The sequence below is a fragment of the Pinus tabuliformis genome, chromosome Q, assembly GCF_031772625.1.
Source record: "Pinus tabuliformis cultivar Carrire ecotype Pingquan chromosome Q, CPIR1, whole genome shotgun sequence".
NCBI lineage: Eukaryota > Viridiplantae > Streptophyta > Pinopsida > Pinales > Pinaceae > Pinus > Pinus tabuliformis.
Genome location: NC_142296.1, coordinates 158,088,181 through 158,232,359, shown reverse-complemented (window position 1 = coordinate 158,232,359; position 144,179 = coordinate 158,088,181). Strand labels below are relative to the sequence as shown.

General features: G+C 38.8%; 1 protein-coding gene and 1 long non-coding RNA gene across 6 annotated transcripts; both read right to left on the bottom strand.

The window, feature by feature from the left end:
* Window positions 1–70,141: 70,141 nt before the first annotated feature.
* On the bottom strand, window positions 70,142–123,485 carry LOC149218737 (uncharacterized). Its single transcript, XR_016248640.1, has 2 exons — window positions 123,376–123,485; window positions 70,142–70,657 (listed from the first exon to the last, which is right to left on the bottom strand). It is a non-coding gene; the product is annotated as an uncharacterized LOC149218737 (long non-coding RNA).
* Window positions 123,486–123,822: 337 nt separating this feature from the next.
* On the bottom strand, window positions 123,823–127,310 carry LOC149218736 (BTB/POZ domain-containing protein At3g50780-like). Of its 5 annotated transcripts, none has more exons than XM_089384138.1 (5): window positions 127,053–127,310; window positions 126,455–126,953; window positions 125,749–125,864; window positions 125,289–125,612; window positions 123,823–125,131 (listed from the first exon to the last, which is right to left on the bottom strand). In XM_089384138.1, exons 4-5 carry the CDS (start codon window positions 125,298–125,300, stop codon window positions 123,851–123,853), a joined length of 1,293 nt encoding a protein of 430 aa, XP_089240264.1. In that variant the 5' UTR covers window positions 125,301–125,612; window positions 125,749–125,864; window positions 126,455–126,953; window positions 127,053–127,310; the 3' UTR covers window positions 123,823–123,850. The 5 variants fall into 5 exon arrangements, with proteins under 5 accessions (XP_089240264.1, XP_089240263.1, XP_089240265.1 ...); XM_089384137.1 differs by lacking the exon at window positions 125,749–125,864 and having other exon boundaries at window positions 126,455–126,568; window positions 126,774–126,953; XM_089384139.1 differs by lacking the exon at window positions 125,749–125,864 and having other exon boundaries at window positions 123,823–125,155; window positions 127,053–127,309.
* Between the last annotated feature and the right edge of the window lie 16,869 nt (window positions 127,311–144,179).

Sequence of the window (144,179 nt, the reverse complement as noted above, 5' to 3'; positions counted from 1 at the left end):
GTCAGCTGGACTTCGTGGTGATAAATACAGATGGCATTGATGTAATGCTTGGACGAGAAGGACTTCTTCAAATCAGTCAGGCAATGGATGAAGTTGCGGACCAAGAAGAGGAAGTCGTGATGGCCGAAGATGTTGAGGACTTAACTATGATGGAGGTTAGACTTGAAGATAATCAAGCTAAGCCAGAATCATGCAGCTCATGGACATGGACCGACGAAGATACTCATATGGGAGGACCATGTGATGATGAGGATATGATGGAGGCCGAACTTGAGTTTAATCAAGTTGAACCAGGGTCATACAGTTTGGCAGCATGGATGGAAGAACCACATGATGATGAGGACTCGATGGAGGCAGAACTTGAAGGTGATCAAGTTGAACCAGGATCGTGCAGCTTATCGACATGGATGGGTGAGGTCACTCATATGGAGGAGCCTCATATTGATAAAGTAAGTATGGATACTTGTGTTCCATTTGAGCATTTGGTAGATGGACCGTGTGCGGTGGAAGGCAAAATCAGTTTGCCTATGCTATGGAGGATCTTGCCACGGATGACTATGATGGAACCTTGTATGGAGAAGCAAGGGTTGTTACCTGCTGAAGGACTTGTTGAGGTTGCTTGCTACCTTGAGATGGAAGGTGCAAGACCCCGTGACAAGGGTGGGACTTGATGATCGTTGTGGATGATTGGGTCATGCTTTAGCCACTTTGGCTAGGTGCCCGGCATGACTCATGGACAGGTTGAAGGGCACACCCTTGGGTGGACTTCTCATGGCCGAGACCAAGAGATAGTCTTGATGGACACCTTGGTAGAGGAGCTGTGATGGAAGGAACTCGTGATGATGATGCTTAGATGGACTTCTCATGGCCGAGACCAAGAGATAGTCTTGGTGGACCTTTGGTGGAGGAGCTCATGATGACATGAGATCGTTGTGACTTTGGGAGACTTCATACATGGTGGATGAAGTGATGAAGTTACGATGATGATGATGCCTTGGTGGATATACTTGGGCATGGGTTGAGCCGAGACTCAACTACTTTACGCACATGATGATGTTGGGATAGATGTGGCAGACTTAGCACATTGACACCAACACTTCGTGGACAGCATGTTGCAGATGAGATGGATGGAGTTTTCATGGACCTGAGCATGGATTATGGGAGCTGATTCTTGATGAGTCGGGGATGTGACAGGATGCTTTGAGGAACGACTGATGGTGGCATGAGGATGTGCATTCTCATTGTTTGAGCGTGACGGTTGGATTGATCACCCAACTAGTTCAGACATGGGGGGATATCAGTGTACAGAGATGTGTTGACATTTGTTGGAGTATCACGGCAGTAGTTCACATGAGGACGACACATGATGGCTGATCATCATGGATCGAGATGACTTCCCGTTGATGATGATCTTGGTGGAGAGCTACCGAGATGATATGTTGTCGAGGACGACAACGATTTCAGGTGGAGGAGAATGTAAGGCCCTCGAGTCTCGGGCAGGCGTGCACGATGGGCGGGTGCCCCGTGCACAACGACGAGCGCTCCTTGGCACGACGACGGGCGCGTTTTGGCACGACGGCGGGCAGTGCGACGAGCAGATGGGCGAACCTCCGACGCTTGGGTGGACCCAACAATGGGCGGACCCGACGATGGGCGGACCCGGCGATGGGCGGGCGACCCATGGGCGACCCGTGCACGGTGGGCGGGCGACCCGTGGGCGCGGTCACACTACAGGACGAGCTGCGGTTCGAGCAGCGAACGCGGGTGCACGATGAGCCGATGGACAACACGACGAGCGGGCATAGTTCAGAGGCGAACGGGCACAGTTCAATGGCGAACGAGCGCGGTTATGTTACAGGCAGATGCGGTTATGCGAAGGACGGGCGGCCGATCATAATGCGAAGACTTGTGACGAGCAATACTTAGAAATAAAACTAAGTGTTGCTGCCTTAATTATATGCGATATAAAAGAGGCGGGGCCGACATGCAAACATGTGCTTAAGGGCGTTGAACGAAGGATATGGGGGTTCAGCCTTATTTGCACCTTGCTTACTTGTCCTATGTTTGTTTCCTTGCTCACTTTCCCTTTAGATCTCTCTTTGCCTCTTATTTCATTGTTTGCATTGATTTTTCTTCTTATGATTGCCATTATGAACATGATTTCCACCTAGTGAATGATAATGGTTTTCCCACTCTAACTAGGATGGATATTTGTTTAGTAAACACCGTGCACCCATCAACTATGTTACACTTAAACAAGGATCAACCATTGGCCCCATACATTGAGTCATTCTAAAATGTTGTGATCCACAATATATACCAATGCCTTGAGATTGATATTGATGGAGAATTTTATTATTCCATAATATATAACTCCCTATACAAATGCAGGAGCATCCCGACTTAGCCAACAATGTGATTGTTTGTTCATATGTTGTGGCTAAATGAGTTGAATTTCATTGACTTGAGTGGTCAAAAGTCAGTTTTAGTAGAGAGGGTTGGATCTCTCAAAAATGATCTTTACTTCATTATTGTAATAATTAGAAAATTGTATTATTTTTAGACTAAGGGATAAGTTGTTAGCATAGGTGTGTAACAGAGTTTAAGAATAGAGATTTAATTGTTAGATTGATTAACATAGAGATCGAGTTGTTAATGCAGTTAGAACAAGATTTGACTCATAAAAGAGAAAAGAATGTAATGGAGAAGGATTAGTTGATATGATAGGGATTTGAGTGAATAAGCGAGATTTTGAGTGATAGATAGGGTTTGAGGTTATGACAGAGGTCAAATAAAACTGTTGTAATTGAGCCGAGAGGGCCAAGACCCTGTAATTCCTATTTTATTGAATAAATTGATTAAGTGTGCAGTTATGTGTTAATTCTGGTGCAGAAGTTCATTTGTGTCTGCGTATTGGTGTTCTGGACCCTAAATGGGTATTTCCTCTGTTTTAACGTTTTAATTATAAATATCGGTGTTTATGTGTTTTATCATTAATCGTGGTCATTTAGCGTTAAAGGTTAATATTGGGATTAAGTGCTAAACCTTCCTTAAGCGCTTTATTAAAGTTTTGATTTAAATCACGTGGGTTGTATTTGATGAGTGGGAAGTAGTATATCGCATGCTCAAAAGGTGGTAAGTGGTAATATTCCAAGTCCGCGCGATTAGCCTCAGCGCTCGACATGTAGCAGACGGAGGAGAGAGAAAACAACTTTTCTCGCGTGCCTCTGAAGTGATAATGACCGTGCTAGAGTCCACGCGAGATCGCGCGACGACCGTTGGATCGGACGGAGTAGATCGACGGTGGAAAATCGACGGGCCAGTTGGCAATCGGGGAAAGTGATAGCCGTTAGATCTGGAGAGAGAAGATCAACGGTGCAAAGTGAAGCGCTTGTTAAAAGGTAAAGTTAAAGTGGTCCGACGGTGTTTAGTGAGAAAAGCAGGACCCTCAAGGGAAAAAGGTCATGTATAGAATCCGATTAAACATAGTTGATTGGTTATAAACTTAACCATTAGTCTATTTTTAGACTACCACCTTATTTCATCAACCTCCTGTGTCATTTTGGTATCAGAGCACAGAGATTGAGTTTGGTTGCAGTAAACATGCCACCGAGGAGAGGAGTTGGCATAGGTCGAGGAAGACCTGAAGCAAATGCAGTTTTGTTGGAGGAGATTCGGAGTCTGTGTACAAGGATGGACACAATGGAGACTGCTCAGAGGAGAGCACCTGATGAAGGAGTTGCCAATGTTGCAGAAGAATCTTCTGAGGAAGAAGAAGAGGAGGAAAACAAAACTACCAAAGTTATCAAGATGTTGGCTAAAGTAGGTGGAAAATCAAAGGTGGAAATTCATGTGTATGAAGGGAGTCTCAATGCAAAAGAGTTGATGGATTGGATCAGTTCATTGGACAAATATTTTGACTATGAGGAGGTTGATGATAAAAAGAAGGTGAAATTTTCAGTTACCAGATTGAAGGGTCATGCAGCTATTTGGTGGGATGAACTACAAACATCCAGAACAAGAAAAGGAAAGTCCAAGATCAAGAAATGGGATAAAATGGTGAGTAAAATGAAAGCTAAATTTATGCCAAAAGATTATCAGTTAGATATTTTCAAATAGTTACAGAATTTAGGGCAAAAAGGAATATTTGTCAAAGAATATACAGAAGAGTTTTATAAGCTGAGTATTAGAGCATGACATGCAGAGGATGACATAGAGAAGGTAGCCAGATACATCAATGGCTTGAGATATGACATACAAGATGAGATCATCTTGCTGAGTCTGAAGACAATTGAAGATGCCTATCAAGTAGGTTTGAAGGCAGAAGAGAAGATGTTGAGGAAACAAAATCAGAGGAATAGAGGGAAAAGTTCAGTAAGAGGTAGAGGAACTACCAGACCAAGGTTTCAGCAACATTAGAGTGAAGCAGGAAGTTCAAGTAGTAGACCACCACAGAGAGGAGACTTTAATAGAGGGAGATTTTCACCCAGAGGAAGAGGCCGAGGAAGAGATATTCGATGTTATACATGTGGAGAATGGGGACATGGATCATGGGATTGTCCTCATAATAAAGCAACAAGTCAGAGGAATGTGAATGTGGTTGAGGCAAAGGAAGAAAAACCTCAAATTGCAGACAAGGAAGAATCCCCTGAAGTAGGAGAATCCCTGTTGTTGAAAAGGGTATTGCTTAAGGCAGAGAAAGAGACTGGAGAACCAGCTCAGAGAAAGAGTTTATTCAAAACTACATGCAAATCCAAAGGCAAATGTTGTAAAGTGATAATTGACAGTGGAAGCACTGATAACCTTGTTTCTACAGAAATGGTGGACAAGCTAGGATTAGTGAAGACAGTACACCCTACTCCTTACAAAGTGTCATGGTTACAAAAAGGACATCAGATTATTGTGAGAGAACAATGCAAGGTAGAGATACAGATTGGTACTTATAAAGATGTTATATTGTGTGATGTAATGCCAATGGATGTATGCCATGTATTGCTGGGAAGACCTTGGCAGTTTGATAGGAAAGCTATTCATGATGGGAGGAGAAATACTTATACTCTGGAGAAGGATGGAAATAAACATACATTGTTGCCATTGAAGGATGAAGCTGACCAAGGAACAACTGGAAACTGTGTTATGCTAATGAGTGGAAAGGTCTGAGTTGTTGCAAGAGGTTAGAAAAGGTGAAGAAATGCATTTTGCTGTCATAGGGAGACCTAAGGTAATTTTGACGTCCACAAACTTAGATGATTTACCTGAAGAAATCAAAACTCTGTTGAATGCTTTTGCTGGTATTATTTTGGATGAGTTGTCAAATGCATTGCCACCAATTAGGAGTATTAGTCATCATATTGACATAATACCAGGAGCAAGTTTGCCAAACAAAGCAACATACAGATTAACTCCTCAAGAGAATGCAGAAGTTGGAAGAAAAGTGCAAGAGCTGATGGATAAGGGACCAATTAGAGAAAGTCTTAGTCCATGTGTTGTACCAACAGTACTCAGTCCAAATAAAGGAGGTGAATGGTGTATGTGTACTAATTCCAGAGCCATAAACAAGATCACTATCAGGTATAGATTTCCTTTACCATGCATGGATGATTTGATGGATTGTTTGAGTGGGTCAAAGTATTTTACTAAAATAGATCTAAAGAGTGGATATCATCAAATAAGAATTAGAGAAGGAGATGAATGGAAGATTGAATTTAAAACAAACAGTGGTTTGTATGAGTGGTTAGTGATGCCTTTTGGACTCACTAATGCACCTAGCACATTCATGAGACTGATGAGTGAAGTCTTGAAGGAATATGCAGGAAAGTTTGTTATTGTTTATCTTGATGATATTCTAGTTTTTAGTAGAAGCAAAGAAGAACATCTGGAGCATCTTAAGTTGGTTTTAAGAACTCTGCAGAAAGAGAAACTACTAATAAATCTAAAGAAATGTAGTTTCATGAAAGAAGAATTAATTTACTTGGGATTTGTAGTTTCTAAAGAAGGTTTGAAAATGGATCCAGAGAAAGTCCAAGTGATTTGGAACTGGCCTATTCCAAGGAACATATTTGAGGTAAGAAGCTTTCATGGTCTTACAAGTTTTTATAGGAAATTTATCAGAGGTTTTAGTCAGATTTGTGCACCAATTCTTGAAACAATCAAGGAGACTAATCAGCCATTCAAGTGGACAGAAGCAGCAAACAGAAATTTTAAGTTGTTGAAGAAGAAAATCACAGATAAACCAGTTTTAGCTTTACCTGATTTTGAAAAAGTATTTCAAGTTGAAACAGATGCTAGTGGAGTTGCAATTGGAGAAGTTTTGAGTCAAGAACAGAGACCAATAGCATACTTTAGTGAGAAACTAAATGAAGCTAAGAATAAGTATTCTTCTTATGATAAAGAATTTTATGCTATTGTGCAAGCTTTAAAAAAATGGAGACATTATTTTCTACCAAAGGAGTTTATATTGTATTCTAACAATCATGCATTACAGTTCATAAACAACCAGCCAAAATTGAACCAGAAACATGCCAAGTGGGTAGAGTTTCTATAGAGCTTTACTTTTGTGATCAAACATACCAGTGGTAAGTTGAACAAGGTTGTTGATGCTTTGAGCAGGGTAAATTTCATTTCGCAAGAATTAAGAGTTGGTATTGTAGGATTTGAAGAAATGGTTGATATGTATAAAGATGATGCAGATTTCAAAGATATTTATGCAGTTGTACAAAATAAAATAGTTCATAACAGGAGTCAGTGGTTAGATTATCTTATCCAAGGAGGTTTACTGTTTAAAGGTAATAAATTGTGTATTCCCAAATGTTCTATGAGGGAAAACATAATTAAGGAAAAACACAGTGGAGGACTATCTGGTCACTTTGGACAAGACAAAACCTTTGCTCAAGTAAATGCTTTTTACTATTGGCCAAAGATGCAAACTAATGTTAAGAGATTTGTTGAGAGGTGCAAGATATGTCAGCATGCTAAAGGGAGAAGCCAAAACACAGGATTGTACCAACAATTGCCAATACCAAACTGACCATGGGATGCAGTTAGTATGGATTTTGTTTTGGGGTTACCTAGAACTCAAAGGGGGAATGGTTCCATTTATGTTGTGGTAGATAGATTTTATGAGATGGCACATTTCATTGCATGTAAGAAGACTAGTGATGCAACACATATTGCTAATTTGTTTTTTTCAGAAGTTGTAAGGTTACATGGATTGCCTGTAAGTATTGTGTCTGATAGGGATACAAAGTGTGTTGGGCATGTCTAGAGAACTCTTTGGAAGAAACTAGGTGCTAACATTAGTTTCAGTTCCGCATACCATCCTCGAACAGATGGACAGACCGAAGTGGTAAACAGAAGCTTGGGGAACATATTGAGAATTTTAGTGTATCAAAATCCAAAGCAGTGGGATTTAGCACTTGCTCAGGTAGAGTTTGCTTATAATGACACTCTAAACCGAAGTACTGGAATGAGTCCATTTCAAATTGTTTTTTGAATGAATCTAAGAGGTGTGTACGAGCTCAAAAATTTGGTTAAACACGAGACAAGAAGTGCAAAAGTTGAAGAGTTTGCAGAGCAGATGAAGAGACTACAAGAAGATGTCAAAGGCAAATTGCAGGAAAGCAGTGGAAAATACAAACAGAGAGCTAATATGAAGCGAAGAGAAAAAGAATTCCAAGTGGGGGATTTAGTGATGGTATACTTGAGAAAAGAAAGATTTCCTGCTAAAACTTACAATAAACTAAAGATGAAAAAGATAGGGCCATGTAGAATTGTAAGAAAGTTTTCAACTAATGCTTATGAAATTGAATTGCCAGAAGGAATTGGAATATCACCTATCTTCAATGTTGCATATTTGTATCCATACAAAGAGACAGAGACAGAGCTATAGAAGATGAAGTTCAAACTTTGAATTGGGAAGAACAAATGCCAAAGACAATCAAGAAAGAGGTGGAAGCTGTTTTGGAGAAAAGAGTATCCAAAAGAACCAGAGGATAGGTTTATTTTTAGTATCTAGTCAAATGGAAAGGACAACTAGTGGAGGATGCTAGTTGGTTGACAACAGCAGAGTTGCAGAAGTATGGAGTAAACCCTGAAAGTCTGAGGGATGATTCTTTTCTTCCCCGGGAGTCTGATGCAGGAGCATCCGGACTTAGCTAGCAATGTGATTGTTTGTTCACATGTTGTGGCTAAATGAGTTGAATTTCATTGACCTGAGTGGTCAAAAGTCAGCTTTAGAATTCCATCCTTAGGGATTTAAACAATTAAATAAATTAACAAGGAATTAAATAATTTAATTCATTATCCCTAAGGATTTAAACACTTAAATAAATTAACAGGTAATTAAATAAATCAATTCAAATAAAAAAGATAATAATAATAATTATAATTATAATAATAATATGAAAATAATAATAATAATAAATAAATAAATAAATAGATAAAAATAAAATAAAATATAATTATATATATTTCTAAAATACTTATCCCTAACAATTCAAATTATGTAATTTGATATATAAATAAAATTAAAATAGTATAGCATTCTATAAAAAAACCCCATTTTTACGTATCCCTAGTAGTTATATGATTTAATAAATTAAAAAAGGAATTAAATTAATTAATAACCTAGGTAAAATATATTAATAAACAACTAATATATTATAATTAGTCTATTAATATAAGTTAGTACCTTGGACAGTCCACATGGGGTAGCTCAAGCGGCAAGGGCCGTGGAAATGAAGTCTCACCGAACCGGAAGTCTTGGGTTCAAATCTTGGGCTACCCTTCCCCCGTAGAGGGGTACATAATGGACATGTAAATCGGAAAGTCCCACCCCAACTTACAAAAAAAAAAAAAGTTAGTACCTTGGACTTTTTAACATTTAACATTATTATATAATCTAGCCGTTTTATATAGCCGTTGATGGTCAGCTTAGTTAGCCTAGCCGTTTGGAAGATCTGCTCTCCCTATTTAATTGGCAGCCTTGATCTGACTCCTCAACTTGTCCTGACGATGAACCACACTGGTTGGTTCGAAACGCGTCGACAAATGGTTCTCTACATGTGATTTACGCCGAAACTCATCTTATAAATGTTATGGATCACAGAAGCCTCAACTCAACAAAGGGTTGGATCTCTCAAAAATTATCTTTACTTCATTATTGTAATAATTAGAAAATTGTATTATTTTTAGACTAAGGGATAAGTTGTTAGCATAGGTGTGTAACAGAGCTTAAGAATAGAGATTTAATTGTTAGATTGATTAAAATAGAGATTGAGTTGTTAATGCAGTTAGAATAGGATTTGACTCGTAAAAGAGAAAAGAATGTAATGGAGAAGGATTCGCTGAGATGATAGGGATTTGAGTGAGTAAGCGAGAGTTTGAGTGATAGATAGGGTTTGAGGTTGTGACAGAGGTCAAATAAAACTGTTGTAATTGAGCCGAGAGGGCCAAGACCCTGTAATTCCTATTTTATTGAATAAATTGATTAAGTGTGCAGTTGTGTGTTAATTCTGGTGCAGAAGTTCATTTGTGTCTACATATCGGTGTTCTGGACCCTAAACGGGTATTTCCTCTGTTTTAACATTTTAATTATAAATCTTGGCATTTATGTGTTTTATCGTTAATTGCGGTCATTTAGCGTTAAAGGTTAATATTGGGATTAAGTGTTAAACCTTCCTTAAGCGCTTTATTAAAGTTTTGATTTAAAGCACGTGGGTTGTATTTGATGAGCAGGAAGCGGTATATCACGTGCTCAAAAGGTGGTAAGTGGTAATATTTCAAGTCCGCGCGATTAGCCTCAGCACTTGACATGTAGCAGACGGAGGAGAGAGAAAACAACTTTTCTCGCATGCCTCTGAAGTGATAACGATAGTACTAGAGTCTGTGCGAGATCGTGCAATGACCGTTGGATCGGATGGAGTAGATCGACAATGGAAAATTGACGGGCTAGTTGGCGATCGAAGAAAGCGATAGCCGTTAGATCTGGAGAGAGAAGATCAAAGGTGCAAAGTGAAGCGCTTGTTAAAAGGTAAAGTTAAAGTGGGTCTGGCGGTGTTTAGTGAGAAAAGCAGGACCCTCAAGGGAAAAAGGTCATGTATAGAATCCGATTAAACGTAGCTGATTGGTTATAAACTTAACCATTAGTCTATTGTTAGACTACCACCTTATTTCATCAACCTCTTGCGTCACATCATACCCAACAACTTATCAATCCCAACAAGATCACATACCCTTTTCCTCACCACTTAACTTAGAATCTCATTACGATTAAATTACATATAGTGTGAAGTTTTTGAAACTTTCTACAACATAAAGTATTTCAAGCTATATAACATGAATATGGCTTTAATTTCACTACCTTAAGGAAAGAAAATTCTCATAGGAGTATCATTGCTTCGATCCTCCATATCTCAACTCACATTCCCATTATTTACCTTTGAAATTTTCTCCCATTTTCAAACTATGCCTTTCCATTTTGCACCTTAACCATATTGGTTGAGATGGTTTTTCAGTCAACCAACTAGCAAGCCCACCCTATAATTCTACTTACTTGGATGCACATTTAGGATGACATCCTTCATGGCATTGTTATTATTCAAATCATCTACTCTAATATGTGATGGAACAAAAAATCCTTCACATCCCTAACCAATAACCAACTAGGAGAATCAATTGGAAAATTGATAGGGTATTCAACTAGTTGATCGGGTTGACCATGGAAATGGACTAGTGTGCATGTCGATGCAAAATTTAAGGATTTTGGTACAATACTTTGCCAATAAAAGTGGGTCATTTCTGCCTTCCTTCAAGTGAGTTAGTTACGTTATAATGTTATATATTTATGACCTTATGTGTCAAACTATAATCATGGTTCATGGAAACATTTTAGCTTATTACGTTTCCTATTATATGATGAGTTATGTTCTCTTGTGCTTAACTATTGTAATGGTGTCTTTAGAAATTACCTCTCCTTGGAATATTTATCTTCTTGATCTATCTAACATTTTGATTCTATATCATGGTATTAGAGCTATTGTTTTGTGATCTAATATTCACCCTATGAGTGACATCAGTTAAAGATTTATTAAACTAAGGTATTACAGACTCATGTGCTGGTGTGTGTTCTATGTTATTGAAGCAACAAATCGATCAGATTGCAAATACACGGACAATGAAATGGAAAGACAACAGAGAAATACAGTAAGCAAACACAAAGACACAAGAAATTTTAAAAGGAGTTCACCCTCTTCTCCAGGGCTACGTCTCCGGTCCAACTTTCAATGGTGACCTTGTTTTATTGTGTCTTAAGCAAAGAAATTACAATATAGGGACTCAATGTGAGTTCTCCTAAAGTAGATTTTTCTTGGCAAGGTGGTTCTCGGATTCCCCAAGCCACTGGAGTACACAGACTCTTCTTCTTCCTACCTGCTCTGTGACCTTATGGTCTATAGTGGAAAGAGCCAAATGTGATGCTCAGTCCGGACAATTCCTCTATGGGATGGCTTGAATCTTCAAGCTCTCTGGTGCTCGATGCTACCTCTAGTCAACTCAGCCCTCTGTCTCTTTTTCTTTGCTTTACTGTTCTCTGTGTTCAGTCCTCCTCTCTGGGTTCACTATTCCACTTCTTCACCTCTCGACTTCTGTCTCTTCTTGACTTCTCAACTAATTGTCTTCTTCCTCTGTTCATGGCTTTAGCCGTTCGACTCCTATGCTTGTTTGGTTCCTCTTCCACCTCTGTTGATTCACGTTCTGCAGTTGCGCTTGGAGCCTTGTTCAGCATCATCATGAACGCTCAGGGAGTGGCCACTTGTCCTCCTCTAAACAGTGCCAGCTTGCTTCGTCAGTTCGTTTCTTCAGTTACGTCGTGGATGCGTTCTTCCTCCACCATGGTGGTCAAACGGATTCCAAATCCCTTCTAAAATGTGGCTCAATTCTCTATCGGTTCCGCTTCCTCCATCGGGCGCGATCTCAACCGTCCGATCTAGGCGCTCCAGATCCGACTCCATACGCACTTTTCGTGCGGTTGACTTGCTCGACTAATAGCGCTCGATCAATGGCGGTTTTCTCTCACCTCCGCCTGCCAAGCATTGATCGATGTATGGAATTGCTCAGCTTTCGTCCAAAACCTCTTACCATTTAAGGGCACCCTGATCCAAACCATTGGTTTTCCAGAGCACGTGTCCCGCCTTGTACGTTTAGCGCTTTTTCCTTTTTCCACCCGCAGTCCTACGGTTTCCCCACGTGACCGAGTGCTCGGGCTTTTCCTTCACAGCCCTGTTCGCGCAGCGATGCGCGATCTCCATGGGCCTCGGTAATCGCGCATCAAATTCCACCTCCTTTTCCCATTCCTAGGGGCTACTTTGACCTCCTGCGTGATCTCCATGGACCTCGATTAGCGTGCTTTGACCGAGGTCCTCGTCGTTCCACATTGGCTTCCATTGCCACTGGTTCAGGGGTGTTTTTTATCATTGTTTTGAATTTCTTTAGAGATTTGTTCGACCTGATATAGTCATGGTTCTTGACAGTCTTCTATGGATCCAATTCGGATCATGGCCTTCCCACTCAAAAAGCTTTTGGACCACCAAAAGTTGGTTTTCAAGCATCGACTAGGTGAGGATATTGTTTCTTCACTTGTCCAATCTCAATCCACTTTGCGTTGCTCGGATTTGAACCTTTAAGCCCAATCCTGAGGTACTCAATATCTCCCCTACGCGTTGTCCTCACCTTCCTGTCCAGCACTGTGTCTTCCTGCAACTCATTGAGGTATTCAGGTAGTAGGTCATCAATAGAAGGCAATTGACTTTGCTCTTCAGGGTCCTCAAGCATTGAAGGTTCAAACAATCTCAAGCAATCTGCATTTACGACTGAGTAGATGTGCATGTAAGCTGGTAAATCAAGGTGAAAAGCATTCTCACCAGTTTTCTCAAGTATCCTAAAAGGTCCATACCTCATGGGCTTTAGCTTTTTACCTTCACCTAGCATCCTGTCCTTGTTGATATACAGCCAGACTTGGTCTCCAACTTGAAAACTATGCTCCATCCGATGATTATCATGTCTAGCCTTATACTTGGCCTGGCTCTTTTCCAGTTGTTCCTGTACTACCTGGTGGATCTCTTGGATCTATTCAATGTGTTAGCACCCAGGTTGTTCCCTATGACTCCCAAGGGAATACGGCCGGGGTAACCACTAACCAATCTTTTGATCACTGTTTCTAGCCAAACTGTGATCAGAGAGGGCTCTCTCTTTATGATTTGTATCTGTTTATGATAGGGTTTTAGGCTAGGTATTATGCACAGGTTTTGTTTATGTTTTGGTTGAAGATTTTCTTTCAGGTCTTGTGATATAATTTTCAAAGAGTCAAATATCATTGGGCAATGGAGTCTGTGGCTGTAGGTGTCTAGAAACTTTGAGATGAACTGGTGGAACTTACAGGGCCATTCGGATACTTCATACAACAAAATTTTTGATTTATAACACAAACAGGTGAAAACACCCGTGAAAGCAATTAAGAATTTTCACTAAAGTATTCAAGTATTTCCACCAAACTAGGCATGAACAACGGATAGATGTCTCAGGGGCAAAACTTGAATCCCTGGGAATGTTTATCACTACAAAAGATATAGTTGTAAAGTGCAGCAGTTAAGAATTACACTTCATACACTGTATCTGAAGAAAACATGGATAATAGCTCAGTTTGAGTCCAGGGTAATCAGTGATTAAATCCTGGGACTATTTTTCTACTTCAGCTATTAAGTGTAAAACATTTAAACAATCAAAGAGAACAAAAGACTCGAAACATGTAACACAGAGACTTAAGAAAGACTTATTGTTTTATGAAGCACTCTGGAATCCTGCAACGTTCACCATTCATCACAATGCATCAAGGCACGCCAAGCTTCGGAAATTCCATTCACCCTTTGTATTATTTCTCTGAGAATTTTTACAGCAAATGAGATGCCCAAAATGAAAATAACAACGACCCCTCAAGCTTCTGCGAGGGGTGAATATATACTTGCGATTGTTTACAAAATATCTGAGTTCTAAGTTATCTCAGACTTAATGTTCTCACCAACTTTTGAGATATTATTATCAGAAATTTATTACAGCATTGAATACAAAATAAAGGCGTCTTGATGTTCTGTCAGAAGATATTTTAGCCTTTGAGAGCTGCTGAGTCGGTTAAGATACTTTGATTAAATGCTGGAGAGCCCGACTTTTTGGCTTGTGCGCTGTATTTTGGGTCTGCTACCTTGTGATGGTGATTGCTGTTGTGGTGAGTAAATAGCCCTGCTGAGTTGGCTCAGCATCTGTCTCTTCCTTGTAGATTTTATCCACCAAAATTCTGCCTGTGCATGACTGTTCATATACTGGAGAAAAACTATTGCTACAGGTTCGGGCCTGATAAGATTACCTGTGTCAAATTCCTCCATTCTTCCTGTGTGGGCAATTGGTGTCTTATGATTGCCCCCAGAGTTTCATCTGCCTCTGTATACTTAAAGAAATTTGGTGGTGTATCAAACAGGTGATCAATTTCATTCATAATGAAAAACAGGTTATCCACCCTATCATACAAATTCTGCCCTGATGCTGGCCCTGTTTCTGCTGAGGTACTGGGCTGTTTTGCTATTTGTGCTGCAGCATGTGCATCAACCCTTTTGATGTAATTTTCCAGGGTAAGCAGCCTTCCTACACTGCTTAATATGCTGGGGAGGCCTCTGTTTTGTAATGCCACAAATCTGTCCAGGAATTTGTTGATCTCGGTCTGCATATCCTGTGTTCTTCTCTCCAGCGTTCCAACTAGGTTTCTCAGTGTCAAGACTCTTTTAGCTACTGAAATTGTTTCAGTCCTGTTAGTAATTCCTATTGTGGCCAGCTGAGAGCTTGTCTTGTTATTTAAAATATTGATCATTCTGCTGGCAGCATCTGGCATGTGGCCAAGGCTTGCTCTTGCTCTGTGTATTTCCTTGTTTGCCTTTGTGATGAGTGCTATTTGCTCATCCATAGTCTCAATATACTGCCACTGCTTGGTGATGGATCGACCAATGTTGCCCCAGAGGACTGCTTTTAATTCTGCTGTTACTTTTTCTAGTGCAAGCTCTTTTTCTAGTTCAGCTATTCTCTTTTTTAGAGCTTTTACCTCTCTTTCCTTTGCTGCCTCATTCTGCTTGCTTTTGTCAAATCTTTCATTCACTTTAGTCAAATACCTTTTGACTTCATCAAGCTCTTTCATTTGGGATTCAAGAACTTGGATCTCAGCTTGCAGCCTCTGCATGTCCAGACTAGGAGTCTGCTCTGTTGTTGGCGTAGTTGTTGCTGTAGATGGTGCTGTAGTTCCTGTCTGCTGAGGAGGAAGAGTAGTTGTTGGCGGAGTTTCTTCAAGATTGATTACTTCCGAAGGGGGCTGGGAAGTTTGGCCCTCTTCTCTCTGTTTCAATGCTGTCTGTAATGCCGCCTTTGCAGCTTCTGATTGTCCTAGCTGCTCCTGAGTCCGAACCAGCTCCTTGTACAGGGATATCAGTAGGTCTGTAGCATCCTTTTCCTGCCTTTGCTGGGAAACTTCGTCTGTTTGAGGATGGATGGTAGCTGGGAGCTTGATTTTCTTTCTTAAGGCCGCCATGTCTGCATCCCTTAGCTTCAAGAGTTCTTGGATACCTTTAACATCTTTAGGGTCATGTCCTATTTCTATAATTACCTCTTCCAAGGACTTGATCCTGTTGTCCTTGGCTTGTGATGATGCTCTCTCCAATTCCAGCTGAGAGGCTGTATTATCAAGGCTGCTCTTCAATTTGTAGTTTTCCAATGTTTCATCTGCCAAGGAGGCATACACCATTTCACCGGTTTGTTTATGCAGTTCGATCTTATCCATAGGGTGTATGTCTTTAGCCATAACCTCCATGTTGGTTCTTAGATAATCCGAGGTAGATTGAGGATGCAGCGTTGTGGGCATGAAGTGACTCATGATCATCTTGCCTTCACTTACATCAAAGGCAGACATGAGTCTTTGCTGATTGGTAGGAGCCAGGTTCAGCAAATGATTGTACAGCTGTACTTTAATAGGATCACTTCTCTTCTTAATGTCAATAAATTGCTGTTTGATGCTTGACTGTCCTTCTCTGTGCTGGCTGGAGGAGCTGGCCTCTCCTCCTATAGCTCTATCATGTTCATGCTGGAATGAACTGGCTGAAACTTCTCCACTGGGTGGGCCCATGCCCATTGCTTGCCTCACTGCTATGTCATCCTCTGGAAAGTCATTTAGTCTTTGTCTTTTCTCTCCCCGATTGATGGATGAAGTCAGGGGAGTCTCTCTATCTCTTTTCCTGGTTAAGTCCTCCTTTTGTGGGGTTTGGAGGAGCGAGGTATCAACAGTAGTCTCTGCCCTAGGAGGCACTATTGTCTGAGCCTGTTGCTCTGTGGAACTAGGAGTGTCAATCACTTTTTCTTGCTGCAAGGGCTGCTGTTCACTATATTGTACCTCTTCTTGTTGCTGCCCTTGTTCTTGCTGCTCCATTTCTTCTTGCTGCTGCACCAATGTCTCCACTTGCTCTTCTGTTAATAGAGGTGGCTGCTCCACCTGCTTCCCTTTATCTTTGCTTGCTGTTTGTGGTGTTTTCCCGGCAGCTTGCTGCTGTGTGGTTGATGTTGTAGTAGTTGCTCCAGGCCGCTTTTTGTATGAGAGGGGAACCTGTCCACAAGTTTCTAAGTCAGCTTCCTTTTGAATGTTTCTAGCTTCTCTTTCTAGAAGCTCTTCAACAGTTATTTCTTCTTCTAAGGTACCCTCTTCCCAGCTTAATGCATTGGCATACTGTTCAATCTCAGGTTGTCTCTTGTGTGCATAACTACCCAATTTATATTTTATCCTCCTGAGGGAGACAAAATGATTGGGATCATAGGGTATCCATTCAAAACTAGTTTGCAGTCTGAGGCCTTCCAGGATAGTGTTTGCCTCTTTCCATCCCTCCTCTTTTCTATTATATAGGAAAGGACCCAGCTGGCTCCTCACCTTTAGCTGTGACTTCTTGTTCTTGCTCTGAAAATGCAGGTAGTCTGAGTTGCCAAACTGTCTGAAATATTCCAAGGCAAAAAGCCTCATGGGGACATACCTTGGCAATCTAAAAGGTGTCAACTCACAGCCATATATTCTGATGACTGTGTGGTTCTGGTAGAGGTACCAGTTACCAATGCTGTAGGATTTATTCAAATGGAGAATTCTTCTCATATCATCAGTTAGTCTAGGAGGAGGAGTACCATGCAATACTGTCATGACTGGATAAATGAATAAGTCAATAAACTCAGTGTATGTGTAAGGTGATACAGAGGTACGATGAAAAACAGAGGTCCAGAACACAACTGACCTTGGATTTCCCTGGGCATTGAGTTGCTTCAAAGGAAAAGAGAATGTGGCTGGCTGATAAAACAAGAAGAGGTGGTATATGTATGAGGTGTACCTGAATAGTCTTTCCCTCTTCAAGTTCATAAACTGGTCATGGATTTTATCTGCAATGTATGTAGCATAATCATAATGCACAGCTGGGGGCTTACCAGGGGAGAATAGAGACAGCATTGCTACTATGGTTTCATCCACATCCTCCATCCCCCTGAATCCTAGGACATAGCTGATCAAATCCACTAACATCCTGCCCAATTCATTCAAGTAAGGATACCCAATAGGAAGAGTTCTGACAGATTCAGAGCCTGGTCTTACAAACAGCTGATTGATTTTAATGAGTTGGTCGCTTGACAGCTTGCTCCCTTTCTTTATCAAATTCTGAATATGGAGTGGGGTCAATTGCTTAGCAGTATGGAAGTGCAACATTTCATTTATACTCTCTGGGGTGATGTGGAACAAAACTAAGCCTGAGGGGCTAATGACAGCTCTTCGGTTTGGGTCATAGCATTCCTGGCAGCTGTGTATCAACTCTGGCATAGGATTTACCTGGGGGAGGTTGTAGATTGGCAGGTTTGAGTCCCAAATCCCCAAAATGTCTGCTCCACTCAGGTGCTGGGCCTTCAACTCATTCATCATCTGGATATTGTATTTGGAGCCCATAGGGAACCAGTCCAGCATTTGATAATCCATATCTCCCAGGGCTTTCCACTCCAATTCCTGGTGAGGGGCATTGAGGGGCTTGATGTTGAGAGCAATGGGAGTCTCCATGATCTTCTTCAGAGTTCAACAATTGCAGGTGTGATTTTTTGTAAAAACAGTTTGTATCTCAGGTACCAGAGGAGGAATTTACACAACAGCAGTTGAAATACTGTTTGTTTTAGGGGTAGGGCTTCTCTATGGTCTCACTGTGTCCTCTTTTGGCGGGAGAATTGAGTTTGACAAGAAATTTGCCGGGAATACACAGTGAATGATGCTTTTGAGCGAAATTGCAGGTATCAAGGCTCGGCTGATGTTTTTGGACTTCACAGTTGCAAATGTGGATGTGCAGAGGGAAATGGCCGGTGAAAATATAATTTTTATGGTCTCCTTAGCCCTCTGAGTGACTTTAATTTTAATAACAGGCGTATGGAGGGTAGCAAGTGGTAAATACCTGTTAATTGACGAACAGAAGTCGCATGGGCGCGCAGGGTTGGAGCTGTGGAGGTCGCCTCGGTCAATCGAGCAGGTTGGCGAAAATTTGGACGTAAACAGGCATGCAGAGCCGAAATAGCGACAGGAGTAAAAAGTGAGAAAAAACACGGTTTTTTGGGTTAATATGGACCTTTTTACCATTTTGGCGCTTTTTAGTGATGACGTCAGCATGACGTCATTGGTGGGCCAAAGTGAGGTGACGTGGCAGTACACTGTTGGTCCATGGGGGCGATGAGGTGGCAGCCATGTCAGCGGCCAGGTGGACGAATAACAGGGGCGAGGACAAGCGGATATGACGTGGCGAAGCATTAGTGGAAGACAGTTGGCGGTTAGGACCGTAGCGGTTACGGTTAGGGCTAGCCGCTACGGTCTCTCGGGGCGGTTTAGGTACGGTCTCAGAACTGTCAGACCCGGCTCCGAGAGCCTTCATCGCGCGACACGTGGAGTGGCCCTGACGTGACGCAACGTCACTTTCTCGGGCGGTAAAGGACGGCTGCGGGGGCTGCTCCGATATCATCGTGGATCGTTGGATCTTCGGGCCTTGATCCGACGGTGGGCGGAGCAACAACATGCTCGGGTGATATTGTGGGCGGAAAACTTTGGGTTGCGGGTTTTTTAATGGTTTTTTCAATGTTTTTCATAAAATCAAACTGCGCGCTAACCCTTTGGAAATGCGCCAGAGGCGGGTTTTTGACTTTGGGTAACTCTTGCAAAGGTTTTAAGGGTAAAAGAGGGTTTACAAGGGTTATTCAATGCAAATGGTGGTTTGAAGAGCAAGTTGGCTTGTAGCAAGGGGGAATGGGATGTGATAGGTTCACCAAGGTGACCAGAGGTCTCTTTGGTTCCTTTTGAAGAGCATATGGCTATAATGCCAAGGGGAGGAGTATTTATAAGATTTTGGGGCTTTATACACCATAGTGTTAGTATTATTAGGGGAGGGGTAAGATAAGGGAGCTATATAATAGAATTAGAAGTTAATATGAATGAGGGGAGCAAATGAAGGGGATTTTACTGAGTTTATCTGAAATTGATTTAGTTTTGAGAGTAGATCAAAATGAAAAGATCTTAGACAAGAAATGTGGCTTCTGAATGAACTAGAACCACCATAAAACCATGATCTCTCTCCATAAATCTCAGCTAAAAGAAAGGGAGTGTTAGTAATGGAATGAAGGGGGAGAGGGAGGTTAGTCATGCTCCTTGCTGTAATTTGATGGAATTAACCACTTTGTGCATTGATAGATTTTTGCCTTGGCAAAACACCTCTTGACATGTGTATAATGGTGAAAATACCCTTTCTGCAACCACAACTGCTTACCCAGCTATTTTCCTAGCATTTTTTGTTTCTCCTTAAAGGGTGCACTTGGACTTGCAAACCCTTACTTGCCTTTTCTTTTCTTTGGCTTTTTCTTTACTCTTTTCTATCTACTTCTAGCCTTATCTCTTCCAAGGTCCCAGATTAAACTGTTGGGAACCTTTACTTCTCTACCTAAACTACTTGTCTGCCAAGATTAAGCAGTTTGGACAGACTTCTTTCTCTATTCTATAACATCAAAATTGAAACATGGCATGATCCAGGTTAAACTGTTGAATCATCCATCCAAATTGGAATAAGGTCATCAATATTTGAAACACTTTACACACCTCTTGTTCTCTAGGAAATATGGGATCTTTGTAATACCAAAGCAGAGCATATTTGGACTTTCCTTGGCCAATCATGAAATATGAAACCTATTAGTATAGGTATCCAACAGTGGCTCCACATGGGGATGGTTTTTCTTTTGAAAGACCAAGAACAGCAGGTCAGATTGCCTTGTTCTTTGACTGTCCATCTCAATCTTTGAAATTTGCTGTCAAATGTGTCAAAATAGTGTGCCTCTTTCTTGGAAAACCTCTGATTCTATTTGCCTCTTGTCGTTGGTGAATCACTTGGAAAACTGTATTTTACAATCTAAAACCGAAAACAATATGTACATCTGCATATATACAAGTGAAACTGATGTTGCAGTCATGGGAAATAGTCAAAGTAGTGCTTCAGCATCCTGCCATTGACAGGACCTTCATCCAAGTCAGTTTCAGTCAGAGCTTTAAGGAAGTAAGTGTTGTTGCCTTGTACTGCTTGGACTGCAAATGGTCCTCTCCATAAAGAATCAAACTTTCCATGTTTTCCTTTCTCTTCTCTTCTTGCATCCCACTTTAAGACTTTGTCCCCCACATTGAAATCTTCTGCTTTGGTTCTTCTATCAAAGGCTTTTTTCAATTTTTCTTGCAATATCTGCACTCTGCTGAAGACTTGTTCTCTAGTTTGCTGTAAACAGATTATCTGATTGATCCTCCTTTGCATATCATTTGGCTCTGCTTGGCTCTCTTGCAGAAGCTTCATAACCGGCACTCCTAGTGATGAAGGAAATTTGGCTTCTAATCCATAGACTAACTCATATGGGCTGGTCCCAATTGATCTTTTTGTTGTTAGTCTATCTGCCCATAAAGCATTTACTAGTTTCTTATGCCAGTTCTTTTTGTTTTCCTCCAGCACTTTCTTTATGATGTTTATTAAACTTTTGTTTGATGATTCAGCAAGGCCATTTCCTTGAGGATAGTAAGCTGTAGAATGGCCCAAAGTAATGTGAAATTTATGGCAGAAGTTCACCATTTTCTTGGATCTGAAAGCAGCAGCATTGTCTGTTATTATCTTGTCTGGACAGCCAAATCTAGCCAGTATATTGTTTTCCAAAAACTGAATAATTACTGAATCATTTGCTTGTCTGCATGGGGCAGCTTCAATCCACTTGGTGAAGTAGTCTGTTGCTGTTAAAATCCATCTGTGTTGTCCTGAAGATGAGGGATGAATTTCCCCAATGAAATCCAAGCCCCATTGTTGAAAAGGTCTCTTTGTTGCAATGGGCTTCAAAGGAAGTGGCAGCAACTGTCTTTTGCCTTCAAACAGTTGGCATTTGTGGCATGAGGCTGTAAATTTCTTAACATCAGAGAACATAATGGGCCAGTAATAACCAGCCCTCAATATCTTGTCCACAGTGGACTTCCAGTACAAATGTCCACCGCAGTCTCCAGCATGGAAATCTTGCATGATATTGTTAGTTTCATTCTCTATTAGACAGTGCAGCAAGATACCTTCATGGTTTTTCCAAAGTAGATTTCCATCCATCACACAAAATCTAGATGTTTTCATTTTTAGGAACCTACACTTAGTTCTGGACAGTCCTGGGGGAGCACACAGGTTTTGTAACACATAACAGATGTCGGAGTACCAAGGAGATTGTTCAAAGGCTACATTGATCTTTGGAGTCGCCAGCTCTGTTTCACTGTCCAGTTGGTTAATATCTAAGGCTTGGAAATTTGCTTCTGTCATTAATTTGGCCAAACCTTGCCCTTTTATCAGCTTTGTAGGTTTTATTTCTATGTCAAATTCTAGAATATTGGCAATCCATTTTCCTCTTCTGCCCTCTAAGTTTTCTTGGGTGAGAATGTCTTTGACAATAGGACTTGGTACATAAGCCACAACATGGGAGTAAAGGATGTAAATCCTAAAGTCTTTAATAGCTTTGATCAAAGCATAAGCTTGCTTCTCCATTATTTGGTACTTTAGAGGGGCATCTCTGAGAGCTCTGCTGAAAAAGGCAATAGGTTTCTCGTTCCCTTGGTCATCTTTCTGTAATAAAACAGCAGCGATGGTATGTTGGGAGGCAAAGGAAAAAATGATAAAGTCTCTGTCAAACTGAGGATTGGTTAACACTGGGGTTTGAGTCAAGGCCAATTTTATACTTTCAAAGGCTTGTTTTGCTTCAACAGTCCATTTGACCTTTGAATCTTTCTTTAGCATATTGTTTAGTAATCTGATTAATTCTGCTAAATTAGGGATAAACCTTCTTAAAAAGTTGATTTTCCCCAAGAATCCTTGCAACTCCTTGACATTCCTTGGATGAGGCATTTGTAGGATAGCTTGTATCCTATCTGGATCAATTCTTATGCCATCTTTTGAAATAATGTGTCCTAAGAGTTTCCCTTCTTCCAAGCCAAATAATGATTTCTTGGGGTTTAAGGAAATACCATATTTCCTGCATGTTATGAAAATCTGTCTCAAATGTTTCAAGTGTTCTTGGTCAGATTTTGAAAAGGGTGTGAGATCATCTAAGTAAATGACCAAGAAGTCATGAATCTCTTTTGCAAAAGCAATGTCCATTGCTCTTTGAAACGTTGCCCCTGCGTTTTTCAATCCAAAGGGCATTTTCACATACTTGAAAGTTCCCCATGGGGTTGTAAATGCAGTTTTGTCTTGATCATCAGGGTGTACTAGGATTTGGTTGAAGCCTGAGAATCCATCAAGTAATGATATCCTTGAAGCCCCTACTACTCTTTGAAGAATGTGATCCATTTTGGGTAAAGGGTAGTTATCTTTGAGTGATACTTGATTCAAATTCCTTAAGTCTACACAAAGTCTAATCTCACCAGTTTTCTTTCTTGTAGGGACCAAATTTGAAATCCACTCAGAGAACCTGATTGGTGCTATGATACCAGCTTTGAACATTTTCTGTAATTCTTTTTCAATGGAAGGAAGGAGCACAGGATTGATTCTTCTCAATTTCTGTTTGAATGGTTTTTGATTAGGCTTGAGGGGAATGGTATGCTGGATGACAGAGGTATCATAAGACTTTAGATCCTCATATCCCCAAGCAAAAACATCTTGAAACTCTTTAAAGAGGTCAATATATTTGGGTTTTTGATCAGGGGGCAAAGAGGCAGATAGCTTTATTATTTTAGGCTTGTCTGCAGTACCAATGTTGCATTCTTCAATTGCTGCATCTAATGGCTGCATCTTTGGTTTCCTGGGGACATCATTTGAATCAAAAATGTCTTCTAATGGGGTAAGGCCTACTGGAAGGAAATTGTCTTTGAGTTGTATGATTTCAGCTTCAGCGCTGCTCATCTCTTCACAGCCAATTAGGTGAATTTGCTGAATGTTTTCATTGTTGAAAATGGTTGGACTCAGTAATTGTTTTGCTGTTCTAGGTGACATTGGGTGAGCAGACTGTTGAAACTGTATTTGTGATGGACTTGCTCCATCAAGTATTTGTGATTGACTTGCTCCATCAATATCAATATTTAATCCTGTGAACTCTTGTTGCAAGGTTAAAAAATTGTTTATTTGCATGTCATCCTCAAATACTTGCCATTCTTTGACATTGTTTGGGGTGGAGGGTCTGTATTTGACCTCGGCTGTGAAACAGTTATTGGGTTCTAATGGGAATTTAAAGGTGCTGGCAAAGGTTGCCAAGCTGTGTGCATGGAGATTGTGGCCCCTTGAAATTTTTGTGATAACAAACTCAGAGAAGGTCTCTAATATTTCAATTACAGCAGATCTGTAGGACCTCAATCTTTTGTCATTGGTGACAAAATTTCCTTTTACTTGTTGAATTACTAGATCAGAGTCTCCCATGATGGAGAGTTTAGGAGCTTGTAGTGATTTTGCTAGCTTTAGGCCCAGCAACAGAGCTTCGTATTCTGCCATATTGTTAGTGCATCTAAAATTCAATCTATAAGCCCTGCCTTCTGCATAGTCTTTCTCTTTGTTATGTATCCACACTCCAGCTCCTGCTCCTAGCTTGTTAACTGAGCCATCAAATTCTAGGACCCACAGGATGTCTTGCTGAACAGGAGATTTAAAATTCTGTTCATGGGATGGTAATGTGAGCATGAGTTGGGGTTTCTTTTCCCATTTGTTTTCTAGGATAATTTCATCACTTGTTTGACAATCTTTGACAACTAGAGGAGGGATACTGTGTATTGTTGGGCTGATTGATGTTTGGCAGGTGATACTTGTTTGATCAATGTTTTGTTCTTGTATGAGTGTTTCGGTCCTAATGTCATTGTTTGAGAGGCTTGTGCTGTCATTGAAGAGGATGAAGGAGTCTATGTCCGAATGGACAGCATATATTGGAAAATTTTGAGGCTTTTCTTCACTGCTGACCATATACTTCATGAGTGTTTCCCTATAAAGTCTTTTTGGTTGCCCAAAAACAGAGATAGTGGCATATGACATGTCTAATTGCAGGGAGCCTTGGAGCTTGGCTCCCCATGATCTTGATAACAGCATCCCATATTTGGGTGGGATATCAGCGACTACAACATCCATTAGAATGGTTTTGTTGGGATATTGAACCAGGGACACACATAAATCTTTTATTAGGCCTAAACATTTGACTTGGCTGGAATCAAAAGAAAACAGGTCTTTGTATGGTCTTGTTATATCCAAGTTCAATCTTTCCATGACTGCTTTTGGCATAAGGTTGTGAGAGGCACCTGAGTCGAACATTGCATTATGCAGTACTTTATCATGTATATGCAAGCTGACATAAAAAGGTAAAACCCCTGTGACTACTGTTTTTCCATCTACCTCTGGGCCGAACAGTAATTCTGGAGTGTCATCTAGCACATTTACATCATCTTTGCTAGTAGTGAGTTGAAGGGATTTTTTGATCTGTTGTTTGTATATGTCATGCTTGGCTAGCTCTGAGAGAGGAATGGCTATCTTTAGCTTGCCAATCTCTGTGCCTAGGTCAAAAGGTTTGTCAATTTGGGTTTTAGGGTCACGGATACCAGCCTTTTCTTTGTTCATTAAATCTTCTTGTTGGATTTCATCTTGATTTTGAGATCTGCCCCTTTTACTCATGTTTTGAGGGGTAAAATTTGAATTAGGGTGAGAGGACGAAGTTGCCATGGGCTGTTGTAGTGGGGACAGCAGTTCAGTAACCTCCTCAACTACAATTTCTTCTGCAGGAAAGTTTATTTTGTCATTAGTTTCTGTGACCATGGTTTCTTTAGACCTCTGTTTATCATTTATCTTGTCGGGCTGGTTTACATTCACAGTCCTACTCCTGAGTTTATACTGTTTATGGACTTCATAGACAGCAGTATCATACCCTTGTTTAAAGTCAAAGGATTCTCCTGATTTAGTTTGGAATGTTTTGCTTTCATCCTCCTCATGGTCTTCTTGTGTTAAAAAGACATGGCTTTTACCATCCAAACCCATTAAGTTAATTTCAGGATCTTCATTGAGCTGGCTGTCTGTGGAAGTTTCTGCATAGTTTTCTTGAAAAGGGGGTCTAATATCTTGGTCAGCACTTGTTTTTCCTATGTTTGGGTTCTGAGTTCTCCTAAAATTCGGGTTTCTAGGAGGGTTACTTTGTGATGCCTCCCATGATGATTTTCTTTCCACTGATTCCACTCTTTCACCCAATCTCTTCATACTGTTTAGTATTGCATCCAGCTTTTGATCAAAGCCTGAGGGCTCTTCTCTGAAGCCAGCCTTCTTTTCCAACTTTGCCCTGTTTCTTTTGGCAATTAGGTTAGCCTCTACAGTGACTGCAACCCTTTGAGCTTCTGCAAGGGTTGGAGGATCTCTTTCTTTCAACTGATAGGCCATATCAGAATCAAAACCGTCAGGGAAGTTATACAGGGCCAAATCAGGAGGGGGCCTTAAGTTCTGGGGGATAGCATTATATACATTGTTAAACCTAGCACAATATTCCAAAACTGTTTCTTGGGGACCTCTTTTAATAGTGTTATATTCACCAAGTATGTGGAGAGGATCTTTCTTCTTCTCCCATCTCTCAGTAAAGGCTTCGTAAAGCTGATCAGGTGTTGCAATGGAGTTTGCATTGAGGGATCTGAACCAAGTTCTAACATCCCCAGTTAAGCTTTGAACAAAAATTCTCATCCTGACACTGTTATCATCTATTTCATAGGTCTCAAAGTGGTCTTGCATCTTCTTAGCATGCTGGACAGCTGTCAAAGGGCCATGGGAGTCAAAAAATGAGATTTTGGTTTGGTAGTCTTGGGGTAGAGCTGGAGCATTAGCTGGTATCTGCAGAGGTGCATACCTGTTAGCCATGTTTATGAGGTTTAGAGGGTTAACAGGAGCAAATGGAACAACAGGGATTACAGGTGTGACAGGGTTAATGGTATGGGTAACAAGCGTGGAACTGGTTGAGAGAGTATGTGCAGATGGTGAAGATGGGAGAGGAGGGCTTTGAGGTGTTGATGATGAACTAGGGGAACTAGTGGTGGATCGGAAAAGAACTTTGCAAGGAGTAGGAATAAGGATAGGTCGATCTGAACTTATATCTGAATCAGCAGGCTTCTCCTGCTTTTGCTGTCTCCTAATGTTCTTTGGAATGATATTTGGATTATCAACAATGATAGGTTGATTAGGGTCAGGATTTGCCCTAGTGTGCCTTGGGTTTCTTTTGGGAGCCAGCTTCTAATTTCTTTTGAATTTGTACCGGAAGCTGCTATATATGCAAGGACTGGATGAAAATTTTGGAATGGCTATATATGTTCCAAAGCTAGGATGAAGATTCCCCAATTAGCTCTTCCCTAAAGCTGTCCCTGTATTACAGAAACAGTCCTAAGGCCTCTTGGCTAATTTCAGGCTTGATGGTAGCTTTGGAAGATAGATAGTAATTGAAAAATCTTTAAGAAGTCCCCAGTGGAGTCGCCAATTATGTTAACACCCAGGTTGTTCCCTATGACTCCCAAGGGAATACGGCCGGGGTAACCACTAACCAATCTTTTGATCACTGTTTCTAGCCAAACTGTGATCAGAGAGGGCTCTCTCTTTATGATTTGTATCTGTTTATGATAGGGTTTTAGGCTAGGTATTATGCACAGGTTTTGTTTATGTTTTGGTTGAAGATTTTCTTTCAGGTCTTGTGATATAATTTTCAAAGAGTCAAATATCATTGGGCAATGGAGTCTATGGCTGTAGGTGTCTAGAAACCTTGAGGTGAACTGGTGAAACTTACAGGGCCATTTGGATACTTCATACAACAAAATTTTTGATTTATAACACAAACAGGTGAAAACACCAGTGAAAGCAATTAAGAATTTTCACTAAAGTATTTAAGTATTTCCACCAAACTAGGCATGAACAACGGATAGATGTCTCAGGGGCAAAACTTGAATCCCTGGGAATGTCTATCACTGCAAAAGATATAGTTTTAAAGTGCAGCAGTTAAGAATTACACTTCATTCACTGTATCTGAAGAAAACATGGATAATAGCTCAGTTTGAGTCCAGGGTAATCAGTGATTAAATCCTGGGACTATTCTTCTACTTTAGCTATTAAGTGTAAAACATTTAAACAATCAAAGAGAACAAAAGACTCGAAAACATGTAACACAGAGACTTAAGAAAGACTTATTGTTTTATGAAGCACTCTGGAATCCTGCAACGTTCACCATTCATCACAATGCATCAAGGCACGCCAAGCTTCGGAAATTCCATTCACCCTTTGTATTATTTCTCTGAGAATTTTACAGCAAATGAGATGCCCAAAATGAAAATAACAACAACCCCTTAAGCTTCTGCGAGGGGTGAATATATACTTGCGATTGTTTACAAAATATCTGAGTTCTAAGTTATCTCAGACTTAATATTCTCACCAACTTTTGAGATATTATTATCAGAAATTTATTACAGCATTGAATACAAAATAAAGGCGTCTTGATGTTCTGTCAGAAGATATTTTAGCCTTTGAGAGCTGCTGAGTCGGTTAAGATACTTTGATTAAATGCTGGAGAGCCCGACTTTTTGGCTTGTGCGCTGTATTTTGGGTCTGCTACCTTGTGATGGTGATTGCTGTTGTGGTGAGTAAATAGCCCTGCTGAGTTGGCTCAGCATCTGTCTCTTCCTTGTAGATTTTATCCACCAAAATTCTGCCTGTGCATGACTGTTCATAAACTGGAGAAAAACTATCGCTACAGGTTCGGGCCTGATAAGATTACCTGTGTCAAATTCCTCCATTCTTCCTGTGTGGGCAATTGGTGTCTTATGATTGCCCCCAGAGTTTCATCTGCTTCTGTATACTTAAAGAAATTTGGTGGTGTATCAAACAGGTGATCAATTTCATTCATAATGAAAAACAGGTTATCCACCCTATCATACAAATTCTGCCCTGATGCTGGCCCTGTTTCTGCTGAGGTACTGGGCTGTTTTGCTATTTGTGCTGCAGCATGTGCATCAACCCTTTTGATGTAATTTTCCAGGGTAAGCAGCCTTCCTACACTGCTTAATATGCTGGGGAGGCCTCTGTTTTGTAATGCCACAAATCTGTCCAGGAATTTGTTGATCTCGGTCTGCATATCCTGTGTTCTTCTCTCCAGCGTTCCAACTAGGTTTCTCAGTGTCAAGACTCTTTTAGCTACTGAAATTGTTTCAGTCCTGTTAGTAATTCCTATTGTGGCCAGCTGAGAGCTTGTCTTGTTATTTAAAATATTGATCATTCTGCTGGCAGCATCTGGCATGTGGCCAAGGCTTGCTCTTGCTCTGTGTATTTCCTTGTTTGCCTTTGTGATGAGTGCTATTTGCTCATCCATAGTCTCAATATACTGCCACTGCTTGGTGATGGATCGACCAATGTTGCCCCAGAGGACTGCTTTTAATTCTGCTGTTACTTTTTCTAGTGCAAGCTCTTTTTCTAGTTCAGCTATTCTCTTTTTTAGAGCTTTTACCTCTCTTTCCTTTGCTGCCTCATTCTGCTTGCTTTTGTCAAATCTTTCATTCACCTTAGTCAAAGACCTTTTGACTTCATCAAGCTCTTTCATTTGGGATTCAAGAACTTGGATCTCAGCTTGCAGCCTCTGCATGTCCAGACTAGGAGTCTGCTCTGTTGTTGGCGTAGTTGTTGCTGTAGATGGTGCTGTAGTTCCTGTCTGCTGAGGAGGAAGAGTAGTTGTTGGAGGAGTTTCTTCAAGATTGATTACTTCCGGAGGGGGCTGGGAAGTTTGGCCCTCTTCTCTCTGTTTCAATGCTGTCTGTAATGCTGCCTTTGCAGCTTCTGATTGTCCTAGCTGCTCCTGAGTCCGAACCAGCTCCTTGTACAGGGATATCAGTAGGTCTGTAGCATCCTTTTCCTGCCTTTGCTGGGCAACTTCGTCTGTTTGAGGATGGATGGTAGCTGGGAGCTTGATTTTCTTTCTTAAGGCCGCCATGTCTGCATCCCTTAGCTTCAAGAGTTCTTGGATACCTTTAACATCTTTAGGATCATGTCCTATTTCTATAATTACCTCTTCCAAGGACTTGATCCTGTTGTCCTTGGCTTGTGATGATGCTCTCTCCAATTCCAGCTGAGAGGCTGTATTATCAAGGCTGCTCTTCAATTTGTAGTTTTCCAATGTTTCATCTGCCAAGGAGGCATACACCATTTCACCGTTTGTTTATGCAGTTCGATCTTATCCATAGGGTGTATGTCTTTAGCCATAACCTCCATGTTGGTTCTTAGATAATCCGAGGTAGATTGAGGATGCAGCGTTGTGGGCATGAAGTGACTCATGATCATCTTGCCTTCACTTACATCAAAGGCAGACATGAGTCTTTGCTGATTGGTAGGAGCCAGGTTCAGCAAATGATTGTACAGCTGTACTTTAATAGGATCACTTCTCTTCTTAATGTCAATAAATTGCTGTTTGATGCTTGACTGTCCTTCTCTGTGCTGGCTGGAGGAGCTGACCTCTCCTCCTATAGCTCTATCATGTTCATGCTGGAATGAACTGGCTGAAACTTCTCCACTGGGTGGGCCCATGCCCATTGCTTGCCTCACTGCTATGTCATCCTCTGGAAAGTCATTTAGTCTTTGTCTTTTCTCTCCCCGATTGATGGATGAAGTCAGGGGAGTCTCTCTATCTCTTTTCCTGGTTAAGTCCTCCTTTTGTGGGGTTTGGAGGACCGAGGTATCAACAGTAGTCTCTGCCCTAGGAGGCACTATTGTCTGAGCCTGTTGCTCTGTGGAACTAGGAGTGTCAATCACTTTTTCTTGCTGCAAGGGCTGCTGTTCACTATATTGTACCTCTTCTTGTTGCTGCCCTTGTTCCTGCTGCTCCATTTCTTCTTGCTGCTGCACCAATGTCTCCACTTGCTCTTCTGTTAATGGAGGTGGCTGCTCCACCTGCTTCCCTTTATCTTTGCTTGCTGTTTGTGGTGTTTTCCCGGCAGCTTGCTGCTGTGTTGTTGATGTTGTAGTAGTTGCTCCAGGCCGCTTTTTGTATGAGAGGGGAACCTGTCCACAAGTTTCTAAGTCAGCTTCCTTTTGAATGTTTCTAGCTTCTCTTTCTAGAAGCTCTTCAACAGTTATTTCTTCTTCTAAGGTACCCTCTTCCCAGCTTAATGCATTGGCATACTGTTCAATCTCAGGTTGTCTCTTGTGTGCATAACTACCCAATTTATATTTTATCCTCCTGAGGGAGACAAAATGATTGGGATCATAGGGTATCCATTCAAAACTAGTTTGCAGTCTGAGGCCTTCCAGGATAGTGTTTGCCTCTTTCCATCCCTCCTCTTTTCTATTATATAGGAAAGGACCCAGCTGGCTCCTCACCTTTAGCTGTGACTTCTTGTTCTTGCTCTGAAAATGCAGGTAGTCTGAGTTGCCAAACTGTCTGAAATATTCCAAGGCAAAAAGCCTCATGGGGACATACCTTGGCAATCTAAAAGGTGTCAACTCACAGCCATATATTCTGATGACTGTGTGGTTCTGGTAGAGGTACCAGTTACCAATGCTGTAGGATTTATTCAAATGGAGAATTCTTCTCATATCATCAGTTAGTCTAGGAGGAGGAGTACCATGCAATACTGTCATGACTGGATAAATGAATAAGTCAATAAACTCAGTGTATGTGTAAGGTGATACAGAGGTACGATGAAAAACAGAGGTCCAGAACACAACTGACCTTGGATTTCCCTGGGCATTGAGTTGCTTCAAAGGAAAAGAGAATGTGGCTGGCTGATAAAACAAGAAGAGGTGGTATATGTATGAGGTGTACCTGAATAGTCTTTCCCTCTTCAAGTTCATAAACTGGTCATGGATTTTATCTGCAATGTATGTAGCATAATCATAATGCACAGCTGGGGGCTTACCAGGAGAGAATAGAGACAGCATTGCTACTATGGTTTCATCCACATCCTCCATCCCCTGAATCCTAGGACATAGCTGATCAAATCCACTAACATCCTGCCCAATTCATTCAAGTAATGATACCCAATAGGAAGAGTTCTGACAGATTCAGAGCCTGGTCTTACAAACAGCTGATTGATTTTAATGAGTTGGTCGCTTGACAGCTTGCTCCCTTTCTTTATCAAATTCTGAATATGGAGTGGGGTCAATTGCTTAGCAGTATGGAAGTGCAGCATTTCATTTATACTCTCTGGGGTGATGTGGAACAAAACTAAGCCTGAGGGGCTAATGACAGCTCTTCGGTTTGGGTCATAGCATTCCTGGCAGCTGTGTATCAACTCTGGCATAGGATTTACCTGGGGGAGGTTGTAGATTGGCAGGTTTGAGTCCCAAATCCCCAAGATGTCTGCTCCACTCAGGTGCTGGGCCTTCAACTCATTCATCATCTGGATATTGTATTTGGAGCCCATAGGGAACCAGTCCAGCATTTGATAATCCATATCTCCCAGGGCTTTCCACTCCAATTCCTGGTGAGGGGCATTGAGGGGCTTGATGTTGAGAGCAATGGGAGTCTCCATGATCTTCTTCAAAGTTCAACAATTGCAGGTGGTTGGTTTAATGGAAGCAACACAGAATAGAAGTGATTTTCTGTAAAAACAGTTTGTATCTCAGGTACCAGAGGAGGAATTTACACAACAGCAGTTGAAATACTGTTTGTTTTAGGAGCAGGGCTTCTCTATGGTCTCACTGTGTCCTCTTTTAGCGGGAGAATTGAGTTTGACAAGAAATTTGCCGGGAATACACAGTGAATGATGCTTTTGAGCGAAATTGCAGGTATTAAGGCTCGGCTGATGTTTTTGGACTTCACAGTTGCAAATGTGGATGTGCAGAGGGAAATGGCCGGTGAAAATATAATTTTTATGGTCTCCTTAGCCCTCTGAGTGACTTTAATTTCAATAACAGGCGTATGGAGGGCAGCAAGTGGTAAATACCTGTTAATTGACGAACAGAAGTCGCATGGGCGCGCAGGGTTGGAGCTGTGGAGGTCGCCTCGGTCAATCGAGCAGGTTGGCGAAAATTTGGACGTAAACAGGCATGCAGAGCCGAAATAGCGACAGGAGTAAAAAGTGAGAAAAAACACGGTTTTTTGGGTTAATATGGACCTTTTTACCATTTTGGCGCTTTTTAGTGATGACGTCAGCATGACGTCATTGGTGGGTCAAGGTGAGGTGACGTGGCAGTACACTGTTGGTCCATGGGGGCGATGAGGTGGCAGCCATGTCAGCGGCCAGGTGGACGAATAACAGGGGCGAGGACAAGCGGATATGACGTGGCGAAGCATTAGTGGAAGACAGTTGGCGGTTAGGACCGTAGCGGTTACGGTTAGGGCTAGCCGCTACGGTCTCTCGGGGCGGTTTAGGTACGACGCAGAACTGTCAGGCCCGGCTCCGAGAGCCTTCATCGCGCGACACGTGGAGTGGCCCTGACGTGACGCAACGTCACTTTCTCGGGCGGTAAAGGACGGCTGCGGGGGCTGCTCCGATATCATCGTGGATCGTCGGATCTTCGGGCCTTGATCCGACGGTGGGCGGAGCAACAACATGCTCGGGTGATATGTGGGCGGAAAACTTTGGGTTGTGGGTTTTTTAATGGTTTTTTCAATGTTTTTCATAAAATCAAACTGCGCGCTAACCCTTTGGAAATGCGCCAGAGGCGGGTTTTTTGACTTTGGGTAATTCTTGCAAAGGTTTTAAGGGGTAAAAGAGGGTTTACAAGGGTTTTTCAATGCAAATGGTGGTTTGAAGAGCAAGTTGGCTTGTAGCAAGGGGGAATGGGATGTGATAGGTTCACCAAGGTGACCAGAGGTCTCTTTGGTTCCTTTTGAAGAGCATATGGCTATAATGCCAAGGGGAGGAGTATTTATAAGATTTTGGGGCTTTATACACCATAGTGTTAGTATTATTAGGGGAGGGGTAAGATAAGGGAGCTATATAGTAGAATTAGAGGTTAATATGAATGAGGGGAGCAAATGAAGGGGATTTTACTGAGTTTATCTGAAATTGATTTAGTTTTGAGAGTAGATCAAAATGAAAAGATCTTAGACAAGAAATGTGGCTTCTGAATGAACTAGAACCACCATAAAACCATGATCTCTCTCCATAAATCTCAGCTAAAAGAAAGGGAGTGTTAGTAATGGAATGAAGGGGGAGAGGGAGGTTAGTCATGCTCCTTGCTGTAATTTGATGGAATTAACCACTTTGTGCATTGATAGATTTTTGCCTTGGCAAAACACCTCTTGACATGTGTATAATGGTGAAAATACCCTTTCTGCAACCACAACTGCTTACCCAGCTATTTTCCTAGCATTTTTTGTTTCTCCTTAGAGGGTGCACTTGGACTTGCAAACCCTTACTTGCCTTTTCTTTTCTTTGGCTTTTTCTTTACTCTTTTCTATCTACTTCTAGCCTTATCTCTTCCAAGGTCCCAGATTAAACTGTTGGGAACCTTTACTTCTCTACCTAAACTACTTGTCTGCCAAGATTAAGCAGTTTGGACAGACTTCTTTCTCTATTCTATAACATCAAAATTGAAACATGGCATGATCCAGGTTAAACTGTTGAATCATCCATCCAAATTGGAATAAGGTCATCAATATTTGAAACACTTTACACACCTCTTGTTCTCTAGGAAATATGGGATCTTTGTAATACCAAAGCAGAGCATATTTGGACTTTCCTTGGCCAATCATGAAATATGAAACCTATTAGTATAGGTATCCAACAGTGGCTCCACATGGGGATGGTTTTTCTTTTGAAAGACCAAGAACAGCAGGTCAGATTGCCTTGTTCTTTGACTGCCCATCTCAATCTTTGAAATTTGCTGTCAAATGTGTCAAAATAGTGTGCCTCTTTCTTGGAAAACCTCTGATTCTATTTGCCTCTTGCCGGTTGGTGAATTACTTGGAAAACTGTATTTTACAATCTAAAACAGAAAACAATATGTACATCTGCATATATACAATGAAACTGATGTTGCAGTCATGGGAAATAGTCAAAGTAGTGCTTCAGCATCCTGCCATTGACAGGACCTTCATCCAAGTCAGTTTCAGTCAGACTTTAAGGAAGTAAGTGTTGTTACCTTGTACTGCTTGGACAGCAAATGGTCCTCTCCATAAAGAATCAAACTTTCCATGTTTTCCTTTCTCTTCTCTTCTTGCATCCCACTTTAAGACTTTGTCCCCCACATTGAAATCTTCTGCTTTGGTTCTTCTATCAAAGGCTTTTTTCAATTTTTCTTGTAATATCTGCACTCTGCTGAAAACTTGTTCTCTAGTTTGCTGTAAACAGATTATCTGATTGATCCTCCTTTGCATATCATTTGGCTCTGCTTGGCTCTCTTGCAGAAGCTTCATAACCGGCACTCCTAGTGATGAAGGAAATTTGGCTTCTAATCCATAGACTAACTCATATGGGCTGGTCCCAATTGATCTTTTTGTTGTTAGTCTATCTGCCCATAAAGCATTTACTAGTTTCTTATGCCAGTTCTTTTTGTTTTCCTCCAGCACTTTCTTTATGATATTTATTAAACTTTTGTTTGATGATTCAGCAAGGCCATTTCCTTGAGGATAGTAAGCTGTAGAATGGCCCAAAGTAATGTGAAATTTATGGCAGAAGTTCACCATTTTCTTGGATCTGAAAGCAGCAGCATTGTCTGTTATTATCTTGTCTGGACAGCCAAATCTAGCCAGTATATTGTTTTCCAAAAACTGAATAATTACTGAATCATTTGCTTGTCTGCATGGGGCAGCTTCAATCCACTTGGTGAAGTAGTCTGTTGCTGTTAAAATCCATCTGTGTTGTCCTGAAGATGAGGGATGAATTTCCCCAATGAAATCCAAGCCCCATTGTTGAAAAGGTCTCTCTGTTGCAATGGGCTTCAAAGGAAGTGGCAGCAACTGTCTTTTGCCTTCAAACAGTTGGCATTTGTGGCATGAGGCTGTAAATTTCTTAACATCAGAGAACATGGTGGGCCAGTAATAACCAGCCCTCAATATCTTGTCCACAGTGGACTTCCAGTACAAATGTCCACCGCAGTCTCCAGCATGGAAATCTTGCATGATATTGTTAGTTTCATTCTCTATTAGACAGTGCAGCAAGATACCTTCATGGTTTTTCCAAAGTAGATTTCCATCCATCACACAAAATCTAGATGTTTTCATTTTTAGGAACCTACACTTAGTTCTGGACAGTCCTGGGGGAGCACACAGGTTTTGTAACACATAACAGATGTCAGAGTACCAAGGAGATTGTTCAAAGGCTACATTGATCTTTGGAGTCGCCAGCTCTGTTTCACTGTCCAGTTGGTTAATATCTAAGGCTTGGAAATTTGCTTCTGTCATTAATTTGGCCAAACCTTGCCCTTTTATCAGCTTTGTAGGTTTTATTTCTATGTCAAATTCTAGAATATTGGCAATCCATTTTCCTCTTCTGCCCTCTAAGTTTTCTTGGGTGAGAATGTCTTTGACAATAGGACTTGGTACATAAGCCACAACATGGGAGTAAAGGATGTAAATCCTAAAGTCTTTAATAGCTTTGATCAAAGCATAAGCTTGCTTCTCCATTATTTGGTACTTTAGAGGGGCATCTCTGAGAGCTCTGCTGAAAAAGGCAATAGGTTTCTCGTTCCCTTGGTCATCTTTCTGTAATAAAACAGCAGCGATGGTATGTTGGGAGGCAAAGGAGAAAATGATAAAGTCTCTGTCAAACTGAGGATTGGTTAACACTGGGGTTTGAGTCAAGGCCAATTTTATACTTTCAAAGGCTTGTTTTGCTTCAACAGTCCATTTGACCTTTGAATCTTTCTTTAGCATATTGTTTAGTAATCTGATTAATTCTGCTAAATTAGGGATAAACCTTCTTAAAAAGTTGATTTTCCCCAAGAATCCTTGCAACTCCTTGACATTCCTTGGATGAGGCATTTGTAGGATAGCTTGTATCCTATCTGGATCAATTCTTATGCCATCTTTTGAAATAATGTGTCCTAAGAGTTTCCCTTCTTCCAAGCCAAATAATGATTTCTTGGGGTTTAAGGAAATACCATATTTCCTGCATGTTATGAAAATCTGTCTCAGATGTTTCAAGTGTTCCTGGTCAGATTTTGAAAAGGGTGTGAGATCATCTAAGTAAATGACTAAGAAGTCATGTATCTCTTTTGCGAAAGCAATATCCATTGCTCTTTGAAATGTTGCCCCTGCGTTTTTCAATCCAAAGGGCATTTTCACATACTTGAAGGTTCCCCATGGGGTTGTAAATGCAGTTTTGTCTTGATCATCAGGGTGTACTAGGATTTGGTTGAAGCCTGAGAATCCATCAAGTAATGATATCCTTGAAGCCCCTACTACTCTTTGAAGAATGTGATCCATTTTGGGTAAAGGGTAGTTATCTTTGAGTGATACTTGATTCAAATTCCTTAAGTCTACACAAAGTCTAATCTCACCAGTTTTCTTTCTTGTAGGGACCAAATTTGAAATCCACTCAGAGAACCTGATTGGTGCTATGATACCAGCTTTGAACATTTTCTGTAATTCTTTTTCAATGGAAGGAAGGAGCACAGGATTGATTCTTCTCAATTTCTGTTTGAATGGTTTTTGATTAGGCTTGAGGGGAATGGTATGCTGGATGACAGAGGTATCATAAGACTTTAGATCCTCATATCCCCAAGCAAAAACATCTTGAAACTCTTTAAAGAGGTCAATATATTTGGGTTTTTGATCAGGGGGCAAAGAGGCAGATAGCTTTATTATTTTAGGCTTGTCTGCAGTACCAATGTTGCATTCTTCAATTGCTGCATCTAATGGCTGCATCTTTGGTTTCCTGGGGACATCATTTGAATCAAAAATGTCTTCTAATGGGGTAAGGCCTACTGGAAGGAAATTGTCTTTGAGTTGTATGATTTCAGCTTCAGCGCTGCTCATCTCTTCACAGCCAATTAGGTGAATTTGCTGAATGTTTTCATTGTTGAAAATGGTTGGACTCAGTAATTGTTTTGCTGTTCTAGGTGACATTGGGTGAGCAGACTGTTGAAACTGTATTTGTGATGGACTTGCTCCATCAAGTATTTGTGATTGACTTGCTCCATCAATATCAATATTTAATCCTGTGAACTCTTGTTGCAAGGTTAAAAAATTGTTTATTTGCATGTCATCCTCAAATACTTGCCATTCTTTGACATTGTTTGGGGTGGAGGGTCTGTATTTGACCTCGGCTGTGAAACAGTTATTGGGTTCTAATGGGAATTTAAAGGTGCTGGCAAAGGTTGCCAAGCTGTGTGCATGGAGATTGTGGCCCCTTGAAATTTTTGTGATAACAAACTCAGAGAAGGTCTCTAATATTTCAATTACAGCAGATCTGTAGGACCTCAATCTTTTGTCATTGGTGACAAAATTTCCTTTTACTTGTTGAATTACTAGATCAGAGTCTCCCATGATGGAGAGTTTAGGAGCTTGTAGTGATTTTGCTAGCTTTAGGCCCAGCAACAGAGCTTCGTATTCTGCCATATTGTTAGTGCATCTAAAATTCAATCTATAAGCCCTGCCTTCTGCATAGTCTTTCTCTTTGTTATGTATCCACACTCCAGCTCCTGCTCCTAGCTTGTTAACTGAGCCATCAAATTCTAGGACCCACAGGATGTCTTGCTGAACAGGAGATTTAAAATTCTGTTCATGGGATGGTAATGTGAGCATGAGTTGGGGTTTCTTTTCCCATTTGTTTTCTAGGATAATTTCATCCCTTGTTTGACAATCTTTGACAACTAGAGGAGGGATACTGTGTATTGTTGGGCTGATTGATGTTTGGCAGGTGATACTTGTTTGATCAATGTTTTGTTCTTGTATGAGTGTTTCGGTCCTAATGTCCTTGTTTGAGAGGCTTGTGCTGTCATTGAAGAGGATGAAGGAGTCTATGTCCGAATGGACAGCATATATTGGAAAATTTTGAGGCTTTTCTTCACTGCTGACCATATACTTCATGAGTGTTTCCCTATAAAGTCTTTTTGGTTGCCCAAAAACAGAGATAGTGGCATATGACATGTCTAATTGCAGGGAGCCTTGGAGCTTGGCTCCCCATGATCTTGATAACAGCATCCCATATTTGGGTGGGATATCAGCGACTACAACATCCATTAGAATGGTTTTGTTGGGATATTGAACCAGGGACACACATAAATCTTTTATTAGGCCTAAACATTTGACTTGGCTGGAATCAAAAGAAAACAGGTCTTTGTATGGTCTTGTTATATCCAAGTTCAATCTTTCCATGACTGCTTTTGGCATAAGGTTGTGAGAGGCACCTGAGTCGAACATTGCATTATGCAGTACTTTATCATGTATATGCAAGCTGACATAAAAAGGTAAAACCCCTGTGACTACTGTTTTTCCATCTACCTCTGGGCCGAACAGTAATTCTGGAGTGTCATCTAGCACATTTACATCATCTTTGCTAGTAGTGAGTTGAAGGGATTTTTTGATCTGTTGTTTGTATATGTCATGCTTGGCTAGCTCTGAGAGAGGAATGGCTATCTTTAGCTTGCCAATCTCTGTGCCTAGGTCAAAAGGTTTGTCAATTTGGGTTTTAGGGTCACGGATACCAGCCTTTTCTTTGTTCATTAAATCTTCTTGTTGGATTTCATCTTGATTTTGAGATCTGCCCCTTTTACTCATGTTTTGAGGGGTAAAATTTGAATTAGGGTGAGAGGACGAAGTTGCCATGGGCTGTTGTAGTGGGGACAGCAGTTCAGTAACCTCCTCAACTACAATTTCTTCTGCAGGAAAGTTTATTTTGTCATTAGTTTCTGTGACCATGGTTTCTTTAGACCTCTGTTTATCATTTATCTTGTCGGGCTGGTTTACATTCACAGTCCTACTCCTGAGTTTATACTGTTTATGGACTTCATAGACAGCAGTATCATACCCTTGTTTAAAGTCAAAGGATTCTCCTGATTTAGTTTGGAATGTTTTGCTTTCATCCTCCTCATGGTCTTCTTGTGTTAAAAAGACATGGCTTTTACCATCCAAACCCATTAAGTTAATTTCAGGATCTTCATTGAGCTGGCTGTCTGTGGAAGTTTCTGCATAGTTTTCTTGAAAAGGGGGTCTAATATCTTGGTCAGCACTTGTTTTTCCTATGTTTGGGTTCTGAGTTCTCCTAAAATTCGGGTTTCTAGGAGGGTTACTTTGTGATGCCTCCCATGATGATTTTCTTTCCACTGATTCCACTCTTTCACCCAATCTCTTCATACTGTTTAGTATTGCATCCAGCTTTTGATCAAAGCCTGAGGGCTCTTCTCTGAAGCCAGCCTTCTTTTCCAACTTTGCCCTGTTTCTTTTGGCAATTAGGTTAGCCTCTACAGTGACTGCAACCCTTTGAGCTTCTGCAAGGGTTGGAGGATCTCTTTCTTTCAACTGATAGGCCATATCAGAATCAAAACCGTCAGGGAAGTTATACAGGGCCAAATCAGGAGGGGGCCTTAAGTTCTGGGGGATAGCATTATATACATTGTTAAACCTAGCACAATATTCCAAAACTGTTTCTTGGGGACCTCTTTTAATAGTGTTATATTCACCAAGTATGTGGAGAGGATCTTTCTTCTTCTCCCATCTCTCAGTAAAGGCTTCGTAAAGCTGATCAGGTGTTGCAATGGAGTTTGCATTGAGGGATCTGAACCAAGTTCTAACATCCCCAGTTAAGCTTTGAACAAAAATTCTCATCCTGACACTGTTATCATCTATTTCATAGGTCTCAAAGTGGTCTTGCATCTTCTTAGCATGCTGGACAGCTGTCAAAGGGCCATGGGAGTCAAAAAATGAGATTTTGGTTTGGTAGTCTTGGGGTAGAGCTGGAGCATTAGCTGGTATCTGCAGAGGTGCATACCTGTTAGCCATGTTTATGAGGTTTAGAGGGTTAACAGGAGCAAATGGAACAACAGGGATTACAGGTGTGACAGGGTTAATGGTATGGGTAACAAGCGTGGAACTGGTTGAGAGAGTATGTGCAGATGGTGAAGATGGGAGAGGAGGGCTTTGAGGTGTTGATGATGAACTAGGGGGACTAGTGGTGGATCGGAAAAGAACTTTGCAAGGAGTAGGAATAAGGATAGGTCGATCTGAACTTCTGTCTGAATCAGCAGGCTTCTCCTGCTTTTGCTGTCTCCTAATGTTCTTTGGAATGATATTCGGATTATCAACAATGATAGGTTGATTAGGGTCAGGATTTGCCCTAGTGTGCCTTGGGTTTCTTTTGGGAGCCAGCTTCTAATTTCTTTTGAATTTGTACCGGAAGCTGCTATATATGCAAGGACTGGATGAAAATTTTGGAATGGCTATATATGTTCCAAAGCTAGGATGAAGATTCCCCAATTAGCTCTTCCCTAAAGCTGTCCCTGTATTACAGAAACAGTCCTAAGGCCTCTTGGCTAATTTCAGGCTTGATGGTAGCTTTGGAAGATAGATAGTAATTGAAAAATCTTTAAGAAGTCCCCAGTGGAGTCGCCAATTATGTTAACACCCAGGTTGTTCCCTATGACTCCCAAGGGAATACGGCCGGGGTAACCACTAACCAATCTTTTGATCACTGTTTCTAGCCAAACTGTGATCAGAGAGGGCTCTCTCTTTATGATTTGTATCTGTTTATGATAGGGTTTTAGGCTAGGTATTATGCACAGGTTTTGTTTATGTTTTGGTTGAAGATTTTCTTTCAGGTCTTGTGATATAATTTTCAAAGAGTCAAATATCATTGGGCAATGGAGTCTATGGCTGTAGGTGTCTAGAAACTTGAGGTGAACTGGTGGAACTTACAGGGCCATTTGGATACTTCATACAACAAAATTTTTGATTTATAACACAAACAGGTGAAAACACCAGTGAAAGCAATTAAGAATTTTCACTAAAGTATTCAAGTATTTCCACCAAACTAGGCATGAACAACGGATAGATGTCTCAGGGGCAAAACTTGAATCCCTGGGAATGTCTATCACTACAAAAGATATAGTTTTAAAGTGCAGCAGTTAAGAATTACACTTCATACACTGTATCTGAAGAAAACATGGATAATAGCTCAGTTTGAGTCCAGGGTAATCAGTGATTAAATCCTGGGACTATTCTTCTACTTCAGCTATTAAGTGTAAAACATTTAAACAATCAAAGAGAACAAAAGACTCGAAACATGTAACACAGAGACTTAAGAAAGACTTATTGTTTTATGAAGCACTCTGGAATCCTGCAACGTTCACCATTCATCACAATGCATCAAGGCACGCCAAGCTTCGGAAATTCCATTCACCCTTTGTATTATTTCTCTGAGAATTTTACAGCAAATGAGATGCCCAAAATGAAAATAACAACAACCCCTCAAGCTTCTGCGAGGGGTGAATATATACTTGCGATTGTTTACAAAATATCTGAGTTCTAAGTTATCTCAGACTTAATATTCTCACCAACTTTTGAGATATTATTATCAGAAATTTATTACAGCATTGAATACAAAATAAAGGCGTCTTGATGTTCTGTCAGAAGATATTTTAGCCTTTGAGAGCTGCTGAGTCGGTTAAGATACTTTGATTAAATGCTGGAGAACCCGACTTTTTGGCTTGTGCGCTGTATTTTGGGTCTGCTACCTTGTGATGGTGATTGCTGTTGTGGTGAGTAAATAGCCCTGCTGAGTTGGCTCAGCATCTGTCTCTTCCTTGTAGATTTTATCCACCAAAATTCTGCCTGTGCATGACTGTTCATAAACTGGAGAAAAACTATTGCTACAGGTTCGGGCCTGATAAGATTACCTGTGTCAAATTCCTCCATTCTTCCTGTGTGGGCAATTGGTGTCTTATGATTGCCCCCAGAGTTTCATCTGCTTCTGTATACTTAAAGAAATTTGGTGGTGTATCAAACAGGTGATCAATTTCATTCATAATGAAAAACAGGTTATCCACCCTATCATACAAATTCTGCCCTGATGCTGGCCCTGTTTCTGCTGAGGTACTGGGCTGTTTTGCTATTTGTGCTGCAGCATGTGCATCAACCCTTTTGATGTAATTTTCCAGGGTAAGCAGCCTTCCTACACTGCTTAATATGCTGGGGAGGCCTCTGTTTTGTAATGCCACAAATCTGTCCAGGAATTTGTTGATCTCGGTCTGCATATCCTGTGTTCTTCTCTCCAGCGTTCCAACTAGGTTTCTCAGTGTCAAGACTCTTTTAGCTACTGAAATTGTTTCAGTCCTGTTAGTAATTCCTATTGTGGCCAGCTGAGAGCTTGTCTTGTTATTTAAAATATTGATCATTCTGCTGGCAGCATCTGGCATGTGGCCAAGGCTTGCTCTTGCTCTGTGTATTTCCTTGTTTGCCTTTGTGATGAGTGCTATTTGCTCATCCATAGTCTCAATATACTGCCACTGCTTGGTGATGGATCGACCAATGTTGCCCCAGAGGACTGCTTTTAATTCTGCTGTTACTTTTTCTAGTGCAAGCTCTTTTTCTAGTTCAGCTATTCTCTTTTTTAGAGCTTTTACCTCTCTTTCCTTTGCTGCCTCATTCTGCTTGCTTTTGTCAAATCTTTCATTCACTTTAGTCAAAGACCTTTTGACTTCATCAAGCTCTTTCATTTGGGATTCAAGAACTTGGATCTCAGCTTGCAGCCTCTGCATGTCCAGACTAGGAGTCTGCTCTGTTGTTGGCGTAGTTGTTGCTGTAGATGGTGCTGTAGTTCCTGTCTGCTGAGGAGGAAGAGTAGTTGTTGGAGGAGTTTCTTCAAGATTGATTACTTCCGGAGGGGGCTGGGAAGTTTGGCCCTCTTCTCTCTGTTTCAATGCTGTCTGTAATGCTGCCTTTGCAGCTTCTGATTGTCCTAGCTGCTCCTGAGTCCGAACCAGCTCCTTGTACAGGGATATCAGTAGGTCTGTAGCATCCTTTTCCTGCCTTTGCTGGGCAACTTCGTCTGTTTGAGGATGGATGGTAGCTGGGAGCTTGATTTTCTTTCTTAAGGCCGCCATGTCTGCATCCCTTAGCTTCAAGAGTTCTTGGATACCTTTAACATCTTTAGGATCATGTCCTATTTCTATAATTACCTCTTCCAAGGACTTGATCCTGTTGTCCTTGGCTTGTGATGATGCTCTCTCCAATTCCAGCTGAGAGGCTGTATTATCAAGGCTGCTCTTCAATTTGTAGTTTTCCAATGTTTCATCTGCCAAGGAGGCATACACCATTTCACCGGTTTGTTTATGCAGTTCGATCTTATCCATAGGGTGTATGTCTTTAGCCATAACCTCCATGTTGGTTCTTAGATAATCCGAGGTAGATTGAGGATGCAGCGTTGTGGGCATGAAGTGACTCATGATCATCTTGCCTTCACTTACATCAAAGGCAGACATGAGTCTTTGCTGATTGGTAGGAGCCAGGTTCAGCAAATGATTGTACAGCTGTACTTTAATAGGATCACTTCTCTTCTTAATGTCAATAAATTGCTGTTTGATGCTTGACTGTCCTTCTCTGTGCTGGCTGGAGGAGCTGACCTCTCCTCCTATAGCTCTATCATGTTCATGCTGGAATGAACTGGCTGAAACTTCTCCACTGGGTGGGCCCATGCCCATTGCTTGCCTCACTGCTATGTCATCCTCTGGAAAGTCATTTAGTCTTTGTCTTTTCTCTCCCCGATTGATGGATGAAGTCAGGGGAGTCTCTCTATCTCTTTTCCTGGTTAAGTCCTCCTTTTGTGGGGTTTGGAGGAGCGAGGTATCAACAGTAGTCTCTGCCCTAGGAGGCACTATTGTCTGAGCCTGTTGCTCTGTGGAACTAGGAGTGTCAATCACTTTTTCTTGCTGCAAGGGCTGCTGTTCACTATATTGTACCTCTTCTTGTTGCTGCCCTTGTTCTTGCTGCTTCATTTCTTCTTGCTGCTGCACCAATGTCTCCACTTGCTCTTCTGTTAATGGAGGTGGCTGCTCCACCTGCTTCCCTTTATCTTTGCTTGCTGTTTGTGGTGTTTTCCCGGCAGCTTGCTGCTGTGTGGTTGATGTTGTAGTAGTTGCTCCAGGCCGCTTTTTGTATGAGAGGGGAACCTGTCCACAAGTTTCTAAGTCAGCTTCCTTTTGAATGTTTCTAGCTTCTCTTTCTAGAAGCTCTTCAACAGTTATTTCTTCTTCTAAGGTACCCTCTTCCCAGCTTAATGCATTGGCATACTGTTCAATCTCAGGTTGTCTCTTGTGTGCATAACTACCCAATTTATATTTTATCCTCCTGAGGGAGACAAAATGATTGGGATCATAGGGTATCCATTCAAAACTAGTTTGCAGTCTGAGGCCTTCCAGGATAGTGTTTGCCTCTTTCCATCCCTCCTCTTTTCTATTATATAGGAAAGGACCCAGCTGGCTCCTCACCTTTAGCTGTGACTTCTTGTTCTTGCTCTGAAAATGCAGGTAGTCTGAGTTGCCAAACTGTCTGAAATATTCCAAGGCAAAAAGCCTCATGGGGACATACCTTGGCAATCTAAAAGGTGTCAACTCACAGCCATATATTCTGATGACTGTGTGGTTCTGGTAGAGGTACCAGTTACCAATGCTGTAGGATTTATTCAAATGGAGAATTCTTCTCATATCATCAGTTAGTCTAGGAGGAGGAGTACCATGCAATACTGTCATGACTGGATAAATGAATAAGTCAATAAACTCAGTGTATGTGTAAGGTGATACAGAGGTACGATGAAAAACAGAGGCCCAGAACACAACTGACCTTGGATTTCCCTGGGCATTGAGTTGCTTCAAAGGAAAAGAGAATGTGGCTGGCTGATAAAACAAGAAGAGGTGGTATATGTATGAGGTGTACCTGAATAGTCTTTCCCTCTTCAAGTTCATAAACTGGTCATGGATTTTATCTGCAATGTATGTAGCATAATCATAATGCACAGCTGGGGGCTTACCAGGGGAGAATAGAGACAGCATTGCTACTATGGTTTCATCCACATCCTCCATCCCCCTGAATCCTAGGACATAGCTGATCAAATCCACTAACATCCTGCCCAATTCATTCAAGTAAGGATACCCAATAGGAAGAGTTCTGACAGATTCAGAGCCTGGTCTTACAAACAGCTGATTGATTTTAATGAGTTGGTCGCTTGACAGCTTGCTCCCTTTCTTTATCAAATTCTGAATATGGAGTGGGGTCAATTGCTTAGCAGTATGGAAGTGCAGCATTTCATTTATACTCTCTGGGGTGATGTGGAACAAAACTAAGCCTGAGGGGCTAATGACAGCTCTTCGGTTTGGGTCATAGCATTCCTGGCAGCTGTGTATCAACTCTGGCATAGGATTTACCTGGGGGAGGTTGTAGATTGGCAGGTTTGAGTCCCAAATCCCCAAAATGTCTGCTCCACTCAGGTGCTGGGCCTTCAACTCATTCATCATCTAGATATTGTATTTGGAGCCCATAGGGAACCAGTCCAGCATTTGATAATCCATATCTCCCAGGGCTTTCCACTCCAATTCCTGGTGAGGGGCATTGAGGGGCTTGATGTTGAGAGCAATGGGAGTCTCCATGATCTTCTTCAGAGTTCAACAATTGCAGGTGTGATTTTTTGTAAAAACAGTTTGTATCTCCGGTACCAGAGGAGGAATTTACACAACAGCAGTTGAAATACTGTTTGTTTTAGGGGCAGGGCTTCTCTATGGTCTCACTGTGTCCTCTTTTGGCGGGAGAATTGAGTTTGACAAGAAATTTGTCGGGAATACACAGTGAATGATGCTTTTGAGCGAAATTGCAGGTATCAAGGCTCGGCTGATGTTTTTGGACTTCACAGTTGCAAATGTGGATGTGCAGAGGGAAATGGCCGGTGAAAATATAATTTTTATGGTCTCCTTAGCCCTCTGAGTGACTTTAATTTTAATAACAGGCGTATGGACGGCAGCAAGTGGTAAATACCTGTTAATTGACGAACAGAAGTCGCATGGGCGCGCAGGGTTGGAGCTGTGGAGGTCGCCTCGGTCAATCGAGCAGGTTGGCGAAAATTTGGACGTAAACAGGCATGCAGAGCCGAAATAGCGACAGGAGTAAAAAGTGAGAAAAAACACGGTTTTTTGGGTTAATATGGACCTTTTTACCATTTTGGCGCTTTTTAGTGATGACGTCAGCATGACGTCATTGGTGGGCCAAAGTGAGGTGACGTGGCAGTACACTGTTGGTCCATGGGGGCGATGAGGTGGCAGCCATGTCAGCGGCCAGGTGGACGAATAACAGGGGCGAGGACAAGCGGATATGACGTGGCGAAGCATTAGTGGAAGACAGTTGGCGGTTAGGACCGTAGCGGTTACGGTTAGGGCTAGCCGCTACGGTCTCTCGGGGCGGTTTAAGTACGATCTCAGAACTGTCAGACCCGGCTCCGAGAGCCTTCATCGCGCGACACGTGGAGTGGCCCTGACGTGACGCAACGTCACTTTCTCGGGCGGTAAAGGACGGCTGCGGGGGCTGCTCCGATATCATCGTGGATCGTTGGATCTTCGGGCCTTGATCTGACGGTGGGCGGAGCAACAACATGCTCGGGTGATATTGTGGGCGGAAAACTTTGGGTTGCGGGTTTTTTAATGGTTTTTTCAATGTTTTTCATAAAATCAAACTGCGCGCTAACCCTTTGGAAATGCGCCAGAGGCGGGTTTTTGACTTTGGGTAACTCTTGCAAAGGTTTTAAGGGGTAAAAGAGGGTTTACAAGGGTTATTCAATGCAAATGGTGGTTTGAAGAGCAAGTTGGCTTGTAGCAAGGGGGAATGGGATGTGATAGGTTCACCAAGGTGACCAGAGGTCTCTTTGGTTCCTTTTGAAGAGCATATGGCTATAATGCCAAGGGGAGGAGTATTTATAAGATTTTGGGGCTTTATACACCATAGTGTTAGTATTATTAGGGGAGGGGTAAGATAAGGGAGCTATATAATAGAATTAGAAGTTAATATGAATGAGGGGAGCAAATGAAGGGGATTTTACTGAGTTTATCTGAAATTGATTTAGTTTTGAGAGTAGATCAAAATGAAAAGATCTTAGACAAGAAATGTGGCTTCTGAATGAACTAGAACCACCATAAAACCATGATCTCTCTCCATAAATCTCAGCTAAAAGAAAGGGAGTGTTAGTAATGGAATGAAGGGGGAGAGGGAGGTTAGTCATGCTCCTTGCTGTAATTTGATGGAATTAACCACTTTGTGCATTGATAGATTTTTGCCTTGGCAAAACACCTCTTGACATGTGTATAATGGTGAAAATACCCTTTCTGCAACCACAACTGCTTACCCAGCTATTTTCCTAGCATTTTTTGTTTCTCCTTAAAGGGTGCACTTGGACTTGCAAACCCTTACTTGCCTTTTCTTTTCTTTGGCTTTTTCTTTACTCTTTTCTATCTACTTCTAGCCTTATCTCTTCCAAGGTCCCAGATTAAACTGTTGGGAACCTTTACTTCTCTACCTAAACTACTTGTCTGCCAAGATTAAGCAGTTTGGACAGACTTCTTTCTCTATTCTATAACATCAAAATTGAAACATGGCATGATCCAGGTTAAACTGTTGAATCATCCATCCAAATTGGAATAAGGTCATCAATATTTGAAACACTTTACACACCTCTTGTTCTCTAGGAAATATGGGATCTTTGTAATACCAAAGCAGAGCATATTTGGACTTTCCTTGGCCAATCATGAAAAATGAAACCTATTAGTATAGGTATCCAACACAATGAACCTAGTTGCCTTGTCCACATCACTGTGTCCATCAACCATGATATCTTTACCAAAGACAAAATCCAAAGGAGACCTTGGTGTGAAACCAAAGCAGGTCTCAAAAGGAGATCTTTGTGTAGAAGAGTGTTTGGCTCTATTGTAAGCATGCTGCACATAACACAAGTGTTCATCCCAAAGCTTAGGATGTTTGCTGCAATAACCTCTCAGTAACTGGATCACTGTCTTGTTTACTACTTCTGTCTGGCCATCTGTTTGTGGATGAAAAGTTGTGTTTTTCTTCAGTTTGGTGTCCATCAGTTCCCATAGACTAGACCAAAACTTCCCCACAAATCGGGTGTCTCGATCAGATACAATGGAAGTGGGTAATCCAAAATGAACCCATACATGTTCAAAGAACAATTTTGTAGTATGTTCAGTTGTGATCTGTTTACTACAAGGTATCAAAATACATATTTTGTTGAACTTATCCACAACAACAGATAGATAGTCATGACCTTTCCTAGATTTAGGCAGTCCTCCAAAAAAATCCGTGAAAACACTTTCCCAAGGGTGAGAAGAAACTGGCAATGGAGTGTACAAGCCTAGTTTTCTATTATTGGGCTTGCTTTTAACACACATGGCACACCCTCTTACATATCTAGAAACTGTATCATTCATTTTCAGCCAATAGCAGAATCTTTGCAACTGTGCAATTGTTTTACTTACCCAAAGTGACCTGATATCAGAGAAGTGTGTGCTTCCCTAATTATCTTTATCCTCTCGGTTTGTGAATGCAGAGTTTCCCACAATGATATAAGAGTCATTTCTTTATATGATAGTCCAATTCTCCTACTCTTTTGCCTTGACTCAAAATTGCATATACATCTTTTAAATCCATATCCTGAGCATATTGTTCTATGTAGCTTTCATGTAGCACAAAATTATGCTTAAGTATGGTAGATGCATTTATAATGGGTCTAGATAACATGTCTGCAACCTTGTTATGTATGCCCTTTTTATATCTGATGACTAAATGAAACTGTTGTAGAAACCCCATCCATCTGTAATGTTTTGATTGCTGCAACTTAGTTTGGGAGTGTAGATATTGAAGTGGTTGATTATCAGTATGTATTACTATCTCTTTACCCATTAAGTAATGTTTCCACTTTTTCACACTTTGAACTAATGCATACAATTCTTTATCATATGTAGGACAATTAACTACTGCAGGATTAAAAGTCTCATAATGATAACATATGGGTTTGTCATGCTGTGTCAACACTGCTCCCATGGCATAGTCACTGGCATCAGTTTGGATCTCAAATGGTTTTTGTGGATCTGGCAGTGCTAGTACAGGTGTTGTACTAATTTTCTCTTTCAAGGTGTCGAAGGATTTCTGATGTTTGCCTCCCCACTGAAACACCTTATTCAATCCTGTTAAAGCATGTAAGGGAGCTGCAATCGAGGAGAAGTTAGAAATGGACTTCCTCCAATATTGTGCTGCTCCTAAGAAGATCCTCACTTTTGTAGCAGACCTGGGTTTAGGCCACTTCACAATGACTGCCACTTTAGAGGGATCTATTTTCAATTCACCTCCCCCTACTATATGACCCAAGTAGTTTAGAGATGTTTTTCCAAATTCACATTTTGAGAGTTTAACATAAAATTTTCTCTTTTGAAAACATCTAATGTCTGCTTAGCATGCTTTAAATGTTCTTCCCACATTTTACTAAAAATCAGAATGTCATCCAGATACACAATAACAAAATCATCAAGAAAAGGTCTGAGTACATCATTCATTAATCTCATGAAAGTAGCAGGGGCATTAGTTAAGCCAAAAGGCATAACCAACCATTCATACAATCCCTACTTTGTTTTGAAAGAAGTCTTCCATGCATCTTGCTCTGCAACTCTGACCTGATGGTATCCACTATGCAAATCCAGCTTGGTGAAATAAACAGCTTCTTTCAATTGATCTAAAAGATCATCTATGTGAGGAAGGGGATAATGATTCTTGATTGTTATCTTATTCAGTGCTCGGTAGTCAATGCACATTCTCCAAAAGCCATCTTTCTTTCTCACCAAAACGATTGGTGACCCACATGGTGATGTGCTAGGCCTGATGAAGCCCTTCTCGAGCAACTCCTGCACCTGCTTCTTGATTTCAACATTCTCTAAAGTAGACAACCTGTACATCCCAATGTTAGGCAATGGAACATCTTGCTGCAAAATAATATCATGTACTATTCCCTTTTTGGGTGGCAGACCTTTAGGTTCTTGAAACAAGACATCATACTCTGAAACAACCTTTTCTATATCAGCTTGTTGTTCAGCATTACAACCCTCAAATACATTGGTTTTATCAGGTTTCTTTTCCTTTAAAACCATCAATAAGAACTGTTTACATGAATTAATCATTCTTTTCATCTGTCCTGAGTTTATGAGAGTATAATTATTCTTGAGCTTATGAGCTCTTACAAAGTATTCGATTCCATCTTTAACAAGTAGGTACTTGTTCTCAGCTCTATAAAAAATAGCCTTTCTATCATACAAGTAAGGACTTCCTAAAACAATTCCACATATATCCAAAGGAATTATGTCTAACTCAACCTCATCTACAAATGCTGACCTAAAAGAAAACTTGAGTTTGCAATGTCTAGTCACTTGTAGTTGTGCTTTATCATTCAACCATCCTAATGGGTATGGTTTCTTGTGAGGTGTAGTTGCTAATCCCAATTTCCTTACCATTGCTTCAGAAATTAGATTTACTTGTGAGCCACTATCAAACAAAGTATCAATCTTTTGATTTTTGGAAATAACTCGAATATGGAAAATCTCATGTCTTTTTCTCTCATTTTATTCATCAATAACAGATTGAGCAGAATTACTAGTAGATGCTTCATAATTCTTACCTTTTATACCTGTGGCTGCTATAGTTGTTTCATCTCCCGAGTCTGACCCCAAATATTTCTGAATAGTTGTAGCTGTCTTCTTCTTCTTGCCCTCGGACTTCTTAGGTCTCAGCTCTGGATGCAGAATCCAACAATGCTCATCATCATGCCCCTCCTTTTTACAGTGAGTGCATGAAGCTTTGGCTTTCTGTGTAGTGTTAGCCTTCCTTGCTTTCCACTTCTGTTTTCTTTTCTCCTTGCTCTTGCTTACAGTGGGTTGGGATGGTCCCCCAACTTCTGGATTTCCATTCTTTCCTCTAGCTTCTAGATGAGTAGCTTGTACAGATACCTCATCTATACTAGTGGGATTAAACATGAGGATGGTATGACTCATGTAACTATGTAGACCACCAATGTACTTCAAAAGAGTCTCTGGTGAGTCTAGTGAGATACCCAACATTAATGCTCTCTTTCTAAACTCTTGAGTATACCCTTGCACACTTTTCCCTTTCAACTGTCGAAGAGTTTGCCAACTCATCATGGCTTGTTGCATGTAGGCCAATGGATAGAACTGCTTTTTGATTGCAGCAACAAATTCACTCCAGACAGAGATGGTCTTGCCATGTCTTTTCATATCAGCTTGGGTTCTGCCTTACCACCAAACCAAGGCATTGCCTCCTAGGCGTAGGCTTGCCAGCTGAATCTTACTCTTGTCTAAGTTTATGTTCTGTACCCTGAAATACACATCAATTTTTCTAATCCAATTGTCCAACTTTTCAGCATTTAGCTCTCCACCATATATAGGAAAATCAAATTTAACATCTAGTTTAATCAAAGATGCTTTCTTATTATGCACAGGGCTATTAGGAGGTGTGAGAAAGCTTTCCTCTTTCCCTTTTCCTTTGGAGTGGTCATGGAAGTGAGACTCATCTTCTTCTTTCTCTTGCTTAGAGCCTGATGCATCTTCCACCTTTTGCTTTCTAAAGTCTCTGTACATTTCTTCAACCATAGACTTTATAGCTAGGAAACTCTCTATGAATTAAGGGTCTGGCCCTGTGGAACCTTCCTCTGACATTGTCTTTCGAGAATAGACTCTCCCAATTTCAGGATTAGTTTCCACCAACTCTCCTTCTCCTAATTTGAGCTTTGATCTTGTGAGCATTCACAACTAAACCAACACAAGCTTGTCTAACCTTACAACCTAGAGCTCTGATACCACTTGATCTGATATTCACCCTATGAGTGACATCAATTAAAGATTTATTAAACTAAGGTATTACAGACTCATGTGTTGGTGTGTGTTCTGTGTTATTGAAGCAACGGATCGATTAGATTGCCAATACACAGATAATGAAATGGAAACACAACAGAAAAATACAGTAAGCAAACACAAAGACATAAAAATTTTTAATAAGGAGTTCACCCTCTTCTCCAGGGCTACATCTCCGGTCCAGCTTTCAGTGGTGGCCTTGTTTTATTGTGTCTTAAGAAGAGAAATTATAATACAGGGACTCAATGTGAGTTCTCCTGAAGCAAATTTTGCTTGGCAGGGTGGTTCTTAGATTCCCCAAGCCACTAGAGTACACAGACTCTTCTTCTTCCTACCCACTCTGTGACCTTCTGGTCTACAGTGGAAAGATCCAAATGTGATGCTCAGTTCGGAAAGATTCCTCTATGGGATGGCTTGAATCTTCAAGCTCTCTGGTGCTCGATGCTGTCTCTGGTCAGCTCAGCCCTCTGTCTCTTCTGCTTTGCTTTATTGTTCTCTGTGTTCAATCCTCCTCTCTGGGTTCACTGTTCCACTTCTTCGTCTCTCGACTTCTGTCTCTTCTTGACTTCTCAACTGACTGTCTTCTTCCTCTGTTCATGGATTTAGCCATTCGACTCCTATGCCAGTTCGGTTCCTCTTCCACCTCTATCGATTCACCTTCTGCAGCTGCGCTTGGAGTTCCCTGTTCAACGTCATCATGAATGCTCAGGGAGTGGCCACTTGTCCTCCTCTAAACGATGCCAGCCTGCTTCGTTGGTTCGTTTCTTCAATTACGTCATGGATGTGTTCTTCCTTCACCGTGGCGGTCAAACGAATTCCAAATCCCTTCTAAAACACGGCTCAATTCTCTGTTGGTTCCGCTTCCTCCAACGGGCGCGATCTCAGCCATCCAATCTGGGCACTCCAGATCCGACGCCATACGCACGTTTCGCGCGGTTGACTTGCTCGACCGATAGCACACGATCAACGGCGATTTTCTCTCACTTCCGCATGCCACACATCGATCGATGTATGGAATCACTCTGCTTTCGTCCAAAACCTCTTACCGTTTAAGGGCGCCCCAATCAAAACCGCCGGTTTTCCAGAGCACAGGTCCCACCTTTTACGTTTAGCACTTTTTCCTTTTTCTGCCTGCGGTCCTCCCGTTTCCCCATGCGACCGAGTGCTCGGGCTTTTCCTTCACGGCCCTGTTCGCCCAACGATGCGCGATTAGCACTAAGTGCTAATCGCGCATCAAATTCCACCTCCTTTTCCCATTCTGAGGCTCCCAGGGGCTACTTTGACCTCCTGTGCGGTCTCCATGGGCCTCAGTCAGCGCGCTTTGACCGAGGTCCTCGTCATTCCACGTTGGCTACCATTGCCACTAGTTCAGGGGTGTTTTTGATCATTGTTTTGAATTTCTTTAGAGATTTGTTCGACCTAATACAATCGTGGTTCTTGGCAGTCTTCTATGGATCCAATTCGGATCATTTTGGGACCTAGATTATTTTCTATAAATATTTGGGTATCGATTGTGTATACTCCCAATGACTCAATGTTGTTTGGTAGATTAGCTAAGGGTATCAACTTTGAAACATAATCAAGATTTATATACATAAGATCAAGACAATGAGGGCCAAGCAAGAACATGTAGTTCTAAATGGCCACAATTATGTTGCATGCACACAAGATATGGAGACTTTATTGACGAGAGTAAGGAAATTAGGTAGTTTTCATAGATCGTGGTTCTAGATATGAAATATGATCAACATAAGTTTATCATCAATTGAAAGAAGGATGAGGTTTTAGGAGTTATAACAACCTACATCTCCCAAGAGATTTATTTTCATACGAGTGAGATTCATTGTTTAAATGAAGTATAGAAGAAGTTGAAGACCTTGTTTAATAAGACTAATCAAAGACAAGTTACGTATATGAAGAAAAAAAATGATCTCTCTTGATCCTCTCTCTTTTGACAAAATTGAACATTACTAGCCCTTATAAAGGAGCTTTAATTAAGATTGGGTGAATTAGAGTAAGTTTTCAGAAGAAAAATGGTCTTTTCAATGAATCAATTCTAATGAATTTGAACATACCCTGTGATATATTATGTTTCATGCTTGTCAAAATTTAAAAAAAAAACATCGTAAGGATTATTCCTTTGAATCATTTTTTGGTTTTCTAATTAGGCCACATGGAAAACTACTTGACGAGGTGAAACTTAAAGTTAAGTAATCATCCCAGTTATTGAAGGGAAAAGATCAATAGAGATATAGGAAAATTGGTTGAATTGGAAATCAAAGGAAAGAATGGGATTACATCAACCAAATTATCAATAAGAAGCATGATGTTCAAACTTCAACTAAGAAAGGAAAGAAGAAGAAGACCTATCATTATTATAATAAATTGGAACATATGGAGAATAATTGCTAATAAAATACTAAATATTTGAACCAAAATGGATCATCATATAATTTTTCATCTATCTTGGTACTTTCTAGGTGGAAAAAATGGAGGAATTAGCTTGCAAGGCCCATTTTAGCAGTATATGCTAGTTTGGAGATTCAGAGTTCAAAACCTTCTAGAGCTATTTTGAGGCATCAAACAACACTCTTATAGTCAAAAATCTATAAGCATAGCTCTTATCCCTTTTTTGTTGTTTTAAGAATTGAGAGATTTCCATCAATTTGAAAACTACCTCAATTAGAGCTCATATGTAAAAGTTCTACTTCCCACAAATTAGCCTACCTTGTTGGCCACCATGGTATCGAGTGGATTCCATTTCAACCCCCATTATCTCACACGTATGGGGATAGTAAAATGTCTAGTTTCAAGAATATTTTAATGTCTAAAACCCTAACATCAATCGAGAGTCGAGGCATTAGTAAACCCTAACCTAACCCTAGATGGGTATCAATCTATGTTAAATACTAGGCCACTAGGATTAGAGAGGGTTCTAGTCATTTAGTATTGTATTTGTTCCATAGTTGAGAAGAGCTCTAAGAGTGGGATAATATGGCATAACAAAGGAAGAAGAGGAAGATTATGTAACATCCAGTTAAATCACAGTGTCACGGGAAACTCCATAGTGAGTTCCCCTTTCTTTGTACTTATGTTCCATAGATGAAGAAAAGAGAGAAAAGAACAAGCCTCACCTTCTAGCTAGATTTCCTCTCATATATAGTTTCCCGGGTCACGCCTTGTATTAATTTAGGTAGATGGTGTGTTAATTTGATTGTTCTTTCATTTTCAAATTTCAATTATTATTATAGCATTAATCTAGTAATAATAAATGTAAGATCTAAGGAAATAAATTTGATAATAAAATATTTTAGATATTGCAAGATTTATTGTGACAAATTGTTGTAGTGGAGTATCCATGGAAATTTAAAAATCATATTGGTATCAGATCCAAGCTTCTTAAGGGTTTTGCATAAAATTGCATGATCTAGGAATTGTTTTAAGAAAGAAGTTTACCTCCTTATGGAAACTCTAGCAAACAAGTCTAGACCTTTCAAGGAGGTTTGTGGCTCTAAATTATAAGTTAGATTAGATGGGAAATCAAGAGATAATGAAAACTTATAGATATATATATATATATATATATATATATATATATATATATATATATATATATATATATATATATATATATATATATATATATATATATATATATATATATATATATATATATATATATATATATATATATTTTTAAAGAACCTAATAAAGAGAAACCAAGTTCTAGTTTCATCACTCCTTCATAGCCTTTGTTTAAAATTGAAGCAAAAATGGACATGATCAAGGTGAGATTGATGTTGTCAAGTTGAACCATTGGTTGCAACAATTAGAAGTGTATTTTAGTATCCATAATATAAAAGAAGAGTAGACTATTTCATTTTCCAGACTAGAATTAGAGGACCATACACTAACTTGGTGGGAAAGTCACACAAAGACACTTTAGCGAGTGGGTGATCCACTAGTAACTAAGTGGGAGGTGTTTAAAATCCTCATCAATTCCTAGTTCAACCTTATCAGGTGTGTAGAGGACTAGTTGACGCTTTGGTATCACTTCAAGAAAATGCAAGGGTGGAGTGTACAAGAATATACCACCAAGTTCAAGAAAACATTGATTATGTTGGATATATATCCCAAGAACTAGAAAGCACCGCTCAAGTATATGGGGGTCTACAAAACAAGTGATTCTATTCAAACCTAGGAACATTAATAAGACCTATGTTCAAGCACAATGCTTTGAGAATATTGGTCGTAATAAAGGACAACTAAGTGTTTCGAAGTAGAAAGACCACCAAGATGATTCCAAAGAGGGGAAGAAGAAGTGGAAAGGAGAATACACAAAAATGACAATTATTGCACATTAGTGTAAGGATCCAAACAACCAATGCAATTATTTTACTATCCATTAACACACCAAAGAAAAGTGTTGGAAGCTACATCCAAAGATGAAACCAAAAAACCATAATAAGGATGCCAAGAAGAATAACCTAGTAGGAATGGATTTCGTAAATGTGTTAGAGAGTAGCTCAAATGTGGATGAGAAGATCGTATGCACTTCAATGTAGGAAGTGTATATGATTATCTTTCATCATATGAAGAGAAGGAGATGACAAACCTCTTCCATATCAAGATCCATATTAAAAATACTAAGATGGATGCTCTATTTGATTTTGGTTCATAGGTCAACCTCATAGTAGATGATTTGGTTAGAAAGCTTGGGTTGGAGGTTCATGATTATTCAAGCATGTTTCCATTGGGATGGGTAAATAAAGATGTAGAAATCAAGGTCATTAAACAGTGCAAGATCAATTTTCTACAAGTGAAAATTTTATTAATGAAGTGGATGCAAATATGGTACCCCTTGATGTGTATGGGGTAGTGTTTGGAAGCCCCTACATGTATGTGAAGGATGTGATCTTCATGAAGAAAAAAAAATACCTCATGATCAAGGAAAAGAAGTATTTTCATCATAAATGCACAAAAAGGAAAATAAAATCTCTATAGTAAGTGCTAACCAAGCCAAAAAGTTGATCAATTATAGTATCAAATTTGTATTGCTTTTCTTAAGAGAGAATTAGTTAAGGGGTGAATCAATAAGAGTAAATACATAAATACATCCCTAGAGGGATGTACCAAAGAGTAAAAACACTAGTTGGAAGAGTTGTTGCAAGTGTACAAAGGAGGTAGCTAGGAGCCTAAAGGGATACCACCTAAGAGGTAATTGGAACATGTGATGCAATTGTTACCTAACTTTCCATTAACGAATATTGGGATATATAGATAGTCTATCTTGGAAGTGGATGAAGTGAAGAAACAATTGCAATAGTTTATGGAGAAGGTAATAGCTTGACCAATCATCTCACGTTATGGGTCACTTATCATCATAATACCCAATAAGGTTACAACTTGGTGAATTTGTATTGACTATAGAGCCTAATCAAGGTCACACTCAAGAATAAATACCCTCTACCTAAGATTGATGATTTGTTATATTAGTTGCATCATGCCAAGTACTTTACCAAGTTGGATCCTAAATAGAGGCATTGCTAGGTACACATTAAAGAAGAATACTCATGGAAGACTAATTTCAAGAGAAGCAAGGTCTATATGAATGGATGGTAATTCCTTTTGCTTTACGCAATTGATGAATGACATATTGTGTCCCTATTTAGATGCATTTGAAATAATGTATTTGGATGACATGTTGGTTTATAGATCTACTTTGGAAGAGCACATCTCACATCTCATGTAGGAGTTAGAGACTTTAAAATACTATTAACTACCAGCTAACCTTAAGAAATGTGAATTTACTTAGCAATCTTTGGTTTATTTAGGGCACGTGATTGGTAGAGGGAAACTTAAGATAGATCCCATGAAAATGGAGGCCATCCTCAAGTGACCCATTTCTACTAATGTCATGAAAGTTGAGATATTTTATTGAGAATCGTAATAATTATATAAGTTCGTAGCATCCTTTCCAGTGGTAGTTATGCCACTCCATGACAAAGCAAAAAATGGTAGGATTTTCTAATGGGGAAATAACCAAAAAAAAAAAATGATGAGATGAAATAGAAGATCAATCTAGTTCTTACAGTATATAAATAACATAATCCTTTTGAAGTGGAGAAAAATGCAAATGGATATGCCATGGGAGTGGTTTTGAAACTAGGAGATCAACTTGTATGTTATAACTTTCAAATGTTTAAAAAAGGAGTCCTCAACAACACTATGTCATAGCACAAGCTATTAAGAAATTGATGCACTATATGTTGGGAAAGGAAACCATTATCCACACTAATCAATAGTCATTGTGATATTGCAAGCCTAGAGTAAGATATAATAAGCTAGACATTAAAAATGGATGGGGGTTTTGTAAAAATTTCATATTGCCATGAAATATAATAAGGGTATCACTAATAAGTTGGAAAATATGCTTTCAAGGCATACCACAACCATGATGAAAACTTTGGGAACTCTTATGCACATGAAGCCTTTTACCTATGATCCATACAAAGAGGTATACATAGAAGATGATGCCTTTGAAGAGGTGTTTTGGTAGCTCCAATGCCAAATTTGCATAGAAGAAGGTGACAATAAGGTTGACTATCATATCTACAATGGATTGCTCTACAAGCTAGACAACGTCGATGTCCATAAAGTTAAAATATTGCAGCTTATTAAAGAGGTGAACACCTCCAAGGTTGCATGACATTTTGGTATTGGGAAGATAGTTTCCAACTTGCAAAGGTATTTGTACTAGCCCATGATGCAAGAAGATGTATCTCAATATATTATAGGATGCATACTTTATTGTACCAACAAGCCTAGTAATAGAAAGCAAGGTTTATACCATCCCCAACATATACACGCTTAACCCTAGAAAAGTATTGTCATGGATTTTTTTTGGTTGTACCAACAATCAACAAGGGACATCACTATTTTTTATGGTAGTTAATAGTTTTAGCAATATGCACATTCTTATTCCTTATAAAAAGACCACCAATGGAAATGAAGTAGAAAACATGTTTTTTGAATAGGTTTGAGTGCACATTGGGACACCAAGAATCATCATCTTAAATAGGGATACTAGATTTCTCAGTTCCTTTTGGAATACACTTCGGGAGAAGGACGCCTAGTTGAAGAGATATATAGCTTTCCATCCACAGATGTATGGGAAAATAGTATTAGTCAACATGACATTGGTTCAACTTTTAAGGGCTTACATTCAGAAGCATCTAAAATCCCAGGATGAAAATTTGATATATATATTCAACATGATTATAACAAATTGATGTATGATTTTACTAGTGAGTCCCTTTATGGAAGTTGATTTCGATATTTCCAACCTTTGCCCTTGGATGTTGTATATGGACAACAAGGAGGAGTAAGGAAAGATATCACAAGAAAATCATTGAAAGTGGAGAAATTTATTGAAAGATTGGTTCAATCCATTTACAAGTACTAGATCCATTTGTAAGTACAGGAGACGTAGAAGAAGTCATAGGAGAAGCATAAGGCCCACTATGGTGAGCACAAAACTGAGAAAACATTCAACGTGAAGATAACATTTGGCTGTAGTTGAACAAACAAACAATATAGGTAGCTGGAAAAAAGATCAAGAATCTATAATATGGTCTTTTTGTGGTATTGGTGAAGGTGGTTAATAGTGCCTACAAAAACGATATATCCCTGTATATGCACATTTACTTAGTAGTGAATGCGAAAAAACTAAAACTCTATGACTATGATCCTTCCATGTTCGATTAGGAAACTAAAGAGTGGGTCTTACCAAGCATACAAGACTTAGCACTAGAAGCTTAGGTGGAGTTGGAAAAACATACAATTTGTAGAAGAAATCTAGAAGTAATAGGGGTAGCATAACTTTTGGTAGATAGGGTTGAAAGGACAACTTCTAGGCAAGGAAAAAAGGTACTCCAATGAGAAGATAGAGGAATCATTTTCTCACCTCATTTAGTAAAATATTTTGGGGCCATACACCTCCCTAAATGGAGAGATATGATTTGGAATGGATCATTATATAATTTGTCATCTTGTGTCCATTTGTGCGGATGCGTATTCATTCGACATTTCTTTCATTTTTAGATTTCAATTATTTTATAAATTTGAACATTAATCTAGTAATAATAACCACGTATATAAGGAAATAAATTTGCATTACAAAAGATTTCATAAAGATATGTTGTGATGAATTTTTCTAATGGAATATCCATGACAATTGACAAATTAGGACCTAAAGGAGAAAGTGAATAAGCTTGGAGTTTTGTAGATTGTACATCGACCTACCTGTTTTAGTAAGCTTTATAAGATAAGGAAATCAACCATATTTTTTATGGTATTGCTTTTCATGGCTTAAATTATCACGCTTGTAAAAGTGATTGGATAAGCAACTTTGGTTGTACTTATCATATGGCTAAAGATGCTTCAATCTTTTTTTCATTAAGTCATGACACATACAAAAAAAATATTTGTAGTAGATGATTATGCACTTCTTCTTGCTAGTTGTGGTGAGATTGAATGTCAGAATGGGGTGGGCATTAATGTGTATTATGTACCTAGCTTGAGTGCTAATTTTTAATGTGTACCTCACCTAACTCAAACTAGCAAGAAAGTAGAATTATGGCCAGATAAATTTGTTGTGAAGGATATACACAATAACTTCATTGTTGTTTCCAACAGTTTTCTCAAACAAAGGGTAGATTAGATGAGTTCTATGACTTTCCTAGAAAAGATAAAACACTCATTGTACTCATACCAAAAACTAAAAATCAGAGTAGAACTTGGCATGAAATTCTTGCACATCTAAATATACGAAGAGTAAATTTGATGGTAAGACATAAAATGGTTACTAGACTACATAGAGTTCTTCCCCTTGATCTTGTATGTGAAGCATGTATGCTTGGAAAGAATCACCTGACTACAATTGAAATAGGGAGGCTTGGAGAGAAAAGACTTATTTGGAACTTGTCCATAGTGACCTATGTTTCTTGATCAAACCATCACTATTAAGTGCAAGGTATGTTTTAAGTTTCACTAATGACTTAGCTAGGTATACTTGGGTATATTTATTGAAGAATAAGGATCATGTCTTTGAAAAATTCAAAGAATTTAGGGCATGGATGAAGAGCGCTACAGTTAAACTATGAAATGATTAAAGATAATATGATGAATGAGACTATGTTAGAAAAGCATTTGAAAGTTACTTGTCATAGCATGGTCTCGCTTGGAAAATATATGTATCTTACCTTAGCAATATGGTGTTCTAGAAAGGAAAAATTAGACCTTAGTCAAAATGGTCTGATGTTTACTTTAGGCCAAAGGAATGATGACTAACTTTTGGGGAGAAGTCATCTACTACTAAATTTATCTTCTAAATTTGATTTTGACCAAAGTTTTATGGGACATGATCCCTTTTGAGAAATGGAATTGGAGAAGACCCTCAGTAAAACACCTAAGGAAAAGCTACCTCGAAAAACTATATAACCTAAGAAGCAACCACGAGCTTGCCTACTACAGGTCTTGGTTTCTACTTTTTCTCACTTAGCTAATGGAATTCACCCTACTATGCCAACCCTAAACTTAGCACAAACCATAGAGTTGTTTTTCACTTGTATAAATGATTGATGCTTACTCTTCTTATGCCTTAGCACCTTTGAGGCATATCCCTTTTATATGAGACTTTCCTTGCACTTGCAAGCCCTTTCACTCTAAGGTAGATCCAATTACCATCCATTAATTTTGCTTTCTTTGTTGTGTCGTTCACCAACCAATAAGAAAATAATAATTATTTCCAACTAGTTATATCATCTACAAACTAACTTTATTGACTTTGACAATGATTCTAAGGTTAACAAAGGTCTAGCACTTGAAAAATATTATTTACATATATTTTTTCCTTGGCATAATAATTATAGAATGAAATTCAAAATACTTGATTTAGTACCACATCTTCAACCTCTCTTTCACACATCTGCAATGAATACTTATAAATGTGAATAATCACGCTTGACACATGATCGAGTGTCATCTTCACACATCTAAAATGAATACTTATAAATGTGAATAATCACGCTTGACACATTATCGAGTGTCATCTTTTTTAATTGTGCTACTTTTCTATACAAATAGATTTAATAGTCTTTATCATTGACATGTTTTTCAATACCTAAGATTTAATTAGTCAAATGGATGGATGATCACTTTTCACATTGTGTGGGCATTTAAAGTAGGACATCCTTGGATGTATAATCACAAGAGACCATAGGGCGTCATCATCAAACCATTTCAACTAGGATTTATTTTTGCTAAAAACCCTTTCACTTCTTTTCACCACCTATAAAATTGTTTGAATGCTTTTTCTTTTTTTAAGCTTAATAGGATTTAGATAACTTTAAATGGAAGACTATGTCCACGAAATATACAAACTTTAAAAATGGTGCAAAAATAAGGTAAGTAATAACAATACAACCCATTATAATTTTAAAAAAAAAAGAAAAAGAAATTATTTTCCAACACATGTACTCTACATTTTACTCAACGTTCATTTCCTTGCTCCCAAAACAAACCAATTTAAATATATACACATTGTATCAATTGTCACAATATAACACTATAATTTCTAGTCCTAAGGATTAGCTCAATTGGTCGAGCCCCATCGTTAAAGCACATTTACTATTGAGAAGTCACGGGTTCAATTCTCTCGACACCCTATGGGTCAGGCTCTATAATTGAGCTAGCAAGAAATAATCCCTTCAGGTGAATCTATCGGGTACAAATATTCCATAAACATAATCATCACTTATCTTTTAAATCCATGAGTCACAAAAAAAACAAAACAAAAACGAAAAAAACATAACCCTATAATTTTCCTCACAACTAATAACTCCATTTGCCTTATAACCCCTCTCTCCTAGTATAACATCTAACCCCTCTTCTTAATAAAACTTTGAATTATATAAATTCTCAAATTAGTTTTTTCTTTTTTTTTTACTATAGGTTTGTCGCCAATCTAATAGAAATAATACAAGTAATGTACCAAAAGCATTGGCTTGCAAGTAATACAATTAATATAATAGAAATAAAGAGAGATAATACAATTAATGTAACAAAAGTAGTGGCTTGCATGCTATTACTACCAGCTCCAACATTTTTTAAAATAGAATGAAGGTAATCATTGACGCTTTGAATAAGAAAGTTTATCTACTACTCTTAATAATGCGATTCATGCATAGGAACGAATATCTGATTAATGACATTGATACATAGGAACGCATATTTAATTAATGCCATTATGGGGATTTTTCTTTAAAGAATCGCAACTTAATATTTTCAAGTAATCTAAAGGAGAAAATGGTTAAGAAATGCATTCAAATGATATGCAAAGATGCTTAAAAAGGGCAAAAACTTACAATTTTGGTTATTTTGACCATAGTGGAGGAAAAGATATAAATGAGTTTGTTTTTACATCTAGAGTTTTCCAAGTTGTTAAAATAGGACCATAAATCATTGGCATATATAAATCCTCACCCATCTTTAAGTATCTTGGATTGGAATCTCCATGCAATTTGGTTTATTTATTTGTTTTTAAAAAAATTGTATAGGTTAATATATATTTTACATAATATTTCTGTTTTTCAATCACGTGTAACAGAATAAGTTTTTTTCCCTGCTTTTCATTTTTGTTACGGATAGATAAAGTTTGAAGATTAAAGCGGTTAGGATTTTGGATACATTCAAGGGTTTCAATGAGCTAACAGTGTGACAATTACATATTTATTTTTTTCTTGATGATGTCCTCACTTTTAGTCTGCTCTTACGGTCACAATGGGCTGCATTTCACAATATTTTTATGAGATGTGGGGAGGCATCAAGTTTGGTTGCCAATGGTAGGAAGTGGATACTTCTTTTTTCAAATGGAGATAGGGAGGAGATTGGATATATAGCTGGAATTTTGGTGTTGAGATCAAATAGTTGGAGGAATGATTCACCTACCCGGGGTTTAGATTAAAGCCAAATAATTACAAGACTAGACACTAAACTTGTTATTGGACAAATTTCATAACAAACTGAATGGATGGACTAATAGGTGGCTTTCACTGGGGGAGATATACTCTCATTCAGGTCGCCCTTCAACAAATTACGGTATACTAGACACATCTGTTCGCACTCCCGCTATCTATTATTGTGAAGATTTGGTTTATTCTTACTCGTATCCTCTAGTCTAGTACTGGTGAGACCCATAAATATCATTTGATAAGTTGGGAGGTGATCACTAAGCTGAAGGAGTATGGAGGTTGGGGCATATTGGACATGAGGGTTTTCGAGCGAGCACTATATGGCAAGGGTCTATGGCAGGATATCATTAAAGTGAAGTACTTTAAGGGGATGGGTATTACAAATTGATATAAAAGGGGCAATATTGGTATCAGATCTGGATAAAACATTTGGTTAAGCTTTCATAAGGTGAAAAGATGGTTTATACAATTGCTCGATGGTCCTTTGGCAAAGGGGACCATATTCTAATTGGAATTGACCAAGTGATGGGTGTTTGTCCTACTAACTGCATTTCGGAGGATACTATTGACTTTCTACATGCTAGGGGTTACATAATTTTGGACCAGGTCATAAAATAGTGGTGTGGTCATTATCCTATTTGGAAAGAGGCATCGAAAATCGGCTTGAAGGGTTCGCAATCTGCATTATGGCATTGTTACTTACAGGGTCTTCGACATGTTGGTTTGTGTAAGAACGAGAAGGGTGATTTTCTCACCTGGGCTAGGAAACTACATCTTAGATTTGTGGTGGTCGCGAAGGTATACAATTACATACTATGTTCATATTTCTCTTTAACTAACACTTGTTGGTTTTAGAAGGTTTGGAAATGGAAGGTGCCCTTGAAGATTATCATTTTCTCCTGGTTGGCTTGGCATAATAAGATCCTGACCTGGGATAATTTGTGCAAGAGGGATATCAAGGACCAGGATGATGTCCTCTTTTCCGAAAATCATTGGAAACAATTCTACATCTTTCTTGCAGTTCATTGTGACCTTGCAGGTATGAACCCTTGTTCTACGGATGTTAAAACTTCCTTATTGACAATTCATCATGGTGGGACAATGTCTCAGATGGTGGGTATCGAGGGGTGGACAACCAAAGACAGTCCCATTATTCATGTTATGGGAGCTCTGGCGCGTGAGAAACTATTATATATTTGAAGGGATTCCTATTAATGTTCACATAATTTGTTCCAACATCTGGGCATGGATGAGCACTCAGGTGGGAAGGTCTCAGACTATCAAAGGGTACTATGTGAGATCTATTTCCCCACATTTTCAGTTTCCAAAAGGGATGTTTGATGGAGTTGCACAGGGCAGTTTTTGTGGTTGTGGGGCATGGCTCAAGATTTGTCCAAGGACACAATATCAACTATCCTAGCATGGTGGATCTAGTACCAATACTAGAACAAAGATCTTGGCAGTCTGTGGATTACTATGGTTTGCTAAGAAGTTACAATTAGATCACATACATATAAATGGAGACTCAAGAGCTCTCATCAATGGTATTCAGGGCCAAACCAACTTTGTGCCCCCAAATCTTAAATATTGGTTGGATCAAATAAAAATACTAAAATTGTCTTTCCAATCCATTACTTTCCAACACATCTTCCAGGAATCAAATATGGTGATAGATGGTCTATCTAAAGAAAATCTTAGTGTTGTTGTGGGGGTCCTTAGATACAGTTACTTTGAGGATGATATCTCTAGGGACATGGGCGTGCTACCTCTCCCTTAGGATGGTATTTTAGTTATTATAGTGAATATATATCAAACGGTTTGGATAATTTGTTCAATGTCTTGTTAGATGGTGCTCTATATACAAAGTAGGAACCTATGGTTTTATTGTTTTTTTGCTTATATGTGGATGAGAACTACAATATCTCCCTTTTTGTTGTTGGAATTATGTTGTATTTAGATATATGTGCTGGACTCTATATTATAATATAAGACTAGTGTTTTTTCCTATGAAAAAAATGTAATGGAATTCCAAGTTCTCAATGACCTTCGGAAGACAATGTAAAATGATCCTGAGAGTGAATTGTGATAAAGTTCACTTTTTCAGCCTAAATCTGCACAAATAAAACTAGTGAAAGAAGGAAGTTTGGGTATATTAGGATAAAAAAGAAACATAAATGAAATGTCCTGTTTTATTTGAACTTTTTAAATAGGGTGTTGAGAGTTTGTCACAACAACCCTTAACATGGTTAGATTTTTGCTCAAGAGTTTCAAACAAATGACCTTGACATCACATAGTACCTTAACCATACACCCATCATTATCTATTCTACACCCTATAGACTATATTTTAAAAATTTTAGGTTAGACAATTTCCCGATTAAAGAAAAATGAATGGCTAAAGATCTATAACTACAAGACTAACGCACCATTAACATTTGACATATTGGATTGAAAAGTTAACTTTAGAGAAAAGAGTCGAGAGACGATATTAATGATGAAAATTCCAATATAAATGTTTTACAACTTGTCATTATTCTATTGTTCATTTATTTATATTGTTCATTGTTTTCGCTATTTGTAATATCTACCTCAATCCCTGTCTCACAAATAGCAAGGACCTAAAGAATTTTGTTGTGGAGATGTTGTATTAAAGGGTATGGGGAAAAGAGTTGGGTAGAAAGAAGAAGTACTACATTGAGGAATTCAACCCTACATGTGATCTACAACAAAAAGAGTTCATTGGAGCTAGCATTCCATGGAGGGCAAAGGTTATTATTGCTCAATTAAGGACCAACTCGCATCAACTTTGGTGTGAAACAGGACAGTGGGAAAGGCCTAAAGAAGCTTGGGAAGAACAGGTGTGTACAAAGAAATGGCCTAAAGAAGCTTGGGAAGAACGGGTGTGTACATTTTGCCCGTCTTGGGCAGTGGAATCGGAAAAACATTTCATTTCGGAATGTGATGCATTCAAAGACATCAGAGAAGATTATGGGAATATGTTAGCATCTGGGAATATGTTAGCATCGGTTTCTTGGCATTTTCTTTTCAGCGAGGGGATTGGTGGAAGGTTGGGCCAGCTCATCATCAATTTGAATAAGAAAAAGATTGAATTGCAAAAGGCGAAAAACAAGAAACTAATGGTCTCATAAACCATATTTTTAGTGTCAGATTTTAAAATATCATTTCATTTCATATTACATATTATATTGTATTTCTTGATTTTTGAATCTTTCATTTCATATTATATTGTATTTCTTGATTTTTGAATCTTTCATAGATCACATCTGCAATTCATTTTACAGTCAGGGACAGGTATCAATTTCCCTGTATTGTGCAACTTCTGGTAGAACTATCCGTATTATGGAGGTACAGAGGATGTTCAAAGTTCAAAGTGGACAAAGTCGTTGAAAATGGGCAAAGGCACTCACCAAAGAAAAAGCACACTGAGTGGTTGATTAAAAAAAATCGCAGCCATAAGGTCCAAGGAGTATAAAATGTATTTGGTGAGTGGAAGGGGCTGTCAGATTCATATAACACTTGATCACGGAGGAACTGTCAAAGTTCAGCAAACTAAATGACTTTGAGTCACAGGGATTTCTTCATAATTTTTAACAGGAGAATGTTGTTAGGGCATGCCCATATGGTTGGCTTCTACACTGAAAATAAATCGCAGAATTATAGGGGCACCACTTGACATGCCCAAAATCTAAAGTATTTACAGGTTAAATTGAGAGAGAATAGTGGCAGTTTGCTTGAACCATTTTAGGGACAGATGAAGAACTCATGATGTCTCTATTTTTCTAAAAACAGTCAGTATTTCTTTAATAGAGGAAAGATTTGTGCTGAGACGTAGAGAAATCACAGAATGGAGAAGATAGGATTTAGAAGCAGAGCACAGAGAACTATACTCTGTTATTGCGCCTAGTGACGACTTCAAAAAAAATGAAGACACAGTTCATATTTTCATAGCAGCAAGTAGATTGACTGTGCCAGTGCGCAGCAAGCTTCATAGAACGTTATGGCAGTATCTGGGTTGGCTCCAGCAGAGAAACTGAGATGGGTGCGATTTCTTTATGTAATACCCTGTTATCTTGAATTCCTGTATTGTATTGAACATCATTTTTGCGGATTTTTCAGCGCTGATTCCTTAAATTACTACTGCCAAACAGAGATTGAGCTGAATATCCCTTTAATTAATCCCTTTTGTTGTTATAAAGGCTGATAAGGAGTGAAAGCAGAGCAGAGCAGCTCTGCATCAGAACCTGCAACCATGTCATCCAGATTAAACCACCAACAAATATGTCATCCAGCAAAACTTGATTAAGTATTGTAAGTGGGTGCAATATTTAGTTTCCGCAGTATTTTATTTTGTGTAGGCTACAGTGTATGTATTTCAGTGTTTGCCATTAAAAACTACAAGTAACTTATTCAAGTAATTTAACAAGTAGGTGAAATATTATCAGTTTGCTAAGTAGGAATCCAGTAACCAATTTTTCACACAAAATATAATATATTTTAGTAAATACTTTTATATCAAACTATATATATTTACCTAAATAATTTTTAACTAAATTATTGAATTTATAGGTCACACAAGTTAATTAACAAAAGCACTGTAAGTGCCCACTTCATTTAATTACATATGAATTCCTCCCAATAATAAGATCACATTCTCTTCAATAATAATGCATTTGGTTATCTCCACTTTGATGCTAGGTTTCTTATGAAATGGATAAACAACCAAAAAGGTTCGCTGGACATTTCAACATTGCATTTGGTTTTCTTCTCTTTTGTAGCCTCGTTTTGGTAGCTTTTCATTATAAATACTTTTTATAATTATATTAATAATTCATTTGAGTATATTTTATAATTATATTAATAATTCATTTGGTTATCTCCACTTTGATGCTAAGTTTCTTATGAAATGGATAAACAACCAAAAGGGTTAGCTGGACATTTCAACATTGCATTTGGTTTTCTTCTCTTTTGTAGCCTCAGTTTTGGTAGCTTTTCATTATAAATACTTTTAAGTATATTTTATAATTATATTGATAATTCATTATCAGTGAGTGTAATATCTCTTAGTTTAAATGGCTACACAAAATTTGAAAAATTTTTGCAATTTGGTTGTTTATTATTGTTTGTTATGATATAAATTAGAAAAAAAATTGCAATTTTGTTGCCCATTATTATCCATTATAATATATATTAAGGGTAGATCCATCTTACCTCCAACTTTATCTACCAGATCTGTTAAAGTGCAAACCTTTTCCAAATTTTACTCCCTCAAAAAGGTAAAAGTTTTTACTTCCACATATTTGATCCTTTTTAATGCTTTATAATATTGGAGTTAAGGGAAATCTATGTTAGAAACCTAGGGTCTCATATGAAGCAACGCAATGTATGTCCATATTGTCACATGGGCAACTTCTGTTCTCCAAGTATAGTTGATTAATTGTGATTATGTAATTGCATCTAAGCGTATATTGCTTTGACTTCAAGCCATTCTATATGATTGATTGTGATCCATACAGAAATGGAGGCCCAAATTCTCCCAAGGAGGAAAATTTTTGACTATTTTCTAAGACATTCATAATCACATAACAAAAATAGTTCCATGAGTTATTTTTGCAGGGATAAAACAATTACATTTAAAAAAACACATTCTCATTCACTAAACAAATCAAAATATGTTTTCTATTTACACTAATACGGTAAACCATTATCGTTATCAATTCACACTTGGAACTAACCATACTAGAGTTCCTTTAACATCCGAGAGCTTCGTCCTCCCCAGTACTACACAAGGACAACATGCACATAGTACCTACATGTTGAAGTAGACAACACTTACACAATACCCATCTGTTACAGAGGCCTAGCGTTCTCAGACATTCACAGTGCTTATCGTTACACAGAACAATACTTGGACAATACCTATCTGCTACAGGTGCCTGGCCAGGTTCATCGAAGTGTGTGTTGCACCCCTTGTTATCTGTGGTAGATGCCCTATCTACTCCAGTGAAAATCCTTTTTCACTCTCCACTGCTTTCTTGTTTGTACATGGAGGGCACAACTCTAGGATCTTTATTACAAAGAGGCAGGAGACAATGCAGTAGTTGATCAACCATCACACTTATCTTACTCAAGCGTAAGGATTACCAAATTCAGATAATACCCATATACCTGAAAGAGAATATATGAAATAAAGTTAGAACAGCTGGATGGGCACAAACAAATAGATTCTGAACAATTTCACTGTGAAAATGCACGAGGGGGTTTAGAAATTAGAACTCTTTGGATATAGGGAGGATGATGCACATACCATGTGGATAAATTATGTCTGTCTAATGTAATGCTCATGTCATATAACATTTTTTTTTAGATACAGCATATCCACAACAGGGGAATTTCTTTTCTGTTAGGACAGATTTTCTTGTGCTCTCCTAATAATGAACCATAAGATGTCCATCTTCTTATTGTTCTTGCCTTATTTTGTTAATTTTTCTGTAACTTTGTAGAAATGATGTTGTAGGACAGAGTGGTTGTTGCTTGCAGTTTATACTATGGTAAAGATGAGGTAAATTTGTCTATCAAAAGACAGGAAGGAATTCTCAACTGCTACATCAGTTTGGTATAGAAATTCTTGGCTGCTACTTCACCAGAAAGTAGGACGCTAAATTGCAGAAGCGAGATAGTGTGCGTTGTAGCATACCCAACAACCTCTGTACACTGTTAAGGCTACAGAGTACCTCAAAAACCACCAAACCTCATTCTGATATCAATCCAATTAAAAAATGCATGCATGTTCATGCAAAGTTTATGCAAGCATAAGATAACAATTATTCAAGGAGGAATCCATCATTACGAGTGTAGATGAAAATGCAAGCATACAAAACAGAACAAACTAGAAAATAAATAAATCCATAACAGGGACATCAACAAGTTCTGTATAATTACAACACAGTGGAAGAACACTTATCTCTCTAGGTAAATAAGTCCTAAAACTAGCTGCGAATGAAGGATGTTCCACCTAGCATTGGGATCTCTATCACACTTAATCTTTCTATAGCAAAGGCCTTCCCCCAGCACAGGCTATCAATCCACAAAGGTGAAGTCCTAAGATCTGGCTCTATGTCCTTGTTCATCCCATAAACCAAAAACTCCCACAGACAAGGAATCTCTCTATAGCTATCCCAATAAACCAGCACTCTTCCCCCTCGATTTTTAAAACACCAAAATGGGATCCCCTTCTTTGCTAAACAGTCCCCCAGGCTATCCCAATTCCCTTCCAATGGTCTAGCACAAGCTAGCTAGAAAATCTCTCTGTAGGGACTCCAGGGATTCTCAACTGTAGCATAGACTCCCCTCTACCTCATCCATCAGCCCAATTACCTATAGGGTTTACAAGAATTCCTATGGTTCTAATACCTCAAAACTCTCTCAAAGCAGCACTAGAATCATTACCCTAAGTACAATGGACAACAGCATAATCCTGCATGAAACTACACTACAAAGTACAAGAGAATAAATCCTTCTACCATCCTTCCACTTATACCATAACAACAATTCCCAACATGCTCAAATTTGCAACTTATATTTGCATGTTGAGTATCCTCCACGTGTCTTCATGAAAAGCTCATATTTTTCCTTCGATCTCTAAAGCTTAGGATAATATTAAACAGGGATTAATAATCAAGGTTTTATACTCAAGGGTTTAAGGACTTAGGTTAAATAACACACTAAGGGACTCTCCCTTTAGCCCTATTAAGCCCCATGTTACTCCTTAGATTCACTTGAGTGCACCCTACATTTTTTTATATAGGTGACCTAGCAAGGGTACCTATATATTTAATGCAACATTTTTGCACCATTGTAATCCAAAAGTCACAAGCCATGTAACAACCATATGAGGCCCTATAGGCATCCTAGACCTTGTGTCATGTTTTGTCAGTTTGTTATGGTCGAACCATGGCTAGTTCCTTTGAGTTCATCTCTGGTTCCTTTCATCTTGGACATGACTGGAGGACATTTGATGGGCTTATATGAGGACTCATGGTTTTAGAGGAGCCTTGTCTTGTAGGGGTGATCACCGGTGTAGGGGTGAGGCCAACCCATGTTAGGTGCACATATGTCTTTCCATATGGTATTGATTTTAAAAAACATGGCAATCTCACGGTCAATGACATTTCATGCTTCCCAAAGCCGTTTATGTTTCCCAATGCAAAGTGGTCCGAGAAGTAAAAAAGTTGACATGGTCTCAAATTGCAAAGGTCAATGAGAGGATGACATGCTATGTGGAGTTTTTCCATTTAGATGAGAGATTCTCAAGTTATGATTGGTCAAAGCTGGTCAACAACAAGGCATAGGTTACTAGGGGAAATGAAGTGGAGCGTTGTAGTGTTTTGGACACGCATTACATCCAAAGTGGTCTACTCAGTGAAAGGAACAAAATCCATGTCTTGGTTTTTGTGCATCCTTATGGGCGTTAGAGATCCTCGATATGACTTATGATTTATGGGGTTTACCAAGCTTATGTGGCAACCTTGTTGAATGTTGGAGCTGACATAGCATACTACAGGGCGTAACATGCTTGGCCAAGTAAGCAAGGACGTTGGAGCAAGAGAAAGGTAGCAATTTTGACCTAATATGCATGGAAAATTCAAGTCAAAGATGAAATAGTTGTTGGAAAAGTCAAGCTAAGCATTGGAGGTGTTTATTAGCAAGAAGATGAGGACAAGAACAAAAATTAGTTACAAATCAAGTGATTAGTCTTATTCAAGTGGAGCAAATTCTCAAGGTGATCAAGCTAATTCCCGAGGCAAGTTGAGTTATAAAGATGGACGTTGAACTAAGTTGCAGGAAACGTGGGGGGAGGGGTCGTTTCAGGCAGGAAACGGAAACGAAACTGGGAAACGCGTACGGTACGGCCTGGAAACACGTTTCCGGCCGGGGAAACGTGGCAGTACGGCCGGAAACGCGTTTCCAGGCCGTACAAGCCACGTTTCCCAGTTTTAATGTGTTGTTTTTTTATTTTATTTTTTTGATTTGTTTTTAATTTTTTTTTAGGTTTCCAGTAAATTCTAGAAGCCTATTCTAAAGTTATAAAAGAGCAGTTTGTCTCATTCTCTCATCACACTATTCAGCAAGTCGTTTCTCTTGGAGACTAGCAGTTGTTTCAGCTATGGTGTTTTGAGCAGTGAGCAAAGTAGATTTCAGCAGCAGGAGAAAGAGATTTCAGCAGCAAGAGAAAGAGATTTCAGCAGAAGATTTCAGTAGCAGCAGATTTGGCTCAGCTACAGCCATATTTCTCTTCTCTTTCTGGCATTTCGGGGTAGTTTCAGCCACAGAAAATTAATTTGGGTAAGCCACATTCATTTTTTTAATTTCTTCTTACTATTTCTTCAATTTTTCTAGGGTTTAGGCAACCAAAAATATGAAAAACGTTTTTTATTTATAGATTTGTTTTTTAAATTTATTTTTGCAGCAGATTTGGCTCAGTTACAGCCATATTTCTCCTCTTTTCTGGCATTTTAGGATAGTTTCAGCCACAGAAAATTAATTTGGGTAAGCCACATTCATTTCTTAGTTTTTTCTTACTATTTCTTCAATTTTTCTAGGGTTTATACAGCCAAAAATATGAAAAACGTTTTTATTATTTAACTTTTTTATTTACAGATTTGTTTTTTTAATTTATTTTTGCAGCAATGGCTTCCAGCCAAAGTGCAGCTGCAAGTTCAAGCCCTAGGGCCAACCCAAGGGCTGAATATTATCCTCTTTGGAGGCATGTGACGAAGCTTCAAAGATGTGGAGGTGGTGGCTCATGGGAATGGCGATGCAATCTTTGCAATAATACGTACAAGGGCTCCTACCCAAGAGTGAAGGCGCATCTATTGCATGGAGGAGGACAGGGGATTTCAGGTTGCACAAAAACATCAGATCCGTTGGCAAGGAGGGCATATCAAAGAGAGCAAGATGAGGCGGATGGTACTAAGAGAAGGCATGATGAGCTTACTCAAGCTCCATCTAACATTGAGCCAAGGATTGTAGTTGAAGCAAGAAAGAGGAGAGTTGGTCACACTCAACAACATGAACAACCAGCACCCAAAAATACCAGAGGCCCAGGGGCATCCCCTTCAGTTCAGGATAGCAAAATTGCTAGATTGGTGAATGTGCAAGCAAGAGAAGAAACTGATTCCAGAGTGGCTAGGTGCATTTATGCATGTGGTATCCCATTCAATGTTGTTCGCTCTCCTTACTAGCAAGATATGATAAGGGCAGTTAACAAAGCTCCTCAAGGGTACAAGGGGCCCAACTATGAGAAAGTCAGAACCCAGCTTCTCATAAATGAGAAGGACCTTGTGGAGGACATTTTAGCTCCAATTAGTTCTTCCTGGAGTAGCTATGGGGTTACCATAGTCTCAGACGGTTGGACAGATATGAGGCGCAGACCATTGATAAATATCATTGCCACTTCCCCCAAAGGAGCAATGTTTATCAAGGCAGAAGACTGCTCAGGAGAGGTGAAAGATGCACAGTACATTGCTGATGTTATTATAAAAGCTATTGAACAAATAGGGCCTAACAAGGTGGTGCAAGTTATCACGGATAATGCACCGGTTTGCAAAGCTGCAGGTTTAATTATTGAGGGCAGGTATGACCACATCTTTTGGACACCATGCATTGTCCATAATCTAAATCTGATCTTAGAGGAGATTGACAACAAAGTTTCCTGGATAAAGGAACTCACAGGGGAAGCAAGGGAGATTATCAAATTCATCACCAACCACCACCAGTCTGAGGCCATATTTCAAGAGTACTCCAAATTGGAGTTGTTAAAAGTTGCTGAGACAAGATATGCCTCAAACTTCGTGATGTTGCACCGCCTTGTTGAGGTTAAGCATGCATTAGTTTCTATGGTGGTGAGTCAACTTTGGATTGAGTGGAGACAAGCAGATTCAGAGCGGGGATCTATGGTGTGTAGATTGTGCCTTGATGAGGATTGGTGGAGCAAGGTAGATTTCTTGCTAAAGTTCACAACCCCTGCATTTGAGCTTCTCCGGAGTGCTGACACTGACCAACCTTTCTTGGGAGAGGTATATGATGGCATGGATTCCATGGTTGAGAAAACTATGGAAATCATTTTGCAGGAGTCTCCACAACTTTTGTTTGTTGATGATCATTTCGCTGGTTTGATCAAGAAAATCATTGTTGATAGGTGGAACAATTTCAATACACCATTGCACACTTTAGCACATGCTTTGAACCCCAAATTTTATGATGAGGAGCTTATTGCTAAAAGCAATGGGAAGAGGAAGGCACCCCATAAGGATAGAGAGGTGGCTACTGGGGTGAAAAAAGCCCTTATGAGAATGTTTCCTTCTCATCAACATAGGGAGGTAAAGGAGGAATTTGCCAGTTTTGCTGCAGGAATAGATGATTATGCAGATATATCAGCTTTGGAGGAGAGAAGCACCATGAATCCAGTTAGGTGGTGGATTTGTCATGGAGCAAATGGTGTACATTTGCAAAACCTTGCCATTCGTATTCTTTCACAAGTGGCAAGCTCTTCATCAGCAGAAAGGAATTGGAGCACTTATGGTTTTATTCATTCTGTGAAGCGCAATAGGTTGGGCTCACAGAAAGCAGAGGATCTTATTTATGTGCACTCCAACCTTCGCCTTGCATCTCGTAGGGGTCCAGAATACAACAGTGGTCCTTCTAAAGAATGGGATGTGGATGCAGAAAATCCTGATTTGGATCTCTCTCTTGCTGCCCTGAATATTGAGGCCGAATCTGGAAGTGGAATTGGTGCATCATCTTCTTCAGCACTACCATCCACTATTGAGCATTGTGCTGCTTCTATTTTTTATGAGGATTGTTATGATGAGGATTAGTCTTTTGTGACTTGTCTCTATAGTTCTTGCAGCCTTATAGTCTTTATTGTACTTGCAGCCTCATATACTAATATAAATAAAGGCTGATTTTGGATTTTCCTATATTTTTATTTTCATTATGTGATCATTCATGACTCATGAGTAAATGTGATGTAAATTTAATCTTAATGTTTAAATGAAATAAATTATAATCATATAATGTAAATGTATCATTGATGCTTTATGATTGCACATATATATAATAATAATTTTTAAATATTTTTAATATATATATATATATTATATATATTCGCATTTCCCCGTTTCCAAAATTTGGGGAGGTCGCGTTTTGTTTCGCTTCCCGTTTCGGAAACTCGTTTCCGTTTCCCCGTTTCGTGCAACTTAGACGTTGAAGGCTTCAAGAAGGACGTTGGGAGATATATTACTATTCTTCATCATTTGACCTTCTAGACCCTTTAGCATTGAAACATTGGACTTCATTGGGGTGTAAGGGACAATTCAACCCACTTATGTGGGAAAACATTATTTTCTAGTAACTCGACCTAGTTTCCAAAATTATTGTGGATGACAAGTCAAGATATTATGATTTTAATGGAAAGAGGAAACTAGTTTTTTTTCCCAAGGAAAAATTGCAATTTTATTCATTTTGAACAAAATTACATATTGTAGATGCTAAAAAGCATATGCATAAAACAACAGATCCTGGTGTCCAAGATCAATAAAAACTCATCAGAGAGTTTACACTAGTCTACTCTTTTCTACCTTTCTTTTTTTCCACTTTCCGCCAACCACTAGAGTTGGGCGTGGATGATACAATAGTCATTTGATTCTCTTTTACATTTACTGGGATTTCTTTATCAGAATTTGAACTTTCTAATGCATGAGTTCGTTTGGTACCACTTGCTTCTTTTTTAGATGTAATCATCTCAATCTGTTGTTGTTGATCGAAGGCATTGGAACTAATGCAGAGTTATGCTCGGCCTCATCCTTCTGCGAAGTGTCCTAGGATTTCTGATCATTTATGTTTGTGGTGTTTTTTGTGGTTTCTGCACCTTCTGTTTCTGCTTCCTGAGTTTCTGAAAACTACCAACCTTTTGGCTTTTGAGGTTGTCTCTTTTTTCTTTTGGGATCTTTTTTAACTTGAGGACAAGCGTTTTGAAGATGACCAATTTGAAGACATGTACAACAGCAAAAAGCCGTATTCTCATAGTCAAGGGGTTGAGACCACTGTAGATTGTTGTGAAACAACAGAATGCGATCAGGTAAACCTTTACTAAGGTCTACCTCTACACAGATTCTGGCAAAGGTGAAAATGCCTTTTGAGACTTAATCTGCATCCACCTTTAAGAATTTCCCCAAAGAATTCCCAATTCCTTCTAATACTTTGTGATGCAAAAATGAAATGGTAGATTATGTAACCTGACCCACACAAACATTTTGGATACCACCATGGTGTTTGCATCAAAACCCAGAAACCAAGGTATCATGAATAGACCTGCATTGCCCCAAAACCATGGTCCCTCGTTTAATACATAATCCTTATCTTTTGTTGTATCAAACTTTACAATGAAAAAACCCCTAGAACATAGATGGATATCACAACTTTCTGTCCAAGTAGAAAAAATCCATTGATGTAGCGCCTTTGATTTGGGCCAGAATCCATTAAATATACATATAACTGCTCTTGCATGGAAATCAGCATAAATCTCATTTACCTTAGGCAAGTTGATTGTCAAAGCTGGCACCTGTGTCATCTGCTCCACGATATAGGGACCAAGAAGAGTGGGAGACTATTCTGGTTGTTTTTGTGGCTTTGCCTTCCCTTTGACTGCATCTTTGAATGAAGTTGGGCCTTTTGAGCTAGATCCAAGGCATCCTCCAAGAAGTCTCATGTTAAGGATGATAGTCAAGTCAGGACCAATGCCATAGTCCTGCAACTTGTAGTCCTCTTGCAATGATTTCCCTGCATAAATCAGATTTTGAAGTCTTGTTGGGATACCCATTTGTTCTTGAATCTTTTTTTTAAGAGCTTGTACCCGCTCCCAATTCCAGACCCTCATACAAACAATTTTCCCTCTCAGTGTTCTGATAAAAATTTGGATCGGGGCTCCTTTAGGCGGATCTGGTGATTAATCTTCAAGATCCGTCCTTTTATTATTCTCAACTAGTCTGCACTCTCCACCTGCATTCAATTCGTGCTGAAAATCAAGGGCGGCACCATACCCATCTCTCACCTCCCATGGTCGTACATTTACTACAACCCCAGAACAGCCATAGAAAAAGCCTCCAGCTAGAAGCTCAACATCATTAAAGAACAGAAAATCACGAAATTGGTGTAATGATTGGAGCCAGAAGCACTGTTTTGTAGATCTTGTGTGAGGATCTGGTAAGTACGTTGGGTATAACCCATTCGAGGGCTTAGAGCCTGTGTTTTGTAAAGGGTATGTGGATCTGGAGATAATCTTTTCGTCGGAGGTCCCTCTCTTCAGAAAATCGAGAGATCCAAGGAAAAGTGATGAGATCACCATTTTGTGCTTGAGAAATGTTGCCTGTTGAAAACCCTCCACCATCGCCTGTCTGGATCTGTTCTTGGGAGGTCGATAGACGCTGCACAAGGTGAAAACAATTTGGAGATCTATGGCACGATACCCATAGCTTGGAAAACCCCAGTGCTTCTCGTCAGATCCATCATAGCCTCGTCAGGGAGATTGAGCGACTGCTACTGATTGGGGGCTTCATTTTCTTCCTCTGTGGTTATGGAAGTGGTCGGAGGCCGAGGCCAAGGCCATCACAAAAACTTTGGGGCTTTTGCGACTGACATACAATACAGAGAGCATCAATGTCGTGTGAGCCATGAAGCAGCAGCGATCTTCGCTCCCATCACCATGTAGAGATGACTCAAGAGGATATTTCTAGCATTTTGACTTTCTGCCAGCTCCCTCGAAGGTCATACATAAATCATAGCCAAAGATAAATCTATCCTCTGAAGACAAACATGGGAGAAGAAATCGGTCCTCGCGCAGAGGATAATCTAGAAATCTTTCATCGCACCATGTCACTAACAATGTGTTTGAGGCAGAGCCTTGAATCACAACGTCGAGCAGAAAAGAGCCACAGACCAACGAAACCCTAGCCTCCATCGCGTTCGACCTCTTCTTCAAACCGAAAGAGGAAACTAGTTGTTAGCAATGAGAATTATAAATTGCTAGCTGGCTGCTCCTCCCATTTGAGGTTGTTGTCTGTGAGATCATTTTGATGGCATAATACAAAGAAACCATTTGTGAAAATACTTTCTTGTGTATTGAGTTGATCTTTTATGTTTTTCTTTTTTATTTTTCCTATAATCTTGTTTCTTAAGGACTAAGTTGCAGGTATACTTCAGCTATCACAAGACTATCATAGTGATCAATTGAGGGACAATCGATCACATGGAAGGGAAGATCAAGGCCCAAGCCTTCACCTCACCCTTTGCTAGCTAGAAAAAATACACTTTTCCAAGCGTTGGACAAGCCTTCTAGGGTAAATCTCCATTCGCAATTGTGGGCTATTGGCACTATTGCTATCATAGTTGGGGCATATCGAAGGAGTAGATCCTCCTAGTGAGAGTGAATTTTCTTGCAAGTTGTCCAAGGCTAAGAGAGTGGGATAGTTTCACCTCCAACTCCCCACTTATCTCTAGTCTCAAAGGGAAAATCGACAAAGAAATGATTGTGGTTGGAAACTATGCAAATCAATAAGCTTAGAAACCTCACTCTTCGGCCATCCCATTTTAAAAAATTCCTAATTTTTTTTCTTTATCACCAACTTCTTGCAAATTTCCTTATCATATATAGATAGTAGTCTTTGGAGAATAAGAGCCTAAATTTTAATCATAGCTAAGGAATTGATATATCTGCTTTTTGAAGAGTGTTGATTCGGAAAATCCGCGAGTGCCATTTTAAGTCGACATTTCAAGTCTCAAACGGGACTTATCATCAGAACTTGATTGTCAAGAGAAGGAAACGAAAGACAATTGAATGAATAAATAGGAAAGCAAAAATAAAAGTAATAAAATAGAGAGAAAAAAGAAGAATAGATATGTCGGCAACCCAAAAAGAAGAAAGAAAAAGGTGTAAGAAAATAATTAGAATTTGTGAAAATATAAAAGGAAATAAGGGAGGTCAAACAATAATAAAATAAAGAAAGAAAAGAACAGTAATAAAATAAATAGGATTTAGAAAAGAAAATTAATAAAAACAAATTCAATAAAATAGAAAAATAGAAATTAACTAAGAATGCACTAAAATGAAATAATAAAAATAATAAAATAAAACTATAAAAGAATAAAAATAAAATCAAAGCAATAAATAATACTCAATACAACAATAAAACAAAATAAATGTAAGGAACAAATAGAAACAAAAACAACAATAAATAAAGACAAAAATTAAATAAGGATAGAATAAGAAAATGTAAAATATAAAATGGAATAAAGATATAAAATAAGATGAAATAAAACAAAATAAAGTAAAGAAATAGAAAATGTAATAAAAGCAAAAAAAAACAATAAAATTAATAATATTAATAAAAATAAAATTTTAATTATAAGGGAATATCAAGGAAAAATAATAAAGAATGGGGAAGGGAAAGGGAACATAGGAAAATAAATAAGTAAAGAAGAAGGATCAAATTGTATAAAAGGAAAAGGAAGAAAGAAAAGAGAGAGGGGGGGTGATGGAGGAAGGAAGGAAGAGTCCAGAGTAGAGGGGAGAAAAGAGAGTTCAAGGAAGGAGAAGCAAGAGGAGAGGAAAAAGGTTAGATGTGAGAGAGTAAAGGAATCCAGTTGTTACTGACTTCAACACCCTCATCCCTGTTCAGGTTGTTGGGATGTTTAATGATTTCTAGAGCTTCTCTAAACTTGCGCTTGAAATAATGGTCTTCTCTCATGATGATTTTCGTATCTTCAAGGCATAAATGGTGTTTAGTTTTGGAAGAATGTTCAGCAAGGGAAGAGGAGCGAATCCTTTCTTTCTTTATGTCTGCCCCATGTTCCTTGAGTCTTATTTTGAATGAACGACTGGTCTCTCCAATGTAGCACTTCCCACAAGAGCAATTAATTTTGTAAACTCCTTTGAACTAAAATTGGTCAACTTTGTCTTTAACAGATCTCATCTTTTGACGGATGGTCTCCAAGGGTTTGAAAGATGTAACAATACCATTTCTTTTAAGGACCTTGGAAATTTTTTCAGTGGTACCACAAATGTATGGGAGAAATGCTTTTCCTTTAAGGAGAGAAGAATTAGGAGAAGGAGGGCTCCTTTTGGCTCTTTTGATAGCTCTGCTAATGTCTTTGTAATTATATCCAATATCAAGAAAAATATTTTTAAGGTGGTTGATCTCTTGATGAAAATGCTCATTGTCAGATAATCTTGAGGCTCTAGTGATTAGTGTATTGAGGATCCCCATTTTTTGAGCAGGATGATGGTGAGAATCAACATGAAGATAGTTGTCAGTGTGTATTTTCTTTCTATATACATGATGACCTATGCTTCCATTTTCTTTCCTTGTGAGGAGGACATCAAGAAAGGGAATGGTATTATTATCCTCAAGCTCCATGGTAAATTTGATATAATTGGAAATTCCATTTAGGTGCTCCAAGAACTTATCTAGTTCTAATTTGACATGGGACCAATTAACATTAATGTCATATCTGCCTTTTTTTAAAGTTTATTTTGCCACATTTTACATGGATATATCTAGTTCATGTGTGCAAATATGCAGGAAAATATATCTATAGAAAAACTCTACTTGCAGATTTTCACCCAACAAGCACTCAATAAGGCACTATTTTACAAGTGTATTTTATTTGCTTTGTTTTAGCTCATATTTGTTCGTCAAGTTTTTTTCTTAAATCTATAGCTTAGATTTGCTTATTTCGGCATTTAATAGTCTAATTAGTAGCTGAAATAAATTTCTAGGTTGTGTACGCATGCGGTTTTGACCCCAAGACCTCATAATCTGAATTTTCAGCTTCTTGGAAATTCATTTTGTTGCATTTTTAAAGGCTTACAAGTGGTTTAAATAGGCCAAACTTCTACCTTCTAACCTCCCCGCTCCTAGATCCAAGATCTAGAAGTGCCTAGGCACTTTTGGGTGAGTTCTCAAGGGGTTGGCCCACTAATTTCTGCATTTTCTGCAGAAATTACAGTCTTGTAAAAACATGGTAGCAAACTATTCTATACAAAAATGCCCCTAACCCCATTTGTAGTCAATCATGGAACATCACTTTAGTCCCCATCTTGCTTTTATGGCTTTGGCTAACTATCCCTTGGTGGCAATAACTCACCATCATGTTGGTCAAATATGATCTAAGTAGGTAAGAGAGGGTTTTGGGATGGATCTACTAGGACACAAGATCTAGGGGGGGCTCTAATCTCTCCACTTATCTTCTATGTAAAAGTGTTGCTCATGTTATAAAGGTTGTCATACCTATTTGGAAGCACACTCATCTTATACCCTAGCATGGATCCCCATCTTATGATCTAGCACACTGTGGCCATAGATTCTTGGAGATGATTATGCAATTGCTCATACTATTTCACATTTCTCTGGGGCAATTTCATATTTCTAGAGGTAGTTCACACATCCCAAGGCACTGGCCACATCCTCTAAGGCACATTTTGGCTATTTTCACTTGCATGGGTCTCCTCTTGACATGCCACATTGAAGATCCTAGAGCACTCCCTTGTTTTGTCACCTTTTGAGCAATATATGGCTAGATGTGAGGGATGACCTCACACATATGGACTTCATGCTAGCCATGGGGGAGCTTTATGACTTCTTTTGACTTGAAGGGTCACTCCTCACCCTTTAAGGAGGATCTTTGCTTGAGCTATGGGCATGGTCACACCTTGGAGGCATCGTTTGAGGATTTATGAGCATGATTTGAGGAGTCATCCACTTCTTGAGGCTTTATTCACTCATCCCATGAGGTGATTCCATCTTCGGATGCTACGTGTTGTATTATTCTTTGCTTGAGAGGCTCCTAAACCATGATTTAAGGCTTGGACTACATTTTCAAGGGAGCGTTGAGATTCTTCACCGAGCCAACCTCTTTTTTGTGGGATAACCTCCTCTTTTGGAGGGCTTTATGTACATGTGGTATGTTTTACTTGTAACTTGACTTAGTCTCCTTCATTATGTGGATGACAAGTCATTTTTTGTACTTCTTTTAGGTTAAATTTAGGGATATAGAAAATAATAAAAAATGACAAGGATATAGAATCCTCCTCTAGAAATTGAGGCTCTCCTCTCATTCCAATTTGTTGTTGTTGTTGGATGCCATTTGAGAATATGACTTGTTGAAGATCCATTTATTGGACGTGTTGACGTCAAATTTTGGAGCTCTCTATTTCTTGGTTATATTTTTGGTGCATTGAAAGATTTGTTGTGATATAAGGCTTCTACAATCTTGCAAGATCAATCCATTTGAGGGGCAAGTTTACCATTTGGAAGGAATATGTTTAGGGTTTTATCTCTTCCATCTTCCTTTGTTAGCTTCATTAAGTGCTCAATCTTTTTATTTACTTTTTCTTGTTGGTTCCTTGGCAAAGGTTTTAAGTATTTATTTCAAGTTATAGTTGATCTTGTTGGTGAAGGTTTTAACTTTTTTCCTTTAGTGGAATCCCTTCATATAGGGCCTTGGACTTCATGCCTTATCTTGACTAAATTAAGAGATTAATCTACCCTAGGGTTCTAATCTCTTACCCTAATCCTTAAGATAGGAGTGACCAATTTGTATAGGGGCATACTTCTTGACCACATAAGCCCTAATTGGAGAAAGGCACTTGTCTTTGTTGCTTTTCCACAACACTAGAGAATCTAGGTTAGGGTCTTAGAATCACTGACATTACCAATCCAAATACCACAACAAACTACTTTGCATAGCGGAATATAAACAACAATAAATCAACACTTGCACAAAATATACAATTTTCAATAACCCACTTCGTTATATTATCAATCTATAATACAATTGTCTAGGGCTCCCATACCATGGATAATGGCCCTCATACATCCACTAATACAAGAATACAAACTAGGGCTTGTTGTCAACAACTATGACAACCAACTTCCCTTAACAAGATACACAGATTGTCTAGTTGATGTAGTGCACCATCACAACTGCCTTGGTTGTACCTTGAACACACCTGCCTAGTCCTTTGGCTTCCGATCTGCAGTAATAACAATCTGCCTCGATCAATGAATCCTGCTCTTTTAGGTCACTGAACACGACTCCAACTACCCTCTAGCTTATCATAGGTCCATTAGTGACTCAACACTTAGGGTCTTCTCAATTGCCCACCTATTGCTTCTTAGTCCTTCAAAGAAGTCAACACACTTTGGGACTTCTTGCCGACTAGATTCTCCTTAGTCCTTCAAGATCACAACTCTTAGGGACTTCTTCCCACTACCGCCTTCTTATGCTGCCCAATGAAGACAAACTTAGGGCATGGAGAGTTGCCCACTTTTATTGTAGATGTCCTTCTCTTACAAGCAACCTAAGGCTAGTCAAACTACTCCCTTTGTCCTTCAAAGATCAGTCCTAAGCATCTTTCAAATCTGCTTCTCCTAGCAGTGCATTAGTCCTTTAATAGTTTCACTTAGGGCTCCCAATATCATCTACTTGCTACCCTCCAAATAGCCTTAAGATGACCTTCAAATTGTCCTCAACTACGACACCCAACCCCTTAGCAAAACCATCAACTTAGGGAGATCATTAACATACCTTTCCACATTGTTCAAGGTTTGTGCCTCTTGTTGTATATTTCGGCCTGGTTAGGGTTATGTCAGCTCTATTAAACAACTCCAAAATATCTTCTTCAATTGCGGTTCAGACTCTCCTTAAGGCTTCCTTCCCTTGCTGCCACTTTGAGGATTGATATGCCATTGTTTACAACCTTTAGGCCCCTCCAAAGGAGGGCTACAAGACCCTCATCCCTCCTGCAATCAAACACAGAGATTTGGCCTTCAATTTGAGGTTTGTTCCTCCACTAAACTCACACAATCCTGTCCATAACTTCCTTCAAAAACTTGGTTTGCTCTTTCTTCCTTGAATCTTCCCAAACAGTAATAGAACCAACCAAGACATGGTCTCTTCGTCCTTCGTCGAGCTTCAAGAATCTGCGGCCTCCTTCAAATGGTCTCCCACTATGATGTTTGCACTTGGTTGGTGAGGAATAAGGCTCCTTCTCTCCTACTTTTACACATTTCATTAGGGTGTACAACAACTAGCCCTTGGGGACATCACTAAGTCTAGGTCAACTTCAATTTTATTGCACAAGCCCATACAAATCACAAATAAATTAATTTCTCTCAAACCACAAGGCCTCTTTTGGTGCCACAAGTGGCCCCTTGCTCCTTTAAGGATGCCCTACAATCTCCAAGTGTCAAGTGTCCAAATCTCTCCATGGTTTTGGCCCAACTTCTTTGGGTGCAAAACCCCCACTCTTGGGTTCTTAGCCCACAAGTGGCTTTGTGGTGCCAATTCCTCCACAACCCTCTAGCCTAGGGTTTGGAGAACCTCCCAAGCTACAAATCTCAACACTCCCTCTTAGCAAAGGAGGTACTTCCAACCCTAGGAAGTCTCCATAATCATCACCGATGACACTAGCCTATCTGGAGTCCACCATTGCAGCATACTCTATAGAATGAACCACGCATTCTAAGTAGTGCCTCTGCCTCGTCTCCTCTAAACCTAAAGACCTCAACACTTCCATACAATTGCTCCCTCTGGAGCTAGACTCCCTCTGAGTCTACACGATCTCCACCAACTCAACCTGCTACTGATCTCGTGTCCTACAAGGTCAGTTTGAGTGCACATCCCTCCAATCTTGGAAATGCAACATCACAATTCGATGAAGAAACTAGCTTGCCAACATGTTATCCATCAGATGAAGCAATCTCGATCATGCCAATCTCATCCATGCCAAAGCAATCCTCGAGTTGTCCCAACGACCCATGGAAGTCCATGATTAACAACCTACCTCACAACAAATTGTTGTTCACCAAGTTCTCCACCAATCCACCAGAACTCCTAGCCTATCTCATTGTCAAGCCAGTCAAATCACATCTCCATCTCTTCAGCTGAATCCTCTACTCCTTGCTCTAGACAATCTCATCTCCCTCTGAATCGCTTCGTTGTGCACACTCTGATTCACTAGCCCTTCAAAGTATCTCTGATACCATGTTGTTTTTCCACGACATTAGAGAATCTAGGTTAGGGTCTTAGAATCATTGATACTACCAATTCAAATACCACAACAAACTACTTTGCACAACAGAATATAAACAACAGTAAATCAACACTTGCACAAAATATACAATTTTCAATAATCCAACTTCGTTATATTATTAATCTCTAATTCAACTGTCTAGGGCTCCTGTACGAAGGATAATGGCCCTCATACATCCACTGATACAAGAATACAAACTAGGCCTTGTTGTCAACAACTATGACAACCAGCTGCCCTAAACAAGATACACTGACTGTCTAGTTGATGTAGTGCACCATCACCGCTTCCTTGGTCGTACCCTAAACACACATGTCTGGTCTTTTGTCTCTTGATCTACAGCAACACCAATCTGCCTCTATCAATGAATAAAGCTCCTTTAGGTCACTGAACACGACTCCAACTACCCTCTAGCTTATCATAGGTCCATAAATGACTCAACACTTAGGGTCTTCTCAACTTCCCACCTACTTCTTCTTAGTCCTTCAAGAAGTCAACGCACCTTGGGACTTCTTGCCTACTAACTGCTCCTTAGTCCTTCAAGAACACAACTCTTAGGGACTTCTTCCCACTATTGCCCTCCCGTGCTGCCCAATGAAGACAAACTTAGGGCATGGAGGGTTTCCCACTTCTACTGTGGATGTCCTCTTACACGCAATCTAGGGCTAGTCAAATTGCTCTCTTTGACCTCCTTTTGTCCTTCAAAGATCAGTCTTGAGCATCCTTCAAATTTGCCTCTCCTAGCAACTCATTAGTCCTTCAATGACTGCACGTAGGGCTGCCAAGATCATCTAATTGCTACCCTCCAAACAACCTTAAGATGACCTTCAAATTGTCCTCAACTAGGACACCCAAAAACTTAGCAAAACCATCAACTTAGGGAGATCGTTAACATATCTTTCCACATTGTTCTAGGTTTGTTCCTCCCACTGTAGATTTCAGCCTGGTTAGGGTTATGTCATCTCTCCCTAAACAGCTCCAAAATATCTTCTTCAGCTATGGTCTAGACTCTCCTTAAGGCTTCTTTCCCTCGGCACCACTTTGAGGATTGTTATGCCATTGTTTACAGCCTTTCAGCCCCTCCAATTTAGGGCTACAAGACCCTCGTCCCTCCTGCAATCAAATACAGAGATTCAGCCTTAATTTGAGGTTTGCTCCTCCACTAAACTCACACAATCCTGTCCAGAACTTCCTTCAAGGACTCGACTGGCTCTTTCTTCCTTGAATCTGCCAAAACAGTCATAGAACCAGCCAAGACGTAGTCTCTTTCTCCTTCGCTAAGCTTCAAGAATCTGCGGCCTTCTTCAGATGGTCTCCCACTATGATGTTTGCACTTGGTTGTTAAGAAATGAGGCTCCTCATCTCCTCCTTTTGTACATTTCATTAGGGTGTGCAACAACTAGCCCTTGGGGGCATCACTAATTCTAGGCCGACTTGAATTTTGTTGCACAAGCCCACACAAATAACAAATAAATTAATTTCTCTCAAACCACAAGGCCTCTCTTGGTGCTACAAGTGGCCCCTTGCTCCTTTAAGGATGCCCTACAATCTCCAAGTGCTAAGTGTCCAAATCTCTCCATGGTTTTGGCCCAACTCCTTTGAGTGCAAAACCCCCACACTTGGGTTCTTAGCCCACAAGAGGCTTTGTAGTGCCAATTCCTCTACAACCCTCTAGCCTAGGGTTTGGCATATTTTATATGAAATATTCATAGAAAATTATTAATTAATAAATAATATTAAAATAATAATATTAATAATAAATTAAATAATTAAATTAATTAATGGCCCATTAATTATGAAAGGGCAAAGGTCAAAAGGTGTGACCACTCACCTTCGTGGCCAATCAATGCCCATATAGGCACATCGCCACAAAGGATTGTAATCACCATTGAAATTTTATAAATAATACAGTTACTTACTTACTTACACAAGACTACATTTAATTACACTACTGCATACTCGTTTTCTCATACAGTGGTATCAGAGCCACCACCGCACATATTATCTCAATTGCCCCAATGTTGTCGCTATTCAACTCATTTTCCTTCACCATGTTCTGAACAAGTTCCTCACTCACCACTCCAGCTCACAGGCTTGTGCTAAACATTGTTGTCAAAAAAATCGTTGCTCCCTGGTCACTCATTTTGCCTGGCATCACCCATTCACTGTGCTCCAATCTCTGCAGCAACCATATGACTCGTTGTTCTCTTGGCGCATTCTCCACCCTTACCCTTCTCCCATCCGACGCCATTCGTCGTCTATCGTCCATTGTTGACCCTCGACCTATCGTGCCGCCGCAACACTCGACAGTTTCTCTGAATCCATTCCCGGTGGCCGACCGTCCTGCTGTTCGTCTGATTCTCCCGACGTATTATCACAGTCAACCATCGCTTTCTCCAAGTCACGCCCATTGGCTTGATCCAATATATCGGTTGAATAATACATATAAGTTGATTAGTTGATTAACATATTATCAATTTATAAAAATAAATATAATTATATGTATTATATAATAGTTATAATTTCTGAATTTATGCTTTTGTGATCCATATTATATTCAGTAAAGTCTTTCGGTAAAAATCACATTCAGAATGTTGGATCGACACATTTCTAACAAATATATATATATATATATATATAGTTAAGAAAAAAAATGTGGGTTCCACTAGGAAGAAAAACAAATCCAAGATGGGGAATAATGAGGAAGCCGACTCAAAAAAAAATATCAAGAAGAACTCAATAAGGTATGGCGTCGTCTCAACAATGTTGAAAAGAAGCAAACAGAGTTAGGAGAAGGACAAAATAAGATAATCAAAACTCAAGAAGAATTAGCAAGCGATATTAAAAAGATAGATAACATTGAGAAAATGTTGCAAGGAATGCAAAACCAGGAAAAAAGGGATTTTGATTATCATTGGCAAGCCTTCTTAAAATTGAGGGATGAAGACAAGCATGAATCAGCCCATAAGGTTAAAGAACAAGAAGAAAGGATGGATCAGTTAATAGAAAGGGTTAATTCATTTTTTGTTAATCCTTTAATCGCTCAAGAACCAACACAAAGCCCCAAAACTCCAGATAGCAAAGATCCCCCAAATCATGAAATTCTGAAAATACACTTCTCGAATCTCAAGTAGCCAGTACTATACAAAATTTCCAGAAAAGGACTATCAACGGATTAAAAGGAAGCTCCCAAAATACGATGTTAAATACCATAAAGGCATTATTGTTTGGTTTAATAAAATGGAAGCCATTTTTGAATCAAACCCACCAATAGGCAAACGAGAAAATATCATGACCGAATCCAACAATTTGGAAGCAGGGGCATATGATTGGTTCCTATGTTGGTCCGGCAAATGTGGTGTCCATTCCTTTCATTGGAAGACCTTTGTGGATGCCTTGCTAAAAAGATTTTATGACAAAAAAGAAGATGATGTCTACGAAAAAATTGTTCATCTCAAGCAAAAAGGGTCTGTAAGCGAATACACCCACGAATGGGAAGAATTGGCTAACAAGACAAAGATGATTTACTTATGAACAGCTGCTTAAAATGTATAAAAGTGGACTTGAAGAGTATAATTGAAAATTGAAATTGTACAAACCTCTAACTATTGAAGAAGCTAGACATGCAATAAAACTTATTGAATAAAAACATATGTTCAAAATGTCATCATTCAAGGAAGACGAAGACCAACAACAATACTCAGGTAAAAGAAATCAAATAAATGTAGGTATTGTGGAGACAAATGGGCGTCAGGACACAGATGCCTTAACAAGAAATTGTATACTTATGAAGTTGAGAAAGAGTCAGACACTTCAAGTAATGAGTCAGAGAAAAAGATAAAAAAGAAAAACAATTATCGCAAGTGTGGAGAAACTGGGCGTCAGGACATAAATGTGAAGACACATCCTTACGCTACTATAAAATAGTAGATGGGAAGAAAGTTGAAGTACAAGAATGTGATGAAGAAATCATTGTCACACATAGTGAAGATTCAGATCCTAAGGAACCATCATTAGCTGCAATCTCATGTGTCCAACAAAATCAAGGTGAAGAAAGCAATTCTTCAAAAGGTCAAAAACAACAAGTCACTACAAAATACATTCCACCACACCTTCGGAAGTAGAGAAACTAGTCTCCAAGATGAAAGAACATTAAGCCTACTACTCTACCAACAAACATGACAAGGAGATTACACCCTAAAACCCTGAAGCTTAAAGGGCTCATAAGAGGCAAAAATGTCAATATACTTATAGATTCTGGCAATACTCACAATTGTATAAACATTGATCTTGCTAAACAACTTAATCTTTGTATATGCCCAATCAAGGACCTAACCATGTTTGTCGCTACTAGGAAAAAGTTCGAAGAGATAGGAGAATGCCATAAGGTTTCAATCTAGATACAAGAACTAGAGCTACAAACAGATCTATTTGACCTACCACTCAAAGAAATGAATATAGTTTTAGGGGCGGAATGGTTAATACAACTAGAAAGTTATACTACAAACCTTAAAGAACAGTGCATGGAGTTTAACTGGCAAGGACGACATTATAAATTATATGGTGTTAACGCTTCTAGCTTCAAAGAAGGTACAAATACACATGAGGACTTCACTAGGCACAAACAAAGTCAAAGTAAAGATGTCATTCCATAGCAACGTGTTCAACTAGAGAAAACCCTTCTTGTTATGCTTTGAGGACAAAGCATCTCTAAAAGGGGTGGCAATGTTATGAACAAAATATTCATAAAAAATTATCAATTAATAAATAATATTAAAATAATAATATTAATAATAAATTAAATAGTTAGATTAATTAATGACCCGTTAATTATGAAAGGGCACAAGTCAAAAGGTGTGACCACTCACCTTCGTGGTTAGTCAATGCCTATATAGGTACACCAACGCGAAGGATTGTAATCACCATTCAGATTTTATCAATAATACAATTACTTACACAAAACAACATTTAATTACACTACTACGTACTAGTTTTCTCTTACAGAGTGCAAATCTCAACAGTGTTCTCCCAATAGTCAACCAAAAAAACCTAAGATCAAAATCATTTTATTTTTTGTTTGTTTTGAAAGGAATCTAATGGTGGAAATAAAAGAAGATTTATTATTTGGATTCTTTCATAGTATAATATAAATTCCATGCTTTATTTTTCTTCCTAGACTAGCTTATTCAAGGGTTTGTGCTTAATTCTTTATCTCTAATTCTAAAAAGAAAAAATGACCCTACAGAATTGTTTTTCAAAGTTTTATCTAACATTTTATGAGTTGATCCAAGGCTTTCTCAAATTTGGAAAATAAATTACACAAATAAAAATCAGATTTGGAGAAATCCTAAGGCTAGGGTTTGATACTTAAAGGTTCATATTTACTCATATCTAACCTCTATTTCATTTCTAGATTGTTTCTACAAGTTTATCTTACATATCTAGAAGTGAAAGTAATCTCTGAAGAGCTTGTAATTGTTTATCTTTCATTTGGAGATTTTACTAGTGAATTCTAGTGCTAACATTGGAAACCCCAAGGAGGATTCACGATTCATAAATCTAAAAAGCAAAAATGACCCTATAGAATTGTTTTTCAAGGTTTTATCTAACATTTTGTGAACTGATCTAAGGCTTTCTCAAATTTGGAAAATAAATTACACCAATAAAAATCAGATTTGGAGAAATCCATAAAACTCACACCTGGAGAAATCCTAAGGTTAGGGTTTGATACTTAAAGGTTCATATTTACTCATACCTATTCTCTATTTCATTTCTAGATTGTTTCTACAAGTTTATCTTACATATACAAAAGTGAAAGTAATCTCTGAAGTGTTTGTAATTTTGTACTTGTTTATCTTTCATTTGGAGAATTCACTGGTGAATTCTAGTGCTAACATTGGAAACCCTAAGGAGAATTCACCATCCATAACTCTAAAAAGAAAAAATGACCCTATAGAATTGATTTCCAAGGTTTTATTTAACATTTTGTGAGCTGATCTAAGGCTTTCTCAAATTTGGAAAATAAATTACACCAACAAAAAACAGATTTGGATAAATCCGTAAAAAGCACATTTGGAGAAATCCTGAGGCTCAGGTTTGATACTTAAAGGTTCATATTTACTCATATCTAGCCTCTATTTCATTTCTAGACTGTTTCTACAATGTATCTTTACATATCTAGAAGTGAAAGTAATCTCTGAAGTGCTTGTAATTGTTTATCTTTCATTTGGAAAATTTACTAGTGAATTCTGGTGCTAACATTGGAAACCATATGGAGGATTCACCATACATTTCTCAATTTCTTGTTTGATTCATTGTAATATAGACTTAGAACTTGATTCTAACATTTGTTGGGCTTTTATTTAATGACATATCTTTTTCCCTAGTGGAAACATCCTAGACGTCTTGCTCTTAAGTGGATATTCTCTCTTTGATGCTTCTTCCTTCACTTCTAATCTTACATTTCTGCATTATTTTATCATAAAGTATATTTAGAAGTCGTGGACAGCCCTAAGCTTGTCCTTATCTTAACACATAATCATTTGATAATCAAAGCACACATTATATGATTGATTTATGCTAGTAGCTTAAAACAATGTTGAAAATATCGATATTGGCAAAATATCAACGAGGGTCCTGAAAACATCTTATCGGCAATATTGGTGAAAATATCGACAAAATATCAGAAAATATTGGCAAACATAAAAAATGCATAATATATTCATTTTTTTCAGAGTTTTAAACATATAAAGCAATAACAACATGAAATAAACACATTGGCACATAAATATGAAGAAAGCACTAATATATATGATGTAGTGGATGTAAAATAAAAATGATACATCAAAGGCGATACCAAATCTTGTTGATCCCTGATGATTGTCCAATCAAGGACTCAAATGTGGACAACCAATACAAAATAACATCACATATATAAAGATATCTCATCATCGTGAGTTATATGTAGCAAAACAAATAAAACTAGCAACTAGCTATCTGAGATTAGTGCCCTATCCCCCTTTTATGGGAAAACATGATGGGTTGTTTGCCAGGCTTGCCCCTAGCAGTAGAAGGCCCTAAACCTGCACCTAATGTCAAATAATGACTACTAGGTATGGAGTTGTGCTCTCCTATATCTATAGCAGATGGTGTTGATATTGATGCTCCCACAATGTCCTTCTCCTCCTCCTGCGCCTTCTCCTCGTGCTGCTCCTCCCCCGAGTCCTCCTCCTCTTGCTGCCCTTATTCTAATGGTTCCTCTGGCTCTAACCATGCAGGTGACTCCTCCAAGATGGGCACCTCAGATTCCAAACTCCACTGAGACAATACATCAATGTTGTCTAAGAAAACGGAATCTGGATCCATTGGTGTTTCTATTTGCTTCACTCAAAGTCGGAGATTGTAATGCACATACATTAAATCATTGAGGCGTGAGAACTCTAACCTGTAAGAGTGTAAAAAAAACTAATGAGGCTTGACTCTTGACACTTGAGGGTCATAAATTAAAATTACAATAAATGTATTTGCTCAACTGAAGGCTAAAGCTCAAAGTTATACCTGTTACGCTTTGCGCTCACACCTTGAAGATCTACATGTTTGACTCAAGATTCTTATGGCCAATTTCTACTAATTTGGTGCCCTTGCACCATAGCTTCGCCGCCAAATATTTACAACAAAATAAAGAAATAAAAAACTTAAAACATAATTAAACTTTCAAATAAAAGTTACATAATTGAATTTTAAAAATTTAGAATTATAAATAAGTAAATTCTAATGAGTCATTACTTGTCACTTACGTGGCATGAAGAGGGTCATTTCCTAATAGCATCATCAAAGCCAAATAGGCCAACACAATCCCGATAAAACTGTATCTCGCGATTGATTTTGCTACAAAGCTTAGGATCAGGTACCATCCTCTGAATACAAGAATGGATCCATTCCATCACCTCGCCATCAAAATCAAAGGCGCATGCGGGGTTGAGGAAGAGTGTTGCTGCATGAATGGGTTGATGAAGCATCCCTGTCCATTGATTATCAATCGCATCCCATAACATCATCTATCTATTAAGCCCAGCAGAACCCTTATCTACATAATAAGAATGAATGGCCTCCTTGGCCCTATCCATGGCCTCATACAAATAAGCCATTGCAGGGTTGTCCCCATCTATCAATCTCAGAACCTTTACTATAGGTTCACTAACTTAGCACTCTTCTTCTACTCCCTTCCAAATGTGTCAGTGTACACCATTTTTTCAATGGATCTCTCGTCCTGTCACTTGTTGTATCTACAATCACGCCACTCATCAGAAACAAACATTTGCTTCAACTCAAACTGACATCGAAACAAACACTGGAGAGTAATAAAGTTGGAGGCAAAACATGTAATTGCAAGACGCTGCAACTCCTTGTTTCTAGTGTATCTCCTCATGAGGCTAACAACAAAAGCATGATTATATATAAACTTGGGGACACTCCTAGCCATAATAATCACTTCCTTAATGAAGGAGAGTTTCCCCATATCCTCAAGCAGCAAATCGATACAATGTGTTGCACATGGAGTCCAGAAAAATGTGCGATGTCTCTCCATCAGCATAATGCCGACAGAGACATAATTCGCTGCATTATCTGTTATGACTTGCACCACATTCTGCACACCAATCTCATAGATGAACTCGTCTAACAACTCACAAATCAATGTTGCATCTTTTATATGTGTTGATGCATCCACTGATTTAATAAACATGGTACCTTTAGGACAATGTACCAAGAAATTTAGAAGGGTCCTACCCTTCCTATTTGTCCAACCATCAGACATCACTGTGCATCCAAACACTTCCCATGTTTGTTTCAACTCTGCCAATCTAGAGTTGATGTCCTGCTTTTCTGCTTGAAGGATTGGCCCCCGCAACTCCTCATATGTAGCACTTTGTACCCTAGGCCCACAACAACAATAGCATCACACATTGGCTGCCAAAATGGATTGGTTTTGGTGATGCTAAGAGGTAAGTCGCTCTAGAAAAGACACCTCCCCATAACTCTATCTGCTTCTTGTTTCTCCTTTTTTTAACTGATTTTATGGAAGGTTGTACTCCATGTCCTGTTCGTGGAACAAAAAATGATGACCTCCCACTCCAGTAACATTAGCACTAGCAAGTGACGTTGTGGAGCCCCTCCCACTACCCTCAGCCTCAAAATCAGAAGATGATATCCCAAAAGATCTACCTGCACGTTCAGCCTTATTTCTTTCTACCTCTTCCTTCTTTCTGTCTTTTTCATCAGTTGCTTCAATAGCTTTTTGTATAAGCTCCGTACTAGAAACCGTACAAAGCCCAACATCATATCCAGGGAGTCTAGCCAGATGGTATTTCAATCCCGTAACCTCTCCTGTCAACTTGGTCCCACATAATTTGCATGATAGATATGCCTTATTTGTCCCACCATCAAGTTCCCCATATTCCCAAAATGGGTCCAGGGCTTTTGGCATATTTGTAGTGAACTAATTCAAACCTAGGGCACCAAAAAAACAAAATTTGGCATTAAACTCCCATACACCAAAAATAATAACCACCTCATTTTAAAAAATACTTTTTTACTACATTATTTGCAATGAAAAAATGGCAATAAGAGGGTGCATAAGAAAGTTAAAAAAAAATGAAGCTTGTTGTCCAAATATGGATAAAACACTTGCATTGGCTCATGGGCATGAAAATCATAGCAAATGGAAAGAAAACAAAGAAACAAAATGTTGGTAGGCAAAGAGGCAAGCAAGCATAACCCTAAATCTATGAAAAAAATCCTTAACATAGGGGTTTTTAGGAACATACTTATTAATGGAAGAAATGAAGTTTGTCTCACTTTTCCTAAACCTTTGATCCACAAAAAAAATTTAGTTGGTGGAGATAATGGTTGTTTGATCCTCAATTCCTCCTTGAAAACCACCACAAATCTCTTCCCCTTCCTTCTCCAACACTAAGAAACAAAAATGAGCAAATAAAACCTAAAAAATTGCTTTTGTAGTCATGGCCCAGCTTGATTTGGAGTAGCATCGGATGTGCTCTAAGCCTCAAATTTTGCAGGGAGGCTTGGGCACATGCATTCCAAAGAATCCAGAAACCGTTTTGGGAAATTCCACCCAGAAACGATTATATTAAAATAATTGATATTTTTAATGAAGTTCCTAAGTCTAAACTTAGGAAAATTAAAATATTAATAGGTATTAATCTAATTGTGCGTGTAGCTTCTAAAAAAAGATGGAGATCAAGTCAAAACGATTTGAGTCATTGATTAAGAGTTAATCTAGGTCGTTGGTTGTCCAACAGGAAGATATAAGAAGGGGCTTGAGGGTCGTTTGGAAGATACACCAAGAGAGGTCAAGAAATCGATTTTCCGAAGTGAGAAGTTCTCAGGAGGAAATTTCGATTGAGGAGATTTCTTGCAGCAGAGGGGCAGGGATAGCTTCCAGAGAGAGTGATTTTCTCAACCAGAGAATCATCAGTAGAGAGAGGCAGAGAGTAATCCAGCAATGGCAACGCTGAGCCATAGGAGCTGACACAAAGCCATGCAGAGGCAGCGCAGAAGCCAGTGAGGAGTCCGAAATTTGCAGAGGGAATTCGAGTTTCAGAAGCTAGGAGTCAGGGTGTGAGACTGGGAGGCAGAAATCGAATCTCTTGGGTAGAAAATCGATCAGCTAGAGGAGTGACACAGTCCCTAGAGAGCTTGACGTTGGGCTGACGAAGTTACAGTGTAAAGGCAGCCAGAAAAGTCGGGGGCAATCAATCTGGGGCTAGATCAGTCAGGATTTCCAATGATAGTGTGAGGTAACCTCACAATTCTTTCTGCCAGTATTTCTCTCTGTAACTGAATAACCCTGTGAGGTATTCAAAGATGTATTCAGAATTTGCTATTGCTTAATAATAATAAACCCTCAAAACTACTGCACCGTTTTCCCGCATTGGGTTTTTCCGGGGACATTTGTCCAAAAATAACAGTGTCCTATGTATTTGTATTTCCTTGCTCAATTTCTATGTTTCAAAATCATATTTAATTTGGTGTAGGTTGCTTCAGTAATTTACTTCAATATTTCAAGAAGAAATCTGAAATAAGTTTGTAATGTAATTTACAATCTAAGTGAAGTAGATTCAGCTGGTTGCAGTAGGATTCCAGAAATTGTTAGATCTAGGAATTTTCACATGGTATCGGAGCCAAGTTGATGTGAAACAGGAAGACCAGATCTAGCACTGAAGCAAGGGCCAACTTGCTACAGCAAGCAGTAGTTCAAATCCCCTAAGAGATTGCGCAGTTCTAGCCAGGAGAGCTATATTTTCGAGGTTGTCTCTCTCTGAGTGAGTCGACAGAGAGGTAAGACATCTAGATCGAGAATTTGCCAAGGTAGAAGGAGCCACGCAGAGCCTCAACGCAGAGCTAGAGGGACGCAGTTTTCTACAAGCTGAGTGTTGGGCAGAAAAGTTGTCGGAAGAAGGAAGCACATCGCATAGTAAGGGAATACTTCCTCGGGGGTTTCTTGCTAAGGAAATCAGTATTTCTCATTTGTTGGGCAGCAGAGGAGCATCAGATTTACCAGCTCCATCAAGGAGTGTGTAAGCCAACCTAGAAGCTACGCAGTAGGGAGAAAGAGGGGTTTGTTCGATAGTTTTCAGAGGATATGGCAACTAGTGGCTTGAGGGATCAGGATAGGTTGGACGGAGCATCCAACTACGTCATCTGGAAGGCTAGAATGTATTTCCTTCTAGATGAGCATGCCCTCAAGACGTACATCAATAGTGTGGTAGCTAAACCTGCAAATGCAGATCTGCTGAAGAAGTACAAGGCTGAGATGGCAAAGGCCAAGAGGATGATCCTGGATGGAGTCAAGGATCACGTGGTGTGCCACGTTGCTAGCAGAGCAACTGCTAAGGAGATGTGGGATGCCTTGGCCACATTGTATCAAGGATCTTCCGAGCAACAGAAGATGTACTTAGAGCAGAAGCTGAGATCTGCTCAGATGCAGAAGGGAGAGCGTGTGGATCCCTTCCTCACGAAGCTGAAAGAGACTCGTGATGAGTTGTCGGCTATGAGGCATACACCTCAGGATTCAAAGTTAGTGAGACTGGCCCTAAATTTTGTCTCAGATGAGTGGCAAGTATTTGTCCAAAGTATCCTGGGCAGAGTAGCATTGCCTAATTGGGATGAGATGTGGGCAGCTCTAAAGCAAGAGGAGTTGAGGAGAGACTTGGTCAAGGTCAAAATTGACGGAAGCAACAGTAGCAGTGGGTCCAAGCCCAAGGAGGAGGAGTATAATGTAGCCCTTGCATCAAAGGGACAACACGGGCAACAGAGACGTGTTGTCGCGCGGATTGACACGACAACGCTCAGATCGGGGGCTGTCACTCTGATCCCCGATCCCTCCGTTTAAGCCTGTCTCCCGCGGCTAAGGGGGGTAGTCCCTGTGAGATGATGAGACCAACTGTCGACCAGTTGGTTGGGAGACACGAGATACGCTATAAAAAGGACGCGATGGATTTGATTAATTGAGCAGACCAGTGCCTTAAGAGATTGATGTAGAAACGATTACTTGTTAAATGATATAGGAACATGGACCATGGACAGCAACCATCTATCATCAACTAAATCACATGACCAAAACGATATCCAGCGATTAAAAAAAAAACTTCGAAAAGATGAATGTGCTAAAATGAAACCAAAAAAAAAAAAAAACCTTAAACCCTAATAAAAAACTGCATAAAGAAAAAATTAAAACCCTAGATCAGCTAATTAATTTACAGATTTGGCCCCTTAACAGCCAGATTCAGCAATAAGCACGGAAAACATTTTAAAGAACAGAAATTTCAGATCGTCACTGTGAAGAACTTCAGAAAATCTCTCATGCAAACTTAGAAAAATAAACCGAATGATAGACCCAGGATCAAGTCCAACTGGGCTCAGCAAAAAAAATGCTTGCGAGAGTTGGCTGGTTCAGCCGAGAACTTCCTCGAACGCCCACAAATTTCCTTCAGAAAATGTTTTCTGCACAGCTCAAAACAACCGTCAACAAAGAGGGCAAAAATGCTGCTAGATCTCAAACAGTAATGGAGATACCTGCCATTACTTCAGAAACCCTAACAGCACCCAAACCCCAGCAAGTGAACAAGATACCTGTGCTCACAATACTCTACGAAAAGCTATTATTAATCGCTGAAAATAACATATGCAGAAAATGAAATGATCTCACAGCATTCCAAGAGAGTAACACCAGCAAGATATGGACCCCAAAGTCTTCCTTTATTAACCAGAAACAGATTTACAAGAGAGCTTCTTCAGTATCTGACTCACAGATCGAATGAATCTGAAATGACCAGCTAAGACCCTATATAAAGGAAATGATCCAACGGCTAGTTCGAATGATCCATGTAGAAATGATCTCGACCGTTGATGAAGATCAAGACATCTCTTGATCTCATCCGTCGATTTATTCAATTAATTTTTTATTATTATTTTTTAAATTTTTAAAATTTCTTATTATTTTTTATTTTATTATTATTTTTTAAATTTTTAAATTTTTTTTATTATTTTTTATTTATTTCATATTTTTTAAATTTTTAAATTTTTAAATTTTTTTTTATTATTTATTATTTTATTATTATTTTTTAAATTTTAAATTTTAAAAAAAAAAATTTTTATTATTTTTTATTTTATTTCATTTTTTTAAATGGATCATCGAACTAAACCTTTGGAAACATCACCCAGGACCTAGGACTTAGGACTCACGAGGGGATTTAAAACATTTTTCGACCCTCAAGACACATTACATCATGACTTTTACAACTTACATCTCAAGGGGACAAGCCCACTTAACACAGACCCTCATAAATCACCCAGTTCTGCGACACAACTATAATCTAGCATATTAACACACTAGGATTCTCCTAAAGTTCTAATGACAAAATCCATCCCGGCTTTGGGGTCAGGTTTGAAGGAAAACTCTGCCGATCCATGGATCGGTGAGACAAAAAACCTTCCGGGACATAGATTATCATAGAAAGTTAGGTCCACCTAGGCAATTTTACATACATGACTCTGATCTGCTTAGATTATTTACAATTCATACATGCAGACTGGGTTTACAATTGAAATGATCAAGCTGCTGATGACTGTAGGCTGGCACGGACACGTCGTTCAGGTGCTACCCCTTTCTGCCAAGAAAAGAGGGTGTACTGCATGGGAAGTTGACCAGTAGAGGTCAACATCTGGCTCTACTTGGGGACACGTTGCTGCTTGCAGGAATGTGAGAATCCAGAATCTGCATCCATACAACACAAAAACAAGTAGCGTCCATCCAAAATCATCATATACATTAAACACAATAAAGATACAAGCTCTTCATTTATTAACTATCTAAAGCAGAAACGAAAATGCGGAAAAAACAAGGAGTAGGGTTAGAAATACGATACAAAGGATGCCCTACGGCATCAGATGTGTTCAATATAGTGCATACTGAGCATTTGCCTGCTTTCAGGCAAATCTGTCGGCTGCTTGTCGGATGTGCCATGTCCAATTTTGCATATGGTAGGACTCTTTCCTATCCGAAAATCAAGCTGCTCGCGGCCGTCTGATGAGTCAAATCTTCTTCTTATTTTCTTTCTCTTGCGCTTTTTCTTTCTGGCTGGTTGAATTACTGATGACCTGGTACTTTCTGTTTCAAAGCTATCAGATGAAGTATGTAAGATATGCGTGCTATGTCTTTCTTCATCTTGCATCTGATCTTTATCATTCTTAAATCTATCTGGATCACCTTCAATTAACCATCTTTCAATTGAACTAATGACCTCCTCATAATAAGATGAAGCTTGTTGCGGCAAATGAGAAGGCTCCTGATCTGTTGATGTTACCTGGTTTCTTTCATCTTCCAATTGCTGAAACCTTTGAACCTGTATTCTAATGGCATCCATCTGTCTAGAGTGTTCAACCTTTGTAGCACTGATTTGTCTGGCATGGTGTTCTTGCATGTCTTTTATTACTTTAACATTCTTTTCCTTTATGTCCATCAAGCAATGCTGCATAAAATTTATTTCTTCTTTATGATTCGCTTGCATGTCAGCCACTTGATTATTATGATCGAACGTCATGATAGTCATTTCCTCATCCATAGTTAATAACTTGTTTTGCATAGAGTCAATTTCCTTATCATGATCAGCTTTCATGGTCACCATATTCTCTTCTAAGACTGACATCTTGCTATGCATGTTTCCAATTTCTGTTTCATATTTAGTTTTCATGGCCTCAATTTCTCTAGCATGGTGACTTTGCGTGACCTCAATCTCCCTATTACGTTTTTCCAGGTGGGCGCATAAAGTTTTCACATCATTGACATAATTAGTTTGGTTGATTTCCATATTCCTTACCAGCATCATTAGATTTCGTAAAATTTGCTTTTGCTCTTCCCTTTCATTGTCATTTGTCCCTGATTTTTCACTATCATGAACTTGATCTGCAATATTTCCGGTGGATGACACATTCTGACATGATGAATCGTCTTGGGATCTTTCAGCTGGACCTCTTATCAAATTACTTTCATTCTGTTGCACAATTTTAGAGGCAGAAGGCAAGCTGTTTGGACTATCATATCTATCTTTAAAAGCATTGAGAATGTCTTGTAAAGAAGTGAAAAAATCATTAGGAAAATTATTAAACCAATTCAAGGCATCACCCTCTAAAGAATGGACAAATAGACGCATCTTGAAATCTTCATGATTATATTGAGGAAATCTACAATATAAGATCATTACACAAGTAAACCTGTTTAAATGCTGTTCAACAGTGACCGAATCACCACCCGAGAACTTAAATAATTTACCAACGGCCTCTTTCGGAAGATCATGGAAATTATCAGTAAAATGACATGGTTTAAATGAATAATCCATGATGAACAATGAAGGATCAAATGGATGATAGAAAGAGATTTCTGCTCAAGAAAATTAAGAGATGAGAGAAGTGGAGTCGCCACTTGAACAATGAATCTGATTCTAGGATCCAAAAAGTAACCACAAGCAGATATGAGGAAAGCTTCTTGTCTGGGAAAAATGAGAAAGTGGAGTCGCCACCCAAACAAAAAACAGACCGAAGAGATGCTACTGATATGGCGAAAAATAAAGCAATAAAAGATCCAAATGATAACCCAAAAGGTTGAATTTGCCAGCTCAAAATGAGAGATGAGAAAGATGATAAGGTGAATGTCGATGAAACTCCAGGAACAGAAAAACTCTGTCCTCGGCAACGGCGCCAAAAAATGTTCGCGTTGCTGGCTCAAATGAATGATAAAAAGAAGAACGATGAATGATGAAAAGTCGTTGAAACACCAAGGACAGAAAAACTCTATCCCCGGCAACGGCGCCAAAAAATGTTGGCGTTGCCGGGCCAGATGAAAAGATAAAAAAGAGAAGGATGATTGTCGTTGAAACACCGAGAACAAAGTGTCCCCGGCAACGGCGCCAAAAAATGTTGTCGCGCGGATTGACACGACAACGCTCAGACCGGGGGCTGTCACTCTGATCCCCGATCCCTCCGTTTAAGCCTGTCTCCCGCGGCTAAGGGGGGTAGTCCCTGTGAGATGATGAGACCAACTGTCGACCAGTTGGTTGGGAGACACGAGATACGCTATAAAAAGGACGCGATGGATTTGATTAATTGAGCAGACCAGTGCCTTAAGAGATTGATGTAGAAACGATTACTTGTTAAATGATATAGGAACATGGACCATGGACAGCAACCATCTATCATCAACTAAATCACATGACCAAAACGATATCCAGCGATTAAAAAAAAACTTCGAAAAGATGAATGTGCTAAAATGAAACCAAAAAAAAAAAAAAACCTTAAACCCTAATAAAAAACTGCATAAAGCAAAAATTAAAACCCTAGATCAGCTAATTAATTTACAGATTTGGCCCCTTAACAGCCAGATTCAGCAATAAGCACGGAAAACATTTTAAAGAACAGAAATTTCAGATCGTCACTGTGAAGAACTTCAGAAAATCTCTCATGCAAACTTAGAAAAATAAACCGAATGATAGACCCAGGATCAAGTCCAACTGGGCTCAGCAAAAAAAATGCTTGCGGGAGTTGGCTGGTTCAGCCGAGAACTTCCTCGAACGCCCACAAATTTCCTTCAGAAAATGTTTTCTGCACAGCTCAAAACAACCGTCAACAAAGAGGGCAAAAATGCTGCTAGATCTCAAACAGTAATGGAGATACCTGCCATTACTTCAGAAACCCTAACAGCACCCAAACCCCAGCAAGTGAACAAGATACCTGTGCTCACAATACTCTACGAAAAGCTATTATTAATGGCTGAAAATAACATATGCAGAAAATGAAATGATCTCACAGCATTCCAAGAGAGTAACACCAGCAAGATATGGACCCCAAAGTCTTCCTTTATTAACCAGAAACAGATTTACAAGAGAGCTTCTTCAGTATCTGACTCACAGATCGAATGAATCTGAAATGACCAGCTAAGACCCTATATAAAGGAAATGATCCAACGGCTAGTTCGAATGATCCATGTAGAAATGATCTCGACCGTTGATGAAGATCAAGACATCTCTTGATCTCATCCGTCGATTTATTCAATTAATTTTTTATTATTATTTTTTAAATTTTTTAAATTTCTTATTATTTTTTATTTTATTATTATTTTTTAAATTTTTAAAATTTTTTTATTATTTTTTATTTATTTCATATTATTTTAATTTTTAATTTTTAAATTTTTTTTATTATTTATTATTTTATTATTATTTTTTAAATTTTTAAATTTTTTAAATTTTTTTTTTTATTATTTTTTATTTTATTTCATTTTTTAAATGGATCATCGAACTAAACCTTTGGAAACATCACCCAGGACCTAGGACTTAGGACTCACGAGGGGATTTAAAACATTTTTCGACCCTCAAGACACATTACATCATGACTTTTACAACTTACATCTCAAGGGGACAAGCCCACTTAACACAGACCCTCATAAATCACCCAGTTCTGCGACACAACTATAATCTAGCATATTAACACACTAGGATTCTCCTAAAGTTCTAATGACAAAATCCATCCCGGCTTTGGGGTCAGGTTTGAAGGAAAACTCTGCCGATCCATGGATCGGTGAGACAAAAAACCTTCCGGGACATAGATTATCATAGAAAGTTAGGTCCACCTAGGCAATTTTACATACATAACTCTGATCTGCTTAGATTATTTACAATTCATACATGCAGACTGGGTTTACAATTGAAATGATCAAGCTGCTGATGACTGTAGGCTGGCACGGACACGTCGTTCAGGTGCTACCCCTTTCTGCCAAGAAAAGAGGGTGTACTGCATGGGAAGTTGACCAGTAGAGGTCAACAAGACGAAAGATGGACGTCTCCAAGGTGAAGTGTTTTAGATGTGTCGAGATGGGCCACTATGCATCCCAATGTCCTCTAAAGAAAAAGGATAAGGATGAGAAGCACGATCGTAAGGTTATAACTGCAAAAATTGAACAAGAGGAGTTCACCATGATAGCCAGGATACCTCCAGGAGGGAGGTGGGCTGATTTAGAACTGTAGTTCGATAGAGCTACAAATGGGCAGGATCCTTGAGGAGCCCACCTCTTGGATCATCACCTTGCTACAGGAGCCCATGATCAGTAGTAGCGGGATGGAGGAGTTTTCAGTTGGTGCCATGGAGTGTTGGTGCGACAGATGCAGTGGTTAGCAGCGCCAAAACTTGAGTAGCGCAGAGCAGAGAGGCAGCAGTGCGTGGAGGCACAATGCAGAGCTTCAGCAGTGCAGTGGCTTCAGAAGACAGCGTGGGACTAGTAGCAGTCAGGCTTTCAGCACCGAGGTGTATCCACTGGATACTTGTCCAGTTTTGGGTGTTTTCAGTTGCTTCTCTCAGCAACTGAGTTGCAGTACGAATGCAGTGTTAGCAATGGCAGTGCTAGTAGCATAGCAGATGCAGCATTTGAGAGGGAGTTGTAGTACAGATGTAGCATTGGCAGTGGCAGTGTCAAAGGCAGCATTATAGTTGCAACAACAGCACAATAGTTGGTGGACAGCATGTCAGACATCAACAATGCAGAGGATAATGCTTCAAAGTCGGAGCAGTCAAATTCCTCGTTAAGAGGGAGTGTTGATTTGGGGTAGCATCGGATATGTTCTAAGCCTCAAATTTTGTAGGGCAACTTGGGCACATGCATTCCAAAGAACCTAGAAATCGTTTTGGGAAATTTCATCCAAAAACGATTATATTTAAAATAATTAATATTTTTAATGGAGTTCCTAAGTCTAAACTTAGGAAAATTAAAATATTAATTGGTATTAATCTAATTGTGGGTGTAACTTCTAGAAAAATACGGAGATCAAGTCAAAACAATCTAAGCCATAGATTAGGAATTAATATAGGTCGTTGGTTGTCCAACAGAAGATATAAGAAGGGGCTTGAGGGTCATTTGAAAGATACCCCAAGAAAGATCAAGAAATCGACTTTCTGAAGTGAGAAGTTCTCAGGAGGAAAATTCAATTGAGGAGATTTCTTGCAGCAGAGGGGCAAGGATAGCTTCTGGAGAGAGAGTGATTTTCTCAGCCGGAGAATCATCAGTAGAGAGAGGCAGAGAGTAATCCAGCAGTGGCAACGCTGAGCCATAAGGGCTGACGCAGAGCCACAGAGGCATCGCAAAAGCTAGTGAGGAGCCCGAAATTTGCAGAGGTAATTCGAGTTTCAGAAGCCAAGAGCTGGGGTGTGAGACCGAGAGGCAGAAATCGAATCCCTTGGGCAGCAAATCGATCAGCCAGAGGAGTGACGCAGCCCCTGGAGAGCTTGACATTGGGCTGACGCAGTTACTGCGCAGAGGTAGCCAGAAAAGCCGGGGCAATTAGTCTGGGGCTGGATCAGTCAGGATTTCCAGTGATTGTGTGAGGTAACCTCACAATTCTTTCTACCAATATTTCTCTCTGTAATTGAATAACCCTGTGAGGTATTCAAAGATGTATTTAGAATTTGCTACTGCTTAATAATAATAAACCCTCAGAGCTGCTACACCGGTTTTCCTGCATTGGGTTTTTTTGGGGACATTTGTCCAAAAATAATGGTGTCCTATGTGTTTGTATTTCCTTGCTCAGTTTCTATGTTTCAGAATCATATTTAATTTGGTGTAGGCTGCTTCAGTAATTTACTTCAATATTTCAAGAAGAAATCTGAAATAAGTTTGTAATGTAATTTACGATCTAGGTGAAGTAGATTCAGCTGGTTGCAATAGGATTCCAGAGATTGTTAGATCTAGGAATTTTCACAGCCCAACAATAAATTAGGTCATCACGCGATTTTTGGCCGAGATATCGACAATATTTCGGAGATATCGACGATATTTCGGAAATATCACAATATTTTCAAGCAAGAAAATATCGCGATATTTTCTTGGCGATATTTTGTCTTGCCAAAAATATCACGATATTTCTAAATATCGTCGATATCTCAGAGATATTATCAACACTTGCTTAAAATTGGTTTACGCCTCTTTGGAGTTTCATTTATTGAATGATAATCATTTAATTGCAAATATGAAGTTGTTAATATTGTTTATCTTTCATATCAGATTTGGTACACACGTCAACTAGCTCCTAACCCTCTTTCTCAAGTGGACATATTGGTGGTTTATGTTATTGTTTCTATTTGGTTATATTTAAACATTTAATCGTTGATTGGAATCATGTGTATCTAACTGTTATACATATATTTTGGTCTCGTTTCAAATAAATCATAAGCTTGCATGGTAATTCATTCAGTAATATGCTAATGCAATCAAGTAGGGATACTGTTAAAATTGGCAACTAGGGCCAAACTCCATGTGGGTCATCTTATTTATGGCAACTGATATTTTTCTTGGATTCCTCTCGTCGAGATATGTAGGATTGATCTAACGATCATCCAATTCCGACATGTATTCGTGGAGATATGAATTTATTTGTATTTCTTAACAATTTGTCAAGGTCAGCCAGCATGTAAAATAGTGTTGCACACCCCCAGCTAAACCTCAACATGGGATATAAATAGAGGAGACCTTGAGGCATTAGAGCACTCATCTCATCCACACATCTCTCCTCTCTCCTTGTCTCTTGGGTATACGAAGGAAGGAGGACGCAGATCTCACGTGGGAAAGAGGATGCAGCTAGGGCATCATTGTGAGAGGACGCAGTTAGGGCAGCAAGGACGCAGGAAGGTGCAGCATCTTGTTTGGGGTGATTTAGGCCTACGTTGACCAACGTATTACCTCCATTGGCTGCGGCTTTGTATGGGCAGCCTCTCCTAGGCTAGCTGAAGTGTTGGACAAGTCTGTGTTGACTGTTTGAGGGCACATTTATGACAGCATTGACTGGTTAGGGTTGGTTGCAGTTTTCTGTAGCATTCACTGTTGTTTTGACCATCTTACTTTGACTGTTTTGGGCTGCCATTAATGTTGTTGGAGACCGAGTTCTCCTAGGTTGTCTTGAGGACATTTTTGGAGCTGATTGATCACCCTTGTTATTGTTGTTCAAGGGTCTCTTCACTGTTGTTGTAAATCATAGATTTGTGATATCGTACTATCTCTCTCTCTCTACTGAATTATTGAAGAATATAGAAGAATTGATCAAAGGGTTTCCCCGCATTGGGGTTTGTCCCTGGCTCTGTAACCGGATTCGTCCTATAGGCCCCACGAATCCCAAATCCATCGTGTCGACACGATTCTCTCGAGATTCGTGTCCAAAAACCATGACACGTCGTGTCCTTTTTTGACACGTCGAATCTGACTGCGTGTCACGATTTTGGGAATCGTGTCCTATTTTCCAGGACTTGCTAGGCTCAAAAAGTGACCTACACGGGTATGAAAAGGGCGTGTTTGCTCATTACAGCCACGCATATTTTCATTTGGCAAGTGTTTTGTGAGCTGTTGGCAAGTGGAGAAGGGTTTGCAGCAAGGAGTTAAGGGAGTAGAGCATTCAGCAAGGAGAATCAACCACAACTTTTGTCACATTTATTTCAAAAGCACATATTACCGTGTGAAATCACATTTGTTGGCTTTACCTGGTTGTGGAATTGGAGCTTGTAAAGCTGTTTCTTTACAAAAGAGAAAAGAATTGGAAAAGGAGGCCAATGTTGGTATGGAACATGTGGCTTCAAAATCAAAAAAACCCAAGAATGAAGACCCCCTTCCATTTTTGAGGAAGGCCACCACCAAATTTCCATTTGAGTGTTCTACTTCTACTGGTAGACAAGCATCAAAAAGAAGAGCACTTGGTCCAATGGACAAGATTTTCCAAAAAGAGAGACGGGAAGAGCTTGATCTCACCATTGCCTTCTTCTTCTATCAAAACTTCATATCATTTAATGTTGCACGTTCACCTCTATTTATTGAGATGTGCCGAGCTCTAACTCAAGGGGCTCCAGCAGGGTATGTGCCTCCTGGGTCAGAGAAGCTGAGAACCACATTGTTGACGAAGGCAAAAAAAGAGGTGCAAAAAATGCTTGAGCCTATTGTAGCATCATGGCCAACATCTGGGGTTAGCATTGTTTCTGATGGATGGACAGATCCAGCACGACACCCACTCATCAACTTCATGGTGTCTTCCTTGAGTGGTCTAGTTTTCACGAAAGAAGTGGATACACTTGGCGAATACAAGGATGCACAATTTATTGGTGAGTTATTTATTAAAGTTATTGAAGATGTAGGTGTTCATTCTTGTGTGAAAATCATTACAGATAATGCACCTGTTTGCAAGGCTGTTGGCATGATTGTGGAAGCTAAATATCCACAAGTGTTTTGGACACCTTGCATTGTCCATTCATTGAACTTAGCACTGAAATCCATTGCTTCTGATGTGCTTTGGATTGGAAGCATTATTGAGGATGCAAGACATATCCGTAACTTTGTGCAAAATCATACAAATGCCCTCACTATCTACAAGGAGTACAGCAATCTATCATTGTTGAAGATTGTTGATACACGGTTTGCATCTTCATTCATGATGTTGAAGAGGTTGAGGGAGGTCAAGACCGCTCTTGGGTCCATGGTTATTTTTGAGTTTTGGTCTTTTTGGAGAAAGACAGATCAGGTAGCCTCTAAAAGAGTGAAGGACACAGTGCTAGATGATGCTTGGTGGGAGAGGGTAGATCTAATTATTCGGATCATGGACCCTATCATTTCTTTGCTTCGATTTGCAGATACAGACAAACCCATCGTAGGAGAGGTTTATGAGGGATGGGATTCCATGATTGAGTTTGTGAGGAGCATTATTCTACAGAGTGAGTGCCTCGAGTATGAGACATCACCAGAGGCCTTCTGTGATACCATACATGATATTCTTGTCAGCAGATGGGACAAGAATTGTACACCTTTACATTGTTTGGCTCACTCATTGAACCCCAAATCCTACAACCATGAGTGGCTGAATGGTGGACCTTCCCGAAAATTCCCTCCTCAACATGGATGGTGAAATCTCACAGGGGAGGAAAGAGGCATTCAGGTGGATTTATCAGGATAGTGCATTGCTTGCTGAGGTGGAGGATGCCTTTGCAGAGTTTTCCACTGGCAGTGGTCGATTTGGAGGTTATGATGTGATTAGAGATAGGGGGGCTAAGAAGCCCTATTCTTGGTGGGCAAATCATGGGGCAACAAGCCCTCCTCTTCAGCAGTTAGCCATCAAGCTCCTCTCTCAGGTGACTTCATCCTCTTGTTGCGAGAGGAATTGGAGCACATATGGGAATTTGTATAGTGTGAAGAAAAGCAGGCTTGAGCAGACCAGGGCAGAGACAATGGTGTATGTGCACACCAACCTTCGTCTTATTTACAGGCAGAGGGAAGAGTGGTTGAGGGGAAAGACAAAGATGTGGGATGTCTTTCTTGATGATATGGGTCTGGACACCAGTGTTGAGTTGGCATTGGCCAACATGGATCTCAATGATCCAGTGCTAGAGCCTGTTAGATTTGATAACTTAGAGGGGTCAACCTCCACACTAGCAGATGCAGAGGGGACTATGGATATAGGGGAGGAGGAGGATGTAGAGGAGAGCAGTGGGGACCATGATGATGAAGACAGTGATGCTGATTCTGATGCTGATTGATGCCTTGAGGCTTGTATACCTGTAGTTCAGTAGTTGTTTTATATTTTCTATTTCTAATTGCCATTGGCATTGCACCAGCACTACCTATGTAACACATTTTGATTTGATGACTTAATGAGAAAACTACAGTTGTCAGTGTGTTTATCTTACTATCTTGTAGTTGTAAGTTGTCTTTCAGTTATGAATTATGAATCATGATTTAATAGATTTATCATTTATGTGACCAGTACCACTGACATTTATTTGAATTTTGTATGTACTATGCATGCTAATAGCTATAGATGAAGATCTATGTTTGAAATCAATAAATTTGTATCATTAATTAAAATTTGTGTAAGAAATATCTAATTTTTAACATATATATATATATATATATATAACGAATCCTACGTGTCCTATTCTGGGGGGTCAACGTGTCCAAATCCGACACCACGAATCCCGAATCCCCGTGTCAAGTCACTTAGGTCCTTGGCTAGCGCACATCTTGTGTCTCTTGTCTTGGCTTGTCTTTTTTGGATTTCATTTATGTTCTATCAGCGTTTTACTTTTATCTTAATGTGATTGCTATACTGAGAATTGACATTGGGCTAATAAGAAGAATTGAAGTAAATTGCTCTAAGCATAGAACATACCATAATTTAATAGATACCCCCCTTGGCTTCTAGGAGTTGGCCTAAAGTGAAGGGAAAATTGTATTGAGGTGATAGCAGTGCATTTGCTATCTTGTTGCCCCAAGTTAACACATGTTGGGGCTTTTCACAAAGGTGCTATTTTAGGCAATAACACCTTATATAAGCCCCCTTTCATTTCCTTGACTTGTAGAATTATAGCCCCACATCTCCCTTTAGTCCTTCTTCATTTGCAACAATTAAAGTTCTCATATTATAATCAAACATAGAATTACAATTCACATATGGTCTTGGTTTATAGCCATGTCTTCATTACATTCATATTTTGGGTAGAACTAGGGATATTGCATGCCTAAAATAAATAAGAGGATGCATAGAAAAGGTGATAAGTCTACAAGGTTTGTGGCATGCACCTCAAATAGAAGGCCTAAAATAAAAGATAAGTGAATAAGAATATAGGTTGCGAACTTTAGGTAAAATGGGTGGCCCAATGATGAAGAGAAATATGCACACAAAGATGCCCAACAGAAATAACACCCACACAAACAACAATTAAAGTAATATGAATCAACAACAAAAGCACATCCACCACAAAACACTCGAAGAAAAACTACACAGTTTTGTGACCCTTATATTGATATGGCCAATGATCTCGGGCCTCTTTACATTCACAAGGGCTATGCACATGTCTTTTGATCATACAACCATTCACAATATACAAACTAACCAAAGGAGAGACAATGACCCTTTTCTCATTTGCAAATGTCATATTTATGCTTGTGCTCCTTGACTTTTGGCCTTACAACTAGCCTAACTAGTCAAACTCCAAATAAAATGCTTCATACTCCAAAGTTTGACAAACATTCACCAAGGACAATAAATATTTTACTACATTACAACATATTTTTGGGTCTTTAATCACAAATAGAACCAAAACTAAGGAAATGTGCAGGATAGTTACAATGCTAGGGATGCTCCTACATCAAATTCCCCTAGTTGGAAAAATGTGACCATCTTGGTCACAAGGTTGTTGATAAAACAACAACCATTGAATATCTTTGTCTTCTCTTTCTTTTCATTTTTCTTCTTAGCCACACTTAATAGTAAATACCACTTATCCTTTCTTCTTCTCCCCTTTACATCCTTCTTCTTCATCTTTGTAATCTACACCTTTGCACTTTAAAATTATATGCAATCCATATACATACTCAACGTTTTCATTCTTCCTCGATTGGACCTTCATCAATATTACTATCATCTCTTCCACCACTTGCCACAACTCATCCATCTCTAGCAATTATTGCACATCCAATGGGGCTCACTGATTCAAATTTCTCCCTTTCAATGGTGCTTCCTACCTCCCCTTCCTCCCTCTTGTACATTGTTACCATTGTCTTAACAAACTACACTAATGCTTATTGCCCAAGCATCTTCTCATTATATCCTTCCTTTGTGCAACCAGTCCTCTATTGCAATTATTTTGATCTTGTTATTCTTCGTTGCATTTTTATTCTCTTGCATCAACTCTTATCGCTGCAACTATTGCATTGATCCAGGTGGATGTTGGTGGCCACTTGCCTATCCCACTTGGACCCCCACCACTGTCTCTTTCAGTTTTTCAGTTTCCTTAATTGTAGCACAATTTACTATTTTTGGCAGTTTTTTGGGTCCTGAGCTTCCAGAGCCATTTTGAGGTCTTCCTCAATACCTCATTCTCCATGTCCTCTACCCAACGCTCTTAAAGATTGGAGTTCTAACTCCTCTTACAATATCTACCCAATCCTTCCACTGAAGGCATGCTTCACAAACTTGTTCAAATAACTCTACTCAACATCATAACCTTGCTAGAGTCATATGTGAAAAATCAGTTACCTGATTCTTCACATAGTATCATAGCACAGATCGTGCGCAGAAGAGCTCAGAAGCATAAAGGAAGAGGAGTTCGAAATTACTGGAGAGGCAGCAATTTGAATCCTCAGCGGGCAGCAGAGTCCTTGGGCCAGAAGATCGAAGTTTTGAGGAGAAATCGATTTCTCTCAATGGGTCGACAGAGAAATTCGATCTTTGGATCGAAGCTTTCTAGAGGCAGAAGGGAGCAACGTATTTTTCCTTGCAGAGCAGATATTCAGCTGAGACGCAGATATTTTGCAACAGTTGCTGGCAGAATAGCGTCAGTGGGAGAGAGAGACACTGTTGAGGGAATTCTTCCTCAAAGGACTTCCAGCCAAGAAGTCTGAATTCTCATTTGTTGAGCAACTATAGGGAGCAGCAGATCTACTAACTCCGGCGAGGAGTGCGTAGGCCAGCCCAGCAGTAGCACAGAGGAGAGAGGAGGCAGTTCGACATTTCCTTGGCATAGATGGCAACTAATGGGTTGCGAGAATAGGATCGGTTGGAGGGTATTTCCAACTATGTAATCTGGAAGACAAGGATCTCATGCCTTTTGGATCAACACGATCTCAAAACTTAAGTCGACAGTGTGGTAGCTGAACCCGCGGATCCAGATCCGCTCAAGAAGTACAAGGTCGAGATGGCAAAGGCCAAGAGGTTGATCCTCGACGAAGTGAGGGATCATGTAGTGTGTCACATTGTCGGCAAGGATATTGCTCGGCAGATGTGGGAAGCTTTGGCCACGCTATACGAAGGATCTTCCGAGCAGCGAAAGATGTACTTGGAGCAAAAGATGAGATCCACGCAGATGCAGAAGGGGGAACGCATTGATTTGTTCCTTACGAAGCTTCAGGAGATCCGAGACTCGTTGGAAGCTGTGGGGTCAACACCTCAGCCTACCGAGATGGTGAGGCTAGCCCTAAATTCATTCTCAGAAGAATGGCAAGTATTTGTCCAGAGCATCCTGGGCAGAGAGAGATTGCCAGATTGGGAAGGAATGTGGGTCGCCCTTCGGCAGGAAGAGATGAGGAGGGACTTAGTCAAGTGCAAACTTGATAGTAGCAGCAGCGGCAGTGGGACAAAGCCAAAGGAAGAGGATGAGAATGAAGCCCTCGCATCTAAGGGGCAGCAAGAGCAGCGGAAGAAGAAGAAAGATGTTTCGAAGATCAAGTGCTTCCGGTGTGGCGAACTTGGTCACTATGCTACACAGTGTCCTTGTGAAAATTCCTTAAACCCAGAATCTTTACTGCAGCAACTAATGATATTTCTCCTACTTGTTAGATTTACATGAACAAGTTATTTGCAGTTTCCTACGACAAACATTGAAATACATACACCGCAGCCTACACATTTAAATAATATGCCGAAACAAGAAACTAAACAAGAGAAAGATACAACACAAATGACACAGTTATTTTTAGACAAATGTCCCCGGAAAAACCCAATGCGTGAAAACCGATGCAGCAGATCTGAGGGTTTTTATCAATGTTCCACCAAGGTTCCGAGACGAGGGGGCGAGGGAGCGAGGGGGCGCGGGAGCGGCCTATGCAAAAGCTCCCTACCATTTTTTAGGAAACGTGGGGGAGCGTCAGGGTCTTAAAAATTTATAAATATAAAATATAATTTATTAATTAATAATTGAGTCCACTATAAAAGGTACGCTGTTTTTTTTTTTTTTAAATTCCAAAACAATGTCTTGGGAAAGCAAATCATCAAGATTGAAAATACAAATTTTTGCATATATAACATTGAATAGACATGAGAATAGTAACAACATCATAAAATTCTAATTCAATTTTTTAAAATAAATAAAAATAAAATATTATCAATTAAATAATATTATGATTTCAATAAAATTTTAAATTATTAAAAAAAAAATTAATTAAAAACAAAATAAATTTATTTACTTATTAAATCATATTTTAAAATATTCCAACCATTATTATATACATTCACTTAACGTAAATACAAACATAAATGTGTAACTTAACAAAACATTAACCTTAATATAAACCTATATCAATCATATCAACCTAACAAACTAGTATAAGAATGGCTTTCGAAAATCAAAATCTAAACCATTTTATTTTCTGTATCATCCTTAGAGGACAAACCGCCATTAACCATAGAAATGACTTGAAAAAAAAACCATTCTCTCAATTATTATTTTATAACTATTTTAATAATGCATATAATAATTCAGCAGGTGGTTGACATACGTCCAATAGCTTTGAGTGACACCAAGTTCCATTCAAAAGATGGTTTCCGACCCGTCAAACTTTTTAGAGAAGGTGAGTGAGCACCATGGCTTCCTTAGCGTATGCAGGTCTGTAGATTTGCAGCTTTTATATATATATATATATATATTGCGGTTACATATCACTTGCAGCATATATATATACTGCGGTTACATATCACTCTCTCTGCTCAGTCCAATTTCATGCTCACAGAGGTCAGGGTATCAAATGATGCTGCCTATATATTTGGCAATGACAAGCATGGATTGGGGAATCAAATCCTGCCCATATATTTGTCTCTTAATGAGTTCGGACTTGATAGCGGAACACTATGGATGAGTAAGGAGGCGTGGGGAAGGGCATAATAATGAAGACGAGCTGTTGCAATTTTCCTCAAGTAGAAAGTACGAATTTATAAAATTTTCACAGTATATATATAATAATTTTTTGACTATTTGAACTTTCGAATTGTAACTGGTTGCTATTGACGCCACGTGTGGGAATTTATATAAAATTTGAACGAAACTATGGATGAGTTTACATAAATTGAATCTACAGACAATGTCATACGTGAATGTAATTATGTCCCCAGTTCTACAACCGTAAATTGAATCTACAAACAACGTCATACATGAATGTAATTCTGTCCCCTTAATTAAAGATTAAGTTCAGCGTTTAGTTAATTAAAAATTTAAAATGGTTTTTAATGCATTAAAGATGTGCCACGTCCCCTCTCGTCCCCCCACGCCCCCCCACGTCCCCCCACGTCCCCGTTTTTGGAAACGCCCCCTCAGGGAAGGGAAACGTTTCCCTGGCACATCCCCCTGAGTTTCCTCCATTTTGGGAGCGCGGGGAAACGTCCCGTACTCGTCCCCAAGTCCCCAGAGCACAGGGCAGCGAGGAAACTAGACCCCTAGCAGGGGGGGGCGAGTCCCCGTGGAACACTGGTTTTTATTATTAAGCAAACATTATTTATGAATACAACCCCTGGATGCCTTGCTAACAATCTAGTATAGAGAATATCACTCAGCAGAAGAAATTAGTGAGATTACCTCACTGTACACTGCAAGTCTCGGTTGATCTGGTAGCTGAACCAACGAGTCCCCGACTACTTATGCGTTGTCCCTGCACAGTCATTGTGCGGGCCTGCGTCAACCTCTAAAGCATTGCATCAACTCTTTGTTGAATCAATTTGCTCTTAGGAGTTGACTCCAGCCCTCCTGGCTTAGAACGTCAACCTCCTCAGCAAATTTCAGACTTTTGCGTGAAGGCTCTGCGCTGCTCTGCGTGAGCCCTTCTTGGCTCTGTGTCACCCTCTCTAGGCACTACGTTGCCTCCTCTGTGTGTCTCTCTGCCTCTCTGCTGAGTATTCTTGGCTCCGGAGAAGATCCTCCAGCCAAAACTCTCTCTGCCCCTCTCTGCATGATCACTATGAAATCATTGCGCTGCCTCTAGCTTCAACAATTCAATCTGACTGATCAACTCTCTGTGTGTTTTCCAAATGACCCTCAAGCCTCCTTAAATAATCTTCTCGTTGATATTCAACAGCCCAAATTAGAAGCTAATCAATGGCTAAGATCATTTCTGCTTGATCCTCGTCTTCTTCTAGAAGTTACACCCACAATTAGATTAATACCCGTTAATTATTTTAATTTCCTAAGTTTAGACTTAGGGACATTAAAAATAATTAATTATTTTAATAAAACTATCTCCAGGTGGAATTTCCCAAAACGCTTTCTAGGTTCTTTGGAATACATGTGCCCAAGCCTCCCTGCAAAATTTGAGACTTAGAACACATCCGATGCTACCAGAAATCAACACTCCCTCTTAGCAAGGAATGTGCTCTAGCAATGCCTCCCACTGAAGCATCACCCTGACTTCATAACATCGTCCTCTGTGTTGTTGATGTTTGACATGCTGTCCACCAACTACTGTGCTACTGTTGCTGACACTGCCACTGTCAACACTGCATCCGTACTACATCTCCCTCTGAATTTCTGCATCTGTGTTGTTGGCACTGCCACTGCCAACTGCTCCTGCACTGCAAACTGTCATTGCTCCTGCAATAGCAACGGAAAAACATCCCAAATTACTAAACAAGTGTTCAACATAGATGCATCTCGATGTTGAAGATCTGATTGTTGCTAGTTCTACGCTATCCTTCTGAAGCCACTGCGTTGTTGTTGCTACTGCACTATGCCTCCTTGCACTGCTGTAACTTTGCACTACACTGCTCAGACTTGGCGTTCTAACCACTGCATTTGTCGCTCCAACACTCCTCTGCACCAACTAACACTTAGTCCATCCTGCTACTACTAATCTAGGCTCTCGTAGCAAGGTATTGATCTGAGAGGTGGACTCCTCAAGGATCCTACCCATCTGTAGCTTTTTCGAACTACAGCTCCAAATCAGCCCACCTCCCTCCTGGAGGTATCTCGGTTGCCATGGCGAACTCCTCCTCCTCGATCTTCGCGAGTGCAGCCTTCGAATCATGCTTCTCATCTTTGTCCTTCCTGAGAGGACACTATGTTGCGTAGTGACCCATTTCACCACAACTGAAGCATTTGATCTTCGCGACGTCTTTCTTTCGCCTCCATTTCTCCTGCTGCCCCTTGGATGCAAGGGATGCATTTTCTTCCTCCTTGGGCTTCGACCCGCTGCTGCTGCTTTTGTCAAGCTTGCACTTGACTAGATCTCTCCTCAGCTCTTCCTCCTTGAGAGTTGCCCACATACTATCCCAGTCTTGCAAAGCTGCCCTGCCCAGGATGCTCTGGACAAAGACTTGCCACTCTTCTGAGACTGAGTTTAGGGCTAGTCTCACCATCTCGAAACCTTGAGGTGTAGACCCCACAGCTACTAACTCGTCTCGGGTCTCCTGAAGCTTCGTGAGGAACGGATCTATGCGCTCCCCCTTCTGCATCTGTGCAGATCTCAATTTCTTCTCTAAGTACATCTTCCGCTACTCGAAAGATCCTTGATACAGCGTTGCCAAGGCATCCCACATCTCCTTAGTAGTCCCTCTACTAGCAACGTGACAAACCATGTGATCCTTTACTCCATCAAGGATCATCCTCTTGGCCTTCGCCATTTCTGCCTTTTACTTCTTCAACAGACCTGGATCTAAAGGCACAGGACCACGCTGTCAACATAAGTCTTGAGAGAATGCTCATCTAGAAGGAATGACATCCTTGCTTTTCAGATGACATAGTTGGATGCCCCATCCAACCTGTCCTGATCTCTCAACTCACTGGCTACCACCTCTGCCACGAAAATGTCGAACTGCTCCTCTCTGCTTCTTACTACTGTTGCTGAGCAATAAGAAAACGGACTTCTTGGCGAGAAGTCTATTGAGGAAAAATTCCCTCACTGTGCTTCTCCTCTCTCTTCTGACGATTTTCTGCCCAACAAACTGCCTGCAGAAAAACTGCGTCCCACTAGCTCTTTCCTCACACTGAGGCTCTGCGTTGCTCCCTCTAGCATGACAAAATTTCAATTTGGAAGCCCTTCCTCTCTGTCGACTCACTCAGAGAGATTTTCCTCGAAAATTCAGCCCTCCTGACTTGGACTGCGCAATCCCTCTAGGGATTCGAACTGCTGCCTCTTGCGGCTATTCGACCTCTTTCTCTGCTCAGTGTTGGGTTCTATGGCACTGTTCTTCTTGTTTCACCTGCACTGCTCTAAGACCACGTGAAAATTCCTTAAACCCGGAATCCCTAGTGTATCAATTGATGATATTTCTCCTACTTGTTAGATTTACATGAACAAGTTATTTGCAGTTTCCTACAGCAAACATTGAAATACATACACCGCAACCTACACCATTTAAATAATATGCCGAAACAAGAAATTGAACAAGATAAAGATACAACACAAATGACACAATTATTTTTGGACAAATGTCCCCGGAAAAACCCAATGCGGGAAAACCAGTGCAGCAGATCTGAGGGTTTTTATTATTAAGCAAAATTTATTTTTGAATACAACCTCTGGATGCCTTGCTAGCAATCCAATACAGATAATATCACTCGGCAGAAGAAATTAGTGAGATTACCTCACTCTACACTGCAAATCCCGGCTGATCTGGCAGCTGAACCAACGAGTCCCTGGCTACTTCTACGCTGCCCCTGCATGGGCTTGCGTCAGCCTCTAAGGCACTACGTCACCTCTTTGTTGAATCAATTTGCTCTCAGGAGCTGACTCTAGCCTTCCCGGCTCAGAACGTCAACCTCCTCAGAAAATTTAGGACTTTTGCATGAAGGCTCTGCGTTGCTCTACGTGGGCCATGCGTGAGCCCTTTCTAGCTCTGTGTCACCCTCTCTAGGCACTGTGTTGCCTCCTTTGTGTGTCTCTCTGCCTCTCTGCTGAGTATTCTTGGCTCCGAAGAAAATCCTCTAGCCAAAACTCTCTTTGCCCCTCTTTGTGTGATCACTATGAAATCACTACACTGCCTCTAGCTTTAGCAATTCGATCTGACTGATCAATTCTCTATGTGATCACTACGAAATCACTGCACTGCCTCTAGCTTCAACAATTCGATCTGACTGATCAATTCTCTGTGTGATCACTACAAAATCACTACACTGCCTCTAGCTTCAGCAATTCGATCTGACTGATCAATTCTCTGTGTGTTTTCCAAATGACCCTCAAGCCTCCTTAAATAATCTTCTTGTTGACATTCAATGACCCATATTAGAAGCTAATTAATGGCTAAGATCATTTCTACTTGATCCTTGTCTTCTTCTAGAAGTTACACCCACAGTTAGATTAATACCCATTAATTATTTTAATTTCCTAAGTTTAGACTTAGGGACCCATTAAAAATAATTAATTATTTTAATAAAATTGTCTCTGGGTGGAATTTCCCAAAACGCTTTCTGGGTTCTTTGGAATACATGTGTCCAAGCCTCCTTGCAAAATTTGAGACTTATAGCACATTCGATGCTACCAGAAATCAACAGTTCTCTCAAGAAGAAGGACAAGGACGAGAAGCATGATCCGAAGGCTGCACCGCACAAATCGAAGAGGAGGAGTTTGCCATGATTGCCCAGAGGTGGGGTGATATAGAACTATAGTTCGAAAGAAATACAGATGGGCAGGGTCCTTGAGGAGTCCACCTCATGGATCAATACCTTGCTACAAGAGCCCAGATCAAAAGTAGCAGGATGGACCAGTGTCAGTTGGTGCAGAGGAGTGTCAGAGTGACAGTTGCAGTGGCTAGGAGCGCCAAAGACTGAGCAGCGCAGAGCAGAGGGGTAGCAGTGCAGTTCGCACAGTGCAGAGTCAACAATAGTACAGTTGGCACAGTGCAGAGTCAACAACAGCGGAGAGGCTTCAAAGGGTCAGCGCAAAGACCAGCAGCAGTTAGAACTCCAACAACATATGCATCATGTTGAACACCTATTCAGTAATTTTTGATGCTTTTCCGTTGTTGATGTAGTAGCAGCAGCAGTTGGAGAAGGTTGCAGTGCAGATGCAGTGTTGGCAGTGGCAGGGCCTGCAGCAACACAGATGCAAAACTTGAGAGGGAGTTGTAGTACAGATGCAGTGTTGGCAGTGGCAGGGTCAGCAGCAATATAGATGTAGCATTTGCGCAGTAGTTGATGGGTAGTGATGTCAGACATCAGCAGCGCAGAGGGAGATGTTTCAATGTCAGAGTGGTTCTTTAGCAAGTTGCATTACTAGAGCACATTCCTCGCTAAGAGGGAGTGTTGATTTCTGGTAGTATCGGATGTGATCTAAGCCTTAAAATTTGCAAGCAGGCTTGGACACATGTATTCCACAATACCCAGAAATCATTTTGGGAAATTCCACCCAGAATCAGTTTTATTAAATAATTAATTATTTTTAATGGGTGCCTAAGTCTAAACTTAAGAAATTAAAATAATTAAAGGGTATTAATCAAACTGTGGGTGAAACTTCTAGAAGAAGACGAGGATCAAGCCAAAATGATCTGAGCCATTGATTAGAATCTAATCTGGGTCGTTGGTTCTCAACAAAAGGATTATAAGAAAAGGCTTGATGGGCATTCGAGAAACACATCGAGAGAGAGAGATCAAGAGATCGAATTTCTCAGAAAGGGCAGCGCAGTAGTTGGTAGAAAAGATATCGAAGTGATTTCTGGTAGTGATGGGCAGGGATAGTATCCTGAGGGAAGTTTTCCTGGTCCAAAGAGTACAAGGCAAAGAGGGCAGAACGACGTCCAGAGAGGCTAACGCAGAGCTATGTTGTGGCAGCACAGAGACTGAGAGGGAGATCGAAATTCTGCTGAGGAACAGTCAGAATCCAATGCCGGAGCCGGAATGTGAGACCGGGAGGCCAAAGAGCTGAAGATTCCAGCCAACAGAGGATCAGAAGGAAGCACAGCACAGTCCCAGCAGAGGTGACACAAAGACTGCGTGGGTTTGACGCAGTTCTGCAAGGCTCATTTCCAGCGAGATCAGTGCCCTTTCTTCCAGTGACAGGGTGAGATCATCTCACTATTTGTTTTTCCCAGTTTCTCTCTGTATCGGATAGCTAGTTGGGGATCCAACGAATTGTACTCAAAATTACTACTGCTTAATAATACAAACCCTCAGCTGCTGCACCGGTTTTCCCGCATTGGTTTTTCCCGGGGACTTTTGTCCAAAAACAACTGTGTATATGTGTGTGATGCTTATTTCTCTCCTGTGCTGTATTTAGTTTCCGCAGTTTTTATTTGTGTAGGCTGCAGTGTATTTAATTCAATATTTGCCGGAGCACACAGCAAGTAAATTGTTTAATCGAATTAACAATTAGAACAATTAACATCAGCTGCTGCAGTAGGAATAGGGTAACCGATTTTTCACATCATCTACACTTCTCCTTTTTCATCGCAACTGTTGTCTCACAAAATCTGCACTCCCCCACCCCCACTTCTCAAGGTAACAATTCTACCTAGCTCCCCTCTTTTTTGCTAGAATTTCCCCAATCCCTCAAGATTCTACTTGCTTTAATACGCTTGATGCAGAGAAATCTGCAAAGAGAGATGACACCACCCAAGTAACAATTTAAACAATAAGCATCCCACAACAAAACTACACACACCAGAAAACATTCAACAAAAACAGCCACCAAATTTTGCAACCTTTTTATTCAAATAATGGCAAATATCCCGGGCCACTTTACATTCATAGAGCCTATGCACAAGACTCTGGATTACACAACCATCCACAATACACAAACTAAAATCAAAAGGAGAACCAAAGGCTCCTTGCTTATTTACAAACTTCGTATTCATGCTTGTACTCCTTGGCTTTTAACCTTACAACTACCCTAGCTATTCAAATTCCAAATATGATGCTTCATATTCTAACGGTTGACAAAATTCACTAAGAACAATAAATATTTCACTACATTACATTTTTCTTTTCATTTTTTGGTCTTTAATCATAAAATAGAACAAAAACTAAGCAAACGTAAGGAAATGCGCAGAATAACAGTAGTGCCAAGGATGCTCTTGCATGACCCAAAGTTAGCTATTTAGCAGATCATAAGTGATTCGCATTATCAACAATAGGGCCTTCCCAAAGAGATTGGTGAGATTCAACATGTGATCAGTATGCTATTTCCACAGTTTTTCCATTACTACTGTTCAGAGACCCAAAGCTGGTCCAAAGACAAAGTTCCTATACCAGACAGTAAGTGCTTCTCTTTTCTGAGTTGAGAGAATTTTTCAGGTAACATCACAGAACATTTGTGAAGGTGTTGTTTTGTAACTTCCCAGAATTTCTTTAGGCTGCAATGCATGAGTTGTCTTACTAAGTCTATATGCAAGTGCACATTGAGCTTTAATGAAGAACCAAACCAGTATTTTAATAAGCATATACATCCATTCTTTACCTTGCTTTTGGCTAAAATATGACCCCCAGATCACAGACTCTCAGCAATCTTTATTATAATTATTTACACCCTGTGCACCAGCAATCTTTATTATAATCATTTACACCCTGCAAACACCAGGAATAGTTTTCAGCATAGTCCAAAGAGGATGTACACTATTTAAATATAATCAATATGATTAGTGAACCTCTTATAGGTTGCATGTTTTGCTTTACTAAGATCATAAACAATCCATCAAAATAGTAAAGCAATTTTCTCATAGCAAGCTACATTGAATCAGTTCCACCGTGTAATTTAAATTTGCAGAATAGTGTTCACATGCAACTTCAAAGAACTTTGCTGTATGGCCAATGGAATTGCACATACTTTAATTTAAATGCCTTCAGCAAAAAAACTTTAATATATCTTAACAGTAAATTCAATCTAGTCATACATGCACTTACTGGAAAAAATTGGCATCCAGAGGAGTAAAAATTTAGTTTGATGGAGAATTATGACATCCCGAAGATGAAGCACTGCCATGTCTATCACTACATTTAGGCAGATCCAATGAAGAAACTGAATCCTTTTCATTTTGAGCCTGTCTGAGTTTGTCACACCATAAATCAAAAGCCATGCTCAGATCAGGCCATGCTTTTCTACTTTTGAGGCAAGCACTAATCCAAATTTTGAACACCTCTTCTTGGTCTGCAATAGGAAGAGTACCGACAAGAGCACTCAAACCTTGCTCCAGACCACTGTGCAATTCATTGTCCTTTATTAAATATTCATCATCGTGAGTGAGCTTGGCTATGACAGGTAACCAAGTTGTTACCAGAGAAAGTCGTACAGATCTGGGACAAATCACTTCTCCGGTTCGCAAGGCCTGTAGTAGACGAACCAAAATGCTGAATAAGGTCTCTGTGAATGGATTTTGATATATCCTAGTAACCATTAACTGAGCAAGATCTTGCTCCTCGGCAAACATTTTCACAGCCGTGTCAGCCATCTGCAACACAAAAAGCTCATCAAGAAGCCAGCACAGTGCAGAACTTGCAACACTGATCTGATGAGAATTCCATGAAAAAAAGCTGGCAAATTTCCGCAGTTGGGACTTGACAAGCTCTAAATTACTCTGTAACTCTTGGAACAGTGCTAATTTATTCACATCTGCAAAAGCTGGAGAGATGCTTAGATGATCATTGGCTCGGAGAACCCTCTTTGCTATATCACGGGCTTTTGCAGGTGCCCCGTTTGATACTAGAGACAACAATTCCCTTAAGATTTCTCCCATAGTGTTGACAGGTTTAAAGTCAGGAGTACATCCATGGGTGGAAAGACGAACAGCCAAGTCAGGGGACAATTGCAACTGTAGTGACATAATTGATGAACGAATTTGAGATTCACTCTCTGCAGTCCATGGTATTGCTTCCAAATATTGCATACATGAGTTTACACAGTCGGCGAAGAGCAATTCTGATGCAATCTCCAAAATTGACAAGGCCTCTTGGATGCTGTTGAACTTTAACTGCTTTGAAGAATACATCAATTGAATGCACTTCACATAATTCTCAACATTTTTGCAACTATTCAGGGTTAGCTCTATAGGCTCTATGCCACCACCAAAAGACCATCGTTCCGATAGCCTGGCATCAAAGAACTCGGACCTACGAAGAACTTGAGAATGGACATGAAGAGAAGGTTGTTCAAGTCCTTCTAAAGGTACCAATCTTAATATCACGTCTGCCGTTTCTTTGTCTCCAAATACCAACCTCTGCTGAGCCATTCAATTAGAATTGAACTGTGATTTTCCAAACAAGCTCTTTAAATCATCAAATGCAAATTAAACTTAAGTTTTTGAATCAAACCCTCTAAATTGTAAAAAGCAGAAATTCAGGATCTTCAATTAAAGGAATTGGCTGGGGCAGATTTACCAGATTCGCCATCCTTAAATAGCCGACAAAGAGGTTAAGTTCCTTTGTGCAAGCCTTGCTCTTCTTTGTACATGTAAATTTAAGTCCGCACCGAAAAAACCAAGACGAAGTCTTCTACCATAAGTTCTTTGAACTAAGTTATAAAATGCTTGGTTTTGGAGCTGCGAATTATCGCCTTAAACATGTAATGCAACCTCTTATCACTGTATTACTCCCAATTTGGCCATCAGATTTGTGCTTTGCCTAAATATCAGCATATATCATCCCTAACCGTCTCCCGCTGTTGTCAAGCAATATAGCCTCAATCCCCTTTAAAAGACCTCACTGTAACCTCAGAAAGCATATACAGTTAATATGTTTACGCTCTGAGCAGCCAAAATATTGCAGAGGACCATGTATCTACTTGAAAATTTAAAGCTTAAGAAAGTCAAAATTAATCGCAGTGAATCAAAGCTTAGACCTGACCGAAGAAAACACAAGGGTGCCGGAACCCACTATTTCATCATTATTTCTCCAAATAGGTAGGTTCTGCGCCAGTTTTTTACAGCTATTTCATTCTAACGGCTAACATTTAAACTAACAGAATCATGAAAGACAAAGTTAGTCGGACCGAAACAAGCCTTTAACCTTATGGCAGATGAAATTCAACGAAAGGTGTTAGAATCCACTTTTTGAACTTTTGCTACCAGAAAGTAGTTCTACATCAAAATTTGCAAAAGTATTCATCAAAATGGCTAACATTTAAACTAGATATTCAAGAAAGCAAATCAATGCTTGAACCTTATGACCAAATAAATCTTCAAGAAAAGTGCCAGAATACATTATTTAAACTTTTTTGGTCAGAGAAAGTAGTTCTGCATCATGTTTTACAGCTATTTCATCATAATGGTTAACTTTGACTGAACTTAATCAATAAATCCAAGATTTATCGCGCTCAATCAAAACAGGAACTTGTGACGGACAAACACTTAAGAATGGTGTTGAATTTTATTGCCCAGAAATGGTAGCTCTGGGTCAAAATGTTTGTCATAATGCCTAAATTCAACCGCACGGAAGAAACATTAGAAATTCTACTAAATATTTGCATCAATTTGATCAGAAAAGGCACCTCAAGCTTGCCAAAACTGCTAAAACAAAGATTTAAAGCAACGTCCGTGAAGCCTTACCTTCAAGAGTCACAATCTGATCCTGTTCATTAAAGAATCGTGCTCCAAGACCATGGCCATGTTTCATTCCAACTGCGACCTCAAAAAACGCAAGGAAATCACGCTTTCTATTTCCTGACAAGCGAAAAACCGTTGTCAGGTGGTCGGGTAAACTTGACTAGTCAAGGTGGTCGGTAAACTTGACCCAGTCAAGTTGGTAGTAATTTACGGGATACTCTTCTTAGAATTTTTTAAATATCATTCATGTAAAATATAGCATAGCCAGAAAGACTCCAGGCAAATTTGTCAATTGAAATCTTTCAAATAACAATAACTCCACCACTTCTCTCCGAGACATTGCCCTTCAGATTCCAGCACATCGGATTTGCAGCAAATACTAAAAGCCCATCATGCGAGGGAACTGCGACTTCGCTGCCGATAATTCCGCGCCTATTTTTGCCACGGAGCCGAGGTGTGGAGAGAAGGTGAATACGCTTCGCGAGAACACGCAGTCCCTCTTCTGTCCATTCGTGGATCGAACACTGGCCGTTAGTGTCACACTTTTAAAGGAAACGATCCGTAAGTGGGAGATGTGTAACTAGAAAGTTGACTTACTTACCAATCCAGAGGTTCATTCGCGTAAGCGCCTTCAAAATCTCCAACGACCACAAAATCAGGTGATAGTTTTGTAATCACAGTTGTCGTCCAAGAATTAGATGGAAGCCACCTTTGAGATGCCATCCTGATACTGTTAGGCACGCCAAGAAAACATGGTTTTCAATTTCCACCTAACATCTCGTAGTAGGTTGGAAATAGCCCCTACAATTGTCATAGCTTGATTCATTTGCCTCACCGCGGGGAGGGGACATTCTGTCGCAATGAAACTGTTTGGAATTATTTTTCAGGTATTTAGATGATCATAGATTTATCTTAACCAAGAATCTGATATAAAGATTTAAATATGGATTAGATTAACTTTTTCTACAAGTAAATTTAATAAATATGGATTAGATTAATTTTTTCTACAAGTAAATGTAATAAATATGGATTAGATTAATTTTTTCTAAAAGTAAATTTATTTTAAAATATAAATGATGTATAATTATTTAATGTTTAAATTGTATTTTTAAATGTTATAGAAATTAGACTCATTTTAAATTGATTTTCTGTTATTAATATATTTTTAAGTTATATGGACAACTAATTAAATGTGCATAGCATATATTTTTCTTTTTTATTATTGCCGACATTGTTTTGTATTTAGAGAATATTTTATTTTTATTTTAAAAATGATTGATATATTTACACATCAGCTTCAGTGGGTTGTAGAAGAATGAACCTGTCCGCTCTATCAATTAAATCTAGAAACTATTATATAGAATAAAATACATGCACAAAATCTAATTTCATACTAAGACATATAGTGGTTAAGATTCCCAATTAACAATGGAAAAGAAGTACATTTGCAATTCTGTTCTTACATGTCCATATATATATAGAAAGAAGAAAGAAAAAAATCATTTTAACGTCCATGAGGCTAAAGATAACCTATGGGACAGATTGCTTCTTCATATGCTCGATGTATTCGGCGCTTTTTCTGTGAAGCTTCAAAATAAATACTCTTTGCTTCTCGACAAACCCCTCACTAAATAGATTATCCCAATAGCTCGCTGTCAACGTATCAGCATAACTTTCCCTATTGTCTTTGAAGGCCTCACATTTTAAAATCAAATGTTTTGCTGTTTCCACTTTTTCCGGAAGAACAAAAAATGCATACTCTTTCTTCCCACACTTCTTTTAGTCTTTTCCAGCGCCCTGTTTCACAGCGGAGTTGATGAGAATTAGTCTTTAACCGAGCAATAAGAATTTTGGCTCTCCAAGAGATATTGGCCTCTATGTATGCTTTTGGTTGATGACTATGAGTGGGATTAAACACTTCAATATAGTATTTTTTCTTTCTTCCTAGCTCCATATCCCAATTACGCTTGTGGAATTTTTCCATAACCAAAAGTTTTTATCTCTTTGTTGTTTATGGGACATGCGTTCAAGCAAATACCCCATGTACTAAACCATTTGTTATTTTGTTGCATCTAAGTTTTTTTTTTCTCTTGCACAATATGTCATTAAAGACAACCTTAGGCCATCTACGTGTTGAACCTCAGAATTACCTTCCCCTGTTATGAAACCAGCTCACAAAAAGATAGAAAAGATAGTTGAACGCCCTAGAATTCAGCCTCTTCGAGGGGGAAACCTCCTTTACATTACACAAATGAACAATTCTTCGATGATACAAATGACAAGACCTCCTTTCTATATATAGGAGTCTAAGGAGTCATAATATAATCAGAGCCGACATAACAATAATAATGTAAGGGCACAATAATAACAATAGTGGGCTACTATGGGGCACAATAGTAACAATATGGGGACTACATGGGTACAACAATATAATAAGGAGGTTGTACTAATAACAAGAAGGGGTTACACTAGTAGTATAGGGGTCTAACATGCCCTTCTCCTTCAAAAAGTGTTGTCATCAACGCTTGAGTAGTTCTTGATGCTTCTGTAGAATATTCTTGTCCTCCCATGTGGAATCTTCAGCGGGTAAGTTCTTCCACTTGATGAGATACTCTAAAATTGATCGATTTCGTAGCTATCGGGTTCTTGTTTCTGTGACTGCTCCAGGTTCCAATATGATTTTTCTTTCCTCTTCAAGTTTTGGCAATATTGTTTGAATTGGGATCTTTTGCAACTTTTGAATGAGTAGCCACACTTCTTCATCCTTCTTCCATTCATCCCTTGCTTCGTTTATCCAATCTGGTTGGATAATAGAAATAGCACAAAACAATGCTTCCACATCCTCATCCTTTCTTGAGAGTGCATCTGCAACAAAATTTTGCTTCCCTTTTCTATAGATGATGTCAAACTCATAACCCAATATATTTGTGACCCATTTTTTCTGTTCTTCTATAGATAATATTTGTTCTAAAAAGTATTTAAGACTATCATGATCCATTTTTACCTTGAAGTGTCTTCCCATTCGGTAAGGTCGCCATTTCTTAAGTGCATGTAGTATTTCCAACATTTCCTTCTCATAAATAGCTTGCTTGAGATGTGGCAATAAAAATACCCAATCGCCTACATCAAAACATTTTTCACTACAATGTTGATCTACCTGTTGTTTCATTCGATTTTGCACCAAAGTGGCGTTATCATTTAAAAGTTGGAGAACTTGTTGTTGATGCTCAATGTGATATTTCATTGCTTGAACCTTTTTCTTCTTGATATGTCTTTGTATCTTGAGAGTTTGAGGAGTAGTAATTTCTTCCAATGCTTTACAAGATATGGTCAGATTCATTTCTTGATGCTCGATGTGATCTTTCACTTCTTGAACATTTTTCTTCTTGATATGTCCTTCTATCTTGATAATTTGAGGAGTGGTAATTCCGGCCAATGCATTACAAGATATGGTTGGATTCATTTCTTCTTTCTCGATGTGATCTTTCACTTCTTGAACCTTTTTCTTCTTGATATGTCCTTCTATCTTGAGAGTTTGAGAAGTGGTAATTCTTGCCAATGCTTTACAAGATATGGTCGGATTCATTTCTTCTTTCTATGGGGTTGGTTCCTGGTGTATATACTCTTCTTTTGATGTTTCTTGATCCTTTTCTTCCTCCTCTTCATAATCTATGTAAAATATTTTCTTCTCAGCACACTTATGACCTTTAGTGCATTTGCTATCACAATTGTAACAAAGCCCTTTTTCTATTTTCTCTTCCAATTGTTGTGGTGTAACCCTTGTAGGTTGTGGAAGGCTAGGAGAAACAACACTTCCATTATTATAGTTGTGAGGGGTAGACTTCCTTGTTGCCATAATTTTACTTTCCACTGTGTAACAAAGCTCTTTTACTCTTTCTAATTGTTGTGGTGTTGCTCTAAAGAAAGTGTTTCTCTTTGTATCCTCATAATGTACTATCATTTCCTCTGTGAAAATTAACCACGTAACAAGTTGTTTACGAGAACAAAGCCCTTTATACCATAAAAATTGATCCGGTTATAAATATGAAGATGCAATACATACATTTTGTAACAATGGTACACCATGTAGATCAAAATATTGCTCCATCTGAAGTATCCAATTTACCGGATCCTTGCCATCAAACTTCCTCATATCGTCTTTTCTTGATTTTAGGAGCTCGATCTTGAAACGACTATAACTCTGTAATTTCGGTTCTTCCAGTTCTGAAATTGCGACCTGCAGTAGCCCTCTATGTCCTCTTTCCAGTTCCACTAGTCTGATCCAAATTGGATTCTCCAAGGAAGAGTTATGCCAAATCTCCCACGGTGACCCGATTATAGACTAGTTTAGTAGAGCGAACTTGTGCGACGTGCCATATGTCACTGTTTCGACCTTTGGATCTGAAAAATGTGTACAAAAAACTACAGTCTGTCCTCGTTCTGTAACTTCTTACAAAATTTAAATCTGATGCTCAAAACAAAAGCTATGAATATTTTCCCCAAGTCACCTGTTTGGAATGTAATTCGGGAGTCTGCAAAAAGGCCAAATTCCTCAGATCATATCTCCGCAAATATAGCACCAAAAGATTTGAAATTCAGACCTGAGCTTCAGACTGATTTCAACCCAAATTGGTTCTTTTATTAGCGTCTGAAACGTTGTAGAAAAAAAATTATAGCGAAAATGCCACGATGACCTGTTTGGAGCAACGAAACCCTAGAATCCAAATCGCTGATACCAAATGTTATGAAACCAGCTCACAAAAAGATAGAAAAGATAGTTGAACACCTTAGAATTCAACCTCTTCGAGGGGGCAACCTCCTTTACATTACACAAATGAACAATTCTTCGATGATACAAATGACAAGACCTCCTTTCTATATATAGGAGTCATAATATAATCAGAGTCGACATAACAATAATAATGTAAGGGCACAATAATAACAATAGTGGGCTTCTATGGGGCACAATAGTAACAATATGGGGACTACATGGGTACAACAATATAATAAGGGGGTTGTACTAATAACAATAAGGGGTTACACTAGTAGTATAGGGGCCTAACATCCCCTTAACATTTGTTCTCACCTTTTTCTCTTGATTTTTCACAAGACTACAGATCTAATCAATGATAAATGCTAGATTTTGTCTTAGGAAAACATTAAAATGATCGCCATATTATATTTTCATGTTCTTGCTATTTTAATAGATTTTTTCAAATTAGCTAGAGAATGCAGCCTATTCTGCAGCTAATTGTGGGTTCCATAGCTACTCTCATGGTTTGGTAGGTTAAAAGTGTCAAATGAAGAATTGGGCCACATGGGCATCTCCATAATCAACTCCACATGGATTCTATCCTACTCACTCAGTCCAGATCGACAGAAAAGCATGCCTAAAGTCATGGTCAAATATGGAGTCAAATACGTTATCTAGTAGCAGTAGGACTCTTGATTTGCTCTTTCGTAGCTAATCAAGAGTCTAATAGTTTTGTTGAAGAGTTAATGCAGATTAAGCCACTTGTAGCTAATCAGAAGTTGAGGAGTTAATGCAGATCAAGCCACCTGTAGCTGATCAGAAGTTTAACAGTCTCATTACAATTCGAATTAAGCCACTTGTAGCATGTCTTCTTATAAATAGTCATGATAGATTCAGATCAAGCCACCTGTAACAAGATTTTCTCTTAGACAGTTATGTTATTTTTCTATAAATATCGGTTGAATGAAACCGAGAAGTAGTTAGAAGCTAGAAGGAATTACAGGCTTTTGTTAAATACTCTGTTCAAACTTCGTTTTGTTGATAATACAAACTTTGTTTTGTCAATGGTGGTTTAAAAGTGCATCTTTAATTAGTTGTCATCCAGCCACATTAGTTGCAGAGGGCCCCTGCACTGAAGGAGGTTTTTCACTTGTTGTTTTCATTTTAATTTCTATTACTCTGTTTTCTACAAGTTTGTTTTCTCTAATTTTGTTTCATTTCAGTTTGTAACCAATAGTGTAAGGATAAAAATCACAACTGTGCAAGTCTTATTCTTCTGAGATATTGTATGAGAAATGACTAAATGAAAAATGAAGTAATGAGAATACACAGTTGCTTAGCTTCTTACTATTTTGATTACTCATTTTCTTAGCATAGAACTGTCAATTAGTTGTATTAATAGATGTTCTCAAAACCATTTTGAAATGATGATAATTCTAACTTAATTGGTTGAATATCTAATTCATGCAGTGATTGAGCTTACTCAGCACATTGTTAGTTTTACAAACTGTCATCTTTTCTTTTTTGTTTTCAGGTCATTACTTAGTTGCATCACTTGACATTCCAAAAAAATCATTTCAAGGATATTGATTCTATCATATTCCAAAATTTAATGGTTGAATGGCTAAATGAATGCAATTATTGAATTACCTTTTGCATCAGTATTACTTTTGGTTTTAAGAATTAGATCCATGGATTAGGACTAAATGGTAGGATAAGATAGATGCTATGTTTCTCTTATTAGGTCCTAACTAGTTAAAATGATTCTTGGTCCATTTTTAGGAGATTAGGCTAACTTAGGAACCTATCATTTTCTTTAAAGCTCATTAGATCCATGTAAATCTCTCATAGATTATATATTCTTAGACATCAAAGAATAGAAACCCCCAAAACAAACATAAAAATACAAAACAACGAAGTAAGAGAAAATTTAACTAAGCACATATAGTGTATCACACTTCATTAGTCTACAAACCGCGGTTGATAATTCATGCAAGCAATTTAGGACACTAAATTGACTAAACACTACGCTCTTCCATTTGCTCAATTTTTTTAAATACCTTATGACTCGCACCATAGCAATTGATTCAATAGGAGTAGTCCATGTTTCACTTAACAAGATAGCATAAGGAATTGCACTTTTAATCTTGAATTTGTTTGTAATCAAATGCTTCTGAATTTTCTCAATTTGTCTTCACTACATGTCGAATGTACTGCTGGCCCATAGTTCACAAACATAGAGAATCACTGGAATCACTAGAAGCCCAAAAATAGTTTGAGTAGTTTTCTAGTCTCATAACTCTGTCTCTCTACACCTATTTTGAAAAGCATAAAATGCTTTCCAACCCCACAAAGTTCTTTTCTTTCTACAACCACCCCATCTTAGATTTTTGTTGAAGTCAATTCTGAGGTATTTGTAATCTGCAACTTCTTCCAGAATGTTGTCTTCAAAGTAGAACTTATATTGTTTATGTTTTCTTTTCTTAGAGAAAACCATTACTTTCGTTTTGTTAATATTGACTTGCATCCCCACACTTCTACAAAAATGCTCAAGGGATAGTAAGTGTTGTTGCAAACCAAGAGCCGATTTAGCAATCAGAATAAGGTCATATGCATACAAAAAAAGCCTTATAAAAAACTTTCCCAAATAGATACCATCACCCCCTTGCAAATTTAACCATTCCTCAAGCTTGTCGATATATAAACCAAAAAGGGTAGGAGATAGTGGGCAACCTTGCTTGACCCCAATATTGCTTCTAAAACTTTTAGAAATTCCTGCTAAAGTTCTAATTTTGACTTTCACCTCTTCATATAGCCTATGCACAGCTGCTCTCAAATGTTTAGGAACCCCAAGTTCCTCCATTCTGTGCCAAAGCTTATCCCCAGGAACCGAGCCAAACGCTTTTTTGAAATCAACAAAGCAACAAAAGGCTTCTTCCTTTTTCTCCCAAACTTTTTCAATGATGTGCCTTAAAGTTATACAATGATCAATTATGGAATGTTTAGGTCTAAAACCTACTTGCCCTTTAGCATGCTTATCTCTTTCTTCTGTCCACTTGCTAATTTTATTTTCTAGCATGCTTCCAAACAGCTTTGCAAACAAAGGGTTTATCATTATGGTCTTGTAATTGGAGGGATTATTGACGTCACCGCTCTTGAAAAGAGATATTGCCAGACTAGTTGTCCAATCTGTGGGGAGCCCATGTTGTATGATGTTGTTGAAATTTTTTGCAATGTGAGGCGCAAGAATCTTTGAGCCCCACTTTAGATATTCTTCTTGGAGTTCAACTAAGTCTTTTGCTTTCCAACACCCAACTTCTTGATGCCCATCTCTACCTCTTGCATCATGAAGAGTTCATTATCAGTGTTGACCAAGGGGGAGGGTTAACCTTGGGATCCTTCTCATAGAGTTGTCTTGCATAGTCAAACCATTTAGACGCTGTAATACTATTTCCAGTTTGTATCTTTTTTGGTTGGAGCTCCTTCCAAAATAATTTGAGACTATTTTTCCCAAGGAAGATTAGTTCTTCCGTCTTTGAAACCATAAAAGCAACATTTTTCTTGCTTAATAACTGCTTGTAAGCTTTGAACTTTATGTTATCCTTGTTTGACTCTTTCCACATTCTCCTTGCCTTTTTGCATTCCTCATCAAACCAAGCATTAACTGGAAAGCAATTTGTTTCAGACTTCTTAATTTTTGCTCTTTTGCACTTTGCAAGTGCACATTGAATTAAATGTGTTAATTCATGACTATGAAGGTTGTGAATTGTGATTTTCTCCTTCTCGAAGAGCCTCTCTAGCGTCATTTTGAAGGTATTACAATTTTCTGGAGTCAAAAGAATTATGCCCTGTGGGAGATTTTGTTGGACATGCTGAATTTTTTACTCTAATTGTTTTTTTCCAGTCCAAGAGAAACATAAACAAATTGGCTTGTGATCAGATTTTAAGTCCCACAACTGATTTCCAATCAAAACATCCTCCATTTTATCACACAAACCATGCAAGAAAATTACATAATCTACTACACTAGCTCCATTGTAAGTATTGCAAGTGAAATTACCGAACTTTGCCCATCTAGTCAAGCCATTATAAATGCCTAAATCAAAGGCCCCACATAGAATAAGCAATTGTTCACCAAAGTAATTGCAACCCTTGTCCTCTAAAATTATTTCCCACTGATGATTACTCTCTTCTATAAGCCAAATAGGGTCGTAATCATTTTACAACAAAGAATGCTAGCTTGCTCACTTGCAGTTCTAACATTGAAATCACCCACTATAAGGACTTCACCTAGTTGCGAATATTTGTAATATCCGCTTTTAAGGTTGCAAATGGATCTTTATGGTCAAGGACTCTACCTTTGTAGATTTTTGAAACTTACGGCGCAAAATAGCATGCTACAATTCTGATGTGGTTTCCATTTTCTAATATTTTAAACTAAATGAATTGCTTATTTGAGTCTTCTTTTTCTAACTGAATGAGACGACCTTCTTTCTCCCTTACTAAAACCATGATACCCCCGTGCCCTTTTCCATTCCTTGTTTCCTTGTTCCACATTGCCATCTTCCAGTATCCTTCAAACAGAGGTGCCTTGCACCCTTCATGCTCATGTGTTTCTATGAGGCAAATTATGTATTTATCTTCCGCAATAGGCCCTAACTCAGGTCCTTGTCTCCATGGGTAACCTCTGCAGTTCCAACAAACTAATCTTAAGGAAACCTAGGTATGACTTGATTGTTATTTAATTTGACATGCAAGACTCACATTTGAGTCTTTGTCCTTGCTTTCCCATATTGACCTTGCTCCTTGATTTCCTGTTGAAGAGTTTGTTGCCTCTTCTTTATTGCCATCTTGCTGCTCTGTTTTGGAAGGAGGTCCAAATCACGCTATCACAGCTTTGCCTTTAAAAATCCATGCTCTCTTGCCTTCATCTCTTACTGCCCTAAGCTTTAACATTTCCTCCTGTTGTTTTACAATTAAATTTTCTTCTAGGAAAAAGCAAGAACCCCTTAAGAGATGTTTCTTGCTTAGAATATATATATATATACGAAATAATTTTTTTTCAGCAATATAATTTCAAACAAAAATGTGATTTTGTTGTTTAAAAAACAATTTTGAATGCATAAATAGATTCAGCACCATGAAAAAACTCATGGGATACTCGAATTTTACAGATTAAACAAAAACCTCTACTAGATTTTGGTTAAAATTAAATAGAAAAAATCTCATAAAAAAAACTATTTCATTTATAAGTTAGACTATATATAAAAAATATTATTTTAAATTTATAAAAAAACTATTAATCTAAAAATTAGTTAATTACGGTATAAATATTTATTATGAAATTTTCCTATAATTATAATACTCAATATTTTTTACATACATACTTACAACAGTATATGCGATGTAATATACCGTAATATTTAATTCCAAAATGCGATCTAAGAAATATAACCTATCACAAGATGTAAGTTACAATCCAGTATAATACTTGGAACTACCTTATAGTCACTCCATATTTACTCACTCAAATTTGAGATAATCTATTTAACAGCTAGCTCTTGGGATAATCTATTTAGCAGCTAGCTCTTGGGATAATCTATTTAGCGAGGGATTTGTCGAGAAGCCGGGAGCATTTATTGTGAGGCTTCACAGAAAAGGGGTCGAATACATCAAGCAAATGAAGAAGCAATCTATCCCATAGGCTATCTTTAACCTCGTGGACGTTAAAATAATTTCTTCTTTCTTTCTTTCTTCTAGATATACATACCAGCTGTCTACGGATGTTCACGACATCATTATAGCCTTCGAACATCAATCCCACTTCAAAAGACCGTAGACGATCGACTATAACCTCAAAAGCATATACAGATAAGTAAACAAATTGAGAAATCTATCTCTCGAAAACTCAATGGTTATAACTGAAGCAAGAAACTTCAAAATTATTTGAACTAATTTGAAAGTTGGAATTGTAATTTTTTGAATATTTTAAGGATGAAAATTTATGATAAACATTTGAAATTTTGGCTAAATTTATTATAAGTTCCTTAATATGTAAGAGGTAAATTTAATGATTATATTTTTGTAAAATATTAATACTAATAATAATTTTATAAAATTTTGGCAAATTTTAGAATGAATTATTTTAAAAAAATGAAAATTTAGTAAATTGTTTTAGAAAAACATGAAAAATTAGACCAATCACAAATATTAACCTCTAAAAATTTCCAAAAAATTAATATAATTTCAACCTAATAACTAACTCAATCAAGAAAACAAAATTTTTGACACTGGATTAAATCTCAAACAAAATTTATGACACTGAATTAAATCTCAATATGAAGAAAGGTGTGAGCGGTATACCTTTGGCCTACCTTGCAAGATCGATACACCTCGTTTTGTCTAATTGCCAAAGTTGGAAATCTTATATTGTTTGTTATAACTCCATCTTTTTAAAATAAAATAAAAATATATAAATTTAATGGTTATGTTGGACTAAATTCAATTATAATTCGAATAAAACTCCAATTCTACATTTTCTTTTCTTATTATCAGGAAAGCCAATATTAAATCAAAGTTTTAGACTTTATTGTCAGAAGAAAGTGTGCTTCTGCGTCATTTTTACACTTTCATCGTATTTGCATATTTTTAACTATTAAATCAATAAAAACCAGTCGGCCCACTAAATCAAAGTTCGAACCTCGTGTCGGGCAAAAAGCTTAAGGTGGGTGAAAGAATCCACTATTTGGAATTTATTGCTTAAAATTTTATCTTAATGCCTTAGATTTAACGGAGCACAAGATTTTATTTTTATTTTTATTTTTGATGTTATGAAAGGGGGAAGTGGAATTATTTACAATTAAGTCATTTTACTTTAAATTTGCATCAATGTGATCAGAAAAGTAACCGGCGCTCGGAAAAGCCGATAAAATAAAGTCGGAGAAACTTTACCATCAGGAAAAAGAATCGAATATTTTGCTATGATTCAATCCAACTACAACATTACAAAACGCAAGGGAATCACGCTTTTTAGATTCTCACGAGCAAGATACTGCCGGCAAAAGCCACAACACCATATTTGTCTTGACCTGGCACATCAACTGTCATAATTGAGCAAAGGGGAGTAGCATAAATTTATTTTCAAAGAAAACATGAATGAGAGAAAATTACTTTGTGTATTTTATTAAACATCACATATAAATATAATAAATATAATAAGTATTGGTTTAATATAGAAATTCTATCTTAAAAGTATAATGAACAAGTTGAAAAAATATTTCAATCAAACACTAAAATAAGAGCTATATTAGTTGGATTAAATCTCTCAGATCTAACTAATTAACAATCACACAACAATCATATTTAGTGATGAACATCAATTAATACGCATATGACAAATAAGAGTTAATTCTCCAAATCCCTCCCTTAACGAGTACTTGTCTTGTTCTTCTTGTCCGTAATGTCTTCATTAGCTTCTTTAAACATCTTCGAATCTCATAGAGCGAACTCCATCAAGTTGTCTCATAACCCTCGGAAAGCTATAGTTGGCAAATTGGATTCTTGAGTTCCACTCCCAAACTCCTAAACCACAGATCTCCCAAAGTCAATTATTGAACAACGTCTCAAGCTGTCACATAACCTCACCAGAAGACCACTCCCACATCTTCAACAAATGAGGGATCTTTCCCTAGATCCACAACTGCCAAACTAACTTGACAACCATCTATATTGAGCCTTACTTCCACTCGATCTCTTAAATAGTAGCTTTAGACACAACCAATTACATTTTTGCAATAAAAACTGAACTACTAGTCATTCTATGGTCGACCTCCCATCTACCGAGATACATGGGTGCCAACCGCTGTACTTGCTAGTTATATAGAAGAGTCGTCTAGATACAAAATGTATCTAGAGTTAGTTATTACAACATGACCTTTTCATCTGATTTTGAAAATTCATCATCACTTAATTTACAAACAAATTATAATATTAATAATTTATCTACTACCCAACAAGATGCACATGATCTAGGTTGTCATTTTACACATCCCTACATTGGACGCTACCAAAACATCATGGGCCAATAAGAAGACTCGGTCGGAATTCAATGAGTCTTGGCTTCAATTTTTGTTCATCGAGCAGCCCAAAAGAGATATTTGAATTGAAACATCTTTGTAATCTCCTTGAGCTTTGCACGCACACAATGCGCCCTAGTGCAGATAAATCCCACGATGATAGAATCTTCTGAATAACAGACTTTCCTTCGGCAAAACTTTCTTCCTTTGCCCTTGTTTTTCATTAGTCTCATCGTTTTTTAGTTGTATGGTACCTTCATTTATTGTGGAATCCCATTCGTGACCACCGCTCGTGGTCTCCACTTCAACTTTTACTTCTGCTTTGGGTCTTGACCTCAAAGTTGTTGTTGCCTACTTCCAAAGTATTTTCGGTCTTTAGTGTCTTAGAGATATTAAACAACAAATAGATTAAGAAAAGCCTTTCGGTAGAAATCACTTAAGAGAAATTTTTGGTCGACACGTTTCGAACCAACAAGTGTGGTTCATCGTTAGACTAGATGAAGAGGCAGACCATGGCAAACACTTAAATAGAGAGCAATGTAGAGACCATAATTTCAAGTAACGGCTATATTTGAACAATAATATTTAAATTATGATATTAATATATTAAAAACAAATATTAATAAGTAACGCTTATATTAAACGATTAGTTTTTGAATAATAATATTTAAATTAATTTATTAAAATCAAATATTATTAAAAAATTATATTACTGGGAAATAATAAAAACAAAAACAAAAACAAAAACAAAAAAGAATAAAAAAATCAAAGTCAAACTCCAAACAAGGAGGGAAGTCAAAAATTATAAAAATGAGTCAAGACCCTAATGGAGACAAGATCATTTAATAAATAAAAATAATTAATGGAAATAAAATAAACTAAAATAAAAATAATTAATGTAAAATAAATAAAGGAGTTGTCTTTAGTGCGATTTTTTGGACTTTCCAATGCCGGAATCCGGTGGAAAAATTTGAGGTGAAATCTTGATTTGTGTTATTTAAACTAGCTTTTTTTACTGTATATATGAATTCAGCACCCTAGAAAACCCTTAGGGCACTTCGGTTACACAGGATTACCCATCAAGCTTGTGATTTCAATAAATTCCTACTGGATTTTAGAGAAATTACAACAGAAAAACCCATCGTAAAAGCTTGCAAAAAGTCGCACTGAAGACAACTCCTAAATAAAAGAAAACAAAAATATACACAAGTTAATATATATATATATATATATTCAAAGAAAAGTAATCAATAAATAAAACAAGGGCAACAATAAAATACGGGGCTGAGGCCTATTAAACAAATAGATTCCTAAACTGTGGATGAGAGAAATATCTTAAGGAATGTAGTCTTTGTGAGGAGTTGTCATGATATCACATGAAATCACGATGGCAAGCGTGTTCCCATTGTGGCCTTGTATGTGAGCTAGGTCTGTTTGAACCATCCAGCGAACTGATCCTAATCCTGAGAATTAACTAAATTAATCGCAGTAGATCTCACATGTCCTGACGCTCATCCACTAGTTGACGTGAATCTATAGATATTCAACAGAAACAACAATATCGGCTCAAAACAAACACCACATATAAATCCCCACATCAATGGAATCCCCCTGCGGTAAGGGAAATATTGATAGTATTTACAAGTCTGTAATAAACCCTCTCGTCTCTCTGCAAATCTAACTAACAAACAATTCACACTTCCATATACAAACTAACACACTACTAAAAAAAAGATGCAACGACGAATTACAATCTCCCTGCAACAAATTAAGCTCTCACTATGCCCTTGGGCCCTCCCATGAGGGAGTTAGCATAGATAGACTCTAATACCAAGATAAAATTTGATAATACACACAAAACTACCCTTGTATTCTATTAAACATCACATATAAATACAATAAGTATTGGTTCAAGATAGAAATTCTATCTTAACCGTACAATGAACTAGTTGAGAAAATATCTCAACCAAACACCTAAATATGAGCTATAATAGTTGGATTAAATCTCTTAGGTCCAACTAATTAACAACCACACAACAATTACATTTAATGATGAACATCAATTAATAGGCACATGACAAGTAGGAGTTAATTCTCCAAGTAGAAAACAACAAATGGATGCAAAAATGGGATTTCTACCTCAATGTTTGTCCCTCAAATAGAAAAGAGTTAAAGAATTTTGTTATGGAGAAGTTCCATAAGCCTATATGGGGAAAAAACTTGGGCAGAAAGAAGAAGTACTATGTTGAGGAATTCAACTCCACTTGTGATCTTCAACAAAAATAGTACATTGGAGCTAGCATTTCGTGGAGAGAAAAGATACTTATTGCTCAATTAAGAACTAACTCGCATCAACTTCGGTGTGAAACTGGAAGGTGGAAAAGACCTAAAGAAGTTTGGGAAAAACGAGTGTGTACTTTTTGCACTTATGGGATAGTGGAATCGGGAAAACATTTCATTTTGGAATGTGATACTTTCAAAGACAATAGGGACAATTATGGCAATATGTTAGCATCGGTCCCTTGACATTGTCTTTTCAGTTAGGGCATTGTTAGAAGGTTGGGTCAGTTGGGCCAACTCATCATCAATGTGAATAAGAAAATGAATGAATTGCAAAAAGTTGTTGGGGTCCCTTGGCATTGTCTTTTCAGAGAGGGGACTGTTAGAAAGTTGGGTCAACTCATCATCGGTTTGAATAAGGAAAGGATTGAATTGCAAAAGGCAAAGCACAAGGAGGCTGGGTCCCATAGACTATTTTTCCTATTATAATGTTGGGCCAGTTCATCATCAGTTTGAATCAGAAAAGCACTGAATTGCAAAAGACAAAGCACAAGACGTTGGGTCCCATAAACTATGTTTAATCTCATAGACGTTAAAATATCATTCATTCATCGTGGATCATTCTTAGGCAAACTAAAACCCAAAGACAAAGCCAAAATGCCCCTCATTATTTAAAGCGGAGAAATTCTTTTTTTCCTTTCCTACAGAGGTGTCTCATAGACTCTTCCTTGCCTAAGGAGAATACATAATCCCCGTCTTTCCCTTTCCTTCCTTGTACATGTCTTGGCTCCCGAGGTTCGAATTGGTCACTTGTCTCGGCTTTGAAAATTCATAAATGTGAATTTCTTTTCCTCTGTGATTTAACAAGGCCACATAGCTAGCGTTCCCTAGTGCTTAGTTTAATAAAATATTTTGATGTCATGATGTATTGTATGTACTCCAAACAATAATAAAATTGTAAAATGAGTTATATGAATATTTGTTTAACATTTTTTAATTAATTTTTTTAATATAATTAAACATTTTTTTGCTAGATAAACGTTATATATATATATATATATATATAATTGACATTGAAGAGAATGATAACAAGTTAATAATTATTGATGTAATATTGAATGATGACAATTTTTTTTTTATATAATGTTCATATTATAGTACACATGTCATGTTATTAGAGTATAGATTGATATAATGAGAGTTGTCTAAATTGTACACATGTTATTTTTACATATTTTTTTCAAATTTATATTTTTTAAATTATTTTGTTGTAAATTAAAAAATAAAACCCATAAAAATTGTCTATTCAATACTTTACACCAATGAAAAAATGGAATTTTTGAATTTAATTACAAACCATTTGTGTTTATGGTACATAGTAATTAACAAGGCCGCATAGCTAGCATTCCTTCCGACTTAGTTTAGTTTAGCTACTAATTGATTTTGTATTGCTATGATGTAATTAGTTTTGGTTAAATGTAATTAGTCCAAAAATTGGTCAAAAGTAATGTTGTTGTCATATTGTTTTTTTTCCAAGATGTTATATAACAATTTCTCTTTTTCTTTTAATGTGTCATCTACAGAGCCAATTGGTTCAAGAACTTTAGTGCTTTTCATGGGTGGCATTGGGAAAGATACAATGTAAGCCTTTTCTCTTTTTACAACTTTTTGTATTATGGTGTTCATCAAGGTTGGAATTTGGATTTCTCTTTCCCTGTTACCAGTCACCAAACTTTATGCTTGAAATTTTTCCCTTCAAGATTGATGTGTTGAAAATAAATTAACTCTTCAACAATAAGTGTTTGATTAAAAAATTGTCTTCCAATAACATAGTTATATTAAGAAATTTAATTTATCGTAATGGAAAAAACAAAATGACCATAAAAGACAAATGATTTAGCAATATATATATAATTGTCTCTCTATATATGAGTAACATTGAACTCAAAACTCCAATGTCCGGCAAAAGCTCAATTGTTTTTCTGGTATATATATATATATATAATTGTCTCTCTATATATGAGTAACATTGAACTCAAAACTCCAATGTCCGGCAAAAGCTCGATTGTTTTTCTGGTGCATTCTCAAGGACAAGGTGCCAACCTGGGATATTCTCCAGAAAAGATATAAGTCAGGCCCAAGGAGATGTGCTCTATGCAAAAATGACTCTGAATCGATTCAACACCTTTTTGTAAAATGCTCTTTCTCAAGGGAGGTATGGCACACTATTGGGGGACTGGTCCAAAAGAGGGTGTCATGGGATGGGACAACAATAGCGAAAGTATGGCAAACTTGATGGAAGCAGCACCCTGAAGAGAACTTGAGAAACCTTCCCCTAATCATTTCCTGGGTTCTATGGCTCGCAAGGAATAAAGTATCTTTAAAGAACAAACCCCCTCGATGGGGTTCACAGTTGTTGCATGCACAACAATCTACTCTAGCATTCCTGAGCCATCCCGTGAGGAAACTCCACGCCCTGTTAGAGAGGAGAGAATTAAAGAAGGAGTCCCCTGGGCATACTTCGACGGGGCCTCCAACCAAAATAACAAATGTGGGGTTGGGTTGGTTATTCATCTAAACTCTCATAGATGCCTCAAGGCCTTAGTGGGACTGGATCCAA